General features: G+C 35.8%; 2 protein-coding genes across 4 annotated transcripts; one reads left to right on the top strand and one right to left on the bottom strand.

Moving 5' to 3' along the window:
• Positions 1 to 2,124: 2,124 nt before the first annotated feature.
• Positions 2,125 to 70,888, bottom strand: Sgce (sarcoglycan epsilon). 3 transcript variants are annotated; one of them, XM_077796704.1, is made up of 12 exons: positions 70,729 to 70,888; positions 54,763 to 54,870; positions 45,029 to 45,151; positions 43,163 to 43,320; positions 39,780 to 39,852; positions 35,392 to 35,590; positions 19,808 to 19,970; positions 17,103 to 17,314; positions 16,144 to 16,170; positions 15,241 to 15,429; positions 5,188 to 5,231; positions 2,125 to 2,375 (listed from the first exon to the last, which is right to left on the bottom strand). In XM_077796704.1, the coding sequence occupies exons 1-12, from the start codon at positions 70,835 to 70,837 to the stop codon at positions 2,359 to 2,361; spliced, it is 1,422 nt and encodes a 473-aa protein (XP_077652830.1). In that variant the 5' UTR covers positions 70,838 to 70,888; the 3' UTR covers positions 2,125 to 2,358. The 3 variants fall into 3 exon arrangements, with proteins under 3 accessions (XP_077652830.1, XP_026247309.1, XP_026247310.1); XM_026391524.2 differs by lacking the exon at positions 54,763 to 54,870; XM_026391525.2 differs by lacking the exons at positions 16,144 to 16,170; positions 54,763 to 54,870.
• Positions 70,889 to 71,138: 250 nt separating this feature from the next.
• Peg10 (paternally expressed 10) lies at positions 71,139 to 84,383 on the top strand. The gene is given in 3 exon segments (XM_026391561.2): positions 71,139 to 71,339; positions 78,442 to 79,607; positions 79,610 to 84,383. Coding segments are annotated over 3 exon segments (2,349 nt in total). The 5' UTR covers positions 71,139 to 71,334; the 3' UTR covers positions 80,788 to 84,383.
• Positions 84,384 to 144,179: the final 59,796 nt, after the last annotated feature.

Raw genomic sequence — 144,179 nt, forward strand, 5'->3', positions numbered from 1 at the left:
GGGGATACTCGGGGAACTTATCAACTCCCATGGCTTCAATGACTACCTATGCTCAGGTGACTCATCAGTCACAGCAGCAGCCCACACCTCTATTCCAAACTTCAAATTCATATCTCGACTTTCCTACTTCTCTTATTTTTTTCTTCAAAGGCAGATAAAGTTCACCTTGCATAAAATTGAACTCATATATTCTTCAGTCCTGGTTCTAACTCAGCAGTATCTATCACAACTATAGCACCACTGTTTGACCAAGAAAACCTACGCATCAGAATTGATCCCTTTTTGTTCCTTGACACCATTTCCAAAGTATCAATGTACAAGCAACCACTATTTTACCTCTTAAATAGTTCTCGAATCTCCTACCACTATCATTTCTCCACTTATATCTATGATAACCTTGGTTTATCCATACCCCTTCACTCAACTAATTCATCTATTCTCTACACTACTGTTGGATTACTCACATAAAAATGCAAAATACATGTGACAGAATCCCTACAATTTTTTTAACCAATAAATTAAGGATTATTAGGCTAAGCAACAATCAAGGGGACATTATTTGAAATTTTCCTCTTCATCAAAATATTAAGTCAGAGGAAAGATCACTTTTTAGGTGGATTTATAGAGACTAAAGTTATTATCAATGATTTGTAAGATGCAAGCCAATGGTTTCATCCCAATTCCTCAATATGGCCATTAAAAACCAACATAACTCCAATTGCATTTTCTAATCCCCAGCACAGCACTTTACTAGAATAGGTGAGTAAAGTTCTTGATTCTCCATCCACAGCTCCTTGTTTGTTGATGGTGCATTACCTTATTCCTGCTCACTTGGGCAACCAGAACACTGATTTCACCTGGCAGGGGCAGCAGTTTATTAAAGCTGTCTCTGTGTCACAGTGGAGTCCTCTGGAGCCTTGATGACCTAGAATGTGACCCTGACACAATACATTTACAACCTACAGCTGATTGCTCCTGGAGAACAGTGAGTGACAATGCCCTAGTTATCTTAGAAAGAAATGAGTTAGAGACCCCTCTTCAAGAAACAAAAGAACCAACATTCTCTGGTAAGTCCCAGAAAGAAGTGGGGGTTCCACTACCAATGACATGACAAAGTATTCTTCTCAACAGAAGGAAAGTTGCTGCACAAAATAAAAACAGCGAATCTTTTTGGATTTTGGAATCGGGTTGAGATCACATTTGTGTGACTTTTGACCAATTAACAGGTAACACAGAAATGTGCCCAGAGCAGAAAAAAGGAGGTTTTCCTGATGGTCAAGTTTGCAATAAAAGCTGCCCTGCTAGCTGGCCTGATGGCCATGTCAAACAAACAGTGTCCAAGATGCATGCAAGAGACCAACATGGTATGAGGAAGCTCTGCAAAACTATGAACATCAAAGTTACCAGAGGAGACCCTGTGGCACTTAACCATATCACTATCAGTAACTCTTCTTTCTGTGCAAATACCTCCTGGGCTGTTTCTCAAACCAAATATCTGATTATGAACTCAGGTAAGTATGTACCCTGGGCTATCCTGCTTGAAGCAGATGTTATCAGTTCCATAATCTACATTAACACTGGGTTTCCTCTAGAACACTCTAAGAAGTATGATATAAAACAACAAGAGCAAGAACAAGAATATAGGTGGGATTATATCCACACCTATAATCCCAGCTACTTTGCAGGTAAAGGCAGAAGGATAGCAAGTTCAAGGCCAATCTGGGACACGTAGTTGTCAGACTCTGTCTCAATGTGAATTTTTTAAATAAAAGAGTGGAGGATAGAGTTCAGTGGTAGAGTGCTTGGTTACCATCATGAGACCCTGGGTTCAATTCCCAGTACCAGGAAAACACAGATACACACATACACGCACACACACACACAAAAAAAAAAAACCCCAAAAAACAAAACAAAACAAAACAAAAACAAGCTTTTGAGTCTACAAGAGTTAAAGCACTGTTTAAATGGGTTGATCAGTTGGAGCATAGACGCATAGCCTTATATAGTCATAAGAATTACTTAATAAAATCTTGTTCAGAGAAGATGAATACATGGACCTATTCTGAAGTAAATTTGACCAGACATTAGGCTCCATTAATGTTTATTTTAAAGATCACTTTTTATTGTAACAAATATAAAGTCATCAATGTCTTACAAATTGTCAAAAATGATTTAAGTACAAAAAAAATACATTAGTAAAACCAAAGTTATATTGTATTATTTGGTACATACTTAATACTGTCAACATGCACACCATATGCCAGAAAGGCTCATGCATTATTGGAAGAAAAGAGAAATAAGATGCAACTGCTATAACTGTGTGATTATAAATTCATTGCTTCAGTCAGTTTTCTTTCTTCAGGGATACCATTTACCTGCAAGGTGCAAGAATGAATATGAGCATGAGTTAGGCAAGATACAGACACTTTTAGATTCGGGGCAGTGTGAATTATGGCAAGAAGAAATTTTCTATCTCCCTAACATAATTTAAAGTAATTACATTGCATTATTTCTTTGCATTTCATTAAAGAACAATCTCTAAATTAGCCGTCCCCTCCCCTTCTTGGACCAAAGCTGGAATGTTCTGTATTTCTCAAAAGGTATGGCCTGAAAATTCCTCCCACAAAAAAACAAACAGAAAGAGGTTGCCTGCGGGATGTATGACTGTACCTTTTAATCGTGGCTTTTAAAAAATACCATGTGGGTTGGAAGGGCAGAGAAAATGAGAAAACCTGAAGGGACATCAAACCTAATGGCCTGGGCCTGGGCCAGAAGGCAGTGCTATTGTCAGCTTCTAACTGCTCTATTATCCCAGTTAGTGCTCAAGTCCAGGAATACAACGCCAGCAGCTACTTCACTTCTTAAACTTTAGATGAGAATTTAAAAGAAAACAACAAATTACATGAAACAAGCTTCAAAATCTACTCTCCCCTGATAACTTCCATTTGGTAGCTACAAATAAAATTACTTGCTATCCAAGAGACAAATTTGTGCCTAAATTACCTTCATGGCATAGTGCTTAGAGGTACTTGGAAAAAGACAGTTATTGTTTCATGATAATCATGTACAAATGTAGCTGCCTCATTATGGTAGGATAACCAGGATGAAAGAACAGAAAGACTCAACCGTACTCATGAAAGTACATAAACAGCACCGCATCCATGCATTTGCAGACAGAACAGAATAATTTAGAAATAGAAAAACAATTTTTTTTCCATTTTTATAATGAACAGAATGGGAACAAGGAATGTAACTGTGCCCACTTAGCTCCCCTCTCCAGGAGGCCTGACTCCACTTAGTTACCAATGTGTCAGAGGTAAAACACAACAATTTTTCATAATTATGCAAAATGCTAAGGTGGCCTCTCTTCTGAAGCACTTAGGCACTGGAGCCTCATTGATAAAACAAGAAAACAACCAAGAGGAGACAGTGCATTTCAGTCAATAACATGACCCAAATTGCAAAAAAAAAAAAAAAATAACATAAGGAAACAAGAAGGTAATTGGTCATGGTGCTAACTAAAAATGAGATCCATGCTTTCTTCACTCAAGCAAAATGCCTGCTCCCCAAAACCTGCTTTAGAAAAATAATTTTGAAAACTAACTTGAACATCCTGAACTCCCCTTGGGCAAAGTCTTTGGCTCTTACCACATTGGCTCTGGCATAAATTCTCCTTGTATTTGGAAAAGTTCCCTATTACTAAAAAGCAGTACACTAACAAGTCTACTTGCTAAAAATCTATTGTGATTATCAAACTGGTAACATCTGTGAAAATCATCCCTAATATTATCTACTTAAGCTTTCTACTTCTCCTCATGAGTAAGTAAAATATGGATCTTTAAGATATTTTTATATACTTTTTTTTCTAGAAATTATCTCCCTTTTCCTCACCTGTCTCTGAAATAATCAAGAATCAGAAGACAAATATTTCAGGAGACATAAAAGTCTATGAGATTAATGAGGAAGAGGTTCTCTTATTCCTATTATAGAAATATTCCTTTAATTTTTTTCTGCTTTTAAAAAATAGCCATGAAATTAATGGTAGTAAGGATTCATTTTTTTTTCTCTATTTAGGTGACACACATTTATAACCAAGTTTGTTTCTTCATCAATCTCCTGAATGCTTACAAAGTAAGCACCACCACATCAATATATTGAACAGTCTTGTTGGAACACATTAGCATTTAATTAAAACAAGTATCAAAATTGTGGGGAAAAATTCTGATAAACATAATATCATAATTAAAATCTGATGAATATTTTTGTAGTACTTGCCTCAAATCTTTGAAAAGTTGTCAAACGAAAATCTCCTTAAATTCCCGAAAGCAGTAATAATAGAGAAGATAATTCTGAATGAAAACATCCAATACATTTCTACATGTGCCTGAAGTTTTTGAGACTAACTTAATAGTTTCCCTATCACAAAGCCACTATTCATACTTAGAATTCCACACCCAACTTACATTTTTAAAACTTTTCTTGCTTTTCCAAAAGAGCTACAAAGGCATTACTGGTTGCCTGGCAATTAGAACTAGGAATCAACCACTAATTAGAAGACAATCATGAATAAGTTATCTACTTGGTACTGAAATGAATGAAATAATTGGCTGTGGAAAATTTTTAGGGACACTTGAAAGACATAAACTTAAAGAAAGCAAGTCTTAGGGAAATAGAATAGTTTAGGGAGAATTGTCCGCCATCTTGTCATCACTGGTCATGTTATAACAGCTTTCTAAAGCAGCTTTAAAACCAGGCCAACCATTTTTCACTTATCCCCCTGAAGCCTCAGTGATTAGTCACAAAGGTTTCCTTTTGTAAGAATCAGTTTCAAGCTGCTCACTTACTGAGACAAATCCTGGATGCATCCAAGCTAAAAATCTTTCATACCAAGGGGAAGAATAGGGTGCTTGGCTGAAGGAAGGGGATTTTATTCAGTCTTCCTTAATTAGACAGGACCTCCATGGATGCTTTTGCTGTAAGATCATTTACTCTGTGTTTATCATTCTGATGCCAATCTATGCAATAATCTAAGCTATTATTCTGAGGTTCTAAGTCTGATTAAGAAATGATACAAGTGTTTTGCCTTACTTGGTGAAGCAAAAACTTCATAAATTATGTAGTGCTACAATTATCTTTTAATCTATTAGCTTCATTCACAAACATCTACTTAGTATTTTTAGTACTCACCTGTAGTCTGCTGTTGGGGAATCTGAGTCTGGTGTGGCAAGTTCCTAGAAATGATTAACATTATTGAGTAAAACAGTGTTTGCACACATGTAAATAGAGAGCAGACATATTAGGACAAAAATCTGCAGGAGATAAATTCCCATGTCCTATAATCCAACTTAACTCCTCTCCCACTTCAAGAGTTTATGGATGAGGAAACAGGCCTAAGATGGATAAATGATAGCAATTTTGATAATATTCATGGAATTTTTACTACATGCTCTAATTTATCTACTAACAACCCTAGGAGGTAGGTATTGTCATTTTTTTCCATTTTACAAATGAAGAAATAGGCTTAGAGGTTCAAGGCCACGTGGCTAGAAAGCAGTGGATAAAGATGTGAACACAGTGATTGCAGAAATTGTGTTCTTAACTTTCATTCTTTCAGATCTAGATCTAGAAAACACACACACACACACACACACACACACACATTCATACACCATCCCTGGTCATGTCACAACAGCTTTTTAAAGCATATTACCACCTTCAATCACTTTTCCCAAACCTGTGCTTTTGTATCCTCATGCCAGGGAATGGCTACACACCCAAACATGTTATTCGAAATGCAGAAGTCATCCTCAACCCTCCCCTCTCGTTCAGTTCCTACATTCAATCACTTGGGATCTTAATACCTTTCTCCTGATCTCAGCTGAATCTTTCCCCTGCTTCCCTATGGCCACTACCAAATTGGTTGAAATCATTACCATTGCTCATGTAAATTCTCACAATCTGTCTGACTTATTTCATTGTTCACATTCCTGTTCCCTATAATCCACTCTGTGTATTGCTGTCAGAATGATCTTCTAAAACACAAATCTGATTTTGTCATTCAAATAACACACATCTCATATTCCTTATATCTACCTGCAAATTGAGTTTCAGGTTTCTTAGTGCAGCCATCAATATTCTGGTCTCTATGAAAATACTTCATCGGCTTGAAACAGAACAACTAACCACCACAGCCACTACCATGTCCTACATCCAACCAGCACCGATTTGTCTTTGCAAAATCAACTCAAAATTGATTACAGCAGACATGTATTACTCTTATGAGTGAAAAATTTCCTTAAGGAATGTTATCCAAATATTTATCATATTTTTTTCAATTAAAAAATAACATGCCTCCTCTTCTCTAAGCACCCCACCCCTAATTAGGTTACCATTTAGTAAGCATTCATACACAGGTTTTCATTGTATTTCTCTGCATATAATATTTCATCGTCCCAAAGTGCCTAATAAGTAAGGATCATTCTATGTAATATCTCCAATAGGAATACGCAATGTTTTAGTGAAGATGCTTACAAAGACTCATACAATACATGTATTTGTGAGCATGCATATATATCCATTTGATGTTTCAAATTCAGTTATTTCTACTAGTTTAGGAAAATGTACAATTTGAGTTCTATGTGGAAGAAACTCCAGGAGCCTGCTCTTGCTACAGAGTAAGGTTTGATCCAAGCCAGAGAATTTCAGGTTTTTGTTTCTCTTCCGCAGTGGAATTCCTTTTAATTAAAATCCTAAGCAGAACTCTGATGTACAAAGGAGATAAAGGTGAGGTTTCTCTGGGTTGAAACAAGGGAGCCAGAATTCCTGCCTGCTTTGTTTCCTTTGCCCTATATGTTGGCCCCTAAAGCCTGTCTAAGAAACCTCCAAGAAACAAAGTTTGCAAATCATTGATCTGAAGCATTTCAGCCAGGCAAATATTATGTTTCAAATATAATGATCTAAAGTGAAAAACGGTGCATGCCAATTAAATAGTGTTTAAACTCTTAATCTAAGTTAATGCCTTTGAGTGATTTTTTTTTAAAAAAAAATCGGTTTCATTTCAAATATATTGTTTAAGGAAATAACAAAATCAATTCTAATTTAAGGAAATTATTTAATAATCTATTCTAATGATGACATTCTTTTTTGCTGTTGTGTATTAACCACACTTATGTTCATGTGGTCTATGGGAGTATTTCTTTTGCTTTGTTCTTCAATATACCACACAATGTATATAGGTTTGGGTCACAAAAGTAAAAAAGATGAAGTTAAAAAGGAACTAAGTTCAGATTTAAAGACGGAAAAGCAACCACCTTTACTACCAAAGTCACAGTGCAATTACATGAGCATTGGGGGTTGGGGAGGAGATGTGTAATTGACTGGGCTTATTCTACATTCTAAACTGATAGAGTGATCCCTCTGCACACCTACACACACCACACACAAGCACATCTTCACTATCATCTTTAATTCTACCTTGTCCATTAAAGAATTAAAGCAACACATTTTTGACAAAGAGGACTAGGAAAGCATAGAACACAGCTGTGGTTGGTAAACAAAGACACAGGTTTCTTGAAAGCCTAGATTAAGCACACTCCAAATTCAAAATCAGTATTGGAATGACTGGTTGGATCCCCTCTTGTTGGCCCTCCCAAAGTTCTCTTCTGTGGAATTCTGCTTGGAAATCGCTCATCAGTCAATCCACACCCTGTCATTTCTTCTCTAGCCTCCACATTTTCCTCTTCCACAAAACTGCTAAACTTTCTAAATCACAATGGTCTTAGCTAGGTGACAATAAATGGTTGGTTAAGAAAGTGTCACACACAAACTAGCAAGACATTCAGAAAAGATACCTGAGAAAGTGATTGTGTGTACTACCTTGGTTTGGGGATTTAAAAATATCTGCAATAAGTGTCACAGTTGGCTATGTTTGCATGATGCACATGCACTCTGAAATTTCAACTGAAACGATAGATGAGTTATATAGCAAAAGTGCTTATGTGTGCAAAAAGGTGCTCAACCGAAAAAATGTTGAGGTTCAACTTCCCCCGTCTAAGGTGTGTACATCTAGCTATTTTTGTGGCTGCCCAAACTTGTGACTGCCTGTGAGTCTGAGTGTCAAGAGTGTTAATGTATCTATGATAGGCATATTCAAAGTGGTGTATTCCACTAAAGAACTGAAGGGAGGTACCTCCAAAGAGCACTGCTTCAGGCATACTGGAAAAATGCCTACGACTAACTCTACTGGAGTTAAGACGCAGAGAATGCAGGAAGAGAGTGGGAGTGTTTCCATCCTTGCTGAAAGCAGGCTGCTACAGTCAATTATACTGGAGAGTGGGGGTTGACTTCAAATAGAGGCCCTATAATCCTTCGAAGAAAAGACCTTTATACAGTCATAAAACTACTTAGAATAATTAAGTTATTAATGGACAAACTGAAAGGTTATAATGTGTAAACCGCAGCATTACGCAGAAAGTTAAGAAAACTAATTCTCGGAATTATTAGCATTAATTATTTTCTAATTTTATTGCCATAATTACATGCATTTAAACAGAAAATTGTGTAAATTAGTCATTGCAAAAAGTTCATTCTTTAAGAAAGCAAAGGTAATAACTTGCAAATTAAGAAATAAGTGATTTGGGGGGAGTACACAATTATTTGTTATTTGTACAATTGTTTCAAGGTAATTTGACATTCTTGGATACCCTGTAGAGTAATTCTATGAGTAAGGTGGATGATTATCAACCAATTACATTGCTACTTGCTCAAAGACTCAAAAGCAAAGTAATTTGCATAAAGCCATAGAATCTATGCCAGACTTGAAAGAAAACCACATTAATTATGTAGAATACAAAACATTTCTCTTTTGAAATCTTATGAAGACATTTAAAAATGAAAATAGTAATATATTTTAAGAATTTCCCACTATTTAAGGAAAACTTATATTCCTCAAACCTTGATTTTGCCACACACACACACACACACACAAAAAAAAAATCTGTAAAAAAGGTGATAAAAAGGTGACTTAGGTCTACAACTACTTTTGTTAAGGAATCAGGTTATTGCCTGGAAGATGGAAGGGAGGGAGGAAGATCACAAAGAAACTGTAAACATAATTCTTAATTTCCTTGATTTTAATTAAAATTAATGTAGTATTCTATATGACATATAGAGGAGAAAGAGACATTCATCTGTTTCTTTTAACTTTCCTCCTGCTTGTATAAAGACAAGCATAAACCTATCACAGCTTTAAACTGAAGCAGTACAAACCTATAGAATCAAAATCCATCAAAGGACATTGCATCTATCCCTTTTAGGGTTTACTCACTGAATTAAAAAAAAAAAAAATTAAAGTCAATGACTCTGAAACATCCCTGGTTGCTTGATAATTTTTGTCAACAGGAAATGATTATCGTGCTCCCCTGAAACAGTCTCTTCAACTGATCTCAACTTTTAGTTAAACGTTAAACTTAATTTTTTATTTATGGAATTTTACCATGAATGAAATGTTGGTTCTCATTACCACCAAGGGGAAGACATAATGATACAATACTTCAGTAAAAACTAAAATGATTAGTTACTATGTGTAATTAAAAGGCATAATTCTACCTTTATACTTGTTAATTTGCAAAGGATTAGGCACAATCTACCTCCTGTTTTTGAGGGACACCCAATTATCCTGGATTAGTTATTTAATGAATAAGGAAGATTTTTGTACAGTCAATTAAAATCTTCCTGGAAAATGTGGGGCACTTTCCCATAATATTCCCATAATATTCACTCACTACATAAGTGTGCTCTATGAAGATACCTCCCACTCAGGAAAAATCTGTTGGTAATAAAGTGGTTAAAAGAAAATAATAATAAGGAGGCAGATTTTCCCCCTAAAAGGCAACATAATTCCTCACAAATTTAACAATATCTTATTTTTTAGAATACTGAATATTTGGGATTCTCCACTAATGTCTTTTTCCAAAAGCATAAAATTGCCAACTGACTATACTTCCAGAGTAGTTTTTAGGTTTTCAGGGGATAGCATTTTTTCTGTCCCATTCAGACACTGTTTTCTAATCAGGGCTAATCTCTCCTTTGCTCACGATGTTTAGTTCAAGCAATTTAAGGAGGTGTGGAAAAGTCTAGAGACTGATATGCTTAAATCTACAAACAGCCTAAACTTTCTAGACAAAACCCAGTGTCCTGCTTCTTGTTCATACTTCCACACATAGTCCTCAGGGGCATTTAGAAAAAAAAAAAAAAAAGTTCCTCCTTTAAAACTCCAGGTGGAGGTCTGTGAGAAAGCAAACACTTCTTCCCACTCTCCCTATACCCCCACCAGAAACACCGGAGGCTCTGGATTTCCAAATCCTAAACTTAAGTCCTTTAAATCAGGGATTCTCTACCTTTTTCCTGTTCTTCCATAACATATGCCTCCACTAGATTCCAAATCTCCAGACTCAGGCCTCTGAGATCTGCACTATAGAAGTTTTACAGCAACTGACTTGCAATGGTGATTTGGGAACAACTACATTAGACTCTCAACTTTAAGATATAAATTTCTATGAGTTGAAATATTTTTTTTCATTTAAATATTTACAAAAGTTTATCTTGAGGGATATCAAGCAAATCTGTAATAGATTTTTGATGTTAAGCCTTTGGTCACAAACATAATCCGTAACCACAACAATGATTCTTTGAGCAAAGGCAATGTACACTTAAGAATTACTTTACAATGTGATTTCCAGAAATGAATTGTAAATAAGGAGACTGCCAGTGGGGATAAAAAAAATTTTTCTACTATCCATAGTAACATTTACTTACTACAAAGATAGCTGCAAAGACAACTTAGTACAGGTGATGCAGAAAGTCTGACCGGATAAGAGGATGCGGACATTCTACAGAACAGCCGGCTAGAGCCTCTAACCACAATCGAGGCCACTGGACACGAGGAAGGTCTAAAGAACTGCCCAGACCAGAGAAACGTAGGAAGATATGATGACTGTTGTGTCCTAGAGAGTATCTTGGAAAAGAAAAATAACAGTAGTGGAAAAACTAGTGAAATCTTAAAAAAAAAAAAAAAAAGTCTGAATCTAGGTAACAGTAAAGTACCAATAACAAGTTCTTTGTGGTGATTATCTATTTGCCATGATCTACAAGGTGTTCACAATGGGAGAAACTAGCTGATAGTATTTGAGAAATGTTTGTATTGTCTTTGCAGCTTTCTTGTACCTCTAAAATTAAAAATATATATTAAAGAATAAATACATTAGCAAAGTAAATTGACCTTATATTTCTAAGACTATGTGATAATTTATAGCCTGTTCATAATTCTTCTGTGATTTGAGAAGCAAAAGGAACACTACAAAATGAAAGCTCTCCTTTCCATGTGCTACATTTTCCAATTCTACCCCAGCTTCCCTTTCTACCACCTCTTTACTCTAAGCTAGATCCGAGAACCCTGAGGTCAATGACCATACTATCTATCCCTGAGTAGAGATCAGGATAGGTAAATAATCTAATCTCAGCACTGACCTAATTTAGTTTTGTCTCTTATCACTGTCTCAATAAATCATCTACAAATGATTGAACACTTTTTTTTGCTGGATAATTCACAGTGCCAATCTGGAGCCCTGTAAAGCATTTTATCAAAAAGGAAAATATTATTATGTAATTGACAACAGTGGCAGCCCCTCATTACACAGCTGTCATGAATTCTCTATACCTCTGTTGTGAATCAACTTGTTCAAAACACCAAGCTAACATCTATGCAAATTTTATTTTTCCTTTCTTTTTTGCAGTGGTGGGAACTGAACTCAGAGGCCACTGAGATATATTCCTAACTCTTTTTATTTTTTCATTTTCTGAGACAGCATCTTATTGTGTTGCTCAGGCTGACCTTGAACTTGTGATCCTCCTGCCTCAGCCTCCTGGGTAGTGGGATTAACAGGCATGTACCAACTTGTCCAGCTATACTCAACTTTGAATATTCTTGAGTCTTTCTTAGACACCCAGATAAATATTTAGCCATATCCTTACACCTGAATGTTTCTGGTGTCAAGTCTGAAGAATAAACACAACATCCAGTAGCTGGCCAAGTTATTTAATAATGATAAATTCAGAACACTTAGTATGACTATGTGAATATGTAAAGATGAAACTCATGCCCTTTTGAGAAAGGGTTAATTAGTAAATACAAGGTAGCATTATCCAAGCACATACCTAGTTATCAGGTACTGTAATGCCTCATCAAATACAATATCTCATTTTAGTTCTGAGAATTCAGTTCCATCCAAATGACCAAAATATTTATGTGTCTATTTGATGCTGAAATAAAACTTTTAGAAAAACAGCTATGTTTTTCAGTTGAAAAGTAAAAGTTGAATTTGTGTAAAGGACAGCTAAGATGAACCTGATACAATGAGTCCCCTATTTTCTGGCATGGTTGGAAAATGAGGTTAATCACATATTCTGGCTTATAGGGAGTTACCATAGAGACCATGCACATATTATCCATTTCCAAGAATAAAAGAAAGATAATATACACTCAAAACTGAAACGACACCGAATGTAATTTAATTTTCCTCTGATGAGTCAGACACACTTGATGATCCTGCAGTACCTCAGAATAATCATTGTGAACATCATCAATTATCTATGTACCCTATTTATATAGAAGTGCTAGTTAATGGAGCTTTTCCATTAGCAGAAATTTGAATAATACAAAGGTTTTCAGAACTTAAAAACACATGTAGGTTGAAATTGTTGCAAATTCAATATAATAACCTATCGCATTTGCAAATAGATCTGATCAACATAATGACAGTATTGATGGGGTTATGGAAGGACCAGGAAGGTGCATTTGGTCTTAAACTAGACAGGAAATTTTATTTTGCTTGTATATTAGAGTAAAACATTGCAAAATTCTAGTCACAGGAATCAAAATAATTTTGATGGAACTATTCTTATTCTCATATATATGGTTAAAAAGGGTAAAATGGTAAAAGTCTTAAATGATAAAAGTCTTTAAAAAATGACAAAAGTCTTTTTTCTCTTCCCTTAAAACTTCATTAGCAGAGTTTTAATTATTTACAAACATTTTCAAGTTTCCCTGCTTATTATAGTAGTTTTGTATTCTATAATTTTAGAGCAATGTTAGCTGAATACCAACCTTGTTTCATGGGTTCACAAAGCACACATAAAATGGTCTAAGAATTCCCATAGCTTAAAAAAACAAGCAAAACCTGGTTTCCAAGTATATTTGACTGTTTCATTTCCTTTTTTTTTTTTTTTTTCTGGTACTGGGGATTGAACCCAGGGGCATTCAACCACTGAGCCACATCCCCAGCCGCCCCACCCTTTTTAAAATTTATTACAGATTGGAATTTCAGGTGTGTGCCACCATGTCCAGCTGACCATTTCAATTTTAAAGACTACCTATTAGTATTTCACTGACACTCTAAACAATGTAAGAAATATTAGTAAAAAAAAAAAAAAATAATAAGGAAAGCCAGTCTCAGTAACTCAGTGAGGCCCTAAGAAACTTAGCAAGACCCTATCTCAAAATAAAAAATGAAAAGGGCTGGGGATGTGGCTTAGTGGATTCAACCCTGGCATCAAAAAAAATATTCCTTTCATTTTAAAAATTAATGATAAGGTCATTCCCAATTTTCATCTCAAAAAGGCATAAGATATGGCTAAGTTGTGCATTATTACAATGTTCTTGAAATTTTACTAATGATGATCCATAACAGAAGGGTGACTGATCTTTAGAGAGCATAGAAATCTCTCTCATTCATTCACCACACCTAAATTTTGTGGAACTTAAATACTTAGTTCAACCTGGCATAATGTTTCCAAAAACCTCACATTTTTCAATGTCTAATTTTCCTCTACCATTGGAAAAAAAAAGACTTGAATTATTCTCTCTCTCTCTCTCTCACACACACACACACACAATCTATCCTTTGCTTATATGACCCTGAGTAAATGATGTTAGAGAACTGTAGGAAGATATTTATAACATATTTGAATTTCCAAAGTATTTTGGGCAAGTTCATCTAGGTTGACTGTTTACACTATCCATCTCCGTCATTGTTTAATCTTTAAATACTACATGCATTTTACCTGATTACAAAATAAGCACTCTTGATGGAAAAGGTACCCAGCCTGGTTTCCAGACACATTTTTAAACCATGTTTATTTTCATATTATAATCTAAGGTGTGTGGGTAGAAAGAGAGAAAGGGAGATTATTTTTGCATATACATTCCATTTACCTTGAAAAATAAGGAGGACCTCATAAGTCACCTTTGTGACTTTCAGCACTTTGGGCAATTGAATTCAAGTAATCTAACAGATGATTTTAAAAAAAATATTCTTAAAAATAAATGATAGCATGTGCTAGGGTTGTGGCTCAGCAGTAGAGTGCTCACCTAGCTCAGTGGTAGAGCACTTGCCTTGCATGTGTGAGGCACTGGGTTCAATCCTCAGCACCACATAAAAATAAATAACTAAAATAAAGGTATTGTAGCCAACTACAACTAAAAAAATAAAAACTTTTAAAATATGATAGCTTTACCTACTATTTTATATATCAAACTCTAGCTCTGAGACACAGAAAATTCCTCAGCCTCCCTTCCCATATACGTGTCCTTTTCACAGTCCTCCGGCAGGTTCTCTGACCAGATCTTCCAAAAGAAGAAAAGGTTTAAGATACTAAAATATGTTTATAGTTCATACTGAAACTGCTCATTTTGATATACAAGCAGACCACACACAAAAAAAAAAAGAAAAAAGAAAAAAACCCTAAAAACCCTTTATCCTGAAAAAAAATTTAGATGACATAGGGCTATGATAATAAAAAGAATAAAAAAGATTAACAAAACCAAATAGTTCTAACATTCTAAAAATCCATCAGTTTGCAATGCTTTCGTACATGGTTCTCTTTTCATAATTAACTCATTTTTAAGCAAACATATATAATGGTTTATTATCAGTATTAATGTCTTAAACATTAAGGTGAATGCAGTCTTGTTTGGATTACTGAAGAAGAAAAATAATTTCCTGGAAGTATTTCTACTCTGTTTGTTTCAGGCTAGTAAGAATGCTAGCTACATTATCAATGAACTTTTTGTATTGTCTCTTCCAATTATAAACAAAAGCAAAATCAAGGAAAGCTCTGGTCTTTATAGACATTAGTAAGTATATATGGGCACTTTAGTGGCTCTGGCTCTGAGGCAGTACTTACTGCTGTGTTTGCATCAGGGGCATGTTCGTGCTATCGTAGCTGTCTGTGTGTAGAGGAGGAATGATCTCCCCAGTTACCGGGTGAAACACAGGAAGCGTCGACAGGGGCCATGCAATCTCTCTGTTCTTGGACATATCTCGTAGCTCCTTTGTAGATTTCTGAATAGCACTATGATGGACCAATTGGATGCTATGTCAAAAGAAAAGAAAAACAAACAACAACATATATTTAAAATCACATATTAGCCTGATACTTCATCAATTTAAAAAAAGTTATAAAAATGCTTTTTCTTCTAAAATAACAAGACATTATTGTTCTTTGGGCATTTTATACATCTCACATACTTTTAACAGAGCAGAACTGAAAATTACAAACTGATTCTGAAGTAATCTCAAATTAAACTAATCTATGAAGCACTGTGTTCATATTACAGCCCTTAGTAACAAACTAGTTTTCTATTTAGTTTCTATGATTAAGATACAACTACAATAACTTTTATTTTGTGGCTTCTGGTGGGGCATTTATAAATACTCACAGAAGTTTCATTTTATAGTAGGTTATTACTGTAGATTCAGGAAAACTTGTATGAAAGGTCTTTTCGTCTGTTCTCTGGTTTATAGAAATGCAGATTGGGAAATCACATAATATAAATGGCAAGTTAATATTCTGAATCTGAAGTATTTTAGGTTTAACTTTTTATCTAGGTAAGCTTAGTTTTCAAACCCTTTTTATGTTTAGTTTCTCTCCCTCCTAAATATCTCTATTTAGAAAGCAGCTTTCACATTCATAAAATAAACTATGAAAGATGATGAATGAAAAAAAAAAGCATGACACACATGTATGGAGCATGATGGGCAATGGAGAAGTGGAAAAAATGATAAGAACAGGAAAGAAGACACTTACTCTGGTGTTTGCATGTTTCTCTTTTCCCTAGAAACAAAACAAAATTTATGAATTAAATAATAGCATTGATATTTGGAACATTAAGACTATATGCTCATGGAATCTTGCATGACGTGGAAATGCTGACAGTGTTACTTTTAAATGCAACCAGGCAGCATTTGCCACCAGGTTTATGATATTACTTGGATGAATACACACACAGCGATGGAATACTGATGAGAAACACACAGAAAATGAAAAAAAAAATGGAGATTAAGAATCAAGCTCTTGATTGAAATAAATTCTATGACATAATGAAATCAGGCTATATGTAAAAATGGAAGAACTTGTTACTTGCTGCTTTATTAATTTTTTATCCTTTGCTTTGTTACCCTGACTTCCAGATAATCTCAGGAGGTTACCTTAATTGACATAGATGTCCTCAAAGTACTAACTATTCATGAAGACTCATTACTCAAATTTTAGCTTATTTTTCTTAATTAACTCCTAAACTGTTTTTTTTTAAATATATTTTAAGCATTTAGATTGTGACACCCTGTTTGACAGCAGAATGATTTCAAGAATGCTGACCATCACTCTGATCAAACTAAGACAATTCGTTTATTTAAAGTGCCATTACCATGTCAATAGATTCCACTGTCTCTGCTCACAAAAGATGGCTTGTGTAACCAAAGTATCTAGTCTCAATTATTCTTGGGACTGTTTTGCCAGCATGAATTTATATCTAGCCTTAATAATTTTTGAATAAAGTAATTATGGGCCCTAATTTGGTTTACTAGACTCAAAACTATTTTAATTCATTTTAAAGGAATAAAGTACTACAGTTTGACTTGAACACAATTTCAATTCATTTATAAAGTATTATATGAACTAAATGAAACTTTGCTCTTAATGGAATCATCTAGGTTGCTATCTTAGCAGGCTCTCTAATTTTTTTATTAGTGTTTTAAAGTACTCACACGCCTTCCCGTCGGCAGCACATGATATAAGCAAGTATTAGAAAAAGGACCAGTGCTACTGCCGAGGGCACAGCCAGTGTAATTAGGAAATCCGTGTAATAGTCTCTGCTTTTCAAAGAATCAGAAGGGGGTTTGTACTCTCCACCATCAGGCAAAATCCCCTCTCCACGAATCACTTCCTGATAAGTGGACACTTGCTTTGTTTTATCAACCTGATACAAAAGAAGACAATTATACCCCAAATTAATAGCTGCAAACATTAATGAGATTTTTAAGATCTAGACACACCAAAACATTCTTTGACAAATTACCTTAAAAAGCCATCTTTTCCAATTATGTTATCACCTTGAATTTCCAATTATTTATTGGAGTCAGGGAGAGATAATGAATGAAAGTAATAAAGGCTTTATCTTGGCCTATTTTCTGCATAATTCTCTCAACATATATACATTTGCTTCACGTATAGACATACATAATAAATGTATGTACATGTGTGTGTAATTTTCTGTTTCCTCCAAAGCAGAAGTTCTTTACAGTACTGTGTAAATTTCTTGTTTTTTAGTGACAAACCTCAGTGCAGATGTTAACAAACCACAAAATGGCTGATGAACTGGTATGAAGGTTTAGTTTCTAGGGTCAATCAGTGAAAGAGAGGAAGAGAAAAGAAAAACAAAAAGGATAGTTTCCCAAACTGTTCTTGATCTTTCTGCAACCCAGCTGACATGTTTTTAGAAAAGATAGTTATGGAATATGAAACCCTTCCAATGCTATAGTTTTACTAAATTCTATCCGAGGATCCAAGAAATGCAGACTTGCATTATGTTAATTTACCTCCATGTTAATGAAACTGCTTTCACAACAGAGTTGTATTTAATGATAGTATGGTTTTTAGTAAAGGGTGTTAAAAAGGTACCTGTGTAAAATCGGTTGCAGCATTTGCTACCAGAAAAAAAATGTTGGGGAGAATTATTTATGGCATTACTTAATATCCTTTCCCAAAAGAGTACACTTGAAGAATTTTGTTAATAATGCAATGCTTTATTTCTGCCAAGGAATTGATGTTCTGTGTCCTTCTTAAGAATGGAAACTAAATAACTGATGAATTTCCTTTTTTAAAAAATATTTTTAGTTATACATGGACACAGTATCTTTATTTTTTTTTTAATTTATTTTTATGTGGTGCTAAGGATCAAACCCAGTGCCTCACATGTAAGAGGCAAGTGCTCTGCCACTGAGCCACAACCCCAGCCCTGAATTTCCTTTTTTTTATCCTGGACACTAGTATACTTGTTTTCAAACATGACTTTACTATCTATTATAAAGTTTAGGTCCCAATATTATCATTTTTAAATTCTCTATTTATTATATTTATTATATGACTTTTATTTAAGCCTTCTGAAATCTTTTGTGGCATATAAACAACTACATGTAAAATTAAAAAATGAAAATTCCCAACCTTTCCATTATCGTAAAAACTAAAATCTTCAAAACATAAGTCATTTTTAAGCTTTCAGAAATCAGATAATATTCCTACACATAGGCTCATGTTACAACCCCAAGTAAAATAGCATTGCTAGGGTCTGCCTCTGACTTTGTTGAGAGGAATCTATTTAAGTTATGATAGCAGCTGCTCAGTCCTTCACACCCTTGTATGTTTAGCACCATGACTGAGTTTTTCAAACTCAATATTTGCCTCTAATGCACATAAACCATAGCAAGAGAACAATTTAATTTGATTTAAGAAGGTAAAGGGCATTATTTCTCTAAGATGCCAAGGACATGAGAAGAGTAGTTCAGGGCAAAAGGCCACAGGGAGTGCTAAGTATTGCAACGTGAGTAACATGTTCTCCAGTACTGGAGCCTGGCAAGCTGCCTGCAGTGGGCTCTCTAAGACATGAAGTGACAGTTGTGTTTATGTGTCGATAACTTTGTTCAAATGTCAACTTTAAACTTAGATCTAATTCATTCTCTGCCAATCATAAAGAGCTGACAAAAGTTAAATCTAAAGGTCACAAACAAATTAAGACAACTGTGGTACCTCTCAGCAGGATCACAATATTATAAAGAGATATACAAAAAATACAACTAGTATACACATATAAAAGTATTTATATATACATATTTATATAGATATAAAACTTCACATTTTTCTAAATCTTACAGCATGCAAATTAAAAAGTGGTATAAAATATAAAAATATTTGATGTTAGTAAGATACTAACTTTCCTCACTTGGAATTGTTTCTTGAACCTTAAACTTTTCACACAATTTGTGTTTCCAGGACACTGAGAGCATAATATTGGCTTACTTTCAGATTTATTATAGTACTCCATTCTCTCCCTCCAAAGTAAGGTAGTGGTAGCAAATTTCAGAAGAGACTTTTACACAAACCATGCTGACTCCATAAGCTGTGCTGATTAACAGCAACCTGCAAGTCCAACAGGTTCATTTGGACCACCTGTCAAGCTAATTCAACCTCAGCAACTATTCAAAGGTAAAGTGAGAACAATAATGGAGATACTCTTTCCTAAATGGAGGCAGTGTCAACGAATTTACCAAATCCTTAAAGTCAAGCAAGTCCATTGCAGTTAACAAAGTAAACACAGGATTTGTTTCTAAAAGCTATTCAGGTTTTAGTCAAACATTGCGTCCAGCCACATCCCTCCGAACTACATTTGCAAAAATAAAAGTAAGCAAAAACTCACCAATGAAATTTTGCACCAGTCAATGTAAAATTGAGTACGAAATTTTTTATCACAAGTTATTACAGGCTCCATTTCTTGACTGCATCTCAATTGATTCTGTGGATTTTCAACTTCTCGTAAACAAGAAGAAAATGGGACATCGGCACCAACCATGACATAAACACTGTAAAAATGTGAAACTCTAAAGTTATCCTTTAAGAAAATTGAAAACACTGAAAAACAATCTCCCCTGAAAGCAGGATTTATCCTTTTGAATTGAGGGATTAACTAGAATCATCCCTAAGGTAAGAGCCTAGGCTTTAAAAGCAGTGATTCATGTAGGGGCTTCCTTTCAGTCATTCCTCCATTCAACCAATATTTACTGAATGCCTTGGTGTACCAGATACTGTCTGCATTCTACATTAATTTCCAGAAATTTTATTTCATCCTTTGTATTTCATTCAAAATAGTCGTGGTCATATTCTGACTACTATATTTCATAGACTACTTACATTAAAAATATTCTTAAGCTGGATTGTTTAGAAAATTAACTATCACTAAAATAATAAATAATTATAAATAAAACATTTTTACTTGATTTCAATATATATAGTAAGATTGTGAAATGGCATCCCTGGAGATACTAGGCTCCAATCATGCTTTGTTATTCTACTCAACCATCCTGTCCACTTTTACAGTACACAAACCCCTAACACTTGGTCTCTTGTTATGAGACCTTCTCTAAATCATTTATCTAAAAACTTAAGAACTGTTGTTTGGTAATTACAAACAAGAAAAACAAAGTTTATATTTTTGGTGTGTATCTTAGCAATGATGACGAAAGAACTCTACTTAAATGACATGATTTCATAATAAAACAGAATGTAGTTAGCAGTAGCATTTAAATAATCTTGGAAAAGTTTGAAAATATGGAATCTCACTTGCCACTCAAAGGAAAGAAAAAAACAAGAAATTACTCCAAATAAATATTATTTATTTTCTTAATGTTTATAGCTAATTATAAAATGAAATAAAACTATTAAAATTGTAGCTATCCTTTTTGCAGAAATTTACAAACTTACCCTAAAATTCACATGAAAATTTCAAGAAACCCAGAGTCGGCAAAAAAAAACCCAAAAATGTGACTAAGAAAAATAAATTTAGAGGACTCATAATTGATGATTTTAAAACTTACACAAAGCTACAATAATCAAGACAGTATGGCACTGACATAGAGACAGACATGATCAATGGACTAGAATTCAGAGTCTAGAAATAAACTCTAGTATTTAGTAAACCAATTATCATCACAGATACCAAAACAATTCAGTGGGGAAAAATTTTTTTACAACTAATGGTGCTAGAGAAACTACATATTCATGTACAAAAGAATGAAGTTTGACTCCCTATCTCACACCACATATACAAAAATAACTCAAAATAGATCAAAGAAGACCTCTGGTTTCTGATCCAGTAAATAAAAAGCTTGGAAGGTACTATACCATACTAACAACAAGTTTTTAAAAACTGAACAAATTGAAAAATAAACAATTATTTTTAGATCTGTAGGAGAAGAGAGTTCACAAGGCAAATGGCTGCCCCTAAATTTGGAGACACCAATAGGCAAATACAGAGAATCATACTTTACTGTAGAAGAATCTTGCAAGTTAAAACCTCTGGAGAACCAGTGCTAGGGTAGGAAAACCTGAACTATAATTGACAGAGGCTCATTGTAGAAAAGTCTGACAGTTAAAACTCCAGAGGAATCCAGTTATTGGAAGCCCCTTTCCCTCAGCGACACATAGACACACCTATGTGAGTTTTATCTCCAGGAGCTCTACCAGGTTCTTATTCTAATATTCACAATCTGCTTTTGCTTTCAGCAGGAGGAGAAGAAAAATGTATTATGTATTAAAATACATAAAATCATTCTGTTCTTCTTAACAAGACTTGTCTTTAAGAGAAACTTACCAGAGACTAACCTGCTAGGGATATATTAGAGCCTAACTGGCTGGGGAAGAGAAATAACCAAATATGACCAGCTCTATCCTTCCACAAAGAGAAAGGTAAATGCCCAATTCCAGGCTACGTCAGCCATTCTGTCCAACATAAAGTGTAGTTTACATGAGAGGCCCGGGTGATAGTCACAGTTCAGAGACATAAGCTCATTAAAAGACTGAGAAATAACCCATGACTATAGAATGGTTCCCTGCCACCACATCTCATTACCAAAGGCAGTAATTTATTTCTATTTACCCAACATTAGTCCAGTTATCAAGAAAAAAAATTACAAAATTTACTAAATGCATAGCTTGACGGGACTGAATAAGCATCAGAAACACACTCTCAGAGATGTCAGGAATGCTGAGGTCATCAATATGAAATCAGAACAACTACTACTAATATGCAAAGAACTCTAATGAGTAAAGTGGCCCGGCCTTGTAAGAAATGTTAAAAGAAGTTGGTTAGAGCGACAGAAAATGATATAGGTCAGAAACTCAGAATGCTTATAAAGAAAAGTGGGGCATCAGAAAAGGAATAAGTGAAGCTAAAATGAAAACTTTTGTTTTTATTATTCTTAATTGATACAATAGACAATAACTTGTTCAAAATAATAATAGCAACAATAACTCTTATATATAGCTAAGTGTGTATGGGTGCTTATATATAAACAAAATGGTTGAAAGCTATGTTACAAGAGATGTGAGGGAGGAACAGGGAATATTTTATTATTGTAAAATACTTGTACTATCATGAAGTTTTACAGTGTTACCTGAAAGTGGACTTGGATTAGTTGTACATACATATTGCAAGTTCTAAGGCAACCACTAAAAAAGGGAGAAAAAGAAGTACAATATGTAGGAGGAGAAAAAATGGCTAAGACTGGAGGATTGAGAGTTCAAAGCCAGCCTCATGCTAACTCATTGAGACCCTGTCTCAAAAAAAAAAAAAAAAAAAATAGGGCTGGGGATGCTGCTCAGTGCTTGAATGGCCCTGAGTTCAATCCCCAGTAACAACAACAACAAAAAAATCCCAATTAAAATTTAAAAAAGTAGAAAACAAAAATATGAAAACGAATAAGGGCAACTAATAGAAATATAGTAGATAGTAATTTAATTAATAGTTATTTTAAATAGCAATGGTCAAATTCACCATTTGGGACAGATTGCCAGAGATTTTAAAAACAAAATACAATTATATGTTGTCTATAAGAAATCTATTTTAACTATAAAAACACACCAATGAAAGTACATGGGTGGAGAAAGATATGGCATGCTAGCACTAATCAAAAGAAAGTGGAAATGAGGCTGGGAATATAACTTAGTAGTAGAACATGCACTTATTATGCACTGGGTTTAATTCTAAGCACAAAACCAACAAACAAAAGGAGGAATAGCTATAGCAAGGAAAGTTGTCATGGGGGAAAAACGGGTATTACCTACTAAAAAAGGCATCAATTCTCCAATAACATAAAACAATCCTTAATGCATTTTGTTAAATAATAGACCGTCAACATACATGAGTCAAAAACTGATAAAAACTGCAAGGAGAAATGGATGAATTCACTATGATAGAGATTTCCATATTCTTCTATCAGAAAGAATACTGCTGGACACAGCCAGCAGGTGGAAAATCAGTACACACATAGTTAAGCTCAACATCATCTATTAGATTAAACAGATATCCATAGAGTATGCCATCTAATAACAACAGCAACAAATATTCTTCCCTAGGTCACATGGAACATTCACCAACATTCTGGGCCATAAACACACCTAAAAAAATTGAAAAGAATAGGTAGCATGCAATATCTGCTCACAGATCCTGGCAGAATTAATTAGACATTAAGATCAAAAAATAACTAGAAAATTCTAAAGTACTTGGAGATTAAGCAAACACACTTCTAAATACACATGTATCAAAGAAGAATCTTAAGAGAAATTTTTAAATATTTTGAATTAAATGAATTGAATGAAAATAGAACCAAAATATATCAAAATTTGTGGAATGCAGCAAAAGCAATACTTGGCAATGAATTATGGCATAGAAAGTATATATTAGAAAAAAGAAAGACCTAAAATCAATTAGCTAAGCTTTTAGCTTAGGGAACTAGGAAAAGAACAAAAGGTTAAATCCAAAGTACAGAGAAGAAACAATAAAATTAGAGAAGGAAGTTGGGCATAGTGGCACAGGCCTATAATCCTAGAGACTTGGAAGTCTGAGACAGGAGTAATGCAAATTCAAGGCCAGCCTCAGCAATTTAGCAAGGTCCTAAGCAATATAGTGAGACACTGTATCAAAATACAAAATACAAAAGGCTGGGGATGTGGCTCAGTGGTAAACTGCCTCTGGGTTCAATTTCACTATCAAAAAGAGAGAGAGGAGAGAAAGGAAAATGGGGGGGGATTAATTAAACTGAAATAGCTAGTTCTTGGGGGGGGGCAATAAAACTGATAAGCCAGGAAAACTGGAAAGAGAGAGCATTTCTAATACCAAAAATAAAGGACAGACATCATTAGAGATATTATGGGTATAAAATAATAATCAAAAAATATCATGAACAACTCTATATCCACAAAGTTGATAATTCAGATGTAATAGAAAAATTCCTTGGTAGAAACAACCTGTCAAAACTCATACAAGGAGAAATAGACAATATTTACAGGTTTTATCAAGTAAACAAATTGAATCAATAATTAATGAGCTTCCAAATAAAAAAGAACCAAGCCTAGAGGGGTTCATTATTGCATTCTTCCACATGTTTGGAAGAAACTGCGCAAATTCTCTAAAATCTCCCAGAAGATTGAAGTCAAAAGAATATTTTCTACACCATTTTTTTTGGCTTAAACAACATAAATTTATTTTTCATAGATTTAGAGTCTGGAAAATGTGAGACGAGGGTTCTACACCATTTTTAATACTAAAATCAGACAAAGACATTATAAGAAAACAAAAGACCAATACCTCTCATGAAAATAGATACCAAATTCTCAACAAAATATTAGCAAATTGAGTCCAATTTTGTTTAAAAGAAATTATAAACAATGACCAAGGAGTTACGCAAGGTTAGTTCAATAATTGAAAATAGATCGATATGATTTATCAGATTAATGGAATAAAGAAGGAAAAACACATGATCTTATTAGTAAATAAAAAGAATTATCTATTAATTAAGAATTATCTATTATTAAGCATGATCCTATTAATAGAAAAAGCATTTAAAAAATCCAATATCCACACATGATAAAAACTCTCAGTAAACTAGGAATACAGGGGGAACTTCCTTAATTTAGTACAGATTATTTACAACAAACAAACAAACAAGAAGAACAAAAAGCCTTACAGCTAACATTATACCAAATGGTGAGAAACTGAGATCTTTCCTATTAATATCAAGAACAAATCAAGATGTCATGTCTCACTACTAGTTTTGAATGTCATAATGGAAGTCCTAACTAATGCAATAAAAAAAAGGAAATTAGGGGCTACGGTTGTAGCTCAGTGGTAGAGGGCTTGCCTAGCATGCATGAGGCACTGGGTTCAATCCCCCCACCACATAGAAAAAAACAAATAAAATAAAGGTATTGTGTCCATCTACAACTAAAATATATGTATATATTAAAAACAAAGAAAAGGAAATTAAAAGTATACAGATTTGGAAGGAAGAAATAAAACAGTCTTTGTTCAACAAATGATATGATACAAAAGAACAGATTTAAAAACCCCTGATAGGTCTGTAAGATTGTAGAATACAAAGGTTAATATACAAAAGTGAATTATTTCCCTACACATCAGGATGAATAGGTGGAATTTGAAATTAAAACACCATTCCACTTACATTAGCATTCAACAAAAGTAAATACTTACATAAAACAAAATGTGTACAAGATACAGATAAGTAAAATTATAAAACTCCAATAAAAGAAATCACAGAACTAAATAAATGGAGAGACATTTATTCTCATGTTCTCTTCCATGGATAGAAGACTCACCACTATCAAGATATCATTCTTCCCTAATTAATCTACAAAGCTGATATAGTTCCAATAAAAATCCCAGCAAATCATTTTGTGGATACAGACAAACTTATTCTAAAGTTCACATGGAGAGACAAAAGACAAAGAATGTCCAACAGGATACTGAAACAGAAGAACAAGTTGGAGAACTTATACTACCACAACTCAAAAATTCCTGAAAGCTACAATAATCAGAATGGTATTGTACTAACAAATAATAGGAGTGAGATATATATATATATAATTATTTTGTGTATATATATGCACAAAATGTATATGTATATATACATATGTATATATATACACAAAATTTAAAAATAATAAAATAAATAAAATTAAAATAATAGGAAAATAGTTAATGGAACAGAATAGAGACCCCAGAAACAGACTCACATAAAATTGATCTTTGACAAAGGAGTCAAGAAAACATACTGGAAGAAATTAAGTCTTTTAAATAAATGATTCTAAGCATCTGGACATATATCTGAAAAAAATAAATCTAGACACAAACCTTATACCCTTCACACATATTAATTCAAAATGGATTATAAACCTAAGTACAAAATGAAAAACTATAAAACTACTAGAAAATAACAGAAAAAATCAGTATAACCATGAGTTTAGTGATAATTTTTTAGATACAACAGCCAAAGCATGATTCATGAAAAACAAAGAACTGATAAGATGGACTTCATAAAATTAAAATTTCTGCCCTGCAAAATACATGTCAAAAAAAATGAGAAGACAAGCCACAGCCTGGGAGAAATATTTGCAAAACACGTAACTGGTTTTCAGAAAAACCTGTTATTCAAGATACACAAAGAACTCTAAAACAATAAATGAAAACCTGATGTAAAAAATGAACCAAAGATCTTAACAGACCCCTCACTTAAGACATATGATGGCAAATAAGCATATGAAAAGATGCTTCCCACACATGTCATCAGGGAAATTCAAACTAAAATAACAACGAAATATAACCATGTATTCAAATCCAGAACATTGTCAACACCAAATGCTGGTGAGGATACAGAGTAACAGGTGCTTTCTTTCACTGCTGATGGAAATAAAATATGGTACAGCCACTTTGGAAGATAGTTTGGTTGCTAGTTACCAAACTAAATATACTCTTCCCTATGATCCAGTTATCCCTCTCCTTAGTATTTTACCCACAGGAGCTGAAACTTAGGTCCATACAAAAACCTGAACACAGATATCTACAGCAACTTTTTAAAATTTGTTCTAGTTAGTTATACATCATAACAGTAGAATGCATTTTGACATCATACATATATGGAATATAACTTCTCAATCTTGTAATGTCTGGGAACTTTGTAATAATGTCCAATTCATTCTACTATCCTTCCTACCTCATGTTCCCTCCCCTACCTTCACTCCCCTTTGCTATTCTAAAATACCTCTATCCCCTCAGCACCCTAACTGTGAATTAGCATCTGCATATCAGAGAAAACATTTGGCCCTTGGTTTTTTGGTATTGGCTTATTTTGCTTTGCAAGATATCCTCCAGCTCCATTCATTTACCTGCAAATGCCATAATTTCATTCTTCTTTAAGGCCGAGTAATATTACATTGTGTATATATACCACATTTTCTTTATCTATTCATTTGCTGAAGGGCACCTAGGTTGTTTCCAAAGGTTAGCTACTGTAAATTGAGCTGCTATAAACATTGATCTGACAGCATCACTATAGTATGCTGATTTTAAGTCCTTTGGGTATATACTAAGGAATAGGATAGCTGGGTCAAATAGGTAGTTCTGTTCCAAGTTTTCTGAGGAATCTCCATACTAATTTCCATAACGGTTGCACCAATTTTCAGTTCCACCAGCAATGCATGAGTGTAACTTTTCCCCCACATCCTTGCAAACATGGCTGCATTCTGCCTGGAGTGAGATGAAATCTTAGAGTAGTTTTGATTTGCATTTCTCCAATTGCTAGAGATGTTGAACATTTTTCATATATTTGTTGATTAATTGTATTTCTCCATCTTGGGACATCAGCCAGGGTCTATCACAACTTTATTCATAATTGTCAAAACTAAGGGGCAAAAAAAAAAAAACCTAAGGGGCAACCAAGATGTCCTTTAGTTGGTGAATAAAGTGTGGTATATCCAGAAAATGAACTATTATTCAGTGCTAAAAAAAGAATGAGCAATCAAGCCATGAAAAAACATGGAAGAAACTTAAATGCATGTATAAAAGAAGCTAATCTGAAAGAGCTAAATATTGTATGATTCCGACTATATGACATTATGGAGAAAGCAAACTATGGAAACATTAAAAAGATTAACAGACCCCTCACTTAAGACATATGATGGCAAATAAGCATATGAAAAGATGTTTCCCACACATGTCAGGGGGTAGGGGAGAAAAAAGGGATGAAGAGATGAAGCTAGATGATTTTTAGGGCAGTGAAATTACTCTGTATGATATTATAAAGGTGTATATAGGCCATTATATGTGTCCAAAACCTACAATGAATACCACCATAAGTGAAAACTAATGTCAACTATGGACTTGGGATGATGATGTGTCAATTGAAGATTCATCAGTTACAACAAATAGACCATTCTGGTGGAGGATGTTGATACTGGGGAAGGCTATGCATTTGTTAGGACAGTGTTTTATATGGGAAATCTCTGTATCTCTGTTAAATTTTTTTGTGAACCTAGAAATCTTCTAAAAATAGTCTACTTAAAATAGGTATCAAAGACTAAAATTAAAAGTGAAAACTATGAAATTCTGAGAAGACAACAGGCATAAATCTTTGTGACGTTGGATCAGGCAATAGTTTCTTAGGTGTGACATCAAAACTCCAGAAATAACTGAAAAATATATATAAGTAAACTTTATCAAAATTAAAATATTTTATGTTTCAAAAAATATCAAGAAAGTAAATACAACTCACAGAATGAGAGAAAATACTTGCAAATCATCATTTATCTTAATAAGCTGTTATTTTAAAAAAGAAATGAAATAAAAATGTACCACAAAAATTAAAAGCTAGTAAGAAATAACTATGAAGTCATGGTTGACCCTGCGATGACAACTGTGTTCTAGAATACAGTGACAAAAATTCATTTGCTCTTTATGTCAAATTTATATTAGGACTTAAATTTTATTTAAAAGAACATTTTTTAAAACTATGGCACCTTTAGGAAACAAATATTAAACAAAGGACTGAAATTAATGATCAAATTTAAAATGCAGGAAAAAAAACAGGCGAGAAACTAGTGGAAAAGTTTTTAGATGATCACTGAATATAAACACATTCCATTTAAACAAGTTAATAATTTTAAGCTTCACAAAAAGCCAATTTCTATCTTATTACCTGCTTGGCCAACACCATATTTTTTCTTTGTTAATTGTGAAATATGTTTGTAAACAGAGACAAATGGATGTTTCTTGCAACTGTTAATAGCCCTCTTGCTTGAACATGACAGTAATTTGCATTTATAATAAGATTTTTAATTAATTTATTTAAAGACAACATAAATGGGCATAAGAGTTTTTGATGCTGTGCAATGTTTTTTCTCTTAAATTATAAAAGCAATATAATAATATTACAGAAAACTTAGAATATAAAAACAAAACTCATTTACATTACCAAGCTAACTATTTTCATTTTCCAATGTACCTTGCAGAATATTTTTCAAATGCTTATATTTTAACGTAATTGCAATCATTTCTAAAATATAATTTTGTATCCTGCTTTTTTGCTTAATGCATCATAAGCATTTTCCATATTGTAGTCTTCATAATTATAGCTTTATGGCAATATAATTTTTTAAGTGCACATGATTTATTCAGCAATTATTTCAGAGTTGGACATGTAGTTGCTTCCAATTTTTTTGATGTTATAAATAATATTGCAAAGACTCTCTCTGCATATTCTTTAATGTTACTATCTTAAAAGAGATGCCTAGATGTGGAAACATTTTTATGACAGTTGACATGTACTGCCAAATTACTTTCATCTGCACTTGGATGATCCATAAACTTCTCTAACTTAATATGTTCCGAACTGAGCTCATCATCACCCCACCCCACCTCCACCTGTTCCCCCTTCTGTCTCCTTCTCCCTCTGTGATTGGCATTCCCAGATGCTCAAGTCATGAACTCAAGCACCATCATCTTTGACTCTTCTCCTTCTCTCTGCATTTCAATCCATCATCAGTCTCTGACATTTACCCTGAAATAACTCTCGGGCACATGTGTCCACTTTATTCCATCTCCCTGCTACAACTCTGGTTCTAGTCACCAGAACCTCACACAGGGAATAAAGCAACAGCACTGTAATCTTTCTTCTTAAACCCAGTCTTTGCCATTGTCCTAAGGGAGCCCTTTGCTGAATGAATGAATGAATAGCATTATACGAGTTAAAAATACAAAAAAGAACACAAATATTATGTTCAAGAGCAGTAGGTGTTGAATTTGCCTTACAAGTTAAAAAAAAGTAAATTTATTATTTCCTTTGTAGAATGAGTAAGTTTGAACATGTTGGCTTTTTAAAATAAATACATAAATTGTATGAGGTCTTATGTAATAAGAACAACTCTACACTGTACATGCTAAAATTACATTTTTCAAAATCTGTTTGCCTTTTAGGTAAGTTTTTGATATGAAGAAATTTAAAATTTTTATGCAGTGAAATGAGGATGATCTTTAACTTTTTGACCTTAGCACATATGTGTTTTCAATATTTCAAATGTGTGTTATTGGCTTAGATGGGGTTATATTAGCAAGTGCAAGGCCCTCAATGAATGTTAACAAAACAGGGTGCTTCAAAATGGTAGGAAATCGTGCACACTAGATAGAATTGTTTCTTATGAAGAATTTTTTCTTCCAATTTGAACAATTCAATTTTCCGTCCTTGATGTAGAATGTATTTACTGAGGCCTTTGAACATCCAATGTGAAGGACCAAGTAAAAGGCAAATAATTTAATTCAATCTCTGCTTTTTTCATCAACAGCCAGATAAATAAATCCAGTGACTGTGTGTTTTTCCCTAATTGTCCAACTCATGAATATATTCTACCTGTTATTTTGTGCATAAAAATGTTACAAAACCAACTTGGAAGAATGTGTAAATATACATGTCCCAGGTCCCTGGAAACACTTGAGCAGCACAGGACTTTTTCCCTTACCCCACCTCTTTGTTCTGCACAAAGAACAAAGGGATGTGATTATTCCTTAGAGAAGTAAGGGTTTTAAAGGCTCCAAATTCTGTAAGAATTGGCTTGAATGCTCACATTCCTCTCATTTGTGTTTCCCTGGCAGAAAACATGGACGTCACTAGGTCACCTAAAGTCCCAATACCTATCTCATTACAGCATTTCTTCATTCAGTCTTCCCCTAATTCCACAAGTGTGATCTTTTCTAAAATAAAAACTTAAACATCAACCATTTTCTGCTACAGTCCCTAATGCTTCAGGATAAAATTCACAACTTTTCCTAGCTTACAAGGCCTTCATGGTCTCTGGACTTTGTCCTCTGCATAACAATCACTTCTGAATCCCTTTCCCCAACTTCTATACTAAGTATGTTTTCAATTCCATTACACTCTCCTCAGAGTTCCCCTTCCTCATATTCTCCACAGGCTAATTGGCACTCATATTCCAACTCAGATCAGGCTTTACTTCCTCTGTGAACTTTTCCAGCCACAGACAAGAATGAGAAAGGAGCCCTTTCTGTGAACACCTCACAACACTGACTTCAATTATCTGATTACTCACCTAGTCCCTATAAGCTTGTGAGCATAAGTTGTATTTTTTAAAGTCACTGTGCCCCAGGGACTAATACAATATTCTCCCACTTAAAAAAAATAAAATACTTAATTTTAAATTATGGGAAAAAATGGCAGAACTTAGAATAGATATTAAACATATAGTTGCATAGATCTAATTTATTTTTTGCTATAAAAATGGACTGAAATGGGTTTCTACTTTAAAGGCATCTTCAAACATTCCTATTTCATGTTACCACTTTTCCAAAAAATAAAGGCTATATGTACCAAAAATATAGGAGGGACATTATTTAAGGATAATAAGTAATCCTATAAATTATCAAGCATGAGGATAATTTCAGAATTCTACAGACTGGCTCAGGATATGACTTTCCATTAGACCAATATGTGACAGCTATTGACTTACATTCTTTTCCTCAAGCACAACTTTTCACTGAGGACTCTGACATAGGGCAAAAATCAGATGATTACTTAGAGTATTTTTTGAGATGGTCTAGAAAATAAAGTAGGATTATCTGTTGCTGATTGAGGCTAGAACTACATGCTTTGGTAACTAGAGGAAATAGTGGTAGCTTTGACAATCTCTTATGAAAAGTGAGTATATTCTTTAATCCTCACACCCAATCATTCCCTTCATAGTCACCATTTACACCACATCATTCACCAGTGGTTGGCAGCTATGACATGCCTAGAATGAAATATGAACCTGCTCTTCTTTCCACCAGCTTTATCCCAGGCTAAATACATCCACAAGTCCTCAGTCTCTGGCTTGGTGTCAAGAGCAAAAGCAACACCAAGAACATGCCCAGAGACAGCACAGTTGTATTGGGGTTATGAATCTGGCGAGTGAAAATGAATCTTTTCAGAGGGCTCAACCTTCCTTTGCAGAAGCTTACTCACTTTGAAATAAATCTTTATAATTGTTTTCTGTTTGATTTAGAAGTTTGAAAGCTGTCAATGAGTTCTGCAAAGATGAAAAAATACACATCAAAAAGGGTGAGGAGCTGGGATGCTACAGAATGGGTTCTTAATGATTGGTATTTAATGACCCATTAGGCTATAGAAGGACACTTAATGTATCCAAGTAAATCCTACTACTTGTATATAGTATTAGACCCCTTGGATAGAGTCTACTACTAAGAGCTACACACAGTCATCTGCTGTTTATTTGATTATGTATACCAAATAAGGAAAAATATGCAGTTAGTAGATTGTGGCTGCCATGACATATCCTAAGTATTAAGCAGAACACATTTATTAGGTGCTTGGTTAATACTTCTGAAGTATATAAATACGTTTTTAAATAATTTTAGAAAAGTAAGGGAATCAATTTCTTGGCTATCTCTGATCCACACTCTTAGTCTTTATAGTATTTAATCTTTTTTTAAAAAAAAGGATCTATAGTCTATGATATTTTCATAAGAAAATACAAAGGCTAAAGGTATATTAAGTGAAGTAAAACAACAATATATATCACTAAAAAGGAAGGAAGGCACCAAAAATGAGTTAAGCACAGAATTTATTTCTAAATTTAAGGCAATAGAGCTAAAAAAATATTTTTGTAATCATGACCTTAGATGCCAACTAAAGAAAACATGAAAAATCATTCCCAGGGGTAAACTTTTCTTTTGGAATTATACTTCAAGTAGGATCCTATTTCATTGGGGCTTGTATAGGAACACTGAAGTAATGGAGTTGGCATTGGGTACAATTTATAGAAATGCTATTTTTAAAGACTTCTCATATGAATACTTTGTAAAGGTTAAGGCTTAACATTAAATTAAAACTCATGGAAAGCATTTCAAGTTGGGAAGGGATCTGAGACAAGAGTCTAAATAAGTGCCACAGGACTGACTCTCTCAAATAGCTGACAGCATATGCCACCCTCTAGCAGGTGTTGGGGGTCAGTCAGCTAATGATTGAATTCTCAACAAGTACTTGGAGGACGAAAATTCTGTTCTTAATTTAGAGTCACATGCTCAGGCCCAGCCCTAAGTTCAAAAAATAAGAATCTCTAAGTTGTATCAGAGGCTAGCAACCTATCTGTATTTTTAATCATGTTTTACTGGTGATTCTCAAGCTGGACATGGTTGGGAAGCACCACTTTAGGTCAGTTTGGTTTAGAGATTGCTTAGTTGAATCTAGTTTAGTTTAGATTCTAAAAGTGGTGTCTGCATGACTGACTAGAGAAGGAGTGAGCCCAAGAGAAAATGTAACTATGAAAGACTTTACTAGTACTTGGTTTTCCTACTGTTTTCTCCACCATTTTCTCAGTACAGTGCTAAGAATTGGACCCAGGGGTGCTTAACCACTGAGCTACATCCCTTTTCATTTTTTTTTTTTATTTTGAGACAGGGTCTCACTAAGTTACCAAGGCTGGCCTCCAATTTTCAATTCTCTTGCCTCAGCCTCTCCAGTATCTGGGGTTACAGGTGTGTGCCACCTCGCCTGGCGTGGTGCTTGTTTTAACAATCATCAAGGGACACAATAAGAAAACTATTGAAAAAGCTCCATATTGGAAGAATTTTTTTCAGAAGGATTTCCCTGCCCATCTGGTTCCCTGGTTCTACTTTTTTAATTATTCAGTGGGAAACAGGTTCGTATTTTAACTCTACAGTGAAAATTTGAGCTTTAGAGTTATATTTTCATATAGAAAGTCAACCAGCACAGAGACAAGAGATAAGCCAACTATTTTCCTCAAAGCACTTCTTACATGTGCTTGAGTGACTTCAAAATCCATTGCTATCCCATAGAAGATAAACTTAATTCTGAAATTAAGTTGGACTTCACAGATCACTGCTTTTCTCCATCCCCCTTCTGCCTACTCCCTCAAACTTCATTTATTTGTATTTGTGATCTTTTCTGTTATTTCCAACAAAGTTCTCTTCAAAGCTGCCCTGAAATCTAATTCTTACTAATCCAGGTATCCTAGTTAATTTTAGATATCACCTGTATGAAAGTGTGACCAGGATTATGGATGAAGAAGTTAGAAAGAGAACATGTTGTGCAAAATGTGATTTATTCCACATACTGTACTTATAGAGGATTGGGGGGAAAAGCAATTCTGTATCAACATACAGATTAGAAATTAAAGATGGAAGGTTTGGCTTGATGTTGACACTGATGCTTTCAATTTACCAAGGCAGCAGTGTCCTTGACTCCTCCAAGGCTACAGGTCATACTTTGTACTCCTACTGCTTGAAAATTGACAAATCCCTTTTAAATGCTTTGTCTAGTTTAATCACTATAACAACCCTGCAAGAAAGTGTTTCCCCAAGGAACAGAAGAAGAAATTGAGGCCCAGAGGACTTCGGCGTTTGCCTGATGTCACCCAGTCTGTGAGTGACAAGGCCAGGCTTTAGGCTCTCGTGTCACAGGAATGGTTTCAAATCCACTCCAGCTATCAGTCACCGACACATGGTGGAAAGAATGTTAAAGGCGAAGAAATAGTTTCCTAGAATAAAGTTACAGCAGTCAGTGCATCCTTCTACAGCAGATAACTAGGGCATCAATTTCCTTTGAAATTCATGGCCCTAAATAATCAGCTTCTCTAAAGAAGGTACAAAAGACTTGGTGCTATAATTTATTATGCTGATCTGATCTACAATTAGATTTCACAGGACCTGAGACTCCAGATTTAAAGAACCATTAATATAACCTCTTTTGTCAATATAGAAAATTGCTAGTATGTTGATATCTTTACAATATCTGTTTTTTATTAAAAAGAAAAATGTAATAGGCCATCTTCCATCTACAGTTAGTTTGATAAGAACACCATATTTAAAAATCCATATTTAAGGCAATGAGATAAAGGTCTGCTTACCCCTCCTTCATGTCATTAATGGGAAGCGGCACCCTGCCGCCCCTGTCTAGGGCCGACGTGATGTTTATAGCATTCAGGCGCTCAGGCTGCCACACATTCTTCACTGCCCCCAGAAAGTCTCCAAGAACCTCACTAGCCAACATTTCTTCCACATTCATATTTTTAATGAAGAATTCTGCTTGATACGGCAACGGGAAGTCTATTTTGTTTGTGAAAAAAGAATACACGTGATGTTAATAAACTAGTCTTTTTAAAGGGAAACAAAAATAATTTGATTTCTGTTAAGTTCTGTCACAACTCTGGCAGTAGGAGCGATATTAAAACAATCAGTCCTCCACTCCCACTGGTTGAACATCCTTGGATTAAACCAACTGCAGATCAAAAATACCCTTAAAAATTTTATCTGTCCTCAACATGTACAGGGTTTTTCCCTAAAAAATATACTATTCCCATGGCATTTACACTGTATTAGGTATTATAAATAATCTAGAGTTGAATTAAAGTATAAGAGAGGAGATATATAAGTTATGTGAAAACACTGTGCCATTTTCTATGAAGGTTGAGCATTTACAAATTTTGGTGTCCCCTGGGGTCTGGAAATAAAACCCCTGTGAACACCAAGGGACACGTGTTTAACACACCTTAAACACAGAACTGTGTCTACAATATAATAACATCTAAAGGCAATTTATGATTGTAGAATTTGGTCCAAAAAAAAGAAAAACTAAATCTGTGTTTTTAATTTATAATATTACTAATATTGTTTAGAGCATTCTAAAACATTCCTTTTTATGCAATAAACACTGATTATATATACAACAAGAATTCTAAATGCCAGAGCAATTCTACTATTTTGATCACTATGATTAAATATTCTAGAAAAATCATAAAGTTCTCATGCAATTCCATGTGTCACATTGTTAGAGATTTTGTTAGCTTTTTTCATCCCAAAGTTTCATCAGAATTCTCCTTTAAACACTTCAAAATTAATATTTCAATCAACCCAATGTCAAATTCAGATTGTCAATGTAAAAGCCTCTAAATAAATATAAAACCACTTCAGCTTCTCAAGTGTTACTCTTGAATTACTAATCATGTTTATATCCTATGTTTTGATTATTCTATTAAGATAAAATAGATTTCTTTTTTATTTAACACTATTTTTGTAATAATAAAATTTCACTTTTTAAAAAGTATTTCCCGAGGCAGACCAAAATCAGAGAATTAGATGAATTAAAACATAATTCTCACTACAGGAATGAGGGTGGATTCTTGTATTTTTCCTTAGGCTTTTAAGATGGGAAACCTCACTTTAGAGAAGTCCAAGAGCTTACAATAATTTGAACTTACCCCATGTGATTTTTCCGAAGCTAAAGGATAAAGGATGTCTCTAAAGTACTCAGCAAAGTTCCAAACATGTAGTAAGAACTTATGGAAGAGTAATACTTGAGCCTTTATTATAATGATATGAAAAGGCTGGTTATCTGAAATCTTACTTTAAAATGACAGGAAAATATTTCCGGACTTTACAAAGATTTAAAGTCCCCAATAGTAATTATATTATGTGTATCTTCTGATTTATTTCAACAAACTTCTTGAATCCATAAAGTTTTTCCACTCTTATTTACCAAATGAAAAATAAAAATAACATACTAAGCACCTGAAATCTTGATGATCTCATTTCTTATGGAACCTCCTTGACATTAAAGAACACTTGGATGCCAGAGTTGAAGCCAGAGAACTGGCTTCAGAGTTTACAACAGAGTTGTCCAGAGCATGGTCATCTCTTCCTAAAGACTTAGTCCTTCAAGGCTCTAGTCACAGAAAGTTCTTTACTTATCTCCTATACTGTCATTAATTCTCCTTGTGATTTTTTTTAGATTTGCACACCAAAAAAAATTGTTAATGCACAACCTATCTTGCAGTCTTCTAAAATATAATTCATTCTCTTTCATGCAGATAAATCTCCTGTTTATACACATTTCTTTTCTACTAGAGATAAATAGTATCTTAATGATAGGACATCTCCCCCCATACCTAGAAATATTCATGTAAAAATGAATGATAAAGAGTTTCTTGATGATAAATAATATTATAAATAATACTAAGTATAGTTTTAATGTCAGAAGTCTATAATTCTTCATTTCATTCAATGTTTTTACATTTAGTTTTTTGAAAAGTTTGTAAAATTTCTTTCATATGATTAGTGCTACTTTTTGGAGAAGTGTTGTTTGGCTTCTCTTGATCCCTGCTCCATGACTCCCTATTCGATTCCCCGCTGTGAAGCCTGTTGCTACCACCACACCCCTCAGAGACTTTGGGCTAAGCAGCTGCCTGCTGTCTACTGGGCCAAGAGCTGCTGTCAGGCCTCCCAGAGATGAGTCATAGCAGCTTTCTAACTCTGGGGAAATCCCATGCCTGCTATATTCGGAAATCACAGAGGCCAAGAGAACAGTAGGCCAACAGATTGGTGGCAGGCCTCTGAGGCGCTAAACCCAATTTAGAGAATCACTTTATGTACTCTCCTTGAGCTCCATGCTGAGTGAGTCTACACGACTAATTTCCCATTAGGTCTCTCAAAACAGGAGACAGCTGGGCAGGGAGTTGGACTGAGCATGATTACCCTGATTTACAACGTTGTTACTTCTCTTCCTAAACCTTATCTGGGACAAACAGCATGAGTGAAGGCCATGCTCAAAGATGCTCATCCTAGTGTGCACACATATTCTGTCTAGACCAGCAAGGACAAATGCAGGACCTTTAAGTTCAGTGGTTTCCAAACAGTTTTGGGTCACGGAACCACATATACAGGGCAGTGGAGCAGCTATGCTTACCTAACATCAAAGTGGAAGCTTCCAAAAGCCCCTCTACTTTTTCTCCTTCATGTGCACAGCTTCAGAACCCCTGATTTAGATAAACCCCCACACAAACTTTAGATCTTTTGGTTATCTAGCAGTCTTCTGCCCTGTGTTCTGTTTCTACCCTACTGAGACTAGGCTGGAAAAGGAGGAAGGTCAAGCTGTAGACTAGTCAGTCTTTCAATTTATAGGAACTCCCATATTTGACAAAAAGTTTTGCGTCCCACTGAAAGCACATTGGATGAGATCAATGGCCCAAGACCACTGCAATATAACAGCATAACTCTTGTGATGTATTCCTGAGGAGAAAATTAAGTGTGTCATTATTCTGCTCATTAAGGGCATCCCAATACCAACGGGGACATCTCAGATTGGATACAAATATCCAATCACAATTGTAATCAAAATCAGAAATCTCCCTGATCCAAACATAAATTCCTATCAAAAGCCCTTGGGAAGTAGAAACATGGACAGGGAGTCCTCTGTCTAGGCCCATACAACTAAAGCTTGGACCTTAGTTTCATGTATGAAGGCCATTAACTTATACATTGATACTGCTAAAACACTTGGGGAATATTTCACTTAAGGAGGTTCAAGTCTTCAAGTAGTCTCTCCATGTATGTATTATTAATTTTACTGAAATTGCTTTCTTTCATATTGTCTAAAGGCAGTTTTTAACCCAGCCCTTACTGAATTAGTACATCCTAGTAAAATGTTTTGTGTTTGCAATTGTTCTGGTAAACAGAAGCAAGAATTACCCTATAAAGAATGCATAATGGTTACTATTTTTAGAGGGGAATTTTTCCCGATAGTTCCTCTCCTGTGACCTTCACAAACGATGTATAGTACAGATAGGATCATCCCATGACTTAATAATTTCAACTACAAAGAAAGATTTTAATGGTGTGCACTCTTCCCAACTGCCAACATGGGGTCAAAATATTTGAGAGTGTAATTCTTGGAAAAGTTCCATTGTCCCTAACTTCAAAATCCTAAGAAAATCACTTACCATTTGGGCATATATGTCTAAATTGCAGACAAACTGTTGTCATTACTGATATATGATTAGCTAATTCAGCAGGAAAACTGCTCCAAATTACAGCTTATCTTCATATACAAAGGAACTACTACCTATTGTAAATATTAAAGTAAAATAATAAAAGTAGCTAATAACTACTAACTGTGTACACTGTGATATTTTCAAACACTTTTCAAGAGTTATCTCAAAGAATCCTTACTACAGATATATAAGAGAAAACATGTTCTTGGTAGCATTTTACAAATGAAGAAAACAAGGGTTTAAGAAGTGTCAACCTTGTTCAGCCCCCATCCTTAGTTCTTCAGAGTAACATACCATGTTATTTTACATATTTAGATATGTCTCAATTTTCTTTGCTACATTTACTACTTCATCAGTTGAATTAGGTTTGTGGTGTTTTAAAATTCTTAACTATATTTTATACAGTTATAAAAGATAATGAAATGCTTCTTGTAAATAAGGAAATGATCAACATATTTTTCCATACCTACCTTCTGCTGACATTATATTAATTATCAAATTATGCCTTGCAGTCTCAAAGGTGCGCCTATTGTAGGCAGTTATCTATTAGAAAAGGAAAATCATATTAAAGAAGTGAAATGTTATTTGTAAAATGAAATTCATTAAGGACAAAAAGGAAAACAAATTGTCATTCTTTCCATTTTCATTATTTGTTGATAAACTTACAGTATATTTCTTTTCTGGGCAATAAAAACTCAGGGCTTTTAGCAATATTATAGGAAAATAAATAATTAGCAGGATCTACTTAACATGCTAAAACAAAAAGTTAAATGCAGAAAGACCCTTTCACATAACGGCCATTAAGTACAGGTAGTGATGCAGATGCATCATTAGCAAATGGATTAACCATTATGGATTACTTACTGGTGACTTTCTAAGATTTCAAAGAATCTAAACAATGCATTTTTTTGTACTTTTAAATGGAGTTTAAGGATTTAAAGGAAAGTACACTTTGAAATAAGCACACCTTTGTGTTATTTGCATTTAGTATTAAACTGCATACCAGTCAGTCAAAAAAACCTTGTAAATAACCCTTTGGAAATCATATCTCACATATAGGAGTAAAACAGTAGGGATCATAGTCTATACAGCTTATGGCACATGCTCAAAAGCACAAATCAATTCCTCCATGGAGTCAAATATTAGTAAACATTTGCAGAGCCAATGAACTTACATCAAAGTCAACTCAGAAATGCCACTGCAAACAACAAACAAAGGCCAACAACGGGATATGACTTCAAAAATCAAGGAATAATTAATTTTATAGCAGATATTAAATCATTCAGACACAACTGTAGTACCTCGAAAAAACAAATGATTGTGTCAAAGTCTTAGAATCCCAGCACTAGACTTCTGGCAGTAATTTCAGCTGTAGTTGACAGTGAGACAAAAGGGTAGGATAAAACTGGCTCCAACCAAGAAGAAAAATCTTGTGCATTTAAAAACAGATATCAAAGATTTCTATATATTACATATGATCTTCAAAAGAAATAACTGCAATCATGAGTTATTGAGAGAAAAGTTAAGAATCAGAATTTTGCAATAAATAGTTCCAAACCTGGACACAATATTTAAAAGGTCTATATTCTGAAAGGCATATTATTCCACAAAGTTAAAAGGATTTCTGTCTCCAGTTTGTGAAATTTCCATTGAATCAAACACTTCTTTGCTGCTAGGCTCACACTTAACACTAAAATTAAGACCAGTCGCTAAAGAAAAGTAGAAATTATTGTTCAAACAAAGCCAATAAAAAAATGCATATAGTAGGTTTTATTTGAGAATTTTCATGGCTTACAGAGTTTACCCTACAAAAAATATTTTTAGTGAGAAAAAAATTACCAGTCTTCTCCTATTTGTTATACCTTATAGGTTCAACTAAAAAAATGTATTTTCAACAGTTTTGGGTCTCTATTATTTTGTGGGTTTCCAGTGTCTTGCTATAATAACCATATTTTCATGTCTAACCTTCCCATATTTCTCACAAATTTCATTACTATTTCATAAACTCTAAGAAGTATTTTTTTTTAAATCACAAGCTACTGAAAGGAGTGAAAAATAGTCCTTATTAGGAGGAAAATTTTATTATCTGAATTTATATTTAATGTTTAATTTAAACATTTATAACAGAATGTAGTCCTACCACTTCTAATAAGATTTAAGTACTATAATAACATTAGCCAAATTATACTTATATTACAAAGATGTAAAGACCTTCAAAGCTGAGGGGTGTGTGTACAGTTTATTTCTGATCCTCTACTTCTAATACAATGCCTGATCTATTTTAGATATTTAAATTCTAAATATTATATATAAATATCTACTGAATGAATTAATCTATATATTTATAACATTAAATAATAGGTGAAGATATGCAAAACTTTTGCCTAAACTAATAGAATGATGTTCTTAAAATATCATACTGATACCAACACATGGATGTAAAAATAAGCTATTCACAGATAAATTGCTATTTGTGTTCTATGAAAACTATGCTAAATTTTCACCATTATCTTTTCAGCCTATCATATGATACATATTCATAACATTATATTCAGTAACAAGATCTAAAACCCATTTATTCATTTTGCCAGGCAAGAATTAGTTCAGTGTTAGGCTTACCATTCATTGCACCACTATATCATGATTTATTAATCTATTCTCTTGCTGATAGAGTTTCAGGTCTCTACAATTTTGTAGGTTTCCAGTATCTTGCTATAAAAATATTGTTTAATGAGCATGCCTCCACGTAAATATCTGAAAGTATTTCTTCTGGTTAAGCCAAGAATTAGGACTGCTAGATCATAGGATACAATGATACTTAAATATGTGAAACAGTCAGTAATTTTTCAAAGTAGTTATGCTAATTCCCACATGCAGCGGATTTAATGATGGTAACATTCTCATTGTGGTTTTAATTTAACTATTACTCATTACTAGTAAGAGTAGCACTTCTTTTTATATTTCAGATACTCATCCTTAATCAGTTACATGTATTACAAATGTTTTCTCCCAGTTTGTGGCTATTTTTAAATAATTTCTTTTTGAGGAAAAAAATTTACAAATACAAGGAAATTGATCCATCTTCTTCCTCTTAATTTAAAAATATTTAGGTCTTACTGGATACATCCTGAGCTGTGGGTGTAGCTTACTGGTAGATTTCTTGCCTGACCTGCATAAGGCCCTGGGTCCAATCCCCAGTACTGGAAAGCAAGAAAGAATTCTTTCATACTTAAAAAGAGTTTTTCAAAAGACTTTTTGTTTTTTATTGGTTGGTTGTTTTCGTGCTGCAGATGGAATCCAGAGTCTTGCACATGCTAGGCAAGTGCTCTACCAAGTGCTGTCTCCTCTGCCCAAGATAGCCTTCTTCTTATATCAGTCATCACAGTGCTGGCTAAATATCTGTTTCTTTCCCAGTGCCCCAACCCTGGACCAATATGGAGGGACTTAACCATTACTCATCTTTCTAGCCCTAAGTACCTGCACAATCCTTGTCAAATATGATGTCAGCTGAAGGACTACACTTCAGTGAACAAGAAATTTGAATATAAAATACAGAGCAAATAATTATTTTAGGTCTGCATTTAGTTTCTTAAAAATAATTTACATTCTAGTAATATATTTCTTCAAAAATTTCATTTAATTTTTAGTTAATTTAATTATCTTTTCATGTAAAAGCTAAAACAACAAACTTTATAGATGAATGGAAATATTAACTGATGTTAATATTAAAAATATTAAAATGATTGCCATGTAATTTTAATTTCAATGCTTAAAATTTTCTCTCTCTCTCTCTCCACACACACACACACACACACACACACACATATAATTTTATTCTTTTTAAGTAAATTACCTCAATGATAGTTGGTTTCCCCACATTTTCAGCTGTTGGAGAACCATATAGGACACCATCACTATATGGAGTTCTTTGGATATATCGAAGCCATCCAGGTCGATCTGGGTAACCCATTAAATTTGTATTGAATGTTATGGGATCATTACTAATCTCCCCTAGATAAGAAACACAAAATTAAGACATAAGACAGTTACTTTCACACATGTTGCTTTGATAGTTTCAATCAAAACATTCTGTCTAAAAAAAATTTTTTTTTACATTTTTAGCAAATTAAATACACAAACAAAAAAATCCATCTGGGAATTTAGAGTAGGGCTCCATGTAATGAAAAATTATTTTGGTTGTTTAATTTGTCTAGGAATCTGATCCAACTGAAAAAGCAAATTCATACAATTTTCTTGGAAAATTTTTGGAGAAAGTAATTAAGAGTACGGCTGTTATAGCAATGATAGAATAGCTCTACATCATCATTAACCATACTGATAAATTCATTCTTTTGAGAAGTATTCCTTTCATCAAACTCCAAATATCATCAAATTAATGCTAAGAGATGTCCAGAAAATTAAAAAGGTATCACCAACATAAAAATAACATAATTTTAAAACTTGGGGTATTAGGATGAAAAAGATGTTACAAATCCAAAACAACTGTAGTAATGACATTTACTAATAATAAACATTAATGACAGCATGATTTATTAGCATGTGCCTGGCCCTTTGTTAAATGCTTCATAAACACTGTGTCATCTGATTTTTAAAACATACATATGATATAATATGTAATTTTCTATATTATGTAACTTCTCCATGGTTGGTCATATTAAGTGGTAAAACTAGACCTTAATCCTGGCTGAGTTCAGAAATTTTGCTATTAACTGCATGTTTGCATCTCAAAGTGTTAGAGCTACTTCTCTAAAGGTTTAATCATATAATTTTGCAAACACTGGATGCCCCATAAGGAATCATTTTTTACATAATTGATGAAAAGACTACCTTTTTGCTCAAATACTATTAAGAACATGTCTACCTTTATTTTATGAATGTTTTCAGAGACTCTATATTCATCATACGCTCCTCCAAAGAAATATTTATATTAATTCTAATGCATAAAATGTGTTCTTGCAAAATACAATTTTCAGAAAATTCATTTTTGTTACTTGAGAGTTATAATTTAATGTGTTTTTTTCTTGCTAGTCTCTCTATATCTTCATTAATGTGATGGCATTTGTGATAATTCAAAATAACATATTTAAACTAATAGTGAATTAAATAAGACTCCATAATTGGTATTATTTTGAAGGAAAAATTAATCTTCATTATATTACTATGAATTTTTATAAAATTATCTGATATTATAAAGGCTTTTTGAGAATGCTTACCTAACATCATATTTCATTCTCTTTTATAACATGTACAGTTTTTCAAAAATCAATATAAGAATGTAATTCTTAATATGGAAAATCACAACTGTTCAGTTACAATTATTTCTATGTGAATACAGGTAGATCATTTGTCAGAGGCATAAAACTTCAAATTAAGAATTGAAAAATATGTTTTCTTTAAAGTTCAAAAATATGGGGGATAAAATTGATCAAAGTATGTTATATGCATTTTGAATATGCCACAAAACCCACTATTGTATATAATTACAATGCAACAATAAAAAATAAAATTCAAAAGTAAATTATTTCCTTCTGCAATTAAATTAATAATCTTAAAATTATAAATAACCTACAACAAGCAATCTATTATATATCTAAATGATTTCAAATAATGTTAATGATATTTGATCATATAGATTATGTACAATGAACAAAAAGGAACATTCTGTAATTAACCACCTTTGTTTACACAAAGAACATACCAGGTTTTGGGTAAGGTGGAAATTCCCCCTTAAAATATTCTCTTTCCAAAACATGAACAAAGAGGACACCTGCAGATGGGTATACATTCCGATCAGAGTTCACCTTCGAGAAGATAGTGTACACTGAAAATAAAGGGGAAAGATAAGAGACAGACAAATAATGACATACATCTTTGATAATTCAACATAGCCTGAAAAGCAGGTTTCACTCTATAGAAATTTCTGAGAAAGCTGAAACAACATGAAAAAGCACTGTTAATAACAGTTTGTTTTTAAAAGGAAATGATTTTAGTATAAAACATGGACAAACTCTTTTACTTAGGTTTAGAATCTTGCCAAACACTGTTAATAAAATTACATACATTTAATATTTTAACTGTTATTTAAAAAATGAAGAGATCCATAATATTGTTTTGGTAATTTCTTTTTTACTTGAAATTCTGACCAACAAATACATCACAGGAACTGATCAATTACATAATAACCATGGTTTGTTTTTTTTCCTCTTTACTTTTTTTTAAAGCAAGTACCTAGAGTAATTTTTAAATGATGAGAATCTATACCATACTAATTATTTTCTAGAAAAAGCATGTCAGACTATATAATATCATTAGAATACATAAGAAAAACTTGAATATACTTATAAAATGCATTGGGTACTTTTTCTGAGTATACATTCCTCATCTCTCTTCTAAAAATAATTAATTTACTCCATTTCCCCTGATCTTGACATTTAATAACTCAAACAGTATAATCTATCATACTATTCCACATCCTAAATAAGCAATAACAATTACACAATACAATACAGTGCAAATAATTTCTTGAAGTAAAATGGAGACAATTTCATGATTTACTGTTACTTAAGACATAAGATGTGAATCCATTAAAATGGCCAAATTGGCTTGAGTAGTTTCCACCTATTGTTTTTCTTCTGATATCATCATTTCTACCAACACATTACTGCCATTACCCTTGTCACCTCTACCATCTCTTTTGGTTTTCTATCTTCCTGATTGGCTAGTGGCTGCAATTTTTAGACAGATAAACCCTATCAGGCCAGTTCTTTCTCTTAGTCACTGATGGATTTGTAAATGTGGTAATTAACCTTAAGAACCCCAAGACTGCTCACACCAAGCTCACAACTTACTAAAAGCCCTGGATAGCAAGATCATTGACAGTAAATTTTTCAGTGTAAAAACAGAAACTCCTGCAAGATGTTTCTTTATCTGAAACATTGTCCCTGCCATTCTGTTGATGGCTACCAAAAAAGTCAAACTCAACTAAAATATTTGGCTTATAGCTTCCCATATCTATAACTTGACTACGAAAAACATGACTTCAAAGGCTATGCAAAAGAAGAAAAGAAGCTACAGTTAGGTTTAACTGGTATGTAGGGAAACTCTCTTTCCCAACTAGTCTTCATAAACAGTCTTCCTGGGAAGTTTAGAGTGTCCAACTTCTACCCACAGATTGTTTACTCACCTGTAGAAGTGATCCCAATCCCAAATGATGAAGATAAATGAAACACAAAAATATAGTAAGGATGGAAACTTGACTTTGTTTTTCAATAATGCAGTTTGACCTAAATCCTCAGTGCTTTAGGGAATTCGATAATGAGACCATGTCCCTGCTTTCATGAGTTCACCATCCAGTTTGGAAGACCAACACATACTTATGTAGTTATTGTTCCAGAGGTATAAATTGCTCTGGCAATACCTAGAAGGATGGGATGAGCAGTTGAGGTTGGAAAGTTCTGAAAAAGATCTTTGGAAGAAGTGGAACTCAGTATGGCTTTTACAACACTAGTCGGTTTCCAAATCTTAGAGATGGGCAATTCAGACATTCAGCAAAAAACACACATGCAAGACACAATAGTGGGATACTATGGGGCCCTTTCGAGAAAGCAAATTAAGTCAATTATGCTAGATCCTGGGTTGGGTTTTGTTGTTGTTGTTGTTGTTGTTTTGTTTTGTTTGTGTGTGTGTGTGTGTGTTTTAAGGGGAAGGAAATCTGGGAAAGAAAGAAGAGTCAAATTGTGCAGAGTTCTGGACTCCTGCTGGGAAGTTATTTCACTTTATGTTAAAGGTGTTTAAATCTCAGATCACAACCATACATCCAAAGCACAGGAATATTTGAGTAATCTAAATGAATCTCTTCTGAACTTATCTAATTCACTCTTTCTAGAGATTAAGAACACCATGAAGTACAAAGACAGTTTACCTTGTCATATTCTCAACAGATAAGAGTGTTGAGCATGTGTTTACGGAATGGATGAAAACACTCTAATACAAAGCACTGCAGAGGCAAACACAGGTCTCATGCTAGTGGACTAAGCATATTAAATTTTTAATTTAAGGTGTTGCATCTTACAGATTACTATCACCAACTACTAATAAGTTTCTTAGTTTTTGCTGCTTTACGGTGGTTAAAGCTAACTTATAAAGCAAAAGAAAGATTGTTCTTATTAAATAATATTAAAAGGATTCTGTTTTGTATACAACCCTCCACAGGGCTTCAAGTGGCACCATTAAAGGGTACCTGCACTCCGTATCACCTCACTTCTAAGGACTAGCATTCAACATCTCAGATTCTGCCTTCGTAAAAAAAAAAAAAAAATTCTGCGATCTACAGAGTCAGGCCACAATCTACCACGGCCCTCCTGGGTTTTAAGATGACATGCACATTTCTTTATTCATGTGTACTCAATTGCCTTTCTGCAATCTCCTGAACTGCATACTTGCTGGTCAGTTACCTTGGCAACTCCACAGTAAAGCCTGCTTCACTTTAAGTATAGTATGCCATTCACTTCTAGAAAAACATGATACAGATGTATGACACATTCATCATACAGAAATGGAAAATGACTAAGCCACTATGTTTTGTTTGGGAAAATAATACTTCCTTTCTGTAGCATCAGTTTAAATTATGGGCACCCACACAACATTTTAGAGAAGAGACTTCTCCTTTTCCCTTTCCCATTTGTTACTTGCAAAACAAATAGCTCTTCAACAGAGGCTATTTGGGCAGTATTTACACCTATCCTTCCTTTCAAAAACAACAAATGACACAGACAATTTGAAGCTCCAGGCTCTTGTTCTAAATATGAGCCATATCAATAATGCGGATAGGTTCTGCAGCAACACCCACAGAGGCTGTTACTAACAGTTAACACATGTTACAATCATATATGCCTAGACAGTACTCACAACCCGTAAGCTCGAAACATATTGTTTTCCTTAAGAGCAAGTCTTGAAAATCAAATTTAAACACCCTAAGAATCCTCAACACTAAGATCTAATAATCTCTGAAATATACATGTGTATGGTGCCATGCTAATCAAGCTGAGGTCACAGGGTCTGGCTTCTCTGTGTATCGCATGGTTTTGCAATCTTCTACAGCTGCAAATCCATTACCTCTGCAAACACATGCCACTGGATACAAATGAAACTGGAAACCAGTGTGTGGCTAAATCCGTGTAAATCTATCACCATTAATGGGAAAAACAATTAAACCAAAAGTCCAACCCACAGAGGATCAAAAACATTATCTTCAAATAGCAAAGATGGTTAGATTTGCAAAGATTAAAAACTTCTGACGGCAAGTTGATATAAGTCATAGAAATTTTTTTAAGGAAAAAATCACATCTCTGAGTAGAAAAGAGCCAAAAGGGTATGTCAGCAAGTAGCCAGAATGATTATTTCATCCTCTCTGAGCTCTGATCTCTCTCCTAACTGTGCTACCAAAATCTTGTTCACAGAACTATTCTTGATATGTTTTAGTCATAGGGTATAGAAACTACAGACCATTTCAACAACTGTATATTATGTGACAGCACAGAGCCAAGAATCAAATAACAGATTGTGATAGCAGTAGCAATAAAGTGAGACCTCATGCTAGCCAAATTGCATCCTGTCTTCTCATACTAATAGTCCGTTGGAAATTTTCTCTCCACGATAAAAATATAAGGATGTGTATTTGTGTGTTTACAATTACCTAAAAACAAAAGCAAATTTGGATGTACTTGGTAAACATTAAATTTTGAAAGTACTATGGTGGTGCACTGCTAACGAATCTAAGACATATAACTTCACAGTTAGCACAGTGATCATTATTAATGGCGTCTGCACAGGAGCAGACATGCATGCAGTCCCTTTTCTTCAAAAACTCCAGAGGACACTTACCAGACCTTTTTCTACGTCACCAAGAACAAATACGTGGCCATAAAGATAAAATAGCTGCCGAGTGTGAGACTTGAAAGTTCCAACTAGACTTAAATCTTAACGCTGTCTCCCTTTTGAAATCTTTGAGAAGAAAGTCATAAATTATTGTCAATATTCATGTCCAAGTGGCATTTATTAGGTACCAATTATGTGTATGTCTCTCTTATACATGCTTTACCAATGAATTAATCACTTTAAAAAGTTCAATTTATATCATCATTTTCTAATTTTTAAGGCTTACAAGCATATAGCAAAATCTCATTTTACCAGGCACCCCACGGAACAAATTGTTTTAGAGAGCTGATTTTTTTTTTTTTAATGTACTCAGCGGTAGAACCTTTTTCACGATGTGTATAAGATCATCATCTTGCACATCAATTATTGCACTCTGCTCTATTATGCAGTGATGCCCTTATGGACTGTTTGGTTGCCTTGTCATTTACCAATCACACTAGTGGGTCCTAGTCCGCTAAAGCTTTTTAAGGTTGTGTGTTTTATAGATTTTCTGTTTTCTCCTCTGTAGACAAGTTGTCAGCTGTCATTTCTCATTGCTATCAGTATGTTTCCTGTAGCAGCTTCTCTGTCCCCTCTAATTTGCTATTATTAATCTGCTGCAGGTTTAGAAACCAGACTACTAAATGAGATGGGATTGTGTGTTAAAGTAAGAACAAATACATGCTGTTTGAACACACGCAGTGCTCTACTAGATGGAAAAAACAAAAATGGGAGCCTGCATTTGCAGTATCTATTTTGGCTGCCCAAAGACCCTTTTGTGGCATATTTCCTGGTCCTTATCTAATTCAGTATACTTCTAAATAGATAATCTTACCATAGTTGGGATACAGCCATTACTTGAGGCAAGAACAGCATTAACTATGTGTATTAAATACATTCAGAAATAAAAATTATACAATTGAAAGATTTAATTCAATCTATAGATTATACAGACATGAGATATCAAATCAAAATGGATGTAATGTTTTGTATAAAATAATTTCTTACATGTTTGATATGTGGATAATTTAAACAAAGATCTATGGATTAAATGATATATTATCCTTAGCAATACCTAAAGCAGCCTAAGAATATTGTAGTAGACTGTAATAATTAATATGAAATTAAAGTCTGTTTCTAAAAGCATTTCAATTTTGTTAATTTGCCTCTCATGTTCAGAGAGTCTCAGGATGTAAGTTATTCATTGGGAAGCATCACAAAGGTGATTTGAGTCCAAATTACTTAAATAAGATACTGCACATTTCTCAATAATTCATAGCATTGCCTTTTTAAAACTGTAAGATTGTACCTTTATTTCTATTCATTGTTTTACAGTGTGCAATTTTTTAAATATTTTTTATTGGTGCATTATAATTGTACCAGGGTAAATTTGTTGTTTTATATGTGTATATGCATACAATAAACAATATAATTTAGCTAATATAATTCTCCAGTATTTCCCCTTTCCCTCCTCCTGGCAGCACTGTCTTAATGTTAAGTATTATCTGGAAAAAAATTTGAATGAGAATGATGATGATTTTCAAATATGTATTAAGATTTTTAAAAAGCATTAAATAGCTCCCTATCTTATACAGCTTTTAAAATAAAAATGTTATCTAAGCACCTAGGCACAATTACCCTGATAATTAAAATTTTTAAGCACTGATATGAAAAATAAGTTTCATACTACAGTTTTAACAGGTTAAAGTTCTTTATGAGCTCAAAGCTTAGAGCCCTGCATACACAGAACTCCAAGCAGCTACCAATTCATCGGTACCGATTACAAGAGATGAATCCCATTTGCTATCTATACTGCATTAAGAGAACTCATTTCAGGTTTCCAGAGTCTTAAATACTTACAGGTTCCTTACTAATTTATTTTTTAATATTTTATTACTTTAGTCAAATTGAAATGTAATTATTATATCAGAACATTGCTGCAGAAAAGTATTTTAAGAGATTTCAATATCCAGCCAAGTATACAACCTGTGTTTTTGTTTTTCTAGGATTTATCTTGTGTTTTATCAATTCAACTTTTTAAATCTTGGTTTTGAATCAAAAGCTTTTCTCAGCAGCCTGCCATTCACCTTTGAGTTTACTCAACATCAAAGTGCTGCCCGCAGTTCACCTGAAGGTGGGCAGCTATTGTTTTTGTTTCAGTCACACAGGGTCCATACCTAGACTACGGGATTCATCACAAGGGCCTGATTAGATTGCCTTTGTAAACTTCATTTCTCTAAAAGATACGGCCACTTGTCTTTACATGAGGCAGAAAGGAAACCATTGCTTGGATTTTTTTTCTACAAAAAAAGCAGAAGAGTTTCTTCATGAGATTCCCCACCCCCCAAAAAAAAAACACTTAATTTTTTCAAATTGGAATTAAACATCTTGATCATTTTATTTTGCATGTATTTTTCTTTTAGTTTCTAAAATGTCAATGGGAAAGGAGTTCCAAAGCATTGTTAATTGGTGATCAATAGAACACTATTCTCACAGAACGCTAAAAAATTGAAAAGGGTTTTAGATGGTCTGTCTGGGCATGCCAAATATCTCTACTAAGAGAGATCACAGCATTACTTCCAACCTGGATATGGCCTCAGCCCCCACTCAACCCAGGATTCCTGACAGTTACCACCAATTGGAGGTAGCATGCATTTGTTCTCCTGGAGGAGTCAGACCTTCACCTTACTACACAGAGAATAATACTGAACTCAGAGGGTTCAAGCATATAGAACTAGCAAGAAGAAGAGTTTTGACTTGAATCAGAATAGTCATGTAGTTAATTAACTTCAAAACACAAGCTAATATATTTGGTGGTTATACATTCTACTATTTTTCCCCACACAAAAGCTTATTATATTGCTTAAAAGCTTAATTTTCTTAATTTTCTCTCCTTGTATTATGAAGATAATCCGAGTTTATTTTATTATTTTATAAAGTGAGTTGACAATCAAGTTTCAAACAAACATTTGTAAAGGAAGAAACACTCCTGAAGGTTGGAAGAAGAGACATTTCAGCCCTGGCCAGAGCTCAGGAGGAGAACTTCCCATCTCTGGTAGATAGACAATTTTTTCCAAGTCCTGGAACTCTGTGATCCTTCCCCTGACTCTGCCACCCTTCAGAGGCAAAGGAGTACTTTCAGCCCTAGGGGCACTTCCTGCATCCTCTCCAACCACGGAGGAAATTAAATTATCTAGAGAAAGACTCCTGTCCTCAAGCCAAGTAGTCCTTTGACTGTCAATAAGCCAAGAAGGAGGCTCCTTTGTTTAAGATGATGGAAAAGAAGTCTGTCAGTTTATCTAACATACATATTGCTTCATTCCCATGAGTATTCAGTTAAAGTATAACATTTAAATTGAAAATAATTATTAATTCTGGGCACAATCATATTTTACTTAGCTTTAGTTTCTTAAGAAAACATAATGAAAGTTTATCAGTAAACCTCTAAGACTGACCCATCTTAGAATATGAGTTTTCCTAAGTAGGAAAGGAGAATTTAAAGATGTTTAAATAAAGGAATATAAATGTGAAGGCTTAGTCCTTTTTATTTAAATTACTTCACTAGTAAACTTAAAAATTTTAAGTTTTTCACTCTCATCCCAGAGGTGGCAAAAGGTAATCCATATTTAGGGTGCTCTTTATGACTTCTACTATTACTTAATATGTGTCAAGGTAGAATGATATTCAATTTGCTGATCTGAGGCAAATTCCTGAGAATTTCTATTTATAGAAGAGGTACTATCTTACTGCTTTGGTTAAGAATCAGAATATTATTTAGAAAGTAAGTTACAAAAAAAAGTTGTTAATTTATTTGACTATTTTTTTTTTTACTCTTACAATATGTTGTACTCTCTTGCAATTGCCAAAAGGAATTGATTGGAATTCATGGTCAAGAACATTGAGAAGGGGTTGGGAATATAGCTCATTTGGTAGAGTGCCTGCCTAGCATGTACAAGTCCCTGGGTTTCTGATACAACATTTAAATTGGCTTTATTGTACAAGCTACAAGTATTTGATACTATAATTTTAAAAGTGATGAATTTTTTTCATACAGTTGATGAAACTTACACTTTCTGTACAAGTTATTTTTGTAATTCAGATCTGTATTGATAGGTAACTAAGGATGAGCTCAGTGGTAGAGTGTGAGCTTAGCATGCATGAAGCCCTGGTGAAAAAAGAAAGAAAGAAACTGTAATGGTAATGATGGGACTTAAATAGGAGGAAGTGACCGGGAAAGGAGGAGGAAAAGAATCTAAAGATGAGATCAGGAGAAACAGAAAATAAGAAATCATGATGATCTGACAGGCTACTTCAGTAGATTAAAGATGGATTGTCTATTTGTATTTTGAGAACTATAGTTCTCTCTCAAGTCCCAAGGAGAAAATTAGTTTGACGTCCAATAGGAGCTTGAAGTTTGAAGAAAGAAAACACTGCTACTCTTGGAGATTCTAGAAAATGCTAAGTAAAGGTCTTGGAATGGATTTCACTAAGAACAGCATCAAAAGAGATGACTAAGCTGGACCCTTTTCATAAATTGAACAGCAACAGGAGTGGGATGCTCAGAGAGGACAGAAGTTCTAGGTATCAAAGTTAAAGAGAAAGAAAGTAGGAAATGGAAAGGATGGCTGTATTAGAGTACAATATATTGTGAAATCCAGAAGAGTCATCTTTATTTTTATAGACACTTTGCCCCAAAGCTATAGAAACCAGGCTACTAGAAGGTAATGTTCAAGACCACATATATCCAATGTTGTAGGTCAGGGTCCTAAGGATGAGTAATCAAGAAATATTCAGTGCAAGTTCATAATGATAATTGATATTTTGAAAACAACCAATATTCATATTAAGTGAGGCTTTTCCTCCCTAATAAAATGCATTATTTCAAAGGTCATGGAATATTGCTAATGGACATATTTGTAGACTAGAGAAGAAAAATTTAAAAGGATCAGGTCATCATTCAAGGGTCAAGTCACCTTTCCAACAGAAAGGAGTCATCAACTAATTATTTAAAAGCAAAACATCAACTTGGTCTTGCAAGAAAAATCCCAAATTAGACAAAATATTTTATGATTTTTCTAAGTTTATATAAATGCTGTTTTAAAATAATATATGTTAATTAGACTTTTTAAATGTTTTTAAATGTTATAAATAAGTTGTTATATTAACCACACTGGAACAATTTTTAATGTGGTGAGCTAGTGACTTAATAAGGGGAAACAAGGTTAAAAACAGGCAAGATTTTTAGTTTTTAAAAATTAGATTTAGTTTTTAAAACTTACACAGGGGACAATATATAAAGCTAGTGCAAGGGAAATAATTGGTTAAGAACATAGAGGATCATAAATTTTAGAAGTGTAGGAAAACAAAATTTTATTTTTTTCAACTGACTCATTTAAAAAACACACACACACACACACACACACACATACACACACAACTAAAAATGCAAAAGGAATATTGAAAGCAAACATTTAATTGACTCCCCAAAACAGATTCACATTTACAACCTAAACTCACCATCTTTCTTCCCAGCAGCCATTTTTCTGCTGATAATAAAACTGTTGGCCTGTTTGGTCTTCCAGTTAACTGTTCCATTTATGTCATCAGCCCAGCTTAATAAAAAAGCTTTTCAGAATAAAACAAATGCACAAAATATGAAATTAATGTCAAATTAAGATGAGGATCACAAATCACCTATTAACTGGAACCAGATTACTTCTAGCCAAGCAGTTGTTTAGTTCCAATCAGCAAATGTTGCATGCCAATACAAGGGATGTATGGGGATAGCCAGTAAACAAAACACAGTTCCTGCCCCTAAGGAGCTTACAATCTATAAAGACTGATAATTTATATACAGAAATTTATATGTATTGTATAATATAAGTGATATACACACCTAATGATGGAAAACATAAGTGCTAAAAGAACACTAAAGGAGAAACAATGATCTCTGGCTAGGAATATTGCATTAAGCAGATTCACAATTGAGTTTGGAAACTACACTGGTAGTAATAAATATGATTAGGGTTAAGAATACTAAATAGGGGTCTATCACAAGAGTGTAGGGTAGCTGTGAGGTTGAAGCAAAGGAAAGAAAATGTGGCATCAGTTACAAGAAACTTAGAGATACATTGGCAACACTTTTTCAAGTTGCTAGATATAGATATAGGGCTAAAGGAGAATCAGGGATGGGTTTGAATTTTTTATCTAGAATGACACAGAACTACAATTCATTAGGAAGCAAAGGTTAGCTTCAGGAAAAAAAATGATTAGCTTAATTTGGGAGTTATTAAATATAGGGTACTAGATGGACATCCAAGTGAAACCATCTAAAAAGATGAGGATAGAGCTTTGGTTCATAAGAGAATACAACTGGGCTTTTGATATAGATTAGAAGTTCTTCTCTAGAGAAATCACTATGGAAGTCAAATTTCCAGTAACAATTCTTAACAATATCATGGCTCCAGGTAATATGCATGAAGCCTTATGTGTGAGTGACCAGGAGAAAATATGTATTCACATTGCTATCCTGTTTTTCTTCATCCAAACTGCTAATCTTATGGCTTACTCCCTATTTTCCACATTTACCTTTCAGATTTGATATATCTGGACACCATTTTTCTGACAATAACATCAGCTTTTCAGCCTATTTTCCCTTCCTCTAGCCAGTACAGGTAAGGCAAGGTTCAACACAGTCCCACAATCCTATAGGGTCTACCCCACAGACTTGTCCAAGCACATAGACTAAAATGTAGTAAGAAAGAATGCACAAAAAGTAAAATGAACAGGAAAGGCAGAGAAAAGAACATGTTAATAAACACACTTGCATAGAGAAAGCAGGGAATGATTCAGCAAAGGGAGAGGTGGTTAGAGAGGTTAAACAACAGAGTCTAAAGTGTCATGTGTGCCAAAAGAAGAAATATGTCAAGGAGGAGAGTGTGATCAACCTCCTTGCCTATTTCAAAAAGGCCAAAGGGAACGAGAGCTTAGAAGAGACTTCTAGATTGGAAAAGTGAGAAGTTACTGGTGACTCCTTGAAAGTGGAGTTCCAATAAAGTCATGAGAGCAGAAGCCAAACTACAAAGGTCAAAATGAGGATGCTGGAAATACAGTTAATCTTTCAAGAGTGCCAGCCAGAACAGGGAAGCAAAGAGATCAAATGATATGTTGAAAAGAAACAAGGTGGAAAAGAGGGATGGTTATTTTAGTATAAGGAAAGTTAGATTTTGTACACACAGAGAGGACAATATATAAGAGGATATAAAAAGACTAAGGATAAAGAAAATGAGCATAATTGATGAGACCTAATCCAAGAAAAAAGTTGACAAGATAGGACCAAGCATTTACTCTACACATAAAGACAATACATCAGGAATGAGAAAGTAAGGAAAAGTGAAGACAGAAACATCCAGTGAAATCCAACAAAGTTAGTGTAAATAGAGCTTCCCACCTTAATAAATCAGAGATGAAATGTACATTTCCTTTTCAGTCTGAATTTTCAGTAAAAATGTTTAACTTGAACTAAATTACGAGAAATAGCAAATTCTTTTCTAAAATGAAAAAAAGAATGCAATTCAAAACTTAGGTTATAAAAAACAATCAAGATCTCAGGTGATCATTTCAGTAATAATGGGGACTGGTAATCAAAGATCCTAGCACTCCAACAAATAAGAAACTTAACTGGTATTTCATTTTTAGACTATGTAAATTTCCCTATACTAACTTCATCTATTAAGCAACCAATCTTATGAATGACTTGCCTAATAAATTCTGGATTCATATAATAACTGAAATTACATGCTTTGAGATCTGGATCAAAATACAGTAGGCATTTCCTAATAACTTAAGCTAACACAGGATCAGAAATGTTTATAGTGTCTGGGAGCACAATACTCCTCTCCCAAGATTCCAATCACTAAGTCTCAAAAGTAAGATGCTGGCTATATAGGAATCACCTGGGAATCTCCCCAAAATACATATTCACACGTACCCCAAAAGATTCATAATAAATGTAAGCATATATTCATGACTCCACCATAGAGAGAGGTGTAGATGGGCTGTACAATTTCATCAGGTGATTTCTCATATACAATTCTAAAAGACTGAGACATGAGTTAGAGAACCAAAGGAATATAAGACATTCATGTAATTCCCTTAAATGTACCAAAACAGGGCTGACCTTAGAACTTAGAAAACCCTACCCTTCTACCTCCAACCACAATATGGCCAACTTGTAAAAACATGGAAGTCACTGCTGGACACTGAGGAAGCCCAACTCATAGAGAGCAAGGAGGAGGCCAACTTCTCTCTTTCCCAAGTTCAACATATATGTGGATCTGACAAGCAACCTTTAGATTTAAATGTATCACCATCAACAGATCTGGAACAAAGTGCTTTCACATATATTATCCAATTCAATCTTTACAAAACCAAATTAATCTATTAATGTGTATGTAGATTGTAGAGGCTTAATCGGAAGGCAAAATGGAATAAGGCCTGCAGGCAAGCAGACACTCTCATGTTCCCCACCTCTTTGGGGACTAGTGTATAGGCAGCTCCTCTTTCATTCTTTCCTTTATTCTAGCACAGCCATTCTCAGACTATGCTGCACATAAGAAATGTTGTTATACACACGAAACTACAAATACCGTACTTTATGAGCAATCTGAAGGATTTACTAGGATAACTCTAAGTCTGGGGTTTTTGTCCTATACTCTTGCTTTCAAAACCTAACTAAACCAGCATAAGATTTAATATCACTGCTTGTTGAATTAATGTATGATCACTCATGCTTTCCAGGTCCTGTATAAGGACAGTCCAGTTAGTGTTTATGGGATGCAAAAAAAAAAAAAAAAAATCAAGTCTTAATTGTTCAAAATCAAGGCAGGGTATAGTGGTTTAAACATGTCTCAAGATGTTGCTCTGTTTTAAGGGCAGCACTGCTTTGAGTATATTTGTTTTTTAAAACTTCACATCCATCCAAACAAAGTCCAACTATAACCACAAAAGACTGAAGCCCTATAAATCTAAATAAAAGGACTTTTTTTTTTTGTGGTTCTACTCATGAGGCAATGTCATTAAAGGCAAAACATAATGCCGAGGGTAACGGAGCTGCTTAAACATTCAAGTCCCTTTCCTTATTAGAGAAATCTCAATAATATGGAAATAACTGTTTGTTTTTAATTGTGTGTTCAAGATCATGGATGCACCTGACTAACTTCTTGTATGGGAAATTATTGTCATCTCTACACTGACAAGTGGAGAGTCCTCACTGAAAAAGGCTGGTATTTTGTAGTTTTATTTTCATTAGAAAAGGACCAATGTTCTTTGTTTTTGCTTTTCTTGCTATTGTTTGTTTTTTTCAGTGAGAACAAATTTTCTTAGGATGGGAAAATATGACTCAGTTTTTAAAATATTTACCTTGTTTACAACTTTTCAAAATTAAATCTAATGTGTAAAGAAATGTCAACTTGTATAGACTGGTTCTTGGACTAACTCCAAAGATCATGGACCATCCCCAGAAACCTGAAAAGGAAGAGAGAACTACACTGTGATTACCAGGTTCATGATAATCTCTGCTACAGTTATACCTGGGTGTGAGTTTTGCTCTAATTCATAAAAACAACAGCCAAGAATGCCCTGCATCCTGCCTTTTCACAGCCCAAACTAAGGAAACTTTTATTCAACTAGCCTGGATATTCCTGCATACAATTCAACCAACTCTTCAATGCTCCCCCTCCAAAATAATCAAAGTCTGAAGTAATCCAAAAGTGGCTGCCATGTCCTCAAGTTCCCTAGAAACTATACAATACTTAAAGTTTGTCTTAAGATTCTGTGATTCATTCTGAGTCGTGTAGCAGCATGACTACATTTCATCTGGCCTGGGGCAAGCACTCTCTCCAGAGATATTACTCTTTCCCAAACCTGAATAATTTGCAGGCTGGGGGAGGAGGAGATTGCTATTTAATAAAAGCAATTGAAGAACTATGAATAGTGACTGATTGCTGATGAGCTAATCAGAATGTCAAGGGACAGAAATAATAAATAATAACTTACTCAGACATCACTGTCCAAGTAAACAGCAGGACATGCCAAATGAAAATTAATCTGATTAACACACTCACCTTAGAAGCAAACCATCAAATCTTTCTCTGTCCACTCTTCATTTATCTCTTTTCATATTCTACTCTAAGAGAATCAAAGTCCTTGTTTTCAGAAGTTGGTTTCATAGCTCACATACCCTGCATCTCTTCTCTTCTCTCACCACCCCCTACCCAAGTGGCTATTTTGCTCTTTCACACCCTACACTTTTCTCTTCCCTTTGTTTATCTAACTCTGCTTAATACTTTAAAGTTGCTCCTTATATTTAAAAACTTGTTCATATTTTTCTCTTCAAAAATGTTAGTTTACTATTACTTCTTATTAGCTACTATGTTGTGATTGCTAAAGTGTTAGATACTACACTTAGGATTTTATACATATTAACTAATTTCATCACTACATCAATTATATGAAATAGGTAGTATTAGTTCCATCTTACAGGATTGGAGATGTAGCTCAGTGATAGAGTGCTTGCCTGGCATGTGTGAGTCTCTGCGTTTGATCCCCAGCATCATACAAAACACAAACAAACAAACAAAACCATTTTACAATAAGGATAAGAAGTCTTAGGAAATTATGTAACTTACCACCATTCATATGTTTATTAAGTGGCCAAGTTGGATTTTTAACTCCTTTCATAGCTGGCTGCAAAGTCTATGTCATCCACCCATCAATACTACCCCCAAACAGTTAAATAAAAAAGCAATTTGTAAACCATATATTTTTATGTAATTTGATATATTTATCATATTCAACTTATTATTCTCTTTAGAAAAACAACCTGGATTAGAAATAGCTAGCAACGAGGCAATGCTATTGCTATACAGTGGAAATTAATCCCAAGCACTATGTGTACCAAAACAAAAATAAAACACAAAACAATTCACTGAGAGAGGCAAGCTAAAATATTAATGAGAACCTTTGGGGGAAAGAGGAATACCAAAGCTTTGCTGAGGAAAACTGTCCACTATAACCTCTGAAAGATATCAGGAAAAGATATTCCTAAAAGAAGTATAATAGCAAGACATTAAACCAAAAATACTAGAAGAAGTAGCTTTTAAATTTTGTTAAAACAGAAAAGCCTGGCATAGGAGAATGTAAGCAATTGTTTCATAGAATTAAAAATCATTAGAAATTTTGTAATTCTTAGCCTGTACTAAAAACTTGATTAAAATATAAAAGATTTTAGAGTGACATAAAATTGGAGTGTAGAAAAGCAACATTTGCTATCAGAGTAAAGTATCTGGATTCAAATCTCAGTTTTTGTCTGTTAGGCAACTACTTCATATCTCTGTGCCTTCATTTTCTTATCTGGTAAGAATAGAGCAGTACCCGCATCATGCAGGTATTGACCATAACCTGAGATGACACATTAACAATCTTTAGAAGAATGCTTAGCACATAATGATATGCTCAAAAAACTGAACTATTATATTTGTGTTTTAAATAATTTGAAGAAAGATGTGGACTTCTATAAATGTGATTTTTTAAAACTAATCTTCAAATAGAAGATATTATCATTACAGCTAGCATTATATGGCATTCTTTGCTTTTTTCCCAAAATTATGGTACATAAAAAAATGATAGTATTTCCAAGGCACAATAGAGTAAATGCTAGAGACTACCCAGCAACATGGCCAGCAGCCCAGGGGCTCCAACCAGACCAGATTCTACCATGTGGCTTCCCCCAAGTCTGAGAAGCCGGCCTCTCAGCAAGTCCTCCTTCCCTGCCCTGCTTAGACACACTAGTCAAATGCTGCAGTTTAACCCTTTTGAAGATAGCCAGATGTAATCAGAAATGAATTATATTGATATCCATACTCCTTGGCTCACATAAACTCTTTGGTATTTATTCTGAGAAAATAATGCAACAAAAGCAAAAAAAAAAAAAAAAAGGAAAAAAATGCCATAAGCACAAGATTCCGACTTTGCACTAAACATAATACCACAAGAGGATGGAAAATTAAATGTCCGGTATAGGAGCTGTTGGTTTGATAGACTAGTTAATGGTGAAGGAAAGGTTATTCATTTCTCTTGGTAGCTTTTGTTTTTTTTCTGTGTTTGTTTGTGGGGTTTTTGTTTTGTTTTGTTTTGTTTTTTGCTCAAATAGCCTAAGGAGAAAAGTTTGAGTTTTCCTTCCTAGACACAGTAATATCCATAGCAGAAATATTAGTTAACAAAGGAGTACTAGTGGGATCTTCAATAAAAGGGATATATAATGTATGCAGTAGTTACATATAGCATTCCAATTTAATGCCCTCATTTGCAAAATGTAAGACTCTTTTTAAATTAATAAAATTAGTGAAAAGCAGAAAATAAAACAGTATGTGCTCTACTATGTGAAATCTAGTGTAATAGTGCATTCTAGTGGAAATGGGATTAAAAGGCAAAATGTACGTATGAGCTATTGGGCTAGGGAAGTAAAGCTGTAGGGAAATTTTCCTGTTCAAAATAAAACAATGCAATAATGCTTATGTGATATTTCTGATTAAGATACCTCTAAAAGAAAGATATTCTTAATTTGGGTGTTTGCTTTAAATGTCCTTATCTGTCTTTATCATAGATGCCATACATTCTAATTGTGATATATTTCAATGTTATAACCAGGAAGGTATAAACTATAAAAATGCCCTCTCACACCCTTATTGCCGTCCTACTAATGCCACTACCTAGAATACAAGCTCTTAATAGTCTCTACAGATTTTCATATTCTGTGCATATGCAACATATATTTGTACACATAAATACACACACACCATGCTCTTCTTTGAATAATGTGATTCACACTTTTTTCACTTAGACTATATCTTGAACCTGTTTACATGACACCATATTTTAAGGTTACAGAGCTTTCTATTGTCCCAATCACAATTTATTTACTATAACCTTGAACTCATCCTGACCAAACAAGAACCCCTGATTGTTCCCTTACAATCTGACCCTCTCTCAGCATTCTTCTTCCCATGAATGACATTACAACTATACTTATGCAGATGACAGAAATCTAGAAATCATCCCTGACATCTCATCATTCTTCCTCAAATTCAATCCAATACCCTCTTTCATCCATTTTTACACTTCAAAATGTCTCTCTTATCTTCATTTCTTTATTTCCACTAGAACCCACAATGTCATGGTCTCTATCCTGGGTTACTGTAGTCTAGGCTGGTAGTGCATCTATTTGGGCTCCTCCAACCTCTTCACAAAGCAGCTGAAGTACTCCTTTTGAAATGCAAATCTGATCTTGTCCTGCTTACAGCCCTCTGGAAGACTTCCCGTTGGCCTTAGTATAAAGATGAAACCCTTTATGGTCTCCTAGATCCCACAAGACTTGTTCTTGACCCCAGCTCTAGCCTCATTCTTAGGGCACTCCCCCCTCTTTCTGCTCCAGCATCTCTAAACTTTCTTCAGCAATTTCTTTTTAACATGCTCTACCTGCCCCCAGGGCCTCTTGCAGACCTCTTCTTTTTGCCTTCCCCACTGTACCTCACTAGCATTTATTCATCCTTCACAACTCCTCTACTTCTTGGAAAAACCTAACTCTCTCCTTCCCCAACCAAATGCAACCGAATCTTCTACTTAGATGTTCTAATAATGTTTATAGCACTTATCATACTTCTAACTGCATGTTTACCTGTGTAATAATTTGATGATTCATCACAAAGATTAATTTGAAAAAGTAATTTGATTAATCTTTGTCAATTCCACTAGTGTAAGAAGTTCTGTGATGGGTGGAATTGTGTATTTCCCAGCTTCTAACACGGGGTCTCAAAAACACTCAGCACTCTCTCCTCCAAAAAATAATAAATAAAAGAATTACTAATTCAAAAATACAACCAAGATTTTTTCCCCAGTTTTTCCTTATTTACTATCAATACTGCAATAAACATCCTTATCTCTATCTTTGAACTCTTTCATCAATATATCTGTAAGCTGAACTTTTAGAAGAAAAATGGCTAAACACAAAATACTGTACATTTCAGATTTCTGATATGAACATGTAGCAACCTGCTCTGTTTTCACTCCTGCGGTACTGGTCTTTGATTAGAATCAACTATGTAACTACAGAAAATGAAAGATGTTAAAGGTGCTACATTGATTAACTATTTCATAAGAGAGAAAAGCCGATGTCACCTTACCACAGAGGGAGAAACGCTAATTTGCTAAGAAGGAAAAACACAAAAATGTGGGGCTAATTTTTTTCTTTTCTTTTCCATTCTGAGGTAAAAGAGCAACTATATTTCTATACCTACTGCTAAAAAAATAGGGAACTAAACTATTTCACTTTAACTGCTATCGGAAAATTAACTGTGATCTCTTCTTTCAAATTCACAGTGAACCCCAAATCTCCATAATAATCAAAGTGGTGACCAGATGAATGAGTGAAAAGCTAAAGAATGGGAAAGAATTTACACTGAAGCTGCCTAACCCCTAAACATTTTTTGAAATGAGCGGCTTCATTTATCAGAAAAGAAAGTCTGTCCTTCTATGTCACAACAGATGCCGTGGCGATTCCCGTGGCACAGGCTGCCAAAGATCTATTCTAAAAATCTGATTAGCCTAAGGTAATTAGATAGAAAGTGAGATGTGCTAAAGATGAGTGATTTTTAAATAATAAAATGGATTTAAATCACTACTGCATAAATATTGTATTAAAATTCTTAGATGAAGATTAAAAAAAATTTTACCAGAGAGGGATCCAAGAAGAAAAGAGTGTTTTAGGTTTTACCCAGATATTAATGTTTCTGAGAATTTAACAGTATTTATGCCATCAAGGAATATTTTGAAACTATTTATTTATTTCCCATGATAACTTTTACAACTTAAACATTATGGATCATTACTTCCCAAGCTCTGGTGCAGGAAACAGCCCTGCATTCAAGGAATTGCAAGTAGCCGCCTGTGGATCAGGTGAATGTGGACAAGCCAGAACCTCACCTTGGAGCATTTCTTTCTCGGAAATATGAGCTCAGCCCAAGAACGCCTGTGGCATCTTCAACAACTGGGAATAAAGCCATCCCTAGTTGCCGTTTGCATTATTACAACCCCACAAAAGTACATGGCACTTGCACAAAAGACAGAGGGAATAAAAGGGGAGAAAGTTGTTCAACATTAAAAAAAAAAAAAAAAAAAAAAAAAAACACTGCACAGAGACAGTGAGCATGTTATTTCTAACCTAAGAATTGAAGTGGAGGAAAAAGTTCTGGGTATGAGGAAGGAGTAAAAGCAGCAGATAAAAGTTGGTTGGTAAAGATGAGAATAGTCAGTCTCTCCTTTCTTCACATCTCTCATCAGAGTCCTCCATAGTTTACAAGACTCCCGGGCATAAAAATGGTTTCTATAGTCAGAGTGCTACTTGGAAAGGGGGTCCTGGAAGGAAGTCTTGCATCCTCCACAGATTAAGTTTTAGCAATCACATTTTCAAAGTTAGATCAGATCATCAATATAAACAATCAATAGGCAGATGGGCAGACATGAAAGAAAAAATCTGTTCCAAGACATGTTGGAAACACTAAGAATATGCCCCCTGAGGTAATCAGAAACCAGCTAATCTGACATGGAGTGAAGTTATTTTGCTATTGAAAAGATTAAAAAAAAAAACTGTAGTCATAAGTATTGCAAGGAAATATATCATAAGAGAGTGGGGCAATGACTGAAGGGAGAATTGCCCCACATTTTCTTCTGGGGAAGAAACAGCCAAGGGTTGAGCTGTCCTAAACGAGAGCAGCCAGCATCTTGCCTGCTCCCCTGTACCCCTGGGTGTCCCCAACATCCGCGGCCACTCTGCCTGAAAAGCCTGCTCTGCTCCAACAGACAGCAAGAAATAATAGGAAAGCAGTGACTCCAGGATGCAAGCTAAGAACAGGGCATTTTGCAGGGGAAAAAGAATCTTTCATTTTCTTCTCAGATTTTCATGTTTGAAAATGGAATAGAAGAGAGAGGACAGAATGTGTTAAATTACCCTGTCGGCGCTATTTTCAGGTTGTAAGAGATGAACCTGCAACACATAAGACCATTCTTTTTACACAGTTGATGAGAAAAATCAAATAAAATGTTTCTACCACAAGTATCTATGTCAGCTACACTAAAATGTTATCATGGCCTTCAAATAAAATATTCATTGCAAGAAAGGTGACTACTTCTGCAATTGTAAAAGAATAGAACAAGTAAAGTTGATTTTCTTGTTGAGCAGCACAAACTGTTAGAAAGGTCTCAAGTTGAAATCTATCTGTACCTTTCACCCACTGATGCTGGTTCTGCTTTTCCAAGCAAACAGAAGGGAGTTCATGTCTACTTTTACTCCGCTCAAGCTAAACACTTCCAGACCCTCTGAGAATACCTCCTATGACAGAATTGCCAGACCCCTCACCATCCCCACAGACTGCTCTGGAAGTTGTCTAATTTGTCAACGTCTCTCTTTAAATGTGACAGCCAAAATGAACACAATACTACAGATGTGGTTGATTAGAGCAAGGTTTACTATTAATTTTTGTGACATATAGACACTATACTATTAACATAGCCTAACTCTGACATATATATATACATATATATGCATATATATGTGTGTGTGTGTGTGTGTGTGTGTGTATTTTTTTAACTATATCATGACACTGGTTCATATTAGCCTTTTTTCCCCTAAAGAACTGCCACCGTACTAAGTCATCTCCTTTCTTCCACACCAATGAATTATGATGTATTTGCTGCTATAAAATATCTTTTTGCTTTCAGCATAGCATTGCACCATATTTGAATGGTGTTTAACTCTAAATTCTGTTATCTGTTTGTAACAGCTATCCCTTCTCCAGTCATCCATGAATTTTAAAGCAAGCCTCCTAGATCTTTGTCAAAATTATTCAAGCAAATGCTAAAAAAAAAGAAAGAAAGAAAGAAAGAAAGAAAGAAAGAAAGAAAGAAAGAAAAAAGAAAAAAAGAAGAAGACTAAGACCCAGGGCAAAGGTTTGTGACCCTACTAGGGTTACTCCCTTACCAAAACCCAATAACCCACACACCTAGCTAGTACTGGTTTCAGCCTGCCTCCCATTCACCCAGCAATTCTGCTAATTAGTCCTCACACAAGAGCAGCCAGAAGCCTTGACAATTACTTTGCTGAAAGCAAGAATTGCTTATCTTTAAAAACCAAGTGAAAAAGATCTATACATATTAAAATTATAGTTGTATCAAAATATGCATGCACACAGACCAAAGACCAGAAGAAAAGGAACATAAGTGGAAATGTTTATTCTAATGTCAGGGTGTGGAGATTGTGTGTTGGGGGGGGAGTGTTATATGTTGTTTTAAAATTCAATATTGTCTTCAATACTTTACATTATTTGAAAAATCAAAATGTGGTAATTATGTAGAGATAATTTAGCTTAGGAGCAATCTATGTGAAATAGTTTTGAGAGCACTGAGACTCTATCTGTTCCTATCAACCTGAAAACTCCGAGCAGGAAAACAGTCATTTGAAATGACTTGTTGATCCTTAGAAACACTGGCTTTAAAAAGATTTTGGTTTTAATTTAAAAAAAATATAGTACTTAATGTTTCTGGGGAGACAGACTGAAGAACTGAATCCTAAATTTAGAAAACTCGGATGTTAGACGTGTGTGTCCATTTGTCTATCTGTCTCTTGAAAAGGTTAGGAAAGTATGGAAAGAAAAGAGTCATCACGTTTATATTTCTGTGAAGCTCTGAACTAAAATGCAGCAAAGTGAAAAAATTTCCTTTTCCAGCCCAAGACTCTCTAACAGACACATAAACCCATATCATCTATTCATCTAGAGTTATTTTTACACTAAGAGTAGGAAATAAGATAAATAATAGAATATTCATTTAGGTGTTTATAGAGCTTGGAAGAGTAAATTTTAAGAAAGGAAATTGATTGTAAGTATGTGTGGACAATTAGTAAGAAGAAAGAAGGAAGAAACACAACACAGAGAAAGAGGCAGGCTGATTATTTTGGAGAAAATGTGATCTGTAAACACTGGTCTTATCAGAAACACAAACAATCTGGATATTTGACTTGAGAATTTTTAACAAGACAGGATTTCTTCATTGCTTCAGTATTTTGTTTAGAGGATGATTTTCATCAATGGAAAACCCGAGTGTTAGAAACTGGAAACATGTTATCTTTATCTCTTTGGGATTGTCTCTAATCAGTTTTTTCTGGAACTATTCCTTGCTATTTTCAATGTCTGTGAGACAAGTGAAAATTCTACTCCGCTTAAAAATATAATTTGACTACCATACTAGAAGTTATGCTAAATATGAGATAAATCAACAGCTATTATATTTATGGCAAACTGTTATAAAAATTGATAAAATGAGTATTACAAAGTCCAGTTACTATTTGACAAATGAAAATTCTACTTTGCTTAGAAATAAGTTTTCCCTACCTTCTTAGAAATTAAGACAAATACAGGTGGCAAATCACAAGGCTCATAGATCCATACAAAGTGCTCTTTTAAAAATGGATAAAATGTCCAAATAGAAAGTCCAGTAATTATTTGACATGGGAAAATTTTAGTTTCTTTTGTGCAATTTCCCACTCCACTAGAACTAAAATACATGAGGTAAATCAACAGCTTCATGATAAATGGCAAATTGTTATAACAGAGGTAAAATATCCAAAAAGAAAGTCTGATTATTATTTGACAAGTGAAAAATCCCTCTAGGTTTTCAAATGCAATTTTCCGACCATACTAGAAGTTAAATATAGGTGGTTAATCAACAGTTTGATACATCCAGGACAAATTCTTGTAAAAATGGATAAAATGCCTTTATACAAAGTTCAGTTATTATTTGGTAAAGTAAATAATGAGAACTAACACCTTGTTCACTTTACATTTGACCTTGTAAAAATGGGTAGGAAACCATCAACATCGGGAATAAATATCTGAGAAAATCTAAAAGTCATTTAGATATTAAGTATCAAAAGTCTTTAAAGTCCTTATCTACTAATATTTATTGGTTTTTTGTTTTTAAATTTGTTTTTAATAACACAAAAATATCTAAAGTATCTACTGATGTTTGTTATTTTTAATATTGTGTTGTTTTAGATAGCAGGAAAGTTTTATCTAAACTAACTATCTATTGATATTGCCTTTTCCCTTAGAAAAATATATTTCTAAGCAAAGTGAAAAAGATTTTTTTTTCAAATATAGAGGGAAAAAACAGGAAATACAACAAAATGACAATTATGTATATGTTAGAATAGTGAAAACAGAAGAAATTCTACTGTTTTCTGGTTTTAAATATTTATATACCAAGGTTGTTCATTAAAATATTTAATTAGAAATTAATATTATTTCATTTAAAGAAAACTCTGAAAATTTAATCTTATTTAATATTTAAAGGCTATTTGGAAGGAAAACCCTTGAGGAAAATTAACTTGATTCCATTTTTTAATTTTCAGAAAGTATATATGTAATCATGAAAAATATATATTCTTTAGATACCTATATAAGAATAGAGAAAGTATAAAAAAGCAGAATCTATAATATTTACTGGTATTATTGCAGGGTGAAAAGGTTACAGGTGATCTTGACTTTCTTCTTTATACTTTTCTGGGGTTCTTCCCCTGAATTTTGGACGATGAGTAGAAATCATTTTATTATGATAAAAATACTAATTAAGTTTTTTTAAATTTTACAAAAATAAATCCTGGCTAACATTTTGAAATTAAAACATCAAACTGATTTAAACTTTGAAAGTCTCAGATGGTTTTTTTTTAAGTTGAATTTTCCCCATTTTTCAACTACACTACTTTTTAATTCATTTTTTTAGGAGAACAAAGTCTATCAGTTAACAACTGGGTGAAGTAACTTGGGATAAAAAACAAACTGCTAAGAATTTGACAGTCGGGCAATCACCAGAACAGTGCTCTAAGAAATTCTAGAATTATTATGTATTGCAGAAGAGGATTAGATTAAATTAAAAGTCACTTCTGAAAAGTATTGTGTTTTCCCAACTTCTAGAAAAATGCCTTTCATTATTGGAAATCTGCGCTTCATTCATTCAATTGTTCACAAATCTTAATGGTGAACATTTATTTCTAATAAGATGTAAAATCTCACTAAATGGACTAAGTTTACTTCATTCCTAGAAAGGTTCGCTTTTTAAACCGGCTCCCTACCACTTTGTCAAGCACAATGGGTAAAATTCTCATTTATCCTCTAAGAATAAAATAGGTGGCATCAATGTTACTAGAGTATGTTCAATTTTAGTCTCTAAAGACTAATGTGTTTCATCTGTGTTTCAGAAATATCAGTTGTAAACAATTTTATTTTCTCACTTAAACTTCTTTTACTAAGATTAGCAACAGATTGTCAGTTTTCCTAACGCGCATAACACTTTGAGGCGGTTTAGATGGGAATCTGCACTAAGGCTTTTATTCAGCATTCTTTCTCATCAGTAATTTTCCCCCACTTAAAAAAAATGTTTTTTTGGTATACATTCACACAAATATTTGGGGCCGAATCTCGGCAACCCGCTTCAAAGGATTAGACGTGCGGTTACCATAAGCAAACGCATTCATTCACCCTAAAAGATTTAAGAAAATGTAATGTTTGTAGAGAAAGCGAGGTCTCTCTGTAAACCTCCGAAGCTGAGAGCCTCCAAATCCCGCCAAGCACAGTGGAAGCATCCACAGCTGTTTTCAATTGTGTCTGCTTTCTCAAAATAATGCACTTGGTGGGGCAAACGGTGCTGTTTGCAGCATCTCTAGCCCCCAAACCGGTGTTAACCCTGACCTGAATGCCCTGTTTGGCTCCCGGCATCGCATGATTTCGCTTCCCGGCTCGGTAAAAACCTAAGAAAAATGGGATTTCCACCTCCGAGAAATGCGTTTAGGAAGAAGGGTGAATTAGGTGTTTTAAATGTCGGGTTTTAGTGTTCTCTCTCAATCAGATTCAAGATAAAGAGAAAAGATGTTATTTGAAGAGGGGGACGGGGTTTGACACCTATTTTCTTTGCCTCCTATCTAGGCCAAGGAGCCCCAATAATGGGGTAACATCCCCCCAAAATGGGCAGCGACCCCCAGGTCTTTGCTACAAGATCGAGAGAGGTCCACCTAGGGGGCTGGGGTGGGGGGGGTCAGAGGGTGCTGGGAATGGAAACTGGAGCTGAAATTTCTGCTCCCGCTGGTCAGGGAGGGGCCAGTGGGGGTGCAGAGAAAAAGAAAAGGCCAGGGGTCCATCCTGGAGAGGGACCCACAGTCCCCCAAAGTAGGGTACAGGGCATTCTGAAACAGGGATACAATGGGGCATCAAGAGGGGCTGGAGCCCAAGGGGCGAGCCCGGGTACCCGAACCCAAGTGGGGGAGGGGGAGGCAGCGGCCTGTTTGGCCCAGGACCTCCACATCGCGCGCAGGCCACTAACCTGTCAGCAAGAATGTGCCAGTGGTCGCGGGGCTCATCCTGCGTGTCCCCCGACCCTGTCCAGTCCAAGCACAGGGGTCTCCCAGCTCCCACCACCAGGGCAATAGCATTCTTGGCCTGGCTAGGCCAGCCGTCCTCGATTCTCCCCTCCCCTCCCTTTCTTCTTTCTTCCCAGCTTGGCTAGTTCAGCCTCAGCATTCTGCACCCCCTCCCTAATCCCGTACTCCCTCTAGCGGCGGGCCACTGAAGCGTGGCCATCGCCCCCCCTCCCCCCTCCCCCATTCTTCCCGCCCCCGCACCCCCCTCCGCCCCCCAGCCCGCAGAGCACGCTGGGATTTGGCGCCCCCCTCCTCTGTTCAGCCTATATAAGGCAGGCGGTCCGGGCTCCGGGTACACGCGCTTCAACTTCGGTTGGTGTGTGTCGAAGAAACCTGACTGCGACCTGAGGAGAACATCGGAGAGGGTCCACTGGCCTCTCGAGAGGTCCGCTGAGCGGGCTCGCGTCCGGAGCCACTCCGGGCTGCGGAGCTCCCAGTGGAGCCCACGCCTGGCCAGGTGTGGGACCCCTTCCTTCCTGTCTTCGCAGAGGAGTCCTCGCGTGGTGAGTATGCGGTGAGGATGTTTTTTATTTTTAAGATCACATTCATTCCCCGTTTTTATCGGGAGCTGCGGGAGATGGAGTAGCGCCCCAGAATGTCTCCACGCAAACCTTGCCACGCCTTCACTGGCAGAACCCCAAAACTGACTGGGGGAAACCAAGCCTTCAAGGCTCTGGTTTCCAGGACCCAAGTCCAGATACGGTCTGTAGACAGACATGAGCTGCAGACAGGAATGAGCTGCAGACGCACATGAGCTACAGACTAATTTGCAGATAGCTCTACAAATGCGCTAGAAAGTGCTATGTGCTAAAACTAATTGGCGCTTCCATGCGCTACACACTGATAAGCGCTTCAGTTGCGCTACAAACTTGCGCTTCATGCGCTACAAACTGATGGGCGCTTCATGCGCTATAAAGTGGCGCTTCATGCGCTACAAACTGAGGGGCGCTTCACGCGCTAGAAACTGATGGACGCTTCATGCGCTAAGGACTGGCGCTTCATGCGCTAAGGACTGGCGCTTCATGCGCTAGAAACTGATGGGCGCTTCTTGCGCTGGAAACTGATGGGCACTTCATGCGCTAAGGACTGGCGCTTCATGCGCTACGAACTGGCGCTTCATGCGCTAGAAACTGATGGGCGCTTCTCGCGCTACGGGCTGGCGCTTACATGCGCTACAGACCTGTAAAAACTGCAGCGATATCTGAGCTGCAGACTAAAGATTAGCTTGCGCTTTAAATGCGCTTCAAATTCTGAGCTGAAGACTAGCTTTTCAAAAGCGCTACAAAAATGATATTAGCTATACAATAGCGCTTCAATGCACTATAAGGCACATGAACTGCGGAACAATTTACACCTAAAAGGCTTGCAAAGTGGAAACTGCTGCAGAGGTACATGAGCTGCAGGCTGTTTGGCGCGACAGATAAACCAGGTATAGAGGGAAAAGGGCTGCAGAGTACAATTACTCTGCTTCTTAGATGGGGACCCCACCCTTTCACCTTTTCGAATGGCTCCCACTGTATTTCTTTGCAGGATGGCTCTGTGCATGATGGTTCTGTTAGACAAAATGGAGCCTTGGGCAAAAAACATTAGTGTTTAACATTCTCCCCACACCATTCCTGCTATGGCAGTGGAGTGGAAGGGCGCTGACTTTTGGGGATGGCAGATTAGGCTGCCTAGTTATGTTGATTGAAGCGGCGGTGTAGTTGTCGTGGTGGCGCGAATCGGTGTCCAGCAACAGTTTGTGGAAACTGTCGGTTTGCTGAGTTTGGGGGGGGGGGGCTGGATCTGGGGTGATTGCTCTTGCTGCATGAAATGAATCTGGCTGTTGGAGGTTGGTGGGAGGGGTTTGGGGGGGCGGGATCTTGGGAGTGGCGTGCAGACACTCTGCAGCCCTGTAGCAGCCAGTCTCTGGCCTGCCCCGCCCATCCTAACGCGCCTTCTCTGCAGTATCTGCTCAGAACGCGCTTAGCGCCTCCCTTCCTCCCTCCCAGCGCCTACTCAGAGCGCGCCTCCCCTGCAGCGCGCCTCCCCAGAGCGCGCCTCCCCAGGCCCCTCCTCTCCTGTGCTGACTCTTGGAGCCAGCCTACCCAGACCCCGCCCCTCCCTGAGACCCCTCCTCTGAGGTGGCCTGCCCAGACCCCGCCCCTCCCCGAACCCCTCCTCTGAGGTGGCAGCCCAGATCCCTCCCCTCACTGAGGCCCCTCCTCTGAGGTGGCCTGCCCAGACCCCTCCCTGAGGCCCCTCCTCTGAGGTGGCCTGCCCAGACCCGCCTCTCTCTGAGGCCCCTCCTTTGAGGTGGCCTGCCCAGACCCCGCCTCTCCCTGAGGCCCCTCCTCTGAGGTGGCCTGCCCAGACCCCGCCTCTCCAAAGCTTGGCTCCACCCTGAGCCTGCCTCCTCTGAGCTGGCCTACAGCCCCTCCTTCAGCAGAGCCTTTCTGCGCTTGCGCAGTGTGAGCCCCCCCCCCCCATTAGGCCTTGTCCTATGCGCCTGCGCGCCTTCAATGCCTGAGCCTGGCTGCACAGACCCGCCCCCCTGCGGTTTCTCTGCTGCGCGGTTTTGCTTTTTGTCCACTAGTATCTAATAAGTACAAGAATAATAAATAAGAACAATTAACAACAATTATACCTGGCATTTGTAAACACTTTTTATAAGTGTTTTGCACATATTAAATAACAGTCTTACAATTTAAACTGATGTTTATGATGGGAATGTCTAAGCTGACTTGGCTGTGCCTCTAAAGGCAATTTAGCCAAATGCTTTTATTATAAATTAAAAAAATAAAATTAAAAAATATTTTCACATTACCTATTTTTTAAAAGACACTAGTGGACCTACTGGAATTGAATGCTTTGGTGAATACAAAGCAAGGAACAATTTGGGCTGTGTTTGTTTCATAGGAGTTTTAAGTGGCACATTGGTGCTGCTGGTTTGGCCTTTGAGCAAGGATGAAGTGTTTGTGTGTCTATGAAACTGGGGTTTATTTTCCCCATTGGAAACTAAGGGATTAGCCCTGGCTAACCTGCCTACATACAATAAATTGTGCCTGGCACATGGTAGGCATTCATTAACATGTGTTAAATGACCAGAGTAAATTGGTTTATTTGTCTTCTTGCTTAGTTTTGCAGGTCTTTTCTGTTTTCTTATTCTGCTTTGGTGCTTTGTTGTCCTGGGTTGTACCTTCACATATCTAGGAGTTTCTTAAAAAAAAAAAAAAAAAAAAAAGTATGCATTTTTGAACTTTAATAATGTAAGCTGTAATTATAAAGACACTAAATTAATTTAAATTATTCCAAATAATTAGCTTTTTTCATAAAAAGCTAATTATTTAATATTCCAAGTAATTGGCTTTTTTCATAAAAAGCTAATTATTTGTTATCCCAAGTAATTGGCTTTTTTCATAAAAAGCTAATTATTTGTTATCCCAAGTAATTGGCTTTTTTCATAAAAAGCCAATTATTTGTTATCCTAAGTAATTAGTTTTTTTCATAAAAAACTAATTATTTAAATTTTGGGCAAATAGGTTATTAATGGTATACATTGACATTTAAAATTTGTGTAATGAAACATAAAATAGTTACAAAATATAGACTGTTTCAACTGGCATAATTAAACATCTGTATTACTTATTGCCAGTCAAATGTACCATGTAAAAATATTCTAATTAATGAAGAAATTAAAAACCTGGTTCTCTGTATTACAAACTATGAGCCAGGAGTTTTTCTAAGGGGAGAAATGGAAGTTTTTTGGCTTCCAAAAGTCTATCACACCACCCCCCCCAATTCCCTGGCCCCTTAAAAATATACAATCTATGGAAAATATGTACATATAATTACAGCTTTAAGTCTGCTGCTGCTTTGGGAATTCTGTGTCTGCATATTAAAGAGGTTCAAAACACTGGTTTAAAAAAAGTGCATATTAATAGAACTTGTATTTTACAAGTGATGCACATAATACTTTAAAAAATTGGACATTTTGAAAATTTAAAACAATTAAGAGTTGCTTAATGGTGTTTCATTTACTAATGGGATGTATATGTATGGTTTTTTGGGTTTTTTGTTGGTTTTTTTTTTTTGGCTACTCTTGCTCTTTGGTGGATTTGGGGTATAAGTTTCTAGAAGTCATTATGAAAAGTTGATAATTAATCAAATGTACTTAATTACTAAGTAGACTAAAACTGAAATATTTATTATGACTTCTGTCCCAGGCAGCTTGGCTTTTTGCAGTGTGACCTCTCAGTTTTCAAGAATGGGACCTCTTGACCCCACCTCTCCAATCCAGTCCCTATAAGAGGGACTTTAAGGAGCCAGAGTTTTATTAGTCAAATCAAGTTGAAATGCTCCTTGCATCCTGTGAACTTGCACTGTACCTGGTGCTGTTAAACATTTTTGTAATTTACTTAAATTTAGTATTAACCTGCCTGCCCACTATTCTGTTAACTTTTAATGGGTTGACTACTTTGCTTTGGTCTTAAGAGTCCCACCCCAAAATTGCAAACCCCATTGGGGGCTTGAGTCCTTACACTAGTAAAGGTCAGAGGTCTTAAACTGGTGACTTTACAAGCCAAATAAGGCCTCAATTTTATATGTATATATATTAGTGCTATTCAAACAAACAAAATGTAATGTCTTGTGGGGGACAGAGGAAGGGGCATGCATTCCCCAAATACATAATTGTAGCCCCTTCCTGTGATCTTAACTCCAGTCTCCTCACTTGTAAATTACCTTTCTGTATAATGAAGGCTTTTGAATTTCTAATTCTTATTGATTTTGTTTCCCTAAACAATATATTATTTGATGATTTTCCAATGTAATTTCTGTCCCATCATTTTTTTTATAGATGGTAAAATCATCAAACTTCAGCTTAAATATAGCCTACCCCAGTATCTGTTATTGACATGGAGATTAACCTTCCTGACCTGTGTCAAGCTGCACTAGGCCATGCTGTGACTGCCCTGTAGGAAGCCTTGTCTGTTTTGATTAAAATGTGCACACAAGCTAAGTGACACCTTAGTCACCTGACCTTTGTTTATTAGTTGCTTTTTAATGAGACATTAAAATTCTTAATTTAATAAATAAATATTGTATTATATTGTGCTTTGCATTGCCATTGTTACTATCCTATTGTTTTTAAAGAGCTGGAAATGAGACTGAACATTACAGGTTATGATGTGTGTGTTGTGACTTCTAATTTTTGTAAGCTTGATAATATATTATCTTGAATGTCAATTATTCATTGAGTTTGTAGCATAAGTTACTAAAGTAATTAAGTTAAAATTATTAAAATTACACACTAACCCTTGTCCCTTAAGGACCTTGCTTGCTCTATTGCCACGCCTTGGAGAGACCATATCAACAGCAAAGAATGTAGGGGAAAATGAGGTGGTATAGTGGATAAGAGGGGTGTTAGGAAAGGGGGGGGGCTCATGAGTGATTTATTACCATATCCCCTTTTATCTTATACCCTAGAGGTTGAAATATTAGTTATTTTCCACTTAACTTCTTTAATTAACATTTTTTTAACTTTATGTAATTTATTTAATAACTGATTTTGCTTTGATAGGTCAGAGAGAAACAAGTTATGGTTTAAAAGTTTTGTTTACTTAAAAGTTTTGAACTTTTAAACTACAAAGTGTTTTAAACATTTTAAACTAAATTTAAATGTTTTTAAAAAACTTTTATACTGTTTAAAACTTTTCTTAAACTTTAAAAAGTTTAAAACTTTTTTAAAAACTGAACTTTTTGAAGTTTTGAACTTTTAAAACTTTCAGAACTTTCAAAACTTCTCGAAGTTTTAAACTTTTCAAGTTAAAAAAGTTAAACTTTTAAAAACTTATTAAACTTTCTAAAGTTTTAAAAAACTTTTTAAACTTTCTTATATTATATATTAAGTTTTAAACTTCTTATGTATTTAAATTTTCCAGATTTGGGATTTGAAATTATTGAAATTTTAAATGATTAAATCACTCTAAATGCATTTAACACTATTTTTCAGGAAGACACTTTAGTATGACTTATTGTGTGATTTATTAACATCACACTCATAATTAGAACATTTAATTCTCCTATACCACCTCCAGACACATCCATTCACCCTACCCCCCTACCCACCCAACTCCACCTTCCACCCTTACCCCTCACCTTTCACCCCCTACCCCCCCAGCCTTCTACCCTCTATCCCCCACCTTCCACTCTCTACCCCCTATCCCCCACCTTCTACTCCCCAACCCCCACTCCCTACCCCCTACCTTCTACCCCCTATCCCTCACCTTCAACTCCCTACCCCCCACTCCCTAACCCCTACCTTCTACCCCCTATCCCCCACCCCACCTTCCACTCCCTACCCCCCACCTTCCACTCCCTACCCCCCACCTTCTATCTCCTACACCCCCCACCTACCAACCCCAACCCCCAGACCCCCCAGCCCTGAGTACAGCTTTGTCCCACCTGAATATTACAAACCTTTGGGGTGGGGCTATGGTGACAAATCTTGATTAAGAACCAGGAATTGGAAACTGATGACCTGAAGGATCAATAAAGTCCTGGAGTTGTTTGATCAACACAGTATTTAAGGGGGGGGGGAACAAACAAAAAGAATAGCTTTAGTATGTAAATGGGTGCCCAGGTCACTATAGTTGCAGCCCCTCCCTATTTAAACAGAAAGTTACCTTTCTGTTTTCTAATTAATAACCTTATTAGTGCCAACAGACAGTTGTTAAACATTTGCTATGTGGTTTATCTGCATGATATTATTAAATTGAATTTTAATAAATAAGTAATTATTATAATTAAGTCATAATTAACTATTATTGGTCATTTTTGAAAAAAAGTCTCATTTTCTAGCCTAGTTCTTATTAGGAGGCATCAATTAATATTTGTTGAATGACTACGTAATGAGGAAGGAAACTGACATATACATGTTGCTGTTAAGTGCCATTTCTGACCCAAAGAGAATTCTCTTTGGGAAGTTAAGTTATGGTCAGAAAAGTAATTAGACAGTCTTGTGTTTTTTGTGGTGGTGGTGGTTGTTTGATTTGATAATCAATTATGTTCTCTGTAGAGGTGGACAGAGGTCATGACAATTGGCATGTATTCTTTTTCAGAGCTGATAAATGCAGGCATCTCTCTTGTTGTGTGGTTGTTTATAGTTGTTGTTGTTTAATTGATTGGGATATTAGCTGGTTTTCACCTAATTTCTTTAATTGCAAAAGTTATTTTGGAATTGTTTTGAATAATTTATTTGGTATCTATCTTTGCCTAAAAGTTTCTTGCTTCATTCCCTCCATACAAAATTACTTATTTTCTGTGTCTTAGCATTCTTTATAGCCTATAAAGGTGAGCATAGTGATGTTAAAGTTTGCATATTGATGAATCACAATGAAAAGGTGATTTTTGAGGAAGAAAAGGTGATTTGAGCATCAGAGAAAGAAGAGTGCTTTCATTATTTGTTGTCCTGATTGATGACTTCATTTGCTTTTCTTTTGAGGATGTGTTTTCTTTGTTGGCTAATTATTAATATGAGCAAGTAGATCAGAGAGGTGCATTAAATACTAAACCTTCTTTGCATTGTGCCCCTTTAGATATATATGTTGAAGGTATACTCTTATCTTCATTTACAGAAATAAGCGGGTTTTGAAAACAAAGAGAAGAAGGGGTGCAAGAGGGGGCCAGGATCCAGGCCTCCACCCCCCCAGAAGTGAAGCAACACCTGGGAGGTCTCCTCCCACACCAACCGTCACCCTGGGTCCCGACTGCCCACCACCTCCCCCTCCCCCTCCCCCCAACAACAACAACAACAACAAGCCCAGCGGCCACAAGAGCCCCTGCGTCCCAAACATGGGGGAACGCAGGAGGGATGAGCTCTCCGAAGAGATCAACAACCTGAGAGAGAAGGTCATCAGGCAGTCCGAGGAAAACAACAACCTGCAGAACCAGGTGCAGAAGCTCACAGAGGAGAATACCACTCTCCGTGAGCAAGTGGAACCCGTCCCTGAGGATGATGAAGACGACATTGAGCTCCAAGGTGCTGCGGCGGCTGCTGCCCCACCCGCTCCAATTGAGGAAGAGTGCCCAGAAGACCTGCCAGAGAAGTTTGATGGCAACCCCGACATGCTGGCTCCTTTCATGTCCCAGTGCCAAGTCTTCATGGAAAAAAGCACCAGAGATTTCTCAATTGATCGTGTCCGTGTTTGCTTCGTGACAAGCATGATGACCGGTCGTGCTGCCCGTTGGGCCTCTGCCAAACTGGAGCGATCCCACTACCTGATGCACAACTACCCCGCCTTCATGATGGAAATGAAGCATGTCTTTGAAGACCCTCAGAGACGAGAGGCCGCCAAACGCAAGATCAGACGTCTGCGCCAGGGCATGGGCTCCGTCATCGACTATTCCAACGCTTTCCAGATGATTGCCCAGGACCTGGATTGGAATGAACCTGCCCTGATTGACCAGTACCACGAGGGTCTCAGCGACCACATTCAGGAAGAGCTCTCCCACCTCGAGGCCCCCAAGTCGCTGTCGGCGTTGATCGGCCAGTGCATTCACATTGAGAGAAGGCTGGCCAGAGCTGCTGCTGCTCGCAAGCCACGCTCCCCACCCCGGGCGCTGGTGATGCCTCACGTGTCAAGCCACCACCAGGTAGATCCCACCGAGCCCGTGGGCGGTGCCCGCATGCGCCTGACCCAGGAAGAAAAGGAAAGACGCCGTAAGCTGAACCTCTGCCTCTACTGTGGAAACGGGGGTCACTACGCCGACAACTGTCCTGCCAAGGCCTCAAAGTCTTCACCGGCGGGAAACTCCCCGGCCCCGCTGTAGAGGGACCTTCAGCGACCGGGCCGGAATTAATAAGGTCCCCACCAGATGATGCTTCATCTCCACACCTGCAAGTGATGCTCCAGATCCATCTACCGGGCAGACACACCCTGTTCGTCCGAGCCATGATCGATTCTGGTGCTTCTGGAAACTTCATTGATCACGAATACGTCGCTCAAAATGGAATTCCTATAAGAGTCAAGGACTGGCCAATACTCGTGGAAGCAATTGATGGTCGCCCCATCGCATCGGGCCCAGTTGTCCACGAGACTCACAACCTGATTGTCGACCTGGGAGATCACCGCGAGGTGCTGTCCTTTGATGTGACTCAGTCTCCGTTCTTTCCTGTCGTCCTGGGGGTTCGCTGGCTGAGCACACATGACCCCAACATCACTTGGAGCACTCGATCCATCGTCTTCGACTCCGAATACTGCCGATACCACTGCCGGATGTACACTCCAATACCTCCCTCGCTCCCTCCACCAGCACCACACCCGTCACTCTACTACCCAGTCGACGGATACAGAGTTTACCAACCAGTGAGGTATTACTACGTCCAGAATGTGTACACTCCAGTTGATGAGCACGTCTACCCAGATCACCGTCTGGTTGACCCCAACATAGAGATGATACCTGGAGCGCACAGCATTCCCAGTGGGCACGTGTACTCCCTGTCTGAACCTGAAATGGCAGCTCTCCGAGATTTCGTGGCGAGAAATGTGAAGGATGGCCTGATTACCCCGACCATTGCACCCAACGGAGCCCAAGTTCTCCAGGTCAAGAGGGGGTGGAAACTGCAAGTTTCTTATGATTGCCGAGCTCCAAACCATTTCACCATCCAGAATCAGTATCCTCGCCTATCGATTCCTAATCTGGAAGACCAGGCGCACCTGGCAACCTACACCGAATATATTCCTCAAGTACCTGGATACCAGTCCTACCCCACATACACCACGTACCCGACCTACCCAGTAGGATTTGCGTGGTACCCTGTGGGACGAGACGGTCAAGGAAGATCTCTCTACGTACCTGTTATGATCACTTGGAATCCACACTGGTACCGCCAGCCTCCGGTGCCGCAGTACCCGCCGCCGCAGCCGCCGCCGCCGCCGCCGCCACCGCCACCGCCGCCTCCATCTTACAGTACCATGTGAATTCCTGTCATGTCCCTTCAAGATCTCTTCCCTCAAAGATGATTCCTGTGTGAGCTTCTCAATCAGTGACTGTGTGCTAAATTGAGCTACTGTATCTTCAAGCCACATCCTCTCTGAAAGGCTACAGAAGGTCAGGGCCACCCTGAACTGGCACACATCTGAAAGCACCAGAAGACCTTCAAAATAATATTTACCAAGAAATTATCTCAGTTCTTTAACCTTGACTGCCAATTAAAAAGTTTACTTTCCAAAGAGGTCTGAAACCTCTGTCACCATCTAAATTAATGGCTGCCAAATTTCTTTACAGAGAAGCTGATGCAAACACAGGAAATGCTGATTTCTTAAGGGAGGGGGAGACAAGGAGGAGGAGGACATGACCCTTCTTGCAGCTTCGGGACTCACAGGAGGACCGAGGCCTTATAAAGGAAGCCACAGTTTTTGGTGCAGTGAAGAAAGGCTTCCGTGATCCTCTTGCTGCACCCTTAGAAACTTCACCATCTTCAAACTCCACTTTCATGGTTCCGTTAATTCTCAAGGAGCAGCAAGTCGACTGGTTCTCCCAGAAGCAGGCAAACACCCCTGCGACATGTAACACCTCAGGCCTGAAAAGGAAGTGCTCTCAGACAGACTCTTGCATGTTAAGAGTGTGCCTTCATATCCTGGTGCAAATCATGTGTACCCAAGAACTCTGGCTTTGACACAACATCTTACCATCATCATGCCAGTAATGGCTCCAGGTGTGTTAGGTGTCTGTGAAATGTTGTGACCACCTCTCAGTCATGTGTGAGGGCTAAAGATTAGCAAATCAAAGGACTCCTAAATCCCGTACCCAACTCTTAAAAGAGGCTCTGAGTTAATTGTTACCAACTTGTGCTGGGACTTCAGAAAGAATTCTCATGAATGTTGCTAATTGGCTGGAAAAACACCAGTTGAAGTTTGGGAAGCATCTGTCTACGTCTCTGCCTCCATTTGCATCTGGGCATTCCATCATCAGTCCCCTCATTAGACTGTAGCATTAGGATGATTGGAGAGGGGAAATGATTTTGCACCCAGACCCACACTCCTGTGCATGGGAGGGAAGAGGAATTAGAGCACTGGGCACTGTCTTGAGGATATGGACTTCTTTAATGAGAAGATGACCTGAGGGTAATCACCTCGAAAGAATCAAGCTGCCAATGGATGAAAGGCCTCACCTCTGGACTCTTTGTGCTAACCTGGGACTGCCTGACTTCTTTAACCTAGTCCCTTGCTACTACCTTGAACCACTTGTCTAACCTCTCTCTTTCTGTTTAATTCTCTACTACTGCCATTAACCCTGCTACAGGATTTATATTCCAAATTGCCTGAAGAGGAGTCTTAATGGTGAAGTTTCCTTTTCATCAGCCTCATCTTTCATATATTCATTATTACCCCCCACCCCTTATCCTTGCATGTTTAAATACTTAAAACTTCTATCTATAATAGTGTTCTTTAACAGTGTTTTAAAGTGTTGGCTATGCTTTCAAAAGTTTCCATTGAATGACAAAGTACTATTCAATTCTTATTGTTAAATTAAGTACAAATTTTAAAAAACATATCTCTTTACTGTGAACTTCTTACAATACTGTGAATGAGAGGCTCCTCAGAACTGGAGTATTTATAATAAATCTTCAATTTATTGGACTTTTTAAATTGCACAAAAGAAAAACCTAATTGGCTATTTAGTCTAAAACAACTTTTCTTATTTTCTTCAATGGAATCAGAAAGCTTGTCAATCACTTGTGTGTTTTAGAGTATTTTTAAAATGGTGCATTTGTGCTTCTGGACTATTGTGAAGCGTTACTTCCGTTTACCTCAAATCTCAATCCATCTTCCATACATTTGAATTCAAATTGTTGTGTGTCAAATTTACATTTTCCAATTGATCTTCAAGCTGCAGAGTGCCTAGAAATGGGTCATTTTCTGCAGCCCTGGCATGTGCACACGGACATTTGCCACCATTGCAAGCAGAAGCCTGGCCAACAGCAAAACGATCAGGGAGAGCATGCTGGCGTGGGTTCACAACTCACAAAATCCCTGACACGTCGGACTGTTTACTAAAGCTTGTGATTGACTCTTTGGCAGTGTGTACTATGCTCTACTCCTATCTATACTATCTTTTAGGTGTTAAGGATAAGTAATCTTACATTTATTGCTCTATAGTATTGAAATTTAGTTAAGTTTCCTTTCTCATTTTGGTAAGTTTCCTTTCTCAATTTGGTAAGTTTCCTTTCTTAGTTTGGTAAGTTTCCTTTTTCAATTTGATAAGTTTCCTTTTTCAGTTTGATAAGTTTCCTTTCTCAATTGATTTATTTTGTTTCTGTTGATCAAATTTATGTTAATTGGATACTTTAAAACTTTCTTTTGGCATTTCCAACAAAAATGCCTTTATTCATAAGGAAGAGACAAGAAGTTAGAAAGGGAGCAAAATAAAAACAGGAAGGAGATAGATAAATAAAACATCAGAATTTGCATTCTTCATTAATTAAATCAAGGAAGAAGATCTAAGAGCTCCCATTGCTAGTCAAGCCTGAAGATAAGTAAGTATGGTCATCATGTTAGGATATTGAAATAGAGAAGGTTTACATACATTTATAAAGGGTCAATTCAGTTTGAGCGATGACGTATTTGATTCAATCATGGGAAGACATACGGTGAACTTGCAGGTGCACAAAATAAGATGGACACATCTAAATGGTGCAGTCTGGAATTTTGTTTAAGTTTGTAGGTACCTCTTGGACTCCTGAATTGATCCAGTCATCACCCACCACAGACATCTCACATCAGATCCCGTTCCAAGATGGCAGCAGAGAACATCCTGCTGGAAAGACCTGAGCAGCAGTGAAGGACCACCAGAGGAAAAGAAGAACCATGTGACATTTTCATCTCAGAGATCACGTGTCTGATGGGACTGAAAGTTCTTTGTTGTTTCAGATTGTAGAACGTTGTTAAATTGGTCTGTGGAATTTTGCATTGTTTTTATTTCTTTATGAAATCATTTTAAGTTAGGGGATATATAATCATAGTATTTTAGGATGGGAGGGACTATTAAGTAATCTTAAGTGGGTGGGACTATTTAGGATAAGTTAGGATAAGATTATGTATTAGATATTGCTAAGTGGACACGTGTACTTACTTATGACCCTTTACCCCCATACCTCTTACCCCTAATGATTTCAAATAAATTCAGAGGGAACTGCAGGGAGATCAATCTATTCAGAATGAATTGGACATGGATTAAATGTTAGTAAAAGTTCACATGTGATTGGATTAATTTCATAAAGGCCCTGGGTATTAACATCAGGGATCAATTTGTGGAAAGATAGGTGCCCCTTGAGAGTTTGTTGCTAAAATGAAATTGATGATGATGATGTGGTTAATATTCTTGAAATTTGAAAGAAAGTGATGAATTACCCCTTGCTTTTGCCCCTGTCAGTAGCCCTCCTCCTTACCCCCACCCCTTCACCCTAACCCTGCCCCTCCTCCTTACCCTGCCCCACCTCCCAACCCCTACCCTTCCTTCAAACTATTATTGTATTCTCTTTACTCTATATTTCTCTGTATTGACTAATATTGCATTGATGTTCTAATAAAAATTCAATAAAGATTTAGTGGTTAAGTGCAAACTGTGTCCTGATCATTTCAGCGTCTTCCTTCAGGGCACGAGGTGGGGAGATGGGGAGGGGGAGAAAGGTCACAGTGGGCAGGGGGAGAGTGAGAGGGTGGGAGTGGGTGCATTTGGGAGGGAGATGGTGTATGAAGAACATGTCAATAACACCACTCAATATCAATGACATATCAAGAACACTTCAGGAAACCAAGTATATATTCCAGCTGAAAAGGCCAACATATAAAATAAATCAACCAATTAACAGTGACTCTGGTGACAAAATAATAACATTTATCTTCTAATCCGAGTATGACTTGGAATAATTGAAATTTATTAATAATAGGAAGGGTGGGCACTGGGGAGGGTGGAGAGTGGGAGGAAGGGCTAAGGGAGCACTAGGAGGGTGGGAAGAGGGGATGGGGAGGGATGGGATATTGTGAATTTGGGATCAGGGTGGTGTATAAAGAACACATCAATCAAACAACCCAGGGTCACTTATATACCCAAAACACCTCCAGGGAATCAATTAATTTATCCCACCAACACTTCATTAACATATAAAAAACAACCAATTAATAGCAACTCTAGTGACATGACAAACTTTATTACTAATATTACTTAGAATAATGAGATTTATTCATTAGACTGGGAGGGTAAAATGGGGGAGGGAAGCAGATGGATCCCAAGAGGGGATGTGGGAATGGGCAGAGAGGTCATAAAGGTGGGAGGGGGCGACTTTGGGATGGGCATGGTGTATAAAGCACACATCTATCACACAACCTAATATCAGTGACAAACCTGGAATACCCCAGAAAGTCATATTATTCCAGTTGTAAAGCATTAACATATATAATAACAACATCATCAATAGCAACTCCAGTGACAAAACAAACTTCATTATTAATATCAATATTACCTGAAGTGATCAAGATTTATTGATTAGAGTGGGGAGGGAAAATGGGGAGAATGGAGTCAAGTGGATCCCAAGAAGGGTTAAAGGGATGTGGGGATGGGCAGAGGGGTCAGGAAGGTGGGAGTGGGTAAGGTAGGGATGGGGGTGGTGCATAAAGCACACATCACACTACCCAGGGTCACTTATATAATCAATATACATACTTATATACCTCCAGAATGGGGAAGGTAAATGGGGGGAGAGTGGAGGTAAATGGACACTAGAGGGGACAAGAGGGTGTGGGGATGGGCAGAGGGGTCAGGAAGGTGGGAGTGGGTGAGGTTGGGATGGGGGTGGTGCATAAAGCACACATCACACAACCCAGGGTCACTTATATAATCAATATACATACTTATATACCTCCAGAATGGGGAAGGTAAATGGGGGGAGAGTGGAGGTAAATGGACACAAGAGGGGACAAGGGGGTGTGGGGATGGGCAGAGGGGTCAGGAAGGTGGGAGTGGGTGAGGTAGGGATGGGGGTGGTGCATAAAGCACACATCACACAACCCAGGGTCACTTATATAATCAATATACATACTTATATACCTCCAGAATGGGGAAGGTAAATGGGGGGAGAGTGGAGGTAAATGGACACAAGAGGGGACAAGGGGGTATGGGGATGGGCAGAGGGGTCAGGAAGGTGGGAGTGGGTGAATTCCGGATGGGGGTGGTGTATAAAGCACACATCACACAACCCAGGGTCACTTACCCCAAAACAACTCTAGGGCATCAATTAGTTCCTTCCACTAGCAGCTCATTAACATATAATATAAAGCAAGCAATAGCAGCTCCAGGGACCATAACAAACTTCATTATTAATATCAATATCACTTAGAATAACTGAGATTTATTAATTGGAATGGGGAGGGTAAAATGGGGGGAGAGTGGAGGCAAATGGACACAAGAGGGGACAAGGGGGTGTGGGGATGGGCTGAGGGGTCAGGAAGGTGGGAGTGGGTGAGGTTGGGATGGGGGTGGTGCATAAAGCACACATCACACAACCCAGGGTCACTTATGTACCCAAAACACCTCCAGGGAATCAATCAACTTATTCCACCAGTAGCTCATTAACATAATAAAGCAACCAATAGCAACTCCAGTGACAAAACAAACTTCATTATTAATATCAATATTACCTGAAGTAATCAAGATTTATTGATTGGAGTGGGGAGGGAAAATGGGGAGAATGGAGTCAAGTGGATCCCAAGAAGGGTTAAAGGGATGTGGGGATGGGCAGAGGGGTCAGGAAGGTGGGAGTGGGTAAGGTAGGGATGGGGGTGGTGCATAAAGCACACATCACACTACCCAGGGTCACTTATATAATCAATATACATACTTATATACCTCCAGAATGGGGAAGGTAAATGGGGGGAGAGTGGAGGTAAATGGACACAAGAGGGGACAAGAGGGTGTGGGGATGGGCAGAGGGGTCAGGAAGGTGGGAGTGGGTGAGGTTGGGATGGGGGTGGTGCATAAAGCACACATCACACAACCCAGGGTCACTTATATAATCAATATACATACTTATATACCTCCAGAATGGGGAAGGTAAATGGGGGGAGAGTGGAGGTAAATGGACACAAGAGGGGACAAGGGGGTGTGGGGATGGGCAGAGGGGTCAGGAAGGTGGGAGTGGGTGAATTCCGGATGGGGGTGGTGTATAAAGCACACATCACACAACCCAGGGTCACTTACCCCAAAACAACTCTAGGGCATCAATTAGTTCCTTCTACTAGCAGCTCATTAACATATAATATAAAGCAAGCAATAGCAGCTCCAGTGACCATAACAAACTTCATTATTAATATCAATATCACTTAGAATAACTGAGATTTATTAATTGGAATGGGGAGGGTAAAATGGGGGAGAGTGGAGGCAAATGGACACAAGAGGGGACAAGGGGGTGTGGGGATGGGCTGAGGGGTCAGGAAGGTGGGAGTGGGTGAGGTTGGGATGGGGGTGGTGCATAAAGCACACATCACACAACCCAGGGTCACTTATATAATCAATATACATACTTATATACCTCCAGAATGGGAGGGTAAATGGGGGGAAAGTGGAGGTAAATGGACATAAGAGGGGACAAGGGGGTGTGGGGATGGGCAGAGGGGTCAGGAAGGTGGGAGTGGGTGAGGTTGGGATGGGGGTGGTGCATAAAGCACACATCACACAACCCAGGGTCACTTATGTACCCAAAACACCTCCAGGGAATCAATCAACTTATTCCACCAGTAGCTCATTAACATAATAAAGCAACCAATAGCAACTCCAGTGACAAAACAAACTTCATTATTAATATCAATATTACCTGAAGTAATCAAGATTTATTGATTGGAGTGGGGAGGGAAAATGGGGGAGAATGGAGTCAAGTGGATCCCAAGAAGGGTTAAAGGGATGTGGGGATGGGCAGAGGGGTCAGGAAGGTGGGAGTGGGTAAGGTAGGGATGGGGGTGGTGCATAAAGCACACATCACACAATCCAGGGTCACTTACATATCCCAAGACACCTCTAGGGCATCAATTAGTTCATTCCACCAGCAGCTCATTAACATATAATATAAAGCAAGCAATAGCAGCTCCAGTGACCATAACAAACTTTATTATCAATATCACTTAGAATAACTGAGATTTATTAATTGGAATGGGGAGGGTAAAATGGAGGAAAATGGATCACAAGAGGGAATGTGGGGATGGGAAGAGGGGTAAGCAAGGTGGGAGGGGTGACTTTGGGATGGGCATGGTGTATAAGGCACACATCTATCACACAACCAACCCAATATCAGTGACAAATCTGGAAAACCCCAGTGACATAACAAAATTCATTATTAATATAAATATTGCTTAGAATAATTAAGATTTATTAATTAGAGTGGGGAGGGGAAAAGTGGAGGCAAATGCATCACAAGAGAGGGTAGGGGGATGTGGGGATGGGCTGAGGGGTCAGGAAGGTGGGAGTGGGTGAGGTTGGGATGGGGGTGGTGCATAAAGCACACATCACACAACCCAGGGTCACTTATGTACCCAAAACACCTCCAGGGAATCAATCAACTTATTCCACCAGTAGCTCATTAACATAATAAAGCAACCAATAGCAACTCCAGTGACAAAACAAACTTCATTATTAATATCAATATTACCTGAAGTGATCAAGATTTATTGATTAGAGTGGGGAGGGAAAATGGGGAGAATGGAGTCAAGTGGATCCCAAGAAGGGTTAAAGGGATGTGGGGATGGGCAGAGGGGTCAGGAAGGTGGGAGTGGGTGAATTCGGGATGGGGGTGGTACATAAAGCACACATCACACTACCCAGGGTCACTTATATAATCAATATACATACTTATATACCTCCAGAATGGGGAGGGTAAATGGGGGGAGAGTGGAGGTAAAAGGACACTAGAGGGGACAAGGGGGTGTGGGGATGGGCTGAGGGGTCAGGAAGGTGGGAGTGGGTGAGGTTGGGATGGGGGTGGTGAATCAAGCACACATCACACAACCCAGGGTCACTTATGTACCCAAAACACCTCCAGGGAATCAATCAACTTATTCCACCAGTAGCTCATTAATATAATAAAGCAACCAATAGCAACTCCAGTGACAAAACAAACTTCATTATTAATATCAATATTACCTGAAGTAATCAAGATTTATTGATTGGAGTGGGGAGGGAAAATGGGGGAGAATGGAGTCAAGTGGATCCCAAGAAGGGTTAAAGGGATGTGGGGATGGGCAGAGGGGTCAGGAAGGTAGGAGTGGGTGAGGTCAGGATGGGGGTGGTGCATAAAGCACACATCACACAACCCAGGGTCACTTATATAATCAATATACATACTTATATACCTCCAGAATGGGGAGGGTAAATGGGGGGAGAGTGGAGGTAAATGGACACTAGAGGGGACAAGAGGGTGTGGGGATGGGCAGAGGGGTCAGGAAGGTGGGAGTGGGTGAGGTTGGGATGGGGGTGGTGAATCAAGCACACATCACACAACCCAGGGTCACTTGTGTACCCAGTACACCTCCAGGACATCAATTAGTTCTTTCCACCAGCAGCTCATTAACATATGATAGTAAAACAAGCAATAGCAGTTCTAGTAACGATAACAAACTTTTTTATTAATATCAATATTATTTAAAATAACAGACTTATTAATTAGACTGGGGAGGGTAAAATGGAGGACAATGGAGGCAGATGGATCACAAGGGGGATGTGGGGATGGGCAGAGGGGTCATAAAGGTGGGAGGGGGTGACTTTCGGATGGGCATCGTGTATAAATCACACATCCAATTTCACAATGCTGTATCAAATGACAGACTTGGAATACCCCAGGAAATCAATTTATTCCAGTTGTAAAACATTAACATATATAATAATAAAGTCATCAATTAATAACAACTCTAAGAGATAACAAACTTCTTTATTAATATCAACATAACTTAGAAAAATCAAGATTTTTTAATTAGACTGTGGAAAGGAAATCGGGGGAGAGTGAAGGCAAATGGACACAAGAGGGGATGAGGGGATGTGGGCATGGACAGAGGGGTCAGGAATGTGGGAGTGGGTGAGTTTGGGATGGGGGTGGTGTGCAAAGAACATATTACCCAAACCAAGACAATTATATACCCAGAATACCTCAGGAAATCAACCAGTTTTTTCCAGCTATAAAACATTAACATATACATTAGTAAAGCAAGACTTTAATGACAACTCTGGTGACATAACATTTTAATATTAATATTACTGGAATACTTTAGATTTATTAAAAAGAGGGGAGGGAGGACATTGAGGGAAAGTGGGGAGGGCAAGTGATGGAAAGAGGATGGGTAAGTGGAAGGGGGTGGCATGGTGTATAAAGAACAAATCAATCACACAACCCAGAATCAATGACATACCTAGAATACCCAGGAAATAAATTTGTTCCAGTTGTTAAATGTTAGCATATACCAGAACAAAGTCATCAACAGAATCTGCAGTGACAAAACAAACTTCATATTTAATATCAATATTACTTAGACTTCTTGACGATTGTCAGTTGGAGTTGAGAGGGTGAAAGAGTTGGGGGATAGTGGACGGATCCCAAGAAAGGTTGGAAGAATGGGTAGAGGTGGTGGGAATGATGGGAGTAGGAGTGAGTTTGGGATGGGGGTGAAGTACAAAGAACACATCAGTCACACAGCTCTGTCAATGGCATATACCAAGAATGCTCCAGGAAATTAATATATTCCAGCTGTAAAACATTAACATCTAAAATAAAGCCACCAACTACTAGCGACTGTAGTGCAGTGACATAAAACAACTTTATTTTATTATCAATATTATCAATATTATTGGAATATTTAAGATTATCAATTAGAATGGGGCTGATGGAACAGTTGGAGAGTGGGGGTAGGAAGAATGGGTAGAATGGAGAGGGTGGGGTGGGAAGAGAGGGTGGCATGTTTGGGATGGAGGTGACTTATAAAGAATACATCAATTACACAACCCAGCATCAATTACATCCCCAGAATACCCCAAGAAATCAACTGATTTATTACAGCTGCACTGGAAGATCAGAAACATATATAATAATAAAATAACCAAGTAATAGTGACTCCAGTGACATAATAAATTTTATTATAAATATTACTTGAAATAGCTGGCAATTATTAATTTAAGTAGGAAGAGAGGGAGTGTGGAGAGAGTTGAGGGGAAATGGGATCACAAAAAGGGCAAATGGGAGAAAAGAGGGGGAAGAATGGGAGGGTGTGAGTTTGGGGTGGGGGTGGTATATAAAGAACCTATCAACCACACAGGCCAGAATCAATGATATACTGAGGATACTCCAGTAAATCAACTAACACATAATAGTTACAACAGGTTAACATATAAAAAATCACCAATTACAGCAATTCCAGTGATATAAACCTTATTCTATATCAGTATTTCTTGGAATACTTGAGATTTATTAATTGGATTAGGGAAGGAGGGGCCACAGAAGAGTGGAAGGTAGAAAGGAGTGGAATGGAGAAAGTGAGGATGGGAAGAAGAGTGAGGAGGTTGGCAGTGGAATGAGTTTGGATTTGGGTGGTGTATAAAGAGCACATCAATCATATAACCCAATGTCAATTATAACCTAGAATACCCAGGAAATCAACTAATTTATTCCAACTACAAAACATCAACATATAAAATAAAGCCACCTGTTAATAGTCCAATGATAAAATAAGACAAAGTCCATTAAATACCAATGTGGTTTGAATACTTGAGATTTATTAAAGGATTGAGGAGTTCAGGGGTAGGAAAAAAGGAGACTAGGAAATGTGGGAAAATAGAGAGGAAGGGAGGTAAGGAAGAGAGGGTGATTTGGGGGTGGGAGTAGTGTATAATGAACATATCAGTCAGAATCCTCTATCAATGATATACCCAGAATACACCCAAAAATCAACTGGTCTATTTCAGCAGCAAAACTTCCAGATCTTGAGTAGCCACCAATTAATAACAACTCTAGTGATAAAGTAAACTTTATTTTTAGTGCCAAATTAATAGAAAGTTATAAAACATTAGTGAGAACATAATACACACTAAATGCAGTAGAGATGAGTTAACAACATGCAAATTTATTTTTATACCAATGAACACTAAAAAGATTAGCATGAGTGATTTTCATCTAATTGAAAAGTGGCAAATGGAGTCACAAGATACTCATTTCATTAGATTTTCAAACGTAATGACATCAGTCTGAGTTAATCTGAAGAGAAAATCTTATTTTACCATTTTCAAAGTACTGATGGCTTTAAAGTGTGATGACATGGGAGTCACATAAACATGGTGGCTTATCAGGAAGATGGTGATTAAAAGGAAAAATTGAGACTAATAACAAAAATTTTACAACTAAAAGCTGTGTCCTCTCAGAAGGATGCTCTGAAGAGATATCTATCCAGCCCAGCATCCTCAGATTCCCATGGTGTGCAGGGTGGTGGGTGGAGAAATTGGGAGTTGGCCAAGAACCACTTAGCTATCAAATGTTTTCTTGATGTTACTGATAATTGAAATAATTCTGTGTAAAATGATTAGCAAAATCACTTGGAAAGGGCTGAGATTGTGGCTCAGCGGTAGAGTGCTTGCCCAGCCCCTGTGAGGCCCTGGGTTCAATCCTCAGCACCACATTAAAAAATAAATAAATAAAATAAAGGTATTGTGTTAAACTATAACTTTAAAAAAATAAATATTTTTAAAAATCACTTGGAAAGAAAATTGAGATATCATATTCATTCATGTTTTGTTACACCTATAGTGCTTGCCATCTGTACTCCCACCCCTCTTCATAATTGACAAAATTAAATTTAAACAACAACCACAAAATAGGTGCTGAGCCTCAAGATTGTATAAAATTAGGCTATGTAGCTGGATCACGGGCTAGTTCCTAACACTAAACTTATGTTACACAGCAATGGAATTAAAAAAAAACATTTTATGAAATAAATCCCTCTTATCTAGTATAGTGAATGCCACTAATTAATCAAAATAATTTTTATGTGAGATTCACACTGTTAAACTTAAACAATAAATGTACATTCATTTGTCAACCTTGTTAGAGGCCTATTTCACAGATTAGAGACTCCGTTGCTTTTTTGAATAAATTATATTAACAGCACAATGTAGAAACAACACAATATGGAAATATGGAAAAATAACTTTTTAAAAAACATAAGAAACAATTAAATATTTGTTGAGATTAATGATTTTTGATCCACATCTCAACAAGTACACTAACAAATTTCAAATAAATCAAGAACTATGAAAAGGAAGAACTTATCAGTATGAAGAAAGTAAACACAACAACAATAACAACTTAGATGGATGGTTTTGGATTAATAAAAATAATGAACACACAACTGAATGAAAAATACTCAGTATGTACCTATAAAATATTTTATAACTATCATAGTCTGTTTTGTGTTGCTATCACAAAATACATGAGGCTGGATACTTTCTAAAGAAAAGAATTTTATTTGGTTATGATTTTGACTCTTCAGAGTCCAAATGGCGTGGCACTGTCGTCTGGTGAGAGACTCCTGGGTATACAATAACATGGCCAACATGGCAAAGAATCAAAATGAGAAGTGGTTATGTACAAAAGAGACCAAACATTGGGGTGGCCATGTATTGTAACAACCCAGTCTTTGGGTAACTAATCCAGTCCTTTTTGACCTAACCCACTTCCTCGAGATAGACATTATTCCCCTCTGAGAGTGGTGGCCTTGGACCTAGTTAGCTCACTTAAAGGCTCCACCACTTTAATACTGTTATATTAAGGAATTAAGCTTCAATATGAGTTTTGATGGGAACAAACCACATTCAAATATAGTACTAACTTACCACCCACAGTACCTAATATTTTCCTGGAGAGATTAAGTAACAGTCCCTATTTTACTCCTTTTCTCACTTCTTTGAATATTATGTGGGGAGAAATTGGGTGGATGGATGGATGGATGGATGGATGGATGGATGTGTGTGTTCAGTATAATGTATTGATTTATTTTGATGTGCAAGATATTAGGCTAGGTTTGGGAGGAAACAGTTCTGGGCACAGCTCTTGAACTGAGATACCTAATGCAGGGCTATGGATATATCTCAGTGGTAGAGTGCCTAGGTGCCTCTGCATGCACCAGGCTCTGGGTTCAATCCCCAGTACCACCAAAAAAAGAGAGGGGGGAGAGGAGAGAGAGAGAGAGAGAGAGAGAGAGAGAGAGAGAGAGAGAGAGAGAGAGAGAGAGAGAAGAGAGAGAGATCTAATGCAATTAAGAGTGCGCATCTCTAGATTATCTAGTACCCCCTAGAAGCACTACCATAATTGCTTTTAGGCAATATAGTTACCCAAATCATTTGTGACCACGCACTTTTTAATTTAGTCTAACAGGTATTGCATAATAGTTGACATTTGAGTTATTTTTTTGATACACTAAAGTTCATAAACATTTATTTATTTTTACTAGTGCTTTTCAACTGAGGATTAGAAAGTTTGGATGGCTTTTTCCTCCCAAATTATCCTCTCAAGCAACCCTTTTAACACATGAATTCCTTAGTTTTGATCTCGGGTAATCCCTAGAAAGAGTTGATACTTGTATATTTAGAATCTTAGGTCCCTAGTAATTCATAACAATTTATAGAATAACATTTTGACCCAAGAAAACACTTCTAAAGAGACAGCAAGTGAACCTAGGGAAGATCATTAATTACTGTTTTATACATAGCCTTATAGTCCTCACATGAGAAAATCCCTGAATAAAAATTAATTATAATTTACATAAATTCATATCACTAGCTAATTTTCTTAAGTTGTCCATGTAGAAAACCAAGAAAGAAATAGGTGGAAGTTATATTCAGAGGCTACCTCTCATAAAAATTCATTATAGGTAAAATTGTTTCTTAAACAAGTAAACAAGAACACATTTTTAATAAATACTATTTCTAAGTAGTTTAACATTATTTAAACCCCATTTACATCAACCTGAATTAGAATGAGCCTATAAAATAGCACAACATCCTACCTTCTAGACCTAGGTTGATTTCAAGATGGCGCTCTGAATAGAACTTTGAATCACCTAGGTACCATCCTAAGTTTCTCAATGCCTGACGTTCTTAAGGTTAATTAGAGTAGGGTAAGTGACATTTTACTAGCTATAGGGTCACAAGATTGGCACCTCAAAGTACCCTGTCAGTCCAAAATTGAAATAATGCTCAATTCTGAAAACCTTGTTACAACCATCTCAACCTCATCAAAACTAGAGTCGATTTTGGCAAGTTTTGGCTAATAATCTCTAACCTCTTTTGAAGAACACAGGAAGTTAGGTGTGAATTAAAATGCATCTTTATTAAAGTCAGGCTATGTTGTAGAATGTAATTTGGGCTTTATGTTAAAATTAGCCTTCCTTTTCTTTTTCTCCATGCCAATTTTGGTTCTGAAAATGAGAAATGAACAGAGTTGACACCTACATAGCCCCTTCGGAGAGGCACATGAATTACTTCATGACTGTCAGGAACTTTAGAGGACAAACCCTATGCAGATGTGAGCACAGTATGGAACTTAAGCTCCAGTCTGTCCTCAGGACATTGTCAACAACAATATAAAACAGTAGGCTCTATTTATACTAAATTGTACTTATCATACTAGATTGTACTTATTTGCATACATGCAAAATTTACAACCAGATGCCTAAGGGTAGCCGAAACACATGTACACTCAACCTATTTGGGTTCTCTATGTATAAAAGTTCTGGTCATTCAGAGCTTGATGAAAAAATAGGTACAGCTGCAGAGTACCTATTGTCCCTTTGTTCCCTAACACTGGAAGATAATGTGTCTGAGCTGGTGATTCTAGGATTCACTGTAACAGTGTCCCTCATAATAATTCTGTGATGGCCTAGACAGCTGCTTTGAAGAGAGCATTTCTACCTATGAGATGATTGATGGACTGTCATAGACACCCACCTAAAAGCACATTGTATATTTGCTGATAGAAAAAAAAATGTAGGTTAGATGGATTAGATAGTTTTTTTGTAGTTATATATCCCACATAGTCAACCTATTTAATTAATGTATCTATTATATTTATTTTAGATAAGATTGCTCCCCATGTATGTTGAAGCCCTAATCCCCCATATCATTTATTTAGAGAGTGGATTTATCAGGATGTAACTTGGGTTAAATGAGATCAGAAGAGTGGGGTCTTCATCCAATAGGACAGTTATCCTTCTAAGAAAAAGAAGACACCAGGAACACCACACAGAGGAGGGCCGTGTAAGGACACAGCAAGGAAGTAGATATCTGCAAGCCAAAGAAAGAGTTCTCTTTAGATACCAAACATGGTAGCACCTTGATCTGGGACTTCCAGGCTCCAGAAACAGGAAGGAATAAATTCCTGTTGTTAAACCTATCAAGCCTTAGGTATTTTGTTATGATAGCCCTTGCGGACCAACACAACACTGTTGTTATATTCTATAAATTTTATACTTATTATAATATATAGTAGTATAATAAACATATGTATAATATAGTATACTAAATATTAGTGTTTTATATAATATTCTATAGTCATTTGATATGCTCTATATTATAAATATAGAGCATAATAATAAATGTAAGCATAACACATAAATATAATAAATATATAATAAATAAAGGTATAATAAGTATAAATATGTACATATACTATTTGATATATATTATCAGTAAGTCAATGTAAGTAACTGAACAGCTTCCCTGTGGCTGCTTCTTGCAGTTCTAGATCAAAGATAGTGGAATATCTGTAGTGGCTTCACCATAGACCTTACAGACCCCTGTATCTCTGCAGCCTTGCTCATGACCCTGACAGAGATTGTCTTCTGAAATTCAAGAGTTAAATTGAAAAAATGGACAGTATTGTGTTTTGATCAGGCCTCAGTAAGAAAGTGCAAGGGCTATGTGGACCACAAAGGAGCAGTCTCTAGCTGGACATGGTACTGAACCATGGAAGAGATGAAGTGCAAGAGGGAAAGGTCTTTTAATTAGTTATTAGTGCTTACCAGAAAGTATTTACCATAGAAAAGTCAGTAAGCAACCGAGAAGACAAAGTGGTAGATTGCAACTTTACATGAAAAGTTCAACTTCAACAAAAGCTGTCAAGCCTGCATCAGAGTTAGAATTCTACCTTTTCCCAATCCTACTTGCTTCTCCTCCTTTCCATGAGTGTTGATGCCAAGAGACTCTCTAATTAGCATCAAGCACTCTAAATTCAGTCTCAGATTTTGTGTCCATAGACGCCAGCTCTTTTAATTTCATATTTTATCATTTCCATGCCTGTCTCTATAGAATTATTACACATGTACAGATAATATGTTAATATGTGGTTTATTTTTTCATAGTTCCAAATACGGTTTTATGTTTGGATAATTTCACAGCTTGCATTTTTGTGTCAATATTTTGGTAATATATAAATATATCTACACTCCACCTATTTTAATAGCTGCATACTATTCTATGTCAATTATTCATGTATTTCTTCTTTGTGTCCCACTATGGCAGAACATCTCAACACTTGCTCTCCTCACAAGTAGACAGAAATCTGCCAGAAAGAGGCAGATTCAACTTTACTTCTATTCCCTGTCATTCCCTACATCCTCCTTCTTCCCCAACCCTAGTTTCAGAGCTTTACCTAAATAGCAGATGTTAGTCAGGAAAAAAAATATTTTACTGGTAAGCGCTCACAAATCAGGAGATTATTTTTGTAAATGACATTCCCTTTACCATGAAGACAAAAGAAATTTATATCCTCTGAGAAAATTTCCAGTGGCAGGGTCTACAATTCATTCTACTGACATCCCTCCTTTCTATTTCCTCCAGGAAGATAGGCCTATTGGAATCCTGGAAGAGTTGCCTGCCAAAGTTTATATAAAGAAATGGATCTGAGTAGTAAAGGGGTGGACTGTAATGGGTGTAGAGTGGGCTTCTCTCCTAGCTCTCCACTCATTAGTAATTTTCTCTTACAACATTGCATGATAGCCAACTGAACCTATCTGATTCTCCAGCATATCTTATACCCTCATTCCTCTGGGTCTCCATTTGACTCTGTCAGTCTTATTTGAAAATATTTTCTCTTTAATTATTTGATCGTGTTTTGTTGCTGAAGAAAATTTAGACTGGTAGTTTATAACAGCACTGATTTGAATCATGGCATACTAATAGTCTTCCTTTTTTCCTTCTCCTGCTTTCTTACTTCTTTCCTTGTTTTCCTTTTCTTTTTTTCTTCTTCTTCTTCTTTTAACTTTAGTGAATTTCTATTCATGCACAAAAGTAGCAATACTGGCTGGGGCTGGGGCTCAGCAGTAGTCCACTCTCCTGGCATGTGTGATGCACTGGGTTTGATTCTCAGCACCACTTATAAATAAACAAAATCAAGGTCTATTAACAACTATATATATTTAAATATATATATATATATATATATATATATATATATATATATATATATATACATTTTAAAAAATAGTAAGACATTTTTCCTTTTGCTCTTCCATAAGATTTGCTCCCAGGAGTAAGAGTGGTCACTCTCAGAATTTTCTAAGCATACATATCAAACACTTAACACAAGCACATATACATATTTTATTAATTTACTAACATCATACTATAGACTGCTCTAAAACTTGTCCTTTTTTATTTATTTATTTTTAGTTGTAGTTGGACACAATACCATTATTTTACTTATTTATTTTTTTATGTGGTGCTGAGGATCAAACCCAGGGTCTCGCACGTGCGAGGCGAGTGCTCTACCGCTGAGCTACTCAGTAGATCAAGATCACTTTTTAGAGTATGTAGAGATGTGTCTGATTTAAGAGCAGAATGATGTTGAATAGTACATGCATAATTTCTTTTACTGTTGCTATTCAAATGGGTGCCTAATGTATTATTGCAAATAATCCTGCCTCAAATTAATATTTCTGTCTTATTGAATCTTAAAATGACAACAAAGGTGGGGAGCAGTCCAGCTTCAGCTGGGAGGAATATTTATTACCAAAGTTACTTAGAATTTCTGTCACATACTGATAATAAAAAAAGATCAAGTTTGATATTATTTATTTATTTTTATGTAGACTCCCTGATTGCCTATATCCTGGTCAGGACTTCTACTGAACCACCCTTGGTAGGTTACTGAGTTCTTAAAATAAGAATTGCTTGGTTAGAAAACGTGCACACATTTGAAATTTATGATGACTATCCCTAATTCCTCCCACCGTCAAAATATTATACAAGTTTATAGTCCCAACAATAGTATGAGAAAGTGGCAGATTCCTGTACTTTCAAAAATGCTGGGTATTATTGGTATTTATTTTTACCAATTGAATAGACAAAAATATAATCTAATTGCTATTTATTTATTTATTTTTTTGATCATTGGAGAGTTGAGCTTCTTCTCTTATTGGCCTTTTGTTTTTCTTCTTCACTAGACAATCATGTGGTCAAATACATTTTATCAGTTCCTTGATAATCTCTGGCTATATAGCAAGCTTAAAAAAAAACCCTGTCAAAAGTCAACTAACAAAAATACATTTCAATATATTTTTTGTTTTGCAATGTTAATAATATTGTCATCTGACCTTTTAAAAATATGTCACATTAGGGATATTTATTTTACATTGTTAATCCATTTTTCTGTCATCATTTGCTGAGCAGACCCTAAGATCCATGGTTTCCCAAATGATCCACAGACTCAGTGCAAATCTTAGAACCTGGATGGAAAAATTTTACCTTTTATTTTCACTAACATCTGATATTTATGATTTCTATCAATAATAAATGCACAAAACAAATTACATTCACAACAACAATATCCCTGACTTGATTACCAACAGAAATTAGAGGTATTTTCATATCTAATTATAATTGGCATGTATTTTAAAATATCGTTTTCACTTATCATTGCCTTGAAATTATTGCATTTATTAAACTTACTGCTCAAGTTTTGGCCAAAACAATCCTATTGGAAAATAAAGCTTTGTATTCTTTGCCCAGATAGAGCCCCTATAATGTTGGGTGATGCTTCTGATTTTAATTACTTTCAGGAAAAATTGCTTAACACATTCACTTTCGGTACTTAGAACAAAACTCTTCCTACTATCTTAAATTTTACCAATTGCCATAGAACTCATTACTTAAACAAACCAAAAAACGGAGTCTGAATCATTACATTTAAGAATTTCTTTTTTCAGGGAAATTGGAGCAGATATGAACTCTATAACAGAGATGTTTGTTGGCCTTTAAGAAAATAAGTCTTGATACACTTGTTGAGGTAAAAGTTACACATTTTCCAAAACAACTGCAATAACAACAACAAAATCCTCTTTGAACACTGTCTTAGTCCATTAGTGGCTATAACAAAACAGTCTGGGCATTCATAAGCAACATAAATTTATTGTTCATAGTTCCAGGGGCTGGGAAGTCCAAGATCTAGGAACCAACAGATTCAGTGACTGGTGAGGGATGATTCTACTACAAAGAAGATGCTCTTCTGTTGAGTACTCACATGGCCAGAGGCCAAACAGGCTCCCTGGAGTCTGCTTTGTAAAAGCTAATCTCAATCCTGTGTGTGGCGCCCTAGTGACCTAATCTCTTCCCAAAGCCTCCCAGCTCTCATTAACATTGCTTTAAGGTCAGATTTCAACATATGAATTTTTGGAGCATGCCAACACCCAGAAGCCCCAGACCACAGCAAACGCTACAAAATAAATCATTTTGTGGAAGTTTGATTTTGCATATACATATTTTAAATCATATGAATCAATTAAATTATTCAAATAAAGATTTCATGTAATTAATACAGTTGCTGTTGAAAAATTACAAGTTTCCTTAGATAGTTTACTGATATGAAAGAAGAGATCTGAGATTGATTCTAGCAAATTTTAACATGCAAGTAAGTGTATTTTACCAAGATACAAAATTATTTGTAGAATTTTCTCAAAGGAGGACTCTGAAAATACCTGGAAATATTTTAGAAATACTCCAAAATTAGTCCTTGATGACATTCAGGCTTGACTTCTGCATTATTTTTTTCATGAATCATACTTTTTTATTTATAGGAAGTTTAATAACAAATTATTAGATTAGGATTATGAGCTTTATTGTAAAACTGATTAATGTCTTTTTTTGTTTGTTCTAATTAGTTATACATGACAATAGAATACATTTTGACACATCATACATCAATGGAGTATAACTTCTCATTCTTCAGGTTGTACATGATATAGTTACACAGGTCATGTAATCATATATGCACATAGGGTAATAATGCCTGATTCATTTTACTATCCTTCCTGCCCCCATAGTCCCTTCCCTCCCTTCACTCCCATCTACCTAATCCAGAGTACCTCTATCCTTCCCTAGCCTCCGGTATTGTGAATAAGCACCCACATATCAGAGAAAACATTCAGGCTTTGGTTTATTGGGATTGTCTTATTTTGCTTAGCATGATATTCTCTAGCTCCATCCATTTACCTGCAAATGTCATAATTTCATTCTTCTTTAAGGGTGAATAGAATTCCATGCTGTATATATACCATATTTTCTTTATCCATCCATCTGCTGAAGGGCACAGAAGTTGGTTCTATAGTTTGCCTATTGTGAATTGAGCTTCTATAAACATTGATGTGGCTGTGTCCCTGTAGTATGTTGATTTTAAGTCCTTTGGGTAGAAACCTAGGAGTGAGATCATTGGATCAAATGGTGTTTCCATTGCAAATTTTCTGAGGAATCTTCATACTGATTTGCATAGTGGTTGCACCAATTTGCAGTTTCACCAGCAATGTATGAGTGTACCTTTTACCCCACATCCTCACCAATACTTATTGTTGCTTGTATTCTTGATAATTGACATTCTGACTGGAGTGAGATGAAATCTCAGTGTAGTTTTGATTTGCATTTCTATAATTCCTAGAGATATTGAACATTTTTTTCATATATTTGTTGATTGTATTTCTTCTGTGAAGTATCTGTTCAGTTCCTTAGTCCATTTATTGATTGAGCTATTTGTGGGTATTTTTGGTGTGGAATTTTTTGAGTTCTTTTCTATCCTGGAGATTAGTGTTCTATTTGAGGTGCATATGGTAAAGATTTCCTCTCATTCAGGAGGCTCTTTCTTCATGTTATTGATTATTTCCTTTGCTGTAAAGAAGCTTTTTAGTTTGATTCCAACCCCTTTATTGATTCTTGATTTTACTTCTTGTAGGAGTCTTATGGTGAAAATTTAGGCCTACTTTTTCTTCTATTAGGCACAGGGTCTCTGTTCTAGTGTTTAAGTCCTAGATCTACTCTGAGTTGAGTTTTGTGAAGTGTGAGACGGGTTTAATTTCATTTTGCTACATATGGATTTCCAACTACTTTTATTTGTTTTTATTTTTATGTGGTGCTGGGGATCGAACCCAGTGCCTCATACATGCTAGGCAAACACTTTACCACTGAGCCACAACCCCAGCCCCAACTTCCAGTTACTTTTGATGAGTTCTCTAAAAGTTTATCACCAGACAGAAGCTCAATTATGCTTTTTTATAGAAGTTTTATAGAGCTACATTGCCCTAGACGTTTCATTATTTTGATTTTTACCTTTAGTTCTACAAACTATTTTTAATTTTTTGAAAACTTCAAAGCTTTTGGTGAAAGGTAAATGTCTAGATTTCTTTTTTTTTTTTTCACATGTGGACATCCAGTTGTTCCATCATCATTTAATGAAAAAACTATAATCGCTACATTGATTTGCATTTGTTCCTTTGCCACTGTATCAAAAAATAGTTGACAATATTTTTGTGGATCTATTTCTGGGTTCTCTAGTCTGTTTCATTGAACTGTGTCTCTTTTTTTTAAAAATAATATCACAACGTCTTGATGTCTGAAATTTATACTGAGTCCTAAAATCAGACAGAACCTGTCCTCCAACTTTGTTCTTTTTGCTCAATACTATGTTGACTGTTAAAGGTCTCTTACCTTTTCATAAAAACTTCAGAATCAATTTGTCATTATCTAGAAAATAACTTGTGAGCATTAGACTTGGATTGTGTTGAATCTACAGATTAAGTTGGGAAGAATTGATACCTTAGCAATATTGAATCTTTCCATCCATGAACATGGAATATTTCTTCACTCACTTAACTCTTGTTTGAACTTGTTCATCAGAATTTTTCTGTACCCAGATATGTATGTATTTTTTGTCTGTACATTTTTTATTAGATTTATAGTATTTAAGTATTTTATTTGGGGTGCTATTTTAAATTGTTTTATTTTTAAAATATCAATTTTTCATTGCTGGTATTTATAAAATCAAAGCTACAAGATTAATTGTATGTTAACCTTGTATCCTATAACCTTGCTATATTTTCTTATTTATTTCAGATACTTTGTGTTGATTCTTTGGGATTTTCTATATCTAGAAAATTGAGTTATCTGCAAATAGAGCTTTCTTTCTTTCTTCCCATTCTATATACTATTTGTTTCATTTTCTTGTCTTATTGCAGTAACTAGAAATTACAGAATGATGTTAAATAGGATTGTTGAGGGAACATCTTAGCCTTGTTATGAATCTTTGGCATCCAGTTTCTCACTGTTAGGTAGGTATCAGGTATAGGTTTCTGTAGATTTACTACAACAAATTTTAAAAGTTCTCCTCAATTCTTACTTACTGAGAGTTTTTATCATGGATGGGTAATAAATTTTGTCAAATGATTTTCTGCATCAACTGGTATGATCAGAATTTTTTTTATCTTGCTGATGGATGATTACATTGGTCAAATTTTTGATGGCTGAGTTAGTATGCATAACTAGAAAATATCCCTCTGGATTATTTATTAATTATTGTATAATTCTTTTCATCTTACTATTTTTTAATTTGCTGACATATTTTTAATCTGTAGTTTCCCTTTTTATGTTTTTATTTGGTTTTGGGATTAGGGTAATGTTGACTTCATAAAATGAGTTACATTGTGTTTTTTCTAGTTCTATTTTCTGGAAGAGTTTGTACGGAATTGGTATCTTCTCTATTTACTGTTAAGTACGTTAAATCTGGACTTATTGCTTTCTCTTTTGGAAGCTTATTAATTATTGATCAAGTGCCTTAATAAATATAGACCCACTTGGATTATCTATTTCTATTCATGTGAGTTTTGGTGGTATGTATTCTTCAGCTATTGATCCAATCCTGATAATTATCAATAAGTGATGACTGTTTTTATTTCCAATATTGGTGATTTGTATCTTTTCTCAGTTACCCTGGCCAGAGGTTTATCAAATGTACTTATTTTATTAAAAAAAAATCTTTGGTTTTGCTGATTTTCTGTATTGTTTTCTTCTTTTCAGTGTCTTTAATTTCTGCTCTCATTTTTAGTTTTTAATGTTTTTAAAAATCAAGTCAATTTTTGTACTAATACATAACAAATATTTTAAATATTTATGGGGTACCATTGATATTTTGATATATATATATAATGTAATATTTAAGTCATGTTAAACAAGTATATTTCCTTAATATTTATCATTTATTTGTGGCAAAAATATTCAAAATCCTTTCTTTTAGCTTTTTAAACTATATAGTACATTATCATTACCATTATCTATAGTTACCCTGTTGTATAATAGAAGTTTTTACTTCTACCTTACTATAACTTCGTACCCACTGACCAACTCCCACTATCTTTTCCTCCCCTTTACTCTCCCTAGCCTTGGTAACCATCATTCTCAATTTTTTTTCAGATTCCACATATAAGTGACATCATGCTGTACTTATCTTACTAGGTCTGGCTTATTTCACTTAACATAATGATCTCCAGTTTCAGCAATATTGTTGCAAATGACAGGATCATTCTTTTTCCTATTGAATAGGATTCCACTGGGTATACATACTACATTTTCTTACAATCATCAATTGTTGGTTAGGTTATTCACCTTTCTTGATTGTTGTGAATAGTGCTACAATGAACATGGGTGTGTACATGTCTCTTTGACATATTAATTTCATTTTCTTTGGATGTATACCAAGAAGTAGAATAACTGGATCATATGGTCATTTGTTTTTTAAGTTTTTGAGGAACTGCCATAATGGCTCTACTAGTTTACATACCCATCAACAGTATGCAAGTGTTCCCCTTCCTCCATATCCTTGCAAATACTTGTTATCTTGAGTCCTTTTGATAATACCATTCTTACTGAAGTGAGGTAAGAATGTGTTTTCCAGGTTATTTGTTGTGCAGGGGTAAGTGGGGGTTGTTGATTGTTTTGGTTTTGTTCTTTTGGGTTTTACTCTAGAGTTTTTAGTTCTTTGTATATTCTAGATATCAATCCCTTGACAGGTGAATATTTTGCAAATATGTTCTACAATTCTATTGGTTGTCTCTTTACTCATTTGTTTCCTTTGCTGTGTCTCATTTTTATATATTTCTTTTCTTATTGCTTTGGGCATCCATTGATAATTCCAGTTTTCTTGGGCTTGGATCATTACATTTTTTTTCTTTTATACTATAGGCCTTTAGTCCTTTAAATTTCCTTCTGAGCACTGCTTTTGCTGCATTCCACAAATGTTGAAAAGTTCTATTTTTATTTTTGTTTATTTCAAAATATTTTTATAACTTTTTATGAAACATCTTTATTAATCCATGTTATGTATGTATGTTGTTTAACTTCCGAATTTGGGGGGATTTTCTAGCTATCTTTATCCTATTGATTTAATTTAGTTCTATTGTAGTGTAAGAGTGTGCTTTATGTGATTTCTATTCTTTAAAAAAAATTAAAGTATGTTTTATGACCCAGATTGTGGTCCACTTTGGTTAATATTCTATATGAGCTCTGGAAGAATGTGTATTTATCTGCTATTAGACAAGAGTGTTCTATAAATGTCAGTCATATCAGGTTGATTTATGGTGCTGCTCTGATCAATTATATTCTTATGGACTTTCAGCCTTCTTAATTTATATAATACCAACTTTCTGTTCATAATGAAGTTTGCACATAAAATAGTGGATATTTCTTTTTCTCTTTACAGTTCTATCATTTTTTTTCCTCCTGCATTTTGATGATCTGTTGTTGCTGCACACACATTGATTGTTAGCTCTTCTTAGGGAATTGACACCTGCACCATTGTGTAATGAATATCTTTTTCTTTTAGCTGTTGATGGACCTTTATTTATTTTTAGTTTATTTATATGTGGTGCTGAGAATCAAACCCAGTGCCTCACACATGCAAGGCAAGTGCTCTACCACTGAGCCACAACCCCAGCCCCCTAATGAATATCTTTATTCCTAATAATTTCTTTTCTGAAGTTAGTCTTTTTTATTGAAATTAATATTGCTACTGTAGCTTTCTTTTTATTAGTGTTAATATAGTACAACTTTCTCCATTCCTTTACTTCTGTGTCTTTATATTAAAAACGACCTTCTTGTAAGCCACATATGGATGGGCTTGGGTTTTAGCCACTCTTACAATGTATTAGTTACTGTATTTAAACCATCCAGATTTAAAGTGGTTATTAATATATTTTGGTTAATATCTACCTTGCTTATAACTTTCCTATTTAATGCCCTTATTTCCCCCTCTGCTTTGTTTTTTTCTTCTTCCCTTTTTTCTGGGTTTAATTGAACATTTTATGATTCTGCTTTATCTCATCTTTTAGCAAGATAAATATACGTTTGTAGAAATAATTTAGTAGAGACTCCTTGGAGATTACATTACTAATTTTTAACTAATGAAATTTTCACCTACAAATAACAAGGGAAAGGAGAAAACAAGCTTCTAGTTTGGGTGAGGCTCAAAAGGTAAGAAATTCCTAAAATTTTAAAAGGATGTTTAAAATTGCTGAACAAAAGCTGGAGGTAAAGCACTTGCCTCGCTATGTGTGACGCCCTGGGTTGCATTCCCAGTAAACAATGTTCTGAAAAGCCAAAAGGAATTACAGATTCCTATTATATATTCATCATTTTAAAAGATTTGTCAATGTTTGTTTATCCAGAAAAACTATTCCTTTCCATGTTTCATAATTCAGTAACAAACTTCTATGGAACTTAACCCAAAGGAATTCTTCACATTCCAAAATCACTTTGTACTCTAAAAGATACCAGCCTTCTTCATCTCCTCAAAATCTTCCCTGGAATCATTATTTCTATAGAAATCTGCATATGCCTTCTTTCCTGGTTCAGCCACAGCAAACTTCCAGAGGGCTGTGACCCCGGGCACAACAAATTAAATCACAGACCAGAAGCGCCTCCACCTCTGAAGTTTCCTCAAAGCACCACAAGTCTTGGTAGTTACTGTCCTCAATATCCTATGTTTTCCCCACCTCTTTGCTTAGTACCTAAAACAGTGAATTTCTTTCTACTCTATTTTCTAGTCATTAGGTCATTTTACAAATACTTCATTCTTCTTTAGTTCCACTTTTTGGTTCTTTTTCAAAAATATCATGATGCCATGATTTTGATTTCTAACAATCCCCTCTTATCCAATAGCTTTGTTTTTCGGCATGCGATAACATCTCAAATCTATTTGAGGGAATACATTAAACTTTTTAAAGATCATATTTATTATTCTCTATATTTGCATATCCATTTTAAGTATCTCTCTTTCTTGCTATTTGTTTTTCTCAAAATGCCAGGAAGTTTATTTATTTATTTATTTATTTTTTGTATTCAGCAATGAAGGCCTTGATTCATAAATGCAGGTGTCCTGGATCTCTATGGGCATTTTCTTCTAGGGTTAACTACCCCTTAGAGGGAAGCAGTAATTTACGGGATCCATCAATGAGGTGGGGAAAAGTTTATAGGAATGTTTCTCACCAGGAGATAAAGGAAGCATTTCTGAAGGGCCCATAGGTGAGAAGCAGATAAACAATACACTGGCCTTCCTCCCACAGTAAAATAAGGAAAGGATCACTGTGGTCCAATTCATCTCAGCACACAGCCGCGTAGCCTTAATATTTTCTTCATTCCATCCTGAGGGTCATATTTTACCTTTGTACCTTACTTTTCTCAGGAGCTCATGGAGAGTCTTCTTTTTCCATGAGTCAGAAATTCCACTTTAATTCTCCTAGGGATTTAGCCAGTCTGCTGCAGAACATTCAGGTTGGGACTGTCCTAACTGTTGCACAATTCTTCAATGGACTGACTCCCTGCTTGGCTGATGGCCAACTCCCAATACCAAGCTGCTGAACCAATGCTTTGCATTCCTCTGAGATTTCTAGCACTCATCCTGCTATCCACTGTATATTTTCAAGAAATTCCTCAAATTCTAAGTATGACAATTACACTCTTGTTTTGTGTCCAGCCCTGCTCTAGATTTGTTCTTTGTCTTCTATCATCCCTGTTTTCTAAAGTGATTTTATGGATGAAGAGAACTCATGTTCATCACCTTGATGTAAGGAGCATTTTGTTTTTCTATCACACAACGGGTGAAGAAATCAATGGGTAAAATTAGAACTATCAAGTTAGTTTAGACTGGATAAAATAACAAAAATGCACTGGTCTGATTGAAAATGCAGCTTTTTCATTGGTGTATTTGGAATTTGTGTTTATGCCAATAGAGTCTTAGGCATGAGCATCTTTACCATCATATTTTAAAATGTAAGTTACCATTTAATATTTGTACCATTCATTTCCATACATCAGCTGAAATGTTATTTTCTTAAATCTTTTACAAGTAATGTGAAAATAAGTCTGTTAGCCTAAAAGTATATTTTTTCATTGAAAAATAAAATATTGGGGCTGGAGATGTGGCTCAAGCAGTAGCGCACTCGCCTGGCATGCACAGGGTGCTGGATTTGATCCTCAGCACCACATAAAAATAAAATAAAGATGTTGTGTCCACCGAAAAACTGAAAAATAAATATTTAAAAATTCTCTCTCTTTAAAAAAAAGAAAAAGAAAATATTATGTTTATTCTTGAAATATAATATTAAGTAATGTGTATATTTGTGTATTTTATAAATATTCTATAATAAACATGTATGTAATTAAAAGGAGAACATTTAAAAATAAATGAAGCTGCTTTCATTTAAGTTTGCTGAATAAATGTTATGCCTGTGGTTACACAGAGAAGTAATCACATTTTCAAGTAGCAAATTTAAGATACAGAAAATTTAAAAGCATAAATAGCCTTATATATTGTCAATGTTCCCCAAAGGCTCATGTTTAAAGGTTTGATCCAAATGCAGCAATGTTTAGAAACAGGGCTTTTCAGAAGCAATTAGACCATGAGAGCTCTAACCTCACAAATGGATTAATTCATTGATGTATTCGTAGCATAATAGACTATTGGGAGGTGGTGGAAACTGTAGGTGAGACCTAGTTAAAGGGAGTGGGTACTTGGAGACATGCACTTTGGGACTATATCTTGTCTTTGGCCCCTTCCTTTCTCTGCCATGATATTCTGCCTCACCCTCAGCCCACAGCAATGGGACCAAGCAACTATGGGTGAAAACCTCTGAAACTGTGAGAGAAATCCTCCTCTAAGTTGTTTTTCTCAGTTATTGTGTCACAGCAATGGAAAGCTGATTAGCACACATATACTGATCATATACAGCTTTTTTTTTCATGTGTACTATAGTAGAACAGGCAAGTTTAAAATTTCATGTATTATTTATTCTCTGCTTTTCCTGCTGGCTTAAAAACAACATATTATTGAGATGACTCATAAGAATCTGTGTGAAATAAAACATTACCAACTAGAAGTTTTTTCCCTCCTTAGATAGCTTAGTACTACTTGGCAATAGTTTACAAAAGCAGAACAAAGTTATAAAAACTATTAGAAACTCATCCTATCAGCACACTTAAAAGAACTATAATTTTGTTATAACTGTGCAATAAAAGAATCAATGTTAACTATTCATTTAACAATAACATTTATTATGCAGAAGAAATAGTACATCACCAACATTAAAACCTGAAATGTTTTTTAGTCTTCCAAGGCCTACTGTGGCAAATACAGAGCTCTGTGGACTCCAATATAATTGGGCTAATAATCCCCCCTTTAAATTTTCTATAATATGAAATTATATGCACAAAGATTATTTTATGAAAATATTACAATAATAATATTGACCTTTTTAAATATTTGGAACTTCTATAAAATTGCCTATTTGTCAGGGACAGACAATGGGCCTAAATTTGAAAATGATTTCAGGATACATTTTTCAAGTTTGGAAAAAAAATGAAGATTACAAAGAATTAACGTTTTTATTTGCTACCCAAAAGCAGGCAAAATTTTAAAGTAAGACAAAAGTTGAATATCTTGTTCCTTTAGAGTCACTCTCAGGTCACAGTCACCCAAGTATGTTTCTAAGGAAATGATTCTCAAACTTCAAGGTGCATTCGAATCATCTGAAGGACTTGTTAGATCACAGATTTGTTGGGCTCACTCAGGGTTACTGATTCTGTACTTCTGGCCTGCAGCCTGAGAATGTTCATTTCTAACAAATTCCCAGGTGATACAGATTCTGGTGACTTAGGAATCACAATTTCAAAGCTGCTGATAGGAGAAAATATCTACCTAGACTTAGTAGACATTGTAAATTAAAGTTCCCAGGCATTAATTTACAGGCTTTCATTTAGCAACAATTGGAGTGATTCCTTCCAGACAAGCAGATAACTCAGATAACTGTCCCATCAGACACTACCAGTTTTGTATCTGACCTAACCATCATATCAAAACATTGGTGTGTGTGTGCGTGTGTGTGTGTGTGTGTGTGTGTGTGTGTTTTAACGTGCATGCACATATAATGAATCACAAGTGCTCCTTGAGTTAGTTTTTCACATCCTACTGATTCTCTTGCAAGTAAGTGAGTTTGATACCACTTGTTTCCCATGTTCATGTTATATTTGTATAACAGTCACGATTGTAGTTTGTAAAAATTATACTGTAACATATTTGAGTGAATCGTTTTGACTGAATTTGGGTGCTCTTCTAGATATTATATAATTTTAGTCACAGAGCATCCAGATAATATCTTTTGATAGCATATATTTTAAGTATCTCATTAAATTACTTTGAAATTTCTTTTGGTATTTTAATAAACTTCTGGCCTCAATTTATATGTTTTTTTTTTCATTTTCTTAAAACATTATCAAGAAGTTATATTTATATAATTTTAACTAGAAATCATTTTCTCTCATTTTCTCTGATGAAACTTATAATCCTTTTCATGACCCATGGAAATATACAACATGACTATGTATGTTCATCATAAAAATAAGGTGGCATCCATTTTAGGTAGATAAAAAAGAACATATTTTAACACAGAGAAATAATAACAGAACATGGAAGTCAGGAGTTTATCTGTGCTTCCAGGAATTACATAGATGGATGGGGGATTTATAGTGACTAGTTCCATTCTCAACTTATTAATGATTTCCTGTGAGTCTTGGGGAAACACTAAGCTTATTCATTCTTTTGCATTATTTGCCAAGTATTGTAATATTTATAGGGCTATGATATAGTAATTTATTAAAGATGTAGGTAATGTTAATAAATTAGATGGCCTAGTGAAAAAAAAAGTACTGTTAAAAATATAAATCTTCTAGGGCTGGGGTTGTGGCTCAGTGGTAGAGTGCTTGCTTAACATATGTGAGGCACTGGGTTTGAGTCTCAGCACCGCATCTAAATAAATAAAATAAAGGTCCATTGACAACTAAAATAATGTATTTAAAAAAATATGTAAATCTTATAAATCATAATGATATTATTCCACATGTTAGGATGATTATTTTAAAAAAAATTAAGTGTTGGCAAGGATGTAGGGAAATTAGAACCCTTATACATAGTTGGTAGGAGTGAAAACCAGCATAGCTACTGTGGGAAACAATATGAAGGTTCCTCAAAAAACTAAACATAATTACTACGGGATCCAGGATTCCTACTTCTGATTGTATATCTGAAAGAACTGGAGTAGGATCTCCAAGAAATATCTGCACATTTGTGTTCATGGCAGTGTTATTTGAAGAGGTGGCTATCAACAGATAAATGAATAAACAAAATGTGGTTTATACATACAACGGATTATTATTTAGTCTTGAAAAGAAAGGAAACTGCTTCACATGCTACAACATGGATGAACCTTGAGGACATTATGCAAAAAAAAAAGAAAATAAGTCAATCACAAAAAGGCACATACTATGTGGTTCTGTGTATATGAGATATTTAAAGTAGTCAAATTCAGTAAAATCCTGGTCACCAGGGACTGGAAATAGGGGGAAATGAGGAGTTTTTGCTTAAGAGGTATAGAATGGGTTTTGCACTATAAAAACATTCTAATATCTACTGCATAACAATGTGAATATACTTGAAACTTCTGAACTATACACTGAAAAGCAGTTAATATAGTAATTTCTGTCATGTGTTTTTTTTTTCTTTTAAACACAATTCAAAGTAGAAAAAAATGCATCCGTCTTTCTGGATAGAATTAATTGTATGGCTTTATAAAAAGGCAGCCACTGGAGCATGAGCTCAGACTCACCATAGGATCCCCTGCTCATTGTGTCTCCTTTTTTAGCCTGTTTCGGTCTTAAATGCACCTTGGGGGCATCATTCCTGTGGTTATGAGCATATTCCCTGTTGTGAATAAATACCTAACAGAACCCATAATCAAGAATTCACATTTTTAAGAACACTCATGACAGATTATCAAAAGTGAGCCTTGCTAGAACACAGAAAGGAAAGGAGCAGGAGGGCCCAGGATCTTTGGTGAAGAAATAGCAGGAGTTTCATGGAGCCTGGTTATTTCCCAAAAACCTACTACTACTTAACTCCACACCAGGCCTGCAAAAATATTTTCTCTTCCTATTTCCTGTTGCCCTGGGGAAAGTTGCTGTTGCCATAGAAAAGGGATTCTGTGTGTGTAACCTATGCATTCCTTTCTAGGGGCAGACAAAAGAAACATTGTGAGTGAATTACTTTCACAGCCCTTTAGCTCTGTCCCTCAGCATGCTCAGTTTTTAGCAGCATTTTTCCCTTTCTCGAAGTTAAACCCCTGATGGACTATTTCTTCTCATTTGCACATCTTCTTTTAATTCAGTGGAGAAACATTATGTGATGATTATTACAAAGGAGCCAGAAGTGCCAATCCATCATGATCAAATCACAGATCTTGTGCTGTGGAACTTATTTCTGGTAGAAACCCCCTTCTTAACTTTGACTTTTTACATATGTATGAAAAAAAAAGTGATTACCATGGAAACTGGGGAGTAAGGAAGGTGGTAACTTTAACAGAAATGCTTACTTGCTACTGCCAAAGCTGGAATAACAATCTTACATTTACCAGGGGAATACAGGACTTCATATTGTGCAATTGGCTATTTTTTTGTTACCAGGTGCTCCATAACCCTTCAAGTACATTCCCAGAGTGGGAACAATAGTTTCTGTGTTATTGACAGTGGAAAATGTGTGTTGTATTTACATTGCAGTATGAGAATTGGTTGGGGGGGGAATTAAATTAAGACAAGACTTATATTAACTTCTGTGTCTATGTCTTTTCTGTCTCTTCTGTGTAAGGCTTTAGAAGGGCATCCTTTTATTTGTAATTAAACATTGAAGTAATCCATTACACAAAATTTGGGGAGCACAATAAAATGTAAATAAGAAAAAAAAGCCATAAACTCATTATCTTCACTATCAATTTTGGTTAATAATTGGACGTATGTTTTTTCTTAGTGTTTTTTTCCCAAATATATATATTTTTTTAACATAGCCATGATTGTTGGTTGTTTTCATGGCAGTTGTAAAAGGAATTGCACACTCCCTGCTTAAATGGTTTGGAAACATGTATAAAGCTGCCTTGTTTAGTTTTTCTTTACCTTTATTCTTCAGCAATAGAGTTTAGCTGAGCCACCAGCCTGTTGCTCTCACTTTTGCCTTAGAATGTTTATTTTCCCTGTTTGACACACAGGACTTTTGTAACTCTGGAATTTATTGGATGAATAAATACCAACCATATGGGAGGAAACTAAGAAATAGGTTTGGGCCCACAGTGTAAAAGTCTGGATCTATCTGAAAAGCACTCAGGTAAAGGTTGTGGTACTTAAGATGTCAAAATAACATGACGAGGAGCTGCAAGTTCTGTGGTTGAAGCCGGGTGATGTCTGTGCCTTCTCTGAGGAAGGGAAGATTTTCTTTTTTCCTACTTCTGTATTGGCTTCATTGGCTAGGATTTTGTGAGTTAGAATGACAAAAGACAAACTAACAAGAGAATATTGAAGAAAGTTTATTAACCCGAGTAGCATACATACAGGAGCACTCAGTGATGAGTAACCTAAAGGGCTCTTATAGGATCTTAATCAATTTTAGGATGATCAATTTAGAGGTGTGACCAGACAAACAAAAAGGACTTTTGAATTCCTAGCAGCAAATTGTGGGAAAGTAAATATGTGAGGGGACTGATGGAAGTTAAGGGTGAAGTTAGTAGGGTGGACCCATTCCCTGGTGCTGTTGCTAGGCTAATTATGGTTTAGAGTTCTCTCCTGCAATTACTTCCTGGTGGAGAAGAGAAGGGGACACCTTTATAAATTTATGTCAAATAGGACAGCAGACAGCTTTTCTTGGATCCATTTCTTCATCGTCTTCAGGTCAAAATAATCTGTATGCCAAAGAGGCACACGTTAGGGTAGCATATTCTGCACTCCCTTTTTAGTTCCGTTTCTTTTGATACCACCCTGAGCTGTGATTGGCTCTTAAAGAGATGTGGTGGAGGATGTGTGCCACTGGGAATGACAGAAGCCTGGGAAATGCCATAATCAGAGAAAAGATTATTGACTTCTATAAGCTTCCACCAAAATGTACTCTTCATATAAAGACTATCAACGATAACAGCCTTTTTCTCAGGATACTAATACATAGTATTTATTTATTTACCGACTGCTTGTGGTATGTCAGGTATACGACATTTATTATCTCATGAAATCCTCCAAACAGTCCAATAAACTAAGTAGTTGTTTTCCTCATTTTAGCAATGAATAAACCAGGTTACAGAAAAAGTAAATAACTTGCCCAAAGTCAATAGCTTGTTAGTAATAAAGTCAGAGTTTGAACGACAGCAATCTGGCTTGAGAGCTCCTGTTTTTAATCATGGGTCCCATCTGGTAGAATCAGATCAATAAACCTTCTGACAACTTCAATTCTTGTCCTCAGTCTTCTGCAAAAATTACTGTTACCAAATGTCAAACATAAAGAACATTTATCAATATTTAGAGTCTCTTCTCTGAAGAAACTTAAATTCAAACATTTTAAAAATGGAGTTTTTATCATCTGTCATTTGAAGGGGACAAAAGGATTATGAATATCTTCAATGGAAAGCAAAGCGCTTGTTTAGCCACACCATCGTCATTACTTGATTCTGTAGGTTCTCTGTAAAAATCTGTTTTTAATAATAATTCTTGTAAGTTGTAAGTGACCAAGAGCAATTCATGGATGAATTGTGTGTAGAGGAAATTTAATTGATTTCTCTCTAACTCCCAAGGAATGGGAGTACTTTACAAGTACTTAAATTCCAGCATATTTACTGCTTATTTATGTGTGACTGGTGAACTTACATTTCAATCACTTATGATATTTATGGCTTCCTTATTAATTAGTGAGTTAAATAACAGTCTTTGATGGGTGTCATTTCAAAACTATTTCTGAAATAGCTTCAGTGATTCTTCTTTTTCTGATAAAATATTTTGGTGCAATAATACATTCCTTACTTTAGCAATAATTGGCCTGCACTCCAAATTTAATTGGCTCTGCAGTGGCTTGATGCCTAGTCATATCTCTCCTTCCTTAACTTCCATGTCTTTAGGTATTACTCAGTGTCACTAAATAATTAGTTCATCACCTAAAGTTTATACTATATGAAAGTTCAAATTAACAACATTTTACCAATCAAACCCTATCCTCTTATCACACTCACAAAATAATAAATAAACCTGAATGGTCACTAACTTTTATTAAGCAAGCTATTCATAAACTAATTAATAGTTGTACTACCCAGCTATTTTTCAAAGCTTTCTTTGATTTATGAACTCACCTTCAAGTTTCTTAAGTTCATTGTATTCATTTTTGTATAGTGAATTAGAGAAATGATTACTTCACATTAACATACCCATAATAATATAAATAATGTTTATCTAAAATAGCACTTTAGTATTTTAAATATTTAGAATTTTAATATCTAATAAATTTTAAATCTTAATGACAAATACAGATTTCTTCCTATTCACTTAAAAATCATTCCGGGCTGAGGTTGTGGCTCAGTAGCAGAGTACTTGCCTTGCATGTGTGAAGCACTGGGTTTGATCCTCAGGACCACATAAAAATAAATAAACAAAATAAAGATATTTAATAAATAAATAAAATAATAAAACATAATGCCACTTAATTTCCTTTAAATTATGCAAGACAAAGCCTGCCTTCCTTTATCATATTTTAAAATGAAATGTTTTATTTTGAGACAATTTATGCTAAAAATATATTGAAAGCCAGGCACCATGATGCACACCTCTAATCCAAGCTACTTGGGAGGCTGAGATAGGAGGACTGACAATTCATGACCAGCCTGGACAAGACTCTGTCTCAAAATCAAAAAAGGGCTAGAAATGTAACTCGGTTCAATTTCTAGTACCTACCACCATAAAGAAAAAAAAACTTTCAAAATCTTCAAATTTTACCATATTCTTTAAAATTTCAGCCAATTTTTAAAAAAAATGTTGCTATGTAAAATCAAATTTTTGCTGTTTTTTTGTGTTTGCACATTGTTGTTTTGTCTTTTTAAAAAGAACTCTTTAAAATGATCTCTGATCATTGGTGAAGAATAGTGTTGTACTATAACCATGAAAACAGCAGAACTGTCTGCTTCATAGACTAAGTGGATGAAATTGATTTATCACAGTAATTAACAACATAGAAATCAAGAAGAATAAACTTCTCCATTGGGCTATGCTACATTACCATTTTGTAAGAATTCCATCAGTGTTTTTCCTTGGTTAGGATCATACTGTGGACAGTAAGTGTATTAACAAATCTCTGGAGCTGTCAACCCATTTTATAAAATGTACAAGCTCAGAAATTTTTTTGAAATTTATTTATTTGTTCTAATCAGTTATACAATGCAGGAGAATGCTCTTCCATTCATTGTACACAAATGGAGCAAATTTTTGCTCCTCTGGTTGTACCCAAAGTAGAGTCACACCATTCATGCAATCATACAGATACCTAGGGTAATGCTGTCCATCTCATTTCACCATCTTTCCTTCAAAGCCAGTCTCAGCAACTTAGTGAAGCTCATGTCCCCTTCGCTCCACCTTTGCCCCATCCAAAGTCCCCCTAATCATCCCCAACCCTATTATGGATTATCATCCACTAATCAGAGAAAACATTTGGCCTTTGGTTTTTTGGGATTGACACTGAAAGCACAGGCAATAAGAAAAAAAGTAGATAGGCTAAACTAGATCAAAATTTAAAACTGTGCATCAAAGGACACTATCAGAATGAAAAGATAACCAGGGGAAGGGTAGAAAATATTTACACTTCATCTATCTGGTGAGGGGTTAATATGCAATTTATAAAGAACTCCTGCAATCAGTAACAAAAATAAAACCTGAATAATGAGCAGACAAAGGACTTGAAGAGGCATATTTGTCTAAGTGATATATACAAATGAACAATGAAAAGAGGCTCAATATCACTATTAGGGAAATGCAAGTCAAAAACCACAATGACATACCACTTCACAAGCATTAGAATGGCCATTATTTTTTCTAAAAAATTATAAAATAAACAAGTGTTGACAAGGACTTGCAGAAATTGGAATTTTTGTGCATTGTTGGTACAAATATAAAATGGTGCAGCTGCCATGGAAACTAGTACAGTGGTTACTCAGAATAATTAAACTTAGAATTATCAGATGATCCATCAATTCCACTTCCAAACAAATTAAAAGCAGGTCTCAAAGAGTATTTTTGTATACCCATGTTCAAAGCAGCAGTATTTACAATAGTGTAAAGGTAAAAACAACCCAGGTATCCATCAATGGACTGGTTTATAAACAAATATGGAATATATGTACAATGAAATATTATCCAGCCTAGCCAGGCATAGTGGTGCATGCCTGTAATCCTAGTGGTTTGGGAGGCTGAGGCAGGAGGATTATGAGTTCAAAGCCAGCCTCAGCAAAGTATGAAGCCCTAAGCAACTCAGTGAGACCCTGTCTCTAAAAAAATAAAAATAAAAAAGAGCTGAGGATGTGGCTCAATGGTTAAATACCTCTGGATTCAATCCCCAGTACCAAAAAAAAAAATAAATAAATAAATAAATAAATAAAAATAAATTTAAAAAAGAAATATTATCCAGCCTTAAAAGAAAGAAAATTTTGGTATTCTACAACATGGATAAACCTTGAAGACATTATGCTAAGTGAAATAAATCTGTTACAAAAGGACAAATACCATATGATTTCACCTATATGAGCTACCTAGAGCAGTCAAATTCATAGAGACAGAAAGTAGAATAGCAGATGCCAGGAACCCGGGGAGGTTGTGAGTTATTGTATGAAGGATACAGAACTTCAGATAGAGAATGTGAAAACAATGATGAAGAAGGAGTGCAATGTTGGTGCACAACAATGTGAGTACACCTAATGCCACAGAACTAAATATTTAAAACCTGGGTGTGGTGGCACACATCCTAATTTCAACTACCTGGGAGGCTGAGGCAGGAGGATCACAAATTCAATGCCAATCTCAGCAAGTTAGTTAGACCCTGTCTCAAAATGTAGAATAAGGGCTGGGGTTGTAGCTCAGTAGTAGAGCACTTGCCTAGCATGTTTGAGGCACTAGGTTTGATTCTCAGCATCACATAAAAATAAATAAATAACATAAAGGTATTGTGTCCATCTATAAGTTAAAAAAAAAGAACAAAAGAAAGAAAAGAAAAAATAAGCAAGACTGGGGATGTAGCATAGCAGAGTGAACCAATACCACAAAAAATAATACAAAACAAAATCATAAATCTAAGAATGGTTAAATTGCAAATTTTCTGTTATGTATATATTACCCCAATGAAAAAAATGAGAAAATTCTATCCCAATTTTTTATTCCTAAATTTAGATCTTGAGGAAACAAAACAAAAAATTATCAGAAAGGACTTGTCATTTAATTAACAAGGGAGCATGGTTACCTATGAGCAATGACTAGTTATAGCTTAATTTTACATAAATGAAAATGATAACAATATTTTATAATAAAATTAGAAGAAGATGACAATTATAAGGAATTTTAGCTTTTATGAAGTGATTAACTATTTTAAAAAATAATCAATAACATTATTTACCAGAAATTATTCTGTTTATATACAACATTTCTGCTACATCTACAGATTATATAGAAGGTATAAAATTGATCTTTTATTTCTCTTGTTAAAAGCTGACTATTGCAAGATCAATTTATATTTGAGCAAGGAGAAAATAAAGTTTTAGTATTCCATTGATTTACTTTTTGGCAGTAAAGAATATTAAAATATTTTTATAAATAAACCCATCAAAATTAAGCAAACTTTGCTATTATTTTAACATATTTTATCTTTTTTACCACACTCAGATATTGTAATTATGACAAATGAAATTTGTTTTTCTCAAACATTCTACAACTTTTTATATATACTCAGGTTCATCCCTCACTATATTTTTAATATTCTTGAATAAACTTTAATACTCTAGAACAAATCTATTTGTCTTTCCCCAGCAACCATACCAGACTGCTTCCTGATTGATGAGGGCTGTTTTTACTTTATCATTTCTCTAATTTCATTTTTTCTTAACTTTTTGTGATTTGTTATATGAACCATTGCACAGTCTACTTAGAGAATGTTTCATGATTATTTGAATTATCTCTCTATAATCTTTCTCTTTATCCTAGGTAATAGTCCTTGTTTTGAAGATCTACCCAGTAATGAGAGAGGTGTGTTAAAGTCACCCCGTATTATTGTGTTGTGATCTATTTGATTCTTGAAGTTGAAAAGTGTTTGATTTACATAGATGCTCTGTTGTTTGGTGCATAAATATTTATGATTGTTATGTCTTGTTAATGTATAATACCCTTAAGCAGTATAAAATGTCCTTCTTTGTCCATTCTGATTAACTTTGACTTGAAGTCTACTTTATCTGATATGAGGATGGAAACCCTTGCTAGTTTACATGTCCATGTGAGTGATATGTTTTTTCCCATACTTTCATTTTTAGTCAATGGATGTCTTTGCTTATGAGGTGAGTCTCTTGCAGACAGCATATTGTTAGGTATTGTTTTTTAATTCAATCTGTCTTCTGATGGATGAGTTTAGGCCATTAATGTTCAAGGTTATCATTGAGATATGATTTGTTGTCCCAGTCATGTTGGCTTATTTCTAGTTTTAAATTTGAATTAGTTGTTCCTTTTATTTAGTGTATTTCCTCTCTTTCCTGGTTTCACCTTTTTTTTTTTCACTTTATCTTTGTGGAATATTTTGTTGAGAATATTCTGAAGTGCAGGCTTTAGAGTTGCAAATTCTTTTAATTTTTGTTTATCATGGAAGGTTTTTATTTCATCTTCAAATCTGAAGCTTAATTTTTCTGGATATAAGATTCTTGGTTAGCACTCATTTTCATTCAGAGTTTGGTTTATGTTATTCTAGGACCTCCTAGCTTTGAGGGTCTGGGTAGAGAAATTGGCTGAGATCCGTATTAGTTTCCCCCTATATGTAATCTTATATTTTTTCTCTTGCAGCCTTTAAGAGTCTATCCTTATTCTGTATGCTAGGCATTTTCATTATAATGTGATTTGATGTAGATCTGTTATAATTTTGCACATTTGGGGTTCTATAGTCCCCTTATATTTGATTTTTCATTTCATTCTTTAGATTTGGGGAGTTTTCTAATATTATTTCATTGAAAAGATTTTTCATTCCTTTGGATTCTATCTCCATTCCTTCATCTATCCCAATAAACCTTATACTTTGTCTTTTCATGTTATCCCATAATTCTTAGAAGTTCTGTTCATTGCTTCTTAACATCTATGTGGTCAAATCTATTTTCAAGGTGATATATTTTGTCTTCATTGCTTGAGGTTCTGTCGTCCAAGTGGTCTAGTCTATTGGTGATGCTTTCTATTGAATTTTTAATTTGGTTTATTGTTTCCTTCATTTCAAGGATTTCTGTTTGTTTTGTTTGTTTTTTCAGAATCTCTCTTTATTGAAGTGATCTTTTGCTTGCCTGTATTTTCTCTCTTACATCATCCTTTACTTGTCAGATAAGTTTAACTATGTACATTCTAAACTCCTTCTTTGGCATTTTTTCCACTGTGGTGTCAGTGGATTCTGACATTAGAGTAATTTGGTTTGCTTTGGGTGATTTGTTTCCCTGCTTTTTCATGTTATTTATGTGTCTACCCATCTAACAGTATGGATCTGAGGTAGTAGAGTTTCTACCCTGTGGACATAGTGCCCCTGAAGTTTTCTAGTACCTTACTGTTCAGGGGGAGACAAATTATAACAAAAAACAATGTAAACAATTTACAGCATTAAACCAAATAATTCCTGCTATGACGTCTACACTGTTAATTATCATAATAAACAGAAATGATGTGATCAGTTATTGCCTATAATAAAAACAGCAAGTTTGCAAAAGGCTTTACATTTTCCAATGGTGGGCAGATAGAGAACAGAAGTGGTATAGAATGTGATGATTATGAGGGAGGAGGAGAGAAGACAGAAGTAAAAAATTAAAAGAAGAGTGAAAGAGAGAACAATAGAGATTGGCTGTTAGCAGAAGACAAGAGAGAATCAAGGAAAACAGGTAGGACAAAAATATATATATATATAAAGCAAAATTTAAAAAAATAAAAGAATACAAAATAAAACTAAAATATACTGATCAAACATCCTAGTTAACAACAAGCTAATCTATGTAAAATAACTTGCTTCAAAAATGCTAGAAATGAGAAGAAAATTAAGAAACTGTATAAATGCCTATGTGCCATTAAGGTCACAATTAAACAGTGAAAAAATGTTTTTTAAAAAAGAAAGAAAAGAAAAAAATCTTGATGAAAAGTTGAAGAATTCTTTCTGTTGAATTTCAAAATATTCTCAGCTTCTCTTCTCAGCAGTTTTAGGTGGGGTCTTCTGGACTGTGATGCTCCAACCTCTGGGTTGCTGGAGTGAGAGAGGTCATCCCATAGGCACAGTTCCTGGAGTCAGGGTCTAGGCTTAGGAGGTTCCAGGCTCTTCTCTGAATGCTAATTGGTCTGAAGATTTTAAATCAGCACACCTCCAGCGTACAGTACTTGCTGGTCTACGCTAGAAGACTTTATCCCAGCGTTCTCCCCTGAGTTTCACTCATGTGATGGGGGAGCCAATTCTTAGTCCCCTACATCACTTGTGGACCCCACGTTTCCTAGTCCCAGGTTCAGTCTCCAATCTCTCCTGTCCCCAACCCTCCAAGTTTCTGGTCAGATGCATCTCTCCCAGCCAGTCCTGCAAGCAGTCAGAATGAAGGGGTAGAATTGAGTAGGTTTCTGAGACCAGTTGTCCCCTGTGTAAATCTCTCTCCACATTTGATTTTCTCCTGCTCACATAAGCACAGCCTATGTCATGCAATATGTGTTTACTGGGCCAGTATTTCAGGCCAAACATGGATTTGCCAGGAGTCATCTTCCTCAGTTGCCAGCCCACATGCAGCAGCTGCAAAATGATTCCTTCCTTTGTCCTCCACACATCACCTGGAGAGATGGTGGCTTCTTTCCGCACACACAAATATCATGCACGGAGTCCTTCAGGTTTGTAGGGCAATGTCCTTGGACTCTAAATGCTCCATACCCAGACATGCCTTGGGCCTCCCCCAAATTTGGGTTCCTTTAATTCCCTTATCCCTCTACTATGCTTGTCGAGGGACTCTCTGGGTGGAGGTTCCAGCCTGGCTATGGCAGCAGATGTGCCACTGGGAATTTTTTTCCTTATTTTATTATATCCAACATCCTGTGTCCTTGGTCTGCTTTGGATGTCCAGTTTTAGTTTCCAGCAAAGTACTCCCACCTTTTTTGTTCACCCACCTTGCAGAGAAGCTGCCTGTCTGCTTTCTGGGTTCGTGCCTTGGAGCAGCCAGGGACGGGACCTCCTCTATTCTACCATCTTGGATCTCCAAGTTATAAAATCTAAGGTATTATTAACAGAAAAATAATGAACATATTTCATATCAACATGTGCAGGATATAACTAGATCCATGTTTAGAAAGGAGTCTCTAGTTTTAAGTGTTTATATTATACATGAAGAAACATTCAACATTGTTCTCTTTCCACCTTTGAATCCTAAAAGCAAAAATTAAAACCAAAGAAAACCAAAAGGAAGAAACAATAAGATCAGAGCAAAAATCATTGAAACTAAAAGTAATAATAGAGAAAATTAATATAGCAAAAAAATTGTTCTTTGAAAATATTAATATAATTGATAAACCACTGGATAGAAGACATGACACTTCTGTTCTTCTGGGACATGAAGCAACTTACCAAAGAAAACTTGATATCTCAGTGTTCTAGATAATGTGATTTTGAACTCTAGTGCCAAGACAACTATGGATTTTATGTATTTTCTAATAACTTTATATAAAATTTTTAAGAATGCACAGAAGTTCCTTTATAAACTGCAAATTATGAAGAGGTACATTTTGAACACAGCTAATGAAAAATTATCCAAAACTTTCAAATAAAGAGAAAACAGTCTATTCTGTCAGCATAATTCAATGTTATTAAATCATTATTTAATAAAAATATCTAACTATCACTTTTTATTGTGGGTTACCTTGCTCTTTATTATTTGATTAGAGACCAGACATTTGTGAAATTCGTGTTATCATGTAGATTTTTGTGTGGTAGATAAGTCCCAGAATTTTCTTGTTTTTTTTTGTTTACCATGAAGTTCCCAGTTTCAAATATAACCCAACCATTTTATTCTAGTATTACTTTAATTGAGTACTTATAAATATTTCCTCAAAATGATTTTTGACTTGGCTTTAATCTCTGTGTTAGGAGACAAATCTTCATGAACAGAACTACTGACTTCTTTTTTCCTGAATGATCTTGTCAACAATATTTGTATAGCAGCAGCCTTGGAAGGATATACTATTTCCTTCCAGAACAAAGTGCACTTTGGTTAGAGCCTGTGGAAGATACCCATAAGTCCCCCTCCAGATTAGGACTCACGGATGTACAGTGTGTATATTAAAGTTATGATTTATCTAAATTCAGACTTTCTCTCCTGCATTGGTGTCACCCGGCCCTCTGCATAACACTGTGTAGAAGTTATGGCAAAGAACTAGTACCAAATATCCTTATTCTCATGCTGCTTGCTATGCCACAAATAACAAATTTCTTGCTTCTGACCCCAAAGTCTTGAGTCTTCAGCCAGAATCCATGAATCTTTGGCAGGAAACATTTTAGTTTGTAAGTACAGTAAAATCTCAGACCCTTCACAGTTCTTATTAGTTTCCTCATTAGTTAAAAATTGACCAAACCCATGGTCATTCTATATTTGTATGAATTGTGTTTCAATTGTGTGTGTGTGTGTGTGTGTGTGTGTGTGTTTTGCGGGGATCGAACCAAGGATCTCACACATGCTAGGTAAGCACTCTGCCTCTGAGTTGTCCCGCTGTTTCAATTCTTTGAAAACTATATCTTAACTCAATTGTAGGTCAAACTGTAGGCTAAAAAAGGGGACTTACCTGTTGTCCACAAAGTGAACTTAATGAGCTGATAGAGTAGAGGCATGTCTTTTTTAGGATCCTGGAATGATTCCCAAGCAACTATGGGACGTTTCCTCTGTTGACTCTCTGTTTCTCTAGTTTCTGTAGTTTTTATTCTTCCTTCCTTTCTTTTTTTTCCTTCATTTTGTTTTGCTTTCTGGTTCTTTGCCAAGTTTGCTAGTTGGCCTGTGTCATATCTAAGTGGGAGTGTGAGCTAAACTACTTTCTAAAACCAAGGGCAGGGACTGGTGGTCTAATAGGCTGATTTTGACTGCGTAGTCAGCTGAGCACCTTATGTGCACAGAATCTCTTTTCTGTGAGGACAGTAAATGAATCTTTCTCTCTCCTTCCCCGCTACCCTCTTTCTTTTGTTTTCTCCTGTACTGGGAATTGAACCAAGGACCTCACATGCAAGGCAAGCACTCCACCATTGAGCTACATTCCCAGTCCAAAGGTTTCCTTCTTGATTCCAACAATGATTGGTAATGTTTTCTGGTTTTATTATTTAGTAATCTCTGGAAAGGTGGTGGGGATCTATTCTTTGACAGGTGAGACAACCAAGAATATGGCTTATTTTTCTGTTTGCCTATTTGGGTACCATTATTAGGTAAATATTTTTAAGTCCTTTAAAAAGAAGAGCAATCCTTTGATATCTGGACTGTGGAGTTTTTGTGTTTTATATTTACTTTCTCTTGTGCCTAAAGTTTTAGAACTAAGTTTGCAAGCTCTGTGTTTCTATAATTGAGGGAACTCTTTACTTCCTGTTGGGTGATATTAAATATTTTCCTACCTCCAGAAGAAATTAATAAATTAGATAATTAAATTTTATTAAAGAAAAGAGCTCTTCTGGTTGGTTTATCCGAGTTAATACATTATTCCATAAATCTAATATTCACATAATTGCTAGAAATTAAAGAAACTAAATTTTAATACTTGTTAGTCTTTCAAAAATTCCTTTTTACAGAAACTTAGTTCAGAATCATTTTTACATAAGAATACAAATCCACATTATCAAGGTGAAACCTTGGAAAAATCGGATGCAATTCATAATTGAAATTTAAATCAGGACTTCTATACTTTGGTTCTGTTGACATCTTAGGCCAGACATTAAAGAATTCAAAACACTAAACTATTTCAAAAGTCATTGCTCATTACATTTTCATTTAAATGCACTTTTTTTTTTACCTAAAAAATCTGTGGAAACAAAAATTACTTACTGGACTAATGGAGCTAATGTAGGAAATCTTAAATATTTAAGTCATGAAAAATTAAACGTATATTACCTAAAATACTTTGCTAAAAATTTTTACGTAATTTTAATTAGTAAGGGACCACAGTTTTTAAGCTACAATGAAATTACTTTAATTTGTTCAAAGAATTACCAATTTAAGAAATCATTTAACTGGTTTTGAGTACAAATAAATATCTGCAATAAAAATATCCAAAATTTGAAAGATTGTGGAATTTTGCCAAAAATGAAGTGCTGAGTTTTTCTTTATATCCAGTAACCACGTCTGTTACTTAAACTCACAATGAACTTTTCTTCTGAGTCACATTTTGGCAAGGAAAAACATACAAAAAAAAAACACAAATAATTTAATATTTCCTCTGTCTCTCTTTTTTTTTTTTTTTTTTTTGGAAATTTTTAGCTTTCTACCTGCACTAGGCATTACTAAAGTTCACCCATAATGACAGAGCAATGTTCATGAACAAAATACTTTCCAGATTCCTATAGAGAACAGAAAAAGGAAGGGAAAGAAGGGGAGAGGAGTCATAAGAGGAAACCAACTCAAGGCGCATATGAAATTATTACTGCAAAAGGCTAATTACTCAAACTATGCAAGAAGGTTTTAATGAAAGAGGAGCTATTTTTGCACATACACTCACAAAGAGAAAAAGCTTTACAGCTGATTTAAACAGTCACTAGGGCTTTAACCATTCCATCAAATCTTATTATTAAAAAGTTGGTACTTAATATTAACACCAAAAAAGGAAACCCTGGGGAGAAAAGGAGAGTGAGATCTCTTATTTTAAAAAAGTGATTTCCCATTTGGACAGACAAGTCAGAGAATTTCCCTCCAAGGTTTTCTTCCCATTTATTCTAATTTCCCTCAAATTATTCATCTTGTTCATATCAGAAATTCCCTACAGTGGCCATAGTTATTCAAATCATTTTTACTGAAATTAGGTAAGTTATAGAAATATTCACATGAATGAAGCATGTTTGGTCCCCAGTGCCAAAGAGGACCCAGCAGCAACCTCAACACCTGGGGAGAGTCTGGTCAATTGGCAAATCTTTGTAGCCTTGAAAGAAATATGCAGCGGCGAGCAACAGAAACTACCAGATTTGAAAAGTGCTCAAAGACAAAGTGTCCTGTAAGGATGACAGTCTGATGAGACCTTCTGAATCTGTCAGTGCTGGGGGATGCTGGGAGCAGCACTCTCCCTGAGCCTATGCTAACCCTCTCTCCCGTAAACTTTCTCTTAAGGACTCATAGCACAACGCGACCAAAACAGAAAACAGAGCCTATTAATAGCCCATCATTGGCTATTAACAGAGCCAAAATGTTATATTAATAATAAGGTAGATAATCAAAGGATTCCTAAAACAGGAATCCTCTTTCCCAGGACACAAAATAAGGATGAAGGCGGCAAGGGAAAAGGGAAGTACTGAGGATCAAAATAGAGCAAATGATGTTATAGGCATTCATGAATATGTCAAAATAAACCCCACTATTATGTGTAACTCTAATGCACTAACAAAAACATTAAAAAATAAACTCAGTATTAGAGGGTTTCAAAAACTATATTGGACCTCAGACCTGGTATAGGAAGAGACCCCTAAACAGGAGATTCAAGAAGACTCCAAGTAATGTATGGTTTCTGAGCAGAGCGCCTGAGCCACGGCAGCCAGGGGCCTCAATTAGATCTTAAGACCACCAAGACTGTCAACTTTCAGGTCCCTAAAGTAACATCTGAAAAAACTGTAGACCAAGCAAAGTTAAGTTTATTAGACTTACTGTAACAAGGTAGAATATCATCTCATGGGTCATAGTGATATATCTGAAGGAAGATTTTAGGGAGTAATATTTGTAGAACTTATTAAGCTGAAGCTTGTGAAGTATAAGGCAAGTTTTTCATGGAATCAAACTAAATAAAAGAAAATCAGCCCATAACAGGGGTGTACACCTGTAATCCCAGAGACTCAGAAGGCTGAGGCAGGAGAATCACAAGTTTGAGGCCAATCTCAGCAACTTAGCAAGATCCTCTCAAAGAAAAAAAAAAAACAAAAACCTAGGAATGTAGCTCAGTGTAAAGAAAGAAAGAAAGGGAAGGGAAGGGAAGAAAAGGTAGAGCTAAAATTTGGATTTTATATGAAATCTATATATGGTTCAAATACTTTTTAAACTTCTAACAAAGCAGCAAGCTATTTAACTGGATGGGACCATAGGTCACCAGCTTATGATATTTGAATTTCTTACATGAAAATTTGATTTTGCTCTGGTTGAGAATTTCAGAATGCTTTTAAGAATCTTTCTTTCTCTCCCCCATATTTCAGGCACAATTACATCTCTAAGCAACAAATCACTTGTCTCCATCAAAAATTCAAGATAAATTCAAAGAATTGAACAGTGAGGTTCTATTCCCTTGACTACAATTTCATATATTTTTACTATTTGCTACCCACGAGAAGGGAAGAGAAGTTTATTAGACTTACTGTAACAAGGTGGAATATCATCTCATGGGTCTTAGTGCTATATCTGAAGGAAGATTTCAGGGAATAATATTTGTAGAACTTATTGGGCCGAAGCTTGTGAAGTATAGGGCAAGTTTTTCATGGAGTCAACCTAAATAAAAGAAAATCATCCAGGAACAAGGGTGCACACCTGTAATCCCAAAGACTCAGAAGACTGAGGCAGGAGAATCACGAGTTTGAGGCCAACCTCGGCAACTTAGGAAATAGAAAGGGAAGGGGAAACTTAGGGAAGGGAAAAGAAAGCAGTGATGCATGCATGTAATCCCAGCAACTCAGAAGGCAACACAGGAGGATGGCAAGTTCGGAAATCAGCCTGAGAGACTTAGCAACACCATATCTCAAAATAAAATAAAAATGGTCAGGTATGTAGCTTAGTGGTAAAGTACTTGCCAAGCATGTGTGAGGTCCTGGGTTCAAATCTCAGTACCATCAAGAAAAAAAAGGAAAGAATCTGAGAGGAATTCTCCAAAGATCAATGATACTTATTTGGAAACAGCTGAGCATTGAAATATGTGTGTCATAGGAAATCGTGGCCATATTCAAGGCAGTTGAGGCAAGGAAAAAAAATTTAAAGACAAAAATGAGCAGTATTACATAAGATATTATTGCAAAAATAAACCTTGGCCACAAGGATTCATAACCAGAGTAGCATCAGTTTAAGGTTGAACAGACAGTTGCTGACAGATGTTTTTGTAGAAGCATTTTTTGTATAAGGTTGTGGTAGCCTCTTGTAGCCCAGCAGTCTTTTGTATAATCATGAGTAAAGACCCTTCCTTACTTCCTTTGGTTAGGTTGAACATAAGCAGCTCCATTTTGACTCCAACAACTTTCACAATGGCAAGTAACTGATTATGACAGGCACAAGTTTGATATAATTTGGGATTCATGGACAGAGAAAGGGACTCTGATGAAAAGACTGTGTCAGATAAGCAAGCTCTCCATCTAGGAGAGCCCTCTGTTGTCCTAATAGAAATGTTTATTCAAATGAGTAAACTATTTGCAGGGACAAATTTGGCTTGCAGAAATTCCTTGACTAAACAGTACAATTTATTTTTTTATAGTCTATATCCTGGGTTAGAGTTCTCAGGAACAAGTATTCGGACCATGATGGCACTGGAGATCTGAGATCTCAGTACCTTTTTATTTTGTGGCCTGGGCTATAACTTTCCTAAGGCATACCTGGTAGATATCACTGCCTTAAGATTATTTCCCACATAAAAATTAGTTAATATTTTTAAGAGGAATAATTTTCTTCTGTTGCACCATAATGTATATGCCCTTTCTTTAGAGTGGTATTATCCTTTCATTGATCTGGTTACATTTCTGTTTCCATCTTCTTGCAAGATGGGTACTGGTTACTTTTTAGATGAGAGTTTAAAGAAGTTTTGCCAGAGTTTGGACCTCTGATTCTTTCCACTTTCCTAGACGTATAGCCCTTTCAAAGGAAGAAATTTTCTGGTCTACTCTTCCTTCACCTATTCCTTCTCATATCTAGTAAGAATTCATCAGACTTCCAGGGCCAGTAAGACTATCTTCCACAGTTATTTCAAGAATCTAGGTTTGAGAAAAATGAGGCAGCTTGCTCTTAAGATCCTTTTGAAAAGCAAGTAAGCTGAAGATGTTCCTTCTAAAATAATTGACAAAATAAAATTAAAGATGACAGAGTCACTCTGGTCACCCTGTAATATGAGTTATTTTGTTGCTTTAGACCATAGCAAAAGTGTCTTTGCCAGTAGTAATTCTGTGAAACAGTTTGAATGGAAGCCTGAAATATATTTGTTACTTTTGCATGTATTATAATAGAGAAATTAAATCCTAAACTTGACTCACTAAATATTAGAAACATTTCTCTCACTCATCCCAAAGGACCTTTTAATTTAATAAGACAGGTTAAGAGGCAAATATAGTCAGGCAATACAGATAAATAAAGAGAATGATCATGTTGTACACACAGTGTTAGTAGAAAGATTTATTTATAGCAAAAGCTATAAGGATGCCAGGAATTCAATTATGTATCTTCTAACATTTATAATAACCAAAATTCTAAGTCACAAGTTTCTACTATCCCTAGAAGATAGAAAGAATATGAATGCAGTATATGATATTATCAAGTCCAAACACTTTTGAATCTAGATAGGAAAATATTTAAATATCTCAGGGGACACAGAAGTGAAAATCCAAAACGGAATGATAAAGCAAGTTGACAACAGTCTTAGTGGGAGCTGTACACTTCTTTTAGAAAACAAAATGCAGACAATTCCTGCTTCATGCAAATAAAATATCCCTGACAATTAGCACTTGTGCACAAAATTGTAAGCAGGACCTGGGCAACTTAGTGGTAGAGTACTTGCCTGGCATGTGCAAGGCAGTAGGTTCAGTACCTGGTATTACCAAAAAAAAAAAAAAAAAAAGTTAACAGGAGCCTAATTTCAATAAACTCATAATATGATAAACATCAACTCAAAGTCTCTAAACAATTTTTTTAAAATACAAAACGCAATTGCATCTGAGTAACAGTCTATAATGTTAGGATGTGAAATCACTACAAACTTCATGTTGTATGCAATAATGCTTTAAGGCCTCTCTACACCGTGGACTCATGAGTCATGTTCCTGTTACTGACCCTGGTATGCTTGTCAAGTCTTCTACACTGACTTTATCATTCTGTCAATTTTATTTTTATCACAACTCAAAGCTTTTTTTGTGATATTAAATTCAATTCTTACTAAATTTATGTACATTCTTGAAAATCTAAGATAATTTGAATAAGAGTTAAGTAGTCTGAAAGATTACATTTAGTTTAGATGGTCACCTTGCTAAAAAGAAAACTGAGCATTTTAACATAAGATGTTAAATGTAAAAAGAAATTTAATAAACTTAGATGTTGAAGGGGATTTAATAAGATTCTAAAATTTTCCTTTAGAGAGATTATAAAATTTGCTAGACTCTAAAAAAGAATTTAAAGACTATAAGATGATTTCAACATTTAAGAAAGGGCCAGGTGTGATGGCTCCCACTGGTAATCCCAACTACTCTGTAGGCCCAGGCAGGAGGATTGAAAGTTCAAGGTCAGCCTGAGCAACTTAACAAGACCCTGTCCCTGACCAGGGATGGTATGACTTGGTGTTAAGAGCAACCCTGGGTTCAGCCCCCATTACTGAAAACAACAACAAAAAACGGTAAATAAAATATTCATTTTTTAAAAAACCCTAACTACACCTTTATCTCTTCCACACATAAAAGCTGTCCTTGGGAACATCAAAAGCTCACTCTTACACTGATGATGATGATATTGAAGGTGACAAAGATCTCTCTCTGAACAAATTTTAGACTCCTCTAAACCCTCTCTCTACTAGGCCTCAATCTTGGCCAGTAAGGATTTGAACAAACACTATCAGAGTTTCTAACAACTCAAGGCTGTGTCCCTAGGATGACCTTAGCCTTGCTTAGAGTGCCTGCCTGCAAAAACTCAAGACTGCCAAAGAATTTACTGGAGATAAAAAGAACTGTCCCAGCTGACTCCTGAAGACAGGACCCCTGACTCCCCGCCTCTGTGGGAGGATAAGAGCTTGATAGATTTCACATGTGCCCCCTTCTCATTCTGTGATGTTTTCACTTCCCCGACTCCACTGAGCCCCAGCTCATTCCCCTGCCCCCATCATCCCTGCAAAAGGCCCAGTCTTTCCATATGGTAAAAGGTGAGTTCAGCCCATGATGTACTCTTCCTCATGTTGCAATAGTATATTACCGATTAAAATCTGCCCTTGTTGGGCACAATGTCACACTCTGCACTCCTGTAATCCCAGGGGCTTGTTTTATTTTGAGACAGAGTCTTACTAAGTTGCTCAGGGCCTCACCAAGTTACTGAAGCTGGCTTTGAACTTGTGATAGTACTGGGAATTAAACCCAGGGACTCTTAACCACTGAGCCACATCCCCAGTCCTTCAGCAACTTAGTGAGGCCCTGAGCAACTTAGCAAGACCCCATTTCAAAATAAAACATAAAAAGGGCTGGGGACGTGGCTCAGTGGTTAAGCGTCCCTGGGTTTAATTCCCAGTACTAAAAAAAAAAAAAAAAAAAAAAAAAAAAAAAAAAAAAAACTGTCCTTACCTCTTTAACTGGTAACCAGCTTTATCTTTGGCAAAGGTAAAGAAGAGGAGAGTTGGGTTGCAACAAGTTAACAAATAGTTGTTAACAACCACTGACATAGTGTAAGCAAGTCAGGTACCCCATAGAATGAAAACAGAACTACATCCAAGGACTGTGGAGAGCTATGGCTAAAAATGTAGATGTAGGGTATTTGTCTCTCTATTTACATTACATTGAATCCCTCCTGGTAATTTTTAACCTCAGAGCCTTTATTCTATTCTTTGTTGTTTAACCAACATACCAGAAGGCAATTTGTGCATTCTGGGGTACGTCTGAAACTGGGGACCAACAATACAAGCAGACTTGATAATAAGCAGCCTAATTCTCTCTTCTCGGAAGCAGAGTTACTTATAATTTTGCTCAGGTGCAAATGTTGTTTGAAACTGACTCTGTCTCCGACTCTTAAAGATTTTCCCACAATCAAAAATAGATTTTTCTTTGCTTTTTAAGTAATCTGCAGAGCACCCTGCTCAGCAACATGTACATTTAATAATTTGGGAGGAAGATAATAAGGATGACCTGGTGTGATACCATTTTAATGAGCCCGTTTCTCTCTGAGTAGGCTCAGGGGTTTGGTACAGATGTGGTGTATTTTTAAGTAAGTCAGAATAACTTATTGATCACACTCTGTGTGTAGATTGCTGTGTTAGTATCACTGACAATTTAAAAGAAGAAAAGAAGGAAAAGACTTAGACTTCAAAGAGTTTCTAAGAGCCTTTTCAGAATATGGAACACTTCTGGGTAAGCAAGGCCAAGGTAACATGCTGCACTCTTGCATCAGCTTCAGGGCACCAGGTTACCCAGCAGAATGAGAGGAAAGGAAATGAGAGCTAGAAATTGGCTATAAAAATGAAATTTCCTCCAGAGCAATTCTTTGACAATGTTCAAATGGAACATATCAAGTTGAGATTAGAGAAATCCATCCAAAATTATATGTCTTATTAAACACAGGATTTAATCTAATTGCCAGTTCCATTAACAATTTTCAGATTCACAACAACAAATATCACATCTTCCATGAGTGACTAAATGATGGAGTGACTGAAAATGATGGCAATCAGCCTCGAACAGTGTAGACTTAGCCAATGCCTGTCAGCTTTCCTTAATTTTTACTCCAGCTTCCAACTCGGGACCAACCAGAGAAAGCCAAATATACCCCCCCCCCAAAGTAGTCACACAAAATATGTCACTCATTTCTAACTAGCCTACCACACCAGCTTCCTCTTGCCAACATCCTCCAATCAGACCAGACCTGAAGCATTCTCCTTTGCCCCCACCATAAAGCTTCCTTAGTAGCTGCCTTGGAGTCTCTGCCAAGACATGGTGGCTAACTCCCTTGCTACAGAAAGGTCTGAAGAAATAGCCTTTCAAAATTCTCATTTGGTGGTCTTTAGTTTCCCGTTTTACTGGAGTCCTCGCTGAACACATTCGGCACTGCCTTTTCTGTAGACCCCAGCCTTCACTAGGTGCAGTACCAACAGAGGCCCCCTGGGCCTTGCCACTCTGATATGTAAGTCAGCATAGGGTCTGAACTCTGCTCTCTTTGAGTTCCTCTGCTATTCTCAGTCTGGTAGGCAGACTTTGTTATTGGTTCCCATCTGTTTGGCTTCATTGATGAGACGAGATCATTCCTTTCGATTGTCTTTTGTGCTTCGGTTTTGTGTTGTACTCGATGAAAGTGACGTTTGTCATAAGAAGGAGAATCACAGGTTGGACACAGGAATAGGCTCTATAAATCTGTTGTTCCATCTGACCTCAAAGACCTGTAAATTTGCAGTTCTTACTGGACAGACATCCATTTGGACACCAAAACCTAGGTGAGTTTCTCCATCTATCTTGATTTTTTTTTGTCTTGAGAGCTTGGTTTGATTTTTTTTTTTTTTAAAGTATTCTCTGGCTTTCTGCCTACAGGGTGTAGGATTAGGGAGGTGTCAGCTGATCATGTCTGAGTTTCATGGTCCAGGCCAAGGATCCAAAACGTGAGATGCACAAGGATAACATTTCTATTGATCATTACCAGCTCTCTTGGTGATGGTGGTGGGGGGGTCATCTATAGTCGTCTATATCTAAATCCCCTCCTTCCTAGGAAACACTTTCTAACTTAACTCTTGTGCCAATCTCTCTAAGTGACACGACTTTACCAAGAATAACTTGGGTCTTTGATGACCCCTCTGGGGAACATTTGATATGAACAAAATTATTCATTTGAGAAGCACTTTCGGAAGGAAAGCGAATACTATCTCCAACCCAATTGGCAACATTTCTTGGCTAGTATACAGAGGCCTCTAAGTGAAATTCTGAATCAAAAATTTCTTCAAAAGAGAGTCTTTGGCCAAAGATAGTAGACAATTAAGCAAACTCAAGTAAAAATAAACTAGTCTTTTTCCCTAGTAAATCTCCCCCTTGCTTGTCCTCCAGTTGCATCCTTATATTCAGTTCTCTCTCATCCCCTTTTATCCTTTTATCTGTCTCCTTCCACACTTCCATACCCCCTTTCTCTTCTTCATTTTTTCCAGACCCTCATCCTTTTACCAACAACTCTACAAAGACCCTGACATACCACTTGATTCAAAAAACCTATTTCCCCCATGAATCAGGTAAGCAAACAACTATGGAATTTAAGCCTTGCAGCCAAGGTGAATTAAAAGCTATTACTTTGTATTGTATTTCTCTAAAGATCAGCAGTTATCCACAGAGGAATTTTCAGAATTCTTTTGGGGATAGGCCCAGGTTATCTGACTAGAGCACATGTCGGTCAGAACCTTAGATGCTAAATCCTGAGTGGCAGAAGTTGATTTGACTAGAAAGAGATCTATGAAATCCCTCTTTAGACAGCAAACCTGAAGCTCAGAGAAAAGGCTCAAAAGAGGGCAAAGTCTTCTAAACTCTAAAAGCCATTCCTAGAACATTTAAAACAAATCAAAACAAAACAAAAAAAGGACCACAATTGAATTACACAAAGAGAGAAAAGAAGAAACTGCAGGAAATTTTGACACACTAGAAAACACCTCCCACAATATTAGAAAGTTAAAGAAGCAACTGTAACGACAGCCTTTCATCTCCCTTTGTCAATGCAATTAAAACTGAAATTGAGGACACAATTAAAAAGAAAACAGAAAGTAGAATGGGACCCAGTCTATGATCTAAAGCTATGACACCTGGCAGAATGCTTTGAAAGAGTTTTAGAACTAAAACCAGACAGAACATGAAGTAACCTGTGGCCCTGCAGGTAAAACAGCCAAAGTAGACCATGTCCAACCCATCACCTGTTGACAAGGACACTGTTAGGGACATAGGGCAAAAGATCATTCTATCTTCCAGAAGAAAAAAACAAAATGAAGAAAACTCCTGCAGTCCCATAATAAGGTGACCCCAAGAAATAGAAAGTACCTAATATCCTGCCTGACCCTTGAACACTCAAGGTGGAAGAACTACAAATAGAGGTGGTCAGCCTTATCAGTTCCTGGTAGATAGGGCTGCCACTTCTTCCATATTAAACTCTTGTCACTCTGGATCAACCTCTTCCTTGGAGTAAATATAACACAGAGATATATAAAATATCTGTAGACCCCAGCCTTCACTAGGTGCAGTACCAACACCTGGAATTGTGGCTCAGTGGTAGAGTGCTTGCCTAGCATGTGTGAGGCACTGGGTTCGATCCTCAGCACCACATAAAAATAAATTAAATAAATGTCTATCAACAACTTAAAAACATTAAAAGATAAATAAATAAAATATGGTAGATACTTAAACTATCCCACAGATTTTTTTTTTCTGACTCCTAACCCTTAATACAAACCTTGGGCCCTTGACTGAAAACAGTTCCTTTTGCTATGTGATGTCATCTAGCAAATTGAAAAGGGAAAATACTTACTTTGCAATGGAGTACTAAGATTAAATGCATACTGGAAAGGCTTTGAAGTTCTGGAGAATTCCTCTTCCTAATCAGGTTTTTTTTCTACTCTGGATATGCTTTTGCTTTATCTATTTCAGATACTTCCAAGATACGGATCATCACGCTGTACCTGGCATATCATGAGCTAAAGCTTTCACTAACATAGAAAAAATAATTGGGGCAGAAGCTTAAGTTAAATGGGTCCTACCTACCATCAGACAAAGTTCACTAAAATCCCCTGAAAGCAGAAACAAAGGAAAGGTTCAAACCTATAGTTGAAGTTTTATATTAAAAGTTCTGCACACCAGGTCATGTAACACTCCCATTCTGCCAATAAAGAAGTCAAACATACATCTATTTATTTATGACCTCAGTCCCAGCAACAAAATTGATATCCCTTCCTTGCTCGGACCTAACCCAAATATCATCCAGTCATTGATTCTGCTTGAAACCACTTGCCTCAATACAGTGGATCTTTGCTCTAATTTATTTTGTGTGCCTTTAGACCAGGATGGACAATACATTTTGCCTTTACCTAGGGAGGACAATACTATGTGGACAGCCATATCCCAGGGTTTATTGAAGCCCCCTCCTATATTTCACATGTCCTTAAGCAAGACTTAAAAAGTCTTAATTTCCCATGTGATTTTTGTCCTGATACAATATGTAGATGATGTCAGACTTTGTTCAGAGAACAAGGAAGCTGTAAAGTTTCCTACTTACTTGGCCTCAGCCTTAGGAGAAAAGGGACATAAAGTTTTTCAAAAGCTGTTTCAATTTTGCCAAAACATAGCTCATTATTTAAGATATGACCTAAGAAGGGGGAAATGCTCACTCTTAAACTCCTAAAGTTTCTCCAAATTTATCCTACAACCCTTACAAAATGGCAGTTAAAAGGATTTCTAAGTTTAACTGGATATTGCAGATATTGGGTGTCAAATCCTTCTGAGTTGGTGATACCTGTTTATAAACTGAAAATCTTGTGATACATTTGGCTATGCAGTTGACTGAACAATCCCCAATCAGTGAAGATTTGCATCTCTAGCCTGCTGTGAATTGGTCAGCCACTCATAAGTGACAGAATGACCAAAGGCAGTGTTGAGAGACTGCATATATCATCAAACAATGGCCAGATCATAAATGCAATCCAACTCTGACCCAAAATTTCTGGGGCAATCATCCCAGAACAATTATAACTTGATCAGTAACTGCAAGTTTTCCTAATTTTTGCCTTGATTTTCAGGATGAACAGAAGAATGTTAAATGATGTCTCTCAGCAGCTAGGTCATATGATGGTTCCATTTTTAATTTCTTGAGGAATCTCCATACCACAAATCAGCCTATCAGAGGGATACAGTTATGTCGATGCTTATAGCAGCACACTTCACAATAATGGACCTTTGGAACCAGCTAGGTGCCGTGAACAGATGAGTGGACCAAGAAATGTGATATATACACACAAAAGAGTCTTACTCAGCCAAAGAGAAGAGTGAAATCATGACATTTGCAGGTAAATGGCTGAAACCGGAGAACATCAAACTAAGTGAAATAAGCCAGACTCAGAAAGTCAAGGTTCGAATGTTTTCTCTTATGCAGAAGGTAGATCAAAATAATGGAAAAGAAAGAAACAAAAAGGGGTGGATGGGATTTCATGAAAATAGAGGACAGATGAATAGAAGAGAGGCAGAGGATTTTGGGGGAGGGAATAACTGTGGAACGAATCTGACCAAATTTTCCTATGTACATATGTGAATATATCCCAGTGAATTTCACTTTTATGTTTGTCCATAATGCACTAATTTAAAAAAAAAACTATAAATAGAAGTTAGATCAGTAAAGTAGGAAAAAGGTAATGGGAGAGGGGGATAATGAGAAAAAAGGAGAAAGTACTAGGGACTAAATTGAAGCAAATTTTATTTCATGCTTCTATACTTATCTCAGAATGAACCCCAGTATTATGTATAACTAAAATGAACTTTAAAAAATGATGGTCCTCTAACCAATCACCACACAGCATATCCCATTTCTTTCTTTTCTTTTTTTTTTTTTGGGGGGGGGGGCGGAGAGTATGTACTGGGGATTGCACTCAGGAGCACTTGACCACTGAGCCACATCCCCAGCCCTATTTTGTATTTTATTTAGAGACAGGGTCTCACTGAGTTACTTAGTGCCTCCCTTTTGCTGAGGGTGGCTTTGAACTCAATCCTCCTGCCTTAGCCTCCTGAGCCTCTGGGATTGCAGGCATGTGCCACCCCATTTCTAATTAGCCTGCCTCCAGCTTCTCAAGCCTACAACCTCCAACTGGAGCACACCTGAAGCTGCCCCTTTTTTCACTATAAAACTCTTGCATTTCCTTTCCTTTGGGTCTCTATCTGACTCGAGTCATGGAGCCTAACTTTCTTGCAGTAGCAAATTTTGCTGTTTGTTCTCATTTGTGTTGTCTTTGTTTCTTTCTACATCCTCCATTAAGAATTCTTCCTCTGAATAATGTTTGCCCCTACCTGTAAATTCTTTAGCACTGCCAGTCATACATAGGCCCAGTGTGAGGATTATGCTACTTAATTCAAACCAGAGTCAATATATCTCAGTTGAAAGTGCCACTGTCTTACTCTAAAGAAATATATAAACATAGACCACTTATTTGTGCCCAAAATTGCATGGAGACTCTGAGGTTATCCAAAATGAGGGAGATCTCAATTCAAATACTTTGGGAGCCAAACTGACCACATACTCATCAGCTCTCTTTCTTAGTGAAAGCAGATTATCATCATTTTGTTCTTCAAACTGACCTCTTAAAACTGGCTTTCTCACTCCTAGATATGGATCCTGAGTAGGAAGTTCTCAGTGACTTCATAGTCACTGGATTTTGTTGGTGTTAGTTTCTGGCAGACTCTTTCTGTTTTTAAGGAATTTATTTCTGTCCCTTTTTTTTTTTTTAAATTCTAATCAGGAAAGGCTACCAAATTTTACCAAGTGCTTCTTTCATTATTAATTGATACCATCACATGCTTTTGTTTTTTGAAATTGTAAATATATTGATAGATCCCCTAGCCGTAATTGCCTTTCTAGTGTACATCCTACTGCCTTGAATAAAATCCCACCTCCATCATTATTCCAGACCACTTTCTTTCTGGAGACTTGCTTACTATCATTCTGCTCCGCTAGCCTCCCTTATATTCTTCAAAATCAATACACCTTTTTCACTTATTGTTATCTTTGCCAGAAGTGTTCTTTTTCTCGTTCTTCACATCAGACACATATTGTCCTCTGTATCTCCTTGAACTCACTTTCCCTGCCCAATCTTGTCTAAAGATGATTCTTGCAGGAATTCCTCATCTCATCCATCTATTGTCTTTACACCAGATTTTTTTTTAAATAATTTTCATTGTAGATGGACACAACACCTCCATTTTGTCTATTTTTTTTTTTTTTTAATGTGGTGCTGAGGATCAAACCCATGCTTGTGGACTTGTGATTTGCTTTGGCCTCACACATGCAGGCAAATGCTCTACCACTGAGCCACTACTCCAACCCCTTTATACCAGATTTTTAAAAGCTGTATCTTGCTGTTTCTTGAGGTTTCTTTCCGGGCCAGCGAACTTTTTCCATAAAGAACCTCACAGTGAATGTTTTAGACTCCGTGGTGGTTATCTGTTACCACAGAGTCATGCCACTGCTGTGTGAAAGCAGATATAAACCATACATAAACAAATGGATGTGGCCACGTTCCAAAAGAACTCTGTTTACAGGCAGCAAGCCAGATCTGCCCCCTAGGCTGGAATTTACCAACCTTGGTCTATTGTATCCCCTACTCTCTAGCCCAGGAGATAAGAGATTTTATAGCTCTTGTTCATTGTTGTATTCCTCAGTGCCTGTTGAATTGCCTGGTCAATAGTGGTGGTTGGTACTTGCTGAAAAACAAACATGTGTTATAGACCTGAATTCAGCTAGCTATCTTTTTAATTTGTTTAAAAATTCCAGCATCTATTTTTGCAAATAGATAGTCATTAGATACTCATTAATACAGACAATACTCATTTTACAAATAAAAATAGTTTTCTTTTTATTTGTGGATGAAATTTTTAGTACTTTGTGATTGTACAAGCATTTGAGGAATTTTTCCTATATTGTGAATACTTTGAATAACAGAGATTATTCTGATCTCGGGAAGTTAGATAGAACCCAGATCTGAAACTATACAGAGTATCATCTTTTTGTTTGTAGATTTTTATAAATGTTTCTATGTACTGAATTTTCTAAATCTCAGGGCAATAATTGTAATGTGTTTTAACAGAAAGCCCCAATTATACCAGATTTTCAGAATTATTTTTACAAAGTAGCTTATCTTCATGATAGATTGCAAAAATGCATACAATTCTTTGCAAGTTTTTCCATTACTAAGAAATGGAAATCTATCTCCTCATTTTTAAAAATTAGAGGTGGACTTGTGATTTGCTTTGGCAGATAGGATGTGACAGAAATGGTGTAATATGAATTCAGAGCCTGTACTCCAAAAAGATATGTGGTTCTTGCTCTTGCTCCTGCTCAAGGACTCAGGACTCCCATTTGAACACAGTAAGGCAGATAAACAAAGGCTGAGAAACCAAGTGGAAAGACACCTCAGTCATCTCATTCCAAGTCAGCTGAGATCTCAAAACCAACCAGCATCAACTGGTCCAGCAGTTAATTGCACGTCTAGAGTCCGACAAAGATCATGTCCCAGTTCAGAACAGAAAAATCATCTGGTTTAGTCCCAAACCTAAGGATATGGCCAAACTGTTGACAGCAGTTACCGTTTGGATATGAGGTATCCCCACAAAAGCTCCTGTGGTAACACATGAGAGCCATAATTTAATTAGTCCATCCTAATTTGAATGAATTAATTGAGTGAAAACTGTGGGTAGGTGAGGTATGGCTGGAGGATGCCAGGTCACTGGGGGTGTGCCCTTGGGGATTATATCTTGGCCCCTCTTGTCACTTCTCCATCTTTCCCTCCCCTTCCTCCCCTGTCCTCTCTTTTTCTCCCTCTCCTCCCCAGCTGCCATAAAGTAAGCAACTTTCCTCTGCTCCCTTCTGCCACAATGTTCTGCCTCACCTCCGGCTCAAAGCAATGGAGTCAGCTGACCTTGGACTAAACCTCTGAAAACATGAGCCCCAAATAAACTTTTCCTCCTGTAAGTTTGTCTTCTCAAGGATTTTGGTCACAACAACATAAAGCTGACTAATATATCACCATATAAATATGATTTTTGTAAGCAAATTTCAGTTTGGGAATGATTTGTTCTACGATAAAAACTAACCAACGTACCCTCTAATTTCAATTTTTACCTCTAACAATTTTCTTCTCCTTTTATATTTTAATTTCCTTGTTTAGGTTTTATTTTTTCTTTCCCCAGTTTGCCAAATTGAATACTTATTTTACTCAACTTAATATTTCTTTCTCAATGAAGTATCAGGACTTCTGCATGAGGCTTTCTCTGCATGAAATAGAGATTGAATTATATCCTTTCAGGTTTTTATCTGGTACGTTATCTTTTCTATTACTCTCTTGGGGTTTTACATTTCACTTTAAAAATCTTATTCTTGAGATCATCTTAAAGGGTGATATAGCTTACTATATAGCAAGTAAGTTTATCCTGTTTTCTTTGTTATTGATTTTAGTTTTTACATTTTAGTGAAAAGGCATACTTGCCAAATTTAGTTTCTTGATTTTTTTATCTGCTCAGTGTCTGATCAATTTTCATAATGGTCCTATGTGTGTAAGAAAATAAGAAATTTTAGATATATATAGTGTTTCATATAGGTATAGAATATCATATACATGTATAATTACATTGGTAATCTGTCCAAAATCTCTATTCTTTGCTATTTGGTAAACAAATGTTAGTGGTTGTTACACCAATTGTAATTTTATCCAATCACTATAAATATTCTTTGTTGAATACTTTTGAATTCTGGTGTATCAATATTAAAAACACAGTGTGTGTATGTGTGTGTGTGTGTGTGTGTGTGTGTGTGTGTTTTAATTTCCATTTGCCTAATATATCTTTCTTCCTCCCTTTATTTTACCTCTTGGTTCTTAGTATAAAGATAGATTTTTATTTTTTAAACAAATGTTAGTCTATCTTTTCATGGGAGAATTTAACCAAAAAATTAATGTTCCACCTAAATTATATTTACTCTTTAGAAGACTTTGTTGTAGCTGTCTCCTTTTCCTTCTCCACATTTCTGGTACTCATCTTCAAAAAAAAAAAATGCGTTCCCTCTTTGTAATTTTATTCTGTTATATAGACATATTTTAATAATAGATTTAACCCTCTAGGTGATATACAAAATGAAATTGTGATTATCTTTCTCTGTCATTCTCAGCTTTTCTGATGCTGGAGATTTCTGGCCTCTAAACTGGAAAGCAAAACTGTGGAGATAAGGTATCCACCCAGAGAATATTCCAGGTCTTCAGACCAGAGTGCAAAGAATAGGTTACCATGGGGCCGGGGAGAGGAACTTTCTCCCTCAGAAAGCATGTGCAATGAGAAGGCAGTGTCCAGCCAGCTTGCCGGTTGTTGACCCTCTTCCTGTCAGAGGGCTGTGTGCATTCCCCACTGCTCTGTTCCAGGGCCAAAGGTCGAGCGTTCATTGGCTATGATTAGAGTTGTTTAAATCTTAACATCTGCTTATAATTAGTATAAATCCTTCCAAGATTCTGATATATGATGAATTCTAATCCTCAGTTTCCAGAGGCATTGCACATATTTTTCTAATTTGTTTTCTTAGATATTTTGTAAGATTTATTGAGAGGGGTTATTTTTTTGTAGCTATTGAAAAAGTAACACACAATCTTGCCTAAAATTTGGAAAGACCCCAAAGATAAAATGCCCTAATCTATCTATATGGAAATAACCACTGTTATCAAATTGTTTTACATATATGTTCCAATTCTGATTTTATATCTATTTTTTAAACTAGAGTCAGTGTATTTGTAAACTGCTTTTTATTTTTAAACCTATATACCATGAGCATTTTTCATTCAATTAATATTCAGCAAATAATTTTTGTTGCTACTTTAAATTCCATCTAAAATTTCCAGAAAATTATTTTCAAATTTATAAGTAGAGTTGTACTGTTATTATTTTCACCTTTTAGTAGTCACTGGGTATGCATATATCTTCTTTCTCATTCTTAAACTTATTTGTTTATTTCCTTTTAGTTTGCATTAAATTATGTAGAGACTATTATCTCTTTTTTTATAAACTTAAAAACTTATTTGATGATTTTTAAAAATATCTTATCTAAAAATCAAATGAGTATGATAAGAAACTCCTATATGCCTATTAGTCAAATTCACCATTATTTACATTTTGCTCCATTTGCTGTGTTACTTTGCATTTATGTATATATGTGTGTGTGTGTGTGTGTGTGTGTGTGTGTGTGTGTATATATATATATATATATATATATATATAGAGAGAGAGAGAGAGAGAGAGAGAGATCTCTACTACTGTTCTACATTCTGCTATTTTCTAATGAGTCATCTATGAGTACCTTGAAGATATCATACCTAGTTTTCTCTAAACACTTTGGTGTATATTTCCTGGAAAGGATATTTTCCTCCTTAGCCATAATATAGTTGTTAAAATTAGGAAGGTAGACATTGGCACACTGGTATAGAATCCATACTCTATATTAAAAACTATTTATATCACAATCACTTTTATAGCATTGCTTTAATATATTACTTTAATTCTTCTTGAATC

This window comes from Urocitellus parryii, chromosome 3, assembly GCF_045843805.1.
Source record: "Urocitellus parryii isolate mUroPar1 chromosome 3, mUroPar1.hap1, whole genome shotgun sequence".
Classification (NCBI taxonomy): Eukaryota; Metazoa; Chordata; class Mammalia; order Rodentia; family Sciuridae; genus Urocitellus; species Urocitellus parryii.

Excerpts from the sequence above, each read along its gene's own strand:
- Sgce (XM_077796704.1), bottom strand. The coding sequence starts at position 70,837 with ATGCTATTGCCCTGGTGGTGGGAGCTGGGAGACCCCTGTGCTTGGACT. Across the intron at positions 45,152-54,762 it reads GGCTGCTGGGAAGAAAGATG|TGTACACTATCTTCTCGAAG; the intron begins GTGAGTTTAGGT and ends CTTTATTTTCAG. Across the intron at positions 16,171-17,102 it reads TGCTGCCGACGGGAAGGCGT|GGAAAAGAGAAACATGCAAA; the intron begins GTGAGTACTTTA and ends TTTTGTTTCTAG.